Genomic DNA, 136,936 nt, shown 5'->3' with positions numbered 1-136,936 from the left:
CCAGATTTTGTGAAAATAGGCTAATACTTCCACACTTTTTTTTGTGATATTTTGGCCTTATTAAAGTAAATAGTTCCTTTTGTTGTTTAAGCCTACTGCTACAGGTTAAAAAAAATAATGCACAAATAATCATTTGGCAAAGATATGGAAATAGTAGTTGTCCTCTAGTAGCAATTCTATGGTTGTGTACCATGAACACAGTGGTTCTATTTCTGTGGCTATAGGTTAACATTGCAGTCAGTTTTTTTTTTTTTTATTATTTATTTATTTTTTAATGCCACATCCTTGCTTTTTAAAAAATTTGTTTAGTCTTTGTCTACCATCACTCTAATCTTTTGTCATGGATGTTTGAACTGAGTTTTTTACCTGTGCTTTTAATTTGTTGTGATCTTTCTTATGCATGGTTTGCCTGGTGATGAACAGATATAGGCACAGATTTCCACCTGTGTGATTATTTGTAAAGTACATTTTTAGGAAGACTGCTTCATCCCCATGCATCAATCTCGCATGCATTCTCATTAACTTCTCCAGCCTGTTAGGAAATTATGTATTTTTATTCAATAAATGTGGAGCTTGTCAAGTGGTCACATTAAAATGAAGACTCTGCAACTAGGTAAGAACTGCAGCTATAAATGTAAAAATTTTGCACATATCCTTGTTTTTATTGCATTAATTTAGTCGGTCTTGTGGGAGTCTTTTCACAGAGGTAACAGAGTTAAGTGTCAGAAATTATTCTACAAATGAGCTAAAAAGTGTTTTTAAAAATGCTGAAGTGACAGTTTTAAATTTAAATTCTGAATTATATCTTTATGCATGGTCCCAGTGAACATCCTTGGCTGTCTGTATGTGCTGACTAGCTTTCTGAACAAAGTTCAAGTCTTTGCTGTTTTCACGGTATTTGTACTAAGAGAAATGCTCTGCTTTAAATTGTCCTTGTAAGAAGAAATCCAAGCACTCTAGGAGGGCATTGAAGAGTGCCCAGGAGATGCACTTTAGCTTGTCTCATTGTGTAGCTATGGCTCTAGAGCTCGACTCTTGGGTGGGAGTGTGGTCTTTTCTGGAGTTTTCCACAGCCAAAGCCTCAGAGGTCCAGTTACCAGTGAGACCACAGTTGGGGGGGCAGTATGCTTGGTGTTTTGTATGGATGACTAAGATGCTAAATGCTTTCCTTACAAATTCATTACAGCCTTATAATCAGATTACCTTCTGATTTTTAGCATCTCGCACAGACCGAAGATACTTCAATCAAATGAAGAAATGATTGATTGATTGTTGTCTGGATAGAATCTCTGATCTTCACTGTACTCTGTTCGGCCAGCTTTAGGGTTCATATTTGCTATGCCTCCTTGGTTTAAGATGGCCAAAATTGTAAAAAGTCTCATTGCTCGCACAACTTTTTTTCCCCTTTCCTAATAGAATAGCTCTAAACTGATCAGCAGCTAGAACTATTTGTAGAACCTTCCCTGGTTCAACCCATTCTAAAATGGCCTTTTCCAAAGTTGAGGGTTTTTTTTTTTGGTAAGAATCATGGACAGACTTGAGCTCTGTGTGGAGTGACAGAGTTCTGAATTTTAAATTATAAACATATAATTGAACCATAATTTAGTTATGATCCCCATTTGAATAGAAATGTATATTTTAAGTTTATAACCCAGCTATGAGAAATTCTAATTGATCTGTATAATTAATGCAATATTTACTGTAGAAGAAATCTGCTATTCCCTATCTATCCCTACATTTGTGTACAGACTCACTGCGCTAACTTTATTTTGTCTTTCTTTGTCCTCTCTGTCTAGTACAGGGTTGGCAAAGTCAGTCCTGGAGGGCCGCAGTGGCTGCAGGTTTTTGTTCCATCCCAGTTAAACGATCCTTGTCAATTTTATGTTAGTGCTTTAACTCTGCCATGTCTGGTCTCATAACCTAGATTTTTATTTTCCTTTCAAATGATTTGTAGTCTAAAATGGATGAATAATTCTCAGTCCTTCACTTTTTTATATATATATATATGTATATGTGTATATATATGTGTATATATATACAGTGATCCCTTGCTGTATCGTGCTTTGACTTTCGCGGTTTTGCTCTATCATGGATTTTATATGTAAGCATATGTAAATGTATATTGCGGATTTTTCGCTGATTCGCGGATTTCTGCGGACAATGGGTCTTTTAATTTATGCTACACGCTTCCTCAGTTTGTTTGCCCAGTTGATTTCATACAAGGGACGCTATTGGCGGATGGCTTAAAAGCTACCCAATCAGAGCACGTATTACATATTAACTAAAACTCCTCAATGCTATAAGATATGCCTCCTGCGCGGTGCTCGATTGTTTGCTTGTCTCTGCCTCTATCTAAACTCTCTGACATTCTCCGCGCCTGACGGAGGGGGTGTGAGCAGAGGTGCTGTTTGTACAGAAGCTGTTTGCCTAGTGGATACGGACGCTCCTCTAAGAAATGCCGCTTTTTCGAGGTGCGTCCAAAAGCACACTTATTGATTTTTTGATTGTTTGCTTTAATCTCAAGCTCTCTTTCTCTCTCTCTGACGCTCTCTGCGCTTGACGGAGGAGATGTGAGCAGAGGGGCTTTTGCACAGAGGCTGTTTGCTTAGAAGATACGGACGCTCCTGTAAAAAATGCTGAAAGGCTACCTTCGCATTGATCCCTTCATTGCCGCTGCTTTATCGCGGTGCTTGCATACTTAAAAGCGCAACAGCCCTATTGATTTTTCATTGTTTACTCTCTCTCTGACATTCTCCGCTCCTTACGCGCACTTTGAAGAGGAAGATGTTTGCATTCTTTTAATTGTGAGAAAGAACTGTCATCTCTGTCTTGTCATGGAGCACTGTTTAAACTTTAGACTAAAGGGTGTTATTTCATGTCTAGAGCGCTCTAATGTTAAACGTATTTAGAAGGTCGTAAACAGGTTTTCTATGCTCTAACTGCGAAAATATTAGATTTATAATTAAAGAATCCTACTTCGTGGAAATTCATTTCTGTCTGGAGCGGATTAACCGCGATAAACAAGGGTTTACTGTATAACTGTGCGGAGAATATTTATAAACCGTGTGGGAGAGTTTCTAAGGGCTTAAAATATATAAAAATAATTATACAAATATATGGTTTCTACTTCGCGGATTTTCACCTATCGCGGGGGGTTCTGGAACGCAACCCCCGCGATCGAGGAGGGATTACTGTATGTATATGTATGAATTTTTAAGTTTTGAGTAATACATATTTAAACCCTGTGTCATTTACAAAGGTCCAAAACATCATACTCCAATCAGCAAGGAAAAAGGACCTTATTTCTTATTATGGTCTTGATTATTTTAGGGCTAATTAATACATAAACCCCACTTGCTTTAATTATTAAATCAACATTATACCAGCAGAGTTAATATTCTTCTAATTTATTTCTCTAAACATTGTCTATTGTAAATATTGAGATATACAGTCTTACCTTCCACATCCATTAAAAGATATCCCTCCAAAAGGCAACAATGGAAAGTTCCACTGTCTTATTGCTTCCTTCAGATTAAAAAGTGCATTCTAAAGAGATCATTCATTTTTTCTGCAGTTAGTTTTTTAGTTTTGTGACAAAAAATAATGGCAAAGATTGAAGGATGTGTCTGAATTTGCTTCAGGAGACCGTGTTTTTAGTCCTTCACACCATCTAAAATTAAAGAAAAAGGTACTCTTAAAATAAAGGCACGGAATTAATGGTGAACCTGTCACGAATCGTGTATCAAGCAATACTGCTACAAAGAGGTACATTTATTATTATTTTATACAAGTGGTGTTTTTAATTAGGTGTGCAAACACTGTAAGATCTGCTTTCATTTTTCTTCCAGTAGATTTCATTAAGCTTATTAAAATTTGACATTAGTCGTACATGAATTGAATCCAAAAAGTGAAGAATGTGTATAACGCCAATCAAGCATTAGTCTTCCATTAAGTAAAAATGTTAATTGACTAAGAAAAAACAAACATCCTTTGACTCCTTTGTTTTACTGCCCTTGGGTTCATTTTAAATTATTTCACGAGATACGAGTAAACCTAACTTCTGTGACAGATTTCAACATTGCCATACATCTCTCTATTATCAAAAAAAATCTTGGGGAGCAGACTAGGGAGACAAGATGTGATCTTCTCAGAAGACAATTTGAAGTCCCGCGAGAGACACTTTAACTTGCTCCCAGCTCTTAAAACAATAGCCAAGTTTCCATCCAGTTTTTTGCGACGTTTTGTTATCGACAAACGGAATATACGTAAATAAAATGTGCGAAATTTGCTGTCTCCAGCCTGTTTCCATCCAACTTTCTTTTTATTGATAAAATGGTGTGCGTGATGATGTCATCCTAGGGCTGGGCGATTAATCGAAAAGTAATCAATCGACATTCAGAACCTATAATCGATCAAATTTTTCCACGTTGATTATTTCGATCACTTTCCCTTTAAAAACACTACCGCGTGTGGAGTCATGAGACCCCGCTCCGTTACGTTATTCCATCGAGCATGGAGAGCTTAAACACTGACACAACTGAGCAGCAAGAGCAGCTTGTACAAAAGAAAAACGCAGTCTCTGTCATTTGAACACATTTTGGCTTCAGTAAGGATGACATCAAATAAAATGAAGCCAGATGTAGACACAGTAGAAAAACAGTTTCGATGCCCAAAGGTAACACCACCAATTTGTTTCAACACTTGAAGCACAATCACGTTCCTGAAGATGAACAGTGCATGGCTCAAAAAGAGACTGACCAACCGCTAGCAACAAGTGCCTCCGCAAAGCAGATGTCGATAACACAAGCGTTCACAAATGCCACACACTATGAGAAAAGTTCAAGAAGATGGAAAGAAATAACTGACGCGATTTGTTATTACATCACAAAGGATAGGACTCCCTTGGCTACAGTGGAGCGAAGCGGGTTTAAACACCTAGTTAAAACTCTCGACAGAAGATACACTGTGCCATAGCGATCACATTTTTCTAAAACTGCGCTGCCAGACATGTACAAGACATGTTGTAAAAATGTAGCGGCTGAACTGAAAAATGTTCAACACTTTGCAGCCACATCTGATCTCTGGTCAAGTAGGACGATGGACCCATTCTTGAGCCTTACTTTGCACTACATTGACGACGATTGGAAGCTGCACCAGAGATGCCTTGAGACGGCATATTTTCCAGCCAATCACACGGCAGATATGATTGCACAAGGTCTGAAAGATACGCTTTCTGAATGGGACCTTGCGGAAGAAAAACCTTCAGCCATTACGACAGACAACGGTGCAGAGATGAGCAGCTATTTGGTGTCCCCCATGATGGATAGTGAGGCAAATCCACTGGACTGGTGGAGGAAGCATCATGTACACTTTCCCACTCTAAGTAAGGTGGCAAAAAAATATCTCTGCACACCAGCTACTAGCTCCCCATCAGAGCGCGTTTTCAGTTCGGGTGGAAACATTGTTGCACATTAAAATATTTGTTTACAGAAGATGCAAGAAATGCACAGTTTAAAATATTATTTACAGGATATATAAGAGTTATTTTCTACTTTTTAATAAGAAAAACATTGAAAATTTTGTTTCCAAAAGTGCAAGTTATTTATTTTTATTTTTTTTATAAGAACAAAGTGACTGTTCATTTTAGGCAATGTGTGCTTTAATTTTAGTTGTTCAACATTGATGTTCAATAAATAATCACAGTGTGTTTCCTTCAATTTATTTTAAAATCAAGTAATGCACCCTTTTTCAAAAATCTCTCACTTGTAATATGTGAGCATATTTACTGTACAAAACTCCTCAGTGAACTATGAGGGCAAAAAAATAAATAAAATAATCGTTCATTAATCGTAATCAAGTTAAAATGTTCAGTTAATCGAGATTTTGATTTTGGGCCAAATCGTCCAGCCCTACGTCATCCCCCCCAAAAAACGAACTCGCATAAGTTTTGGTGTATCGCGAAAAAAAATCTGCCCTTGGGCTGTTTCCATACATAATTTTGTGTATGTCGCAAATTATCTACCTTTTGTTTTCCACGTTACACCCCCTCCACTAAACAAATGGAGAGATTATTCAGACAGTTTTTTTGAAATATGCCAGTTTACTGTTATTTCACTTTCACAAATAATTGGAATTGTACATAATATCCGAAGACAGCAAAATGAAGGAGTTGCTTGTCTGATAGCCCTAGAGCTCGAAGAAAGTACCCCAGTGCGACGAAACCTACGGGTATGGGAGAGACGACGGAATAAGACCTCCTGGGAGGAGGTGGTGGAGAAACACTTCACATAAAATCTCTGGCTGCAACATTTTAGAATGATACAGCCGACGTTTGAGATGTTGTGTGGATTCATCAGTCCTGATGTTGCGCCCATCACAGGTTGCCACCGACCACCGGTTCCAATCCAAAAGCAGATTGCCATCGCCCTTTACAAGCTGGCAACCTGCGCCGAGTATAGAGTAGTTGGAGAAACTTTCGGGGTTAGTGAAACTACCGTCCATCGATGTGTATATGCTGTGTGCACCGCTATTAAAGAAAAATTAATGCGGCGTTATATCAGACTTCCGACTAGCGGAGGCCAATTAAATTGCATACCGCAATTCCTTGGTGCGCTGGATGGCACGCATGTGCCTATTCTTCCTCCGACGGAAGGCTACCGCGATTATATTAATCGCAAAGGGTGGCCCTTGTTGATGACAGGTGCATGATACGAGACATTTGCGTTGGCACTCCTGGAAGTGCCCATGATGCAGCTGTGTTTGCAGCATCAGATCTGTACAGGTGAGCCTAATATTATGTCGACATGTACAACATTTTATCGATAATTAGCATTTCCATCTGCTATATCAGTAAAAAAATTTGAAGAGCTAAATATTTTTTCGCAAAAACTCCTTGGATGGAAACCTGGTTAGTGACAAGCGACAAGCAAAACACGCAGCTCGCAGCAGATGATCCGACCACTTCTCTTTGCGTGTATTCAGCCACCCTAATCCCCCCCCCCTCTTCACAACGCGAGCAGCAGAGACACGAAGTGGCAAAAAGGACAGCGGTTGTACAGGATTTAAAATGATCAATGGGCAGCACGACAGCAGCTGCCTCCCCTTTACAATGTGAGCAGTGTTATATACGTCCTGCGAGAAAGAGATTTAAACACGCCTGGGGCCGGAAATAAAGGACAAGTATTGTTTTTACAATGTCACACGAGACAAGGCAGTAAGCCATCATTTAAAACAAGTCCACGGACATCTAACCTAGCAGCTGTGGGATTGCTTTTGGCAGACACACATCATGTGCTCCCAGCTCTTAAAACAACGACATGCGACGCGACAAGCAGAACAGGCAACTTGCCAGCAGCAGAAAGACAGCAGATGATCCGACAGCATCTCCTTAGCGTGTGTTCAAGATGTAACCACGCCCGGGACTGGAAATAAAGGACAAGTATTGTTTTTACAAAAATTTTTAAAGTGAAAATAATGCATATGTAACATCCATCCATCCATTTTCTAACCCACTGAATCCGAATACAGGGTCACGGGGGTCTGCTGGAGCCAATCCCAGCCAACACAGGGCACAAGGCAGGAACCAATCCTGGGCAGGGTGCCAACCCACCGCAGGACACACACAAACACACCCACACACCAAGCACACACTAGGGCCAATGTAGAATCGCCAATCCACCTAACCCGCATGTCTTTGGATTGTGGGAGGAAACCGGAGCGCCCGGAGGAAACCCACGCAGACACGGGGAGAACATGCAAACTACACGCAGGGAGGACCCGGGAAGCGAACCTGGGTCCCCTAACTCCGAGACAGCAGCGCTACCACTGCGCCACAGTGCCGCCGCATATGTAACAATTCCCATGAAAATAACAATCTCTTTAAATTGTTTATCTGGTAAACCAAACACGGGGGTGGGCGGGCGAAGCAAGCAGGGGGCGGAGCCCTCTAGTTAACAATTAAAATATTTTAATTTGTTGAGCTGTCTCAAGTTTCTTGCTACCGATAAAGAATGCTGTATTTTTTTTTAATATCTTTAATAAATCAAAGCTAAGAAACAAAGCCATCAGTGCACAACCAATTTATCACTTGGCCAACACATTCCAGCATGGCACCCTTCTTCAGAAAAGATTGCTTTCACTTGATGGGTAGAGTAATTAAACCTTTTGACAAATTTCAGTATACAGTGTACACATTTCACTACAGTGTATGTTTTTCAATGTATAATGAGCATTTAAGTATAAAGTAAAAGTTTTACTATACAGTGTATGGGGTTCACTGTAAAGTGTGTGCATTTCAGTTTAGAGCACATTCATTCCAGTACATTTGTACATGTTTTCAGTACCCATGCAAACATTTCAACATGCAGTGCACATTTCAGTATATAACGTATGTGTTTTAAGTATATTGTGTATGCATTTCAGTATGCAGTGTACTCATTTTAGTATACCAGGTATGTACTTCAGTATATAATTTTAAGTTTTTTAAAGTATAGTTCATGCATTTCAGTATGCAATGTATAAACTATACAGTGAAAAAGATACATTTCATCATGCAGTGTGTGTGATTCAGTAGTTGTGTAAATGTTTCGGTATGCAGTGTTTCAGTATGCACTGTATGCATTTCAGTGTAGTGTATGGAGAATTAACAATGATTTATGTCTTGGTTATCAATTGCTGTAAGATGTTTGGACATTCTTCCTCAATAGCATTCAGTATTGTTATTTTGGCTAATTGATTCCTTTATTTGCATTGGACAAATTGCAACAAGATTAATTGCCGATCTTAATGATACATTCACACATTAAAAGAACAATTAACTGTGTGTGTGTGTATGTGTATGTATATATGTGTATGTGTGTGTGTGTGTGTGTGTGTGTATGTGTGTATATATATATATATATATATATAAAACATAAACTTATACCTTATTACCCCCCACCACCAGTACCACCTAATTTTGCTATTTGCCTACATTGCCTTTGATTCTTATAAGTCTAAGCATTATCCTCTGAAGACGACTCCTGGCAGGGGTTGAAAGCTCAGGTATTAAAACTACTTTGATACGTGATTCATCTTCTCCCTTTGTGGGGAGCTGTGTATATATATATATATATATATATATATATATATACTAGCAAAATACCCACACTTCGCAGCGGAGAAGTAGTGTGTTTAAAGAAGCAATGAAAAAGAAAAGGAAACATTTTGAAAATAATGTAACATGATTGTCAATGTAATTGTTTTGTCACTGTTGTGAGTGATGAGTGTTATATGATATATATATATATATATATATATATATACATATATATATATACACACACATAAACACATATATATGCATATACACATACATATCTACATATATACACACACAGCTATTTCGTATCAGTGCAATACGCTGCTTGTTAAAACGGATAACTCCCGCTCTTACGTGCAAGTCTGCGTGGATATTATGAACTATCGTATTTGTTCAAGTTCTATTTAAATTTTAAATAGAAGGAATTTTTATTTAGTCGACAGAAATATCTTTGGTAGGAATGGTAAAAACAGACAGGAATATTATTCCTGAATAAATCAACTCAAACCTTAAACAACTTATAATATTTTGCTCTCCATAAAAATATATCCTGTCTAAATTATACAAGTTAGAAATAAAGTAAACGTTAAAAGAACAAACATTCAAATTTCTTTACTCTTATGTAATTTTATATAAAAATAAACTTAGATTTTAAATATCCCAAAAGATTTTGCTCTCCATAAAAATATATCCTGTCAAAATTATACAAATTCAAATATGAACATGCTGCATAACAAAACCTAGAAATATAAATAAAATGTGTTCCTTTCAGCAATAACAAATCAAATCATTCAGTTGTCTTTGCTCATATGTCATTTTAGAGCTGGACGCCTGGCATCTTTTTGGCAACAGGTTCGTTTATGTTTGGTGTGAGGTTCTGTGTTGTGGAGATTCTCAGGATGGATTGCAGGTGCTCATCAGTGAGGCGACTCCTGTGTGCTGTTTTGTTAGTCTTTATCACTGAGAAGAGCTTCTCACACAGATATGTGCTACCAAACATGCACAAGGTTCGAGCGCATGTAGACGGACTTTTTTTGTTCTTCAAAGTCACCAAAGCGCCGTGCAAACTCAGTGCGCTCAGTTTATCAGCAAAGTGCATATTTGGGAACACCGTAGTGACGACTTGGTTTAACATTACTTGGCAACAGGGAAAGTGGGGCAAATTGCACTGGTGCATTTGTGTCTCCCATAAAAGCAGCTTCACTTGAAATCACTTTGTGATTGTGCACGGGTAAAACGTCCGCTGAAGTGTCAGATTCTTATTTAATTCTTCTGCTTTCTGTATCTTCTGCATTGCATTCAGGTTACCCTGATGTTTTGTCTCATAGTGCCGTCTTAGATTAAATTCTGTAATTACAGCCACATTAGCTCCACAAATGAGACACACGGGTTCAGTAAACATATACTCAGCCTCCCATCGGTTTTTAAAGGCTCTATTTTCAGAATCAACTTTTCTCTTCAGCATCGTGTGAGCTAGCTTCGCAATAACTTGCAGCATCATAAGGTAGACTTGATTAACGCGGTAAGTGTTCGGCAAGGCAGCTGAAGCGCTGCATTATGGGATCTGTAGTTTATTGTGTTACCAGCGCTTCATATACCCGGGCCATTAATAACAATAATACAGTATATAAAATGATCTTGCGGGCCGGATATAATTACGCCGGGCGGATGTGGCCCTGCCCTTGAGTTTGACACATATGGACTAAATAGAACTTGAAAAGATATATTTTTCAAATGTGATCGCGCAATTCAGATAGAGTTGACGCACTACAGCCTGCATGCCTCAATAAGTCATCCTCCCTCGCTCTTACTTTTTACCGTCATCTAATGAATACACTGAGTATGGCTTTACCAAAACAATCATTGATGGTGAATAAAGTATCCATTATTCGAGTATGTAGATCGGGATATATATATATACATATATATATATCCGCGTATCGCAGCGGAGAAGTAGTGTGTTAAAAAAGCTAGAAAAAGAAAAGGGAACATTTTAAAAATAACGTAACATGACTGTCAATATACAGTATTTGTTTTGTGAGTGTTACTGAGTGTTGCTGTCATCAAGGATTTGATTATCATTATTTCTTTCAATCAGGTTCGTATTTGTAGGATGTGTTGTGTTCAAGTTACATTCCGTGTTTGTCAATCGTTGTAAAGATGACAGGTTTCATTCATCGATTCGTTTCTTACTGCATCAATAAACAGCTCGTCTTCTTCTTTATCTGAGACCTGACACACTGCATGCACGGGTTTTTTTACACTGTCCTTTAGCGGGACATTGACTTTTTCCACCGTGTGCTTTGTTTCCACAGTAGCTGCATTTATGAATATGCTTGTATGTATCAGACGCTTCATATTTTTGCTGCCTTTTCAATTGTGTAATTTGTTTTTTGTTCAGCGCTCTTTGGAACTGTTGCTTTTTGTCTGTGCACTGCGTCAGTTCACGTGAGCCTTCGTGTACATGCATCGAAGGTTCCCAGCTGTGCTGGTGCCATGTCGTGCTATGTCCATGGCTGTATTTAATGTTACCTTAGTCCTGGCACTTAAAACTTTCTCTTGCTGTTTCGCTGAGTTTGTGCCAAACACCACCCTGACCATCTCATCTTCCTCTGCATAAGCACAGTCCTTCACCCGTGAATATTTACCCGTGGCAGTTTGCTATTGGATTGCCGCTGACGGACGGCCTTATATGGGCAGGCACTAAATTACAAACGCCAGCGGCAGCCTGTCTATGAACTTAATTTAAAGTGTAGGTTTACATCGTGCTTTGTTTCCGAAGTAGCAGAACTCATGAATATGGTTGTATATGTCACTCGCCGCTTCTTATTGTTTCGCTGCCTTCTCAATTATATAATGCATGTTTTCTTCAGCGCTTTTGGGGTCTTCCTGGTTTTCTATGTACTGCGTGATTACGTGGAAGGCGTGATGATGTCACACGAAACTCCGCCCCACGGGTTTCAAGCTCATCTCCATTACAGTAAATGGAGAAAACCAGCTTCCAGTTATGACCATTAACCGTAGAATTTCGATATGAAACCTGCCCAACTTTTGTAAGGAAGCTGTAAGGAATAACCCTACCAAATTTCAGCCTTCTACCTACACGGGAAGTTGGAGAATTAGTGATGAGTCAGTAAGTCAGTCAGTGAGTGAGTCAGTGAGGGCTTTGCCGTTTATTAGTATATATATATATATATATATTATATATATATATATATTGTGTGAATGGGACCCGGACACAGACAGACGGACATCGTTTCTTCCACCACACACATATTTATTTACAACTATTTACAAGTTTAAAGTGCACACAAACCCAGTGCCTCCAGCACCGATCCCTCAAAGTCCGAGCCTCTCACAGTCCTTTAAGCCTTACTTCGGGTCGCCTCCAGTCAATCTCTCCAGCTCCGTCCTCTTCCACCCGACTTCCGCTCTCGTGGTGTGGCAGAAGTGCTGAGCTCCAGGTTTCTTCAGGCACCGGGGCGCCGCCTGGCGGTGGCCACGGGCCCCTACAGGGTTGGGCTTCCAAGCCCCTTACCCAAGGCCACCAACAAAACCAAGGCGGTCGCCCCCTCGTGGTCGGGAGGAGGCACCAGCCCTCCTCCGATCTGCTCGGGCGTTCCGGCTGAGCTCCACCCCCAGCCACCTGTGACAATATATATATAATATATATATACTGTATGTGTGTGTGACATAGTTTACTGTCAAATAATGCAAAGAGTATGCAACACGTCTTTCGCCTCTGATGCTGACTTCCGAGGTTCGACCCCTGAGGGGGAGTGCAGTGAGTGTGTACGCCTGATGAGCCCAGAATTAGGGTGAAACACGTGTCGCGTACTCTTTGCATTATTTGACAGTAAACTATTCAGCCATATACTGTATATATGCATGTACACCCACTTAGAAATAGCTAGCAAGGTATTGCACAGAAAAATAAATTTACCAATTAAATTTTAAACGTGCTCTATGTTCTAATAGTATTATAGTGCTTTGGTGATGAAAAAAGAAACTTTGATCAAAACAGAGTATTTCTGGTTTTATTTCTGTTGTTCAGTTTGCATTAGCTCTGGCATAAAAACTGTTCTTAAATCTGTTAGTTCTTGCTATAATAGACCTATAGCGTCTGCCCGAGGGCAGCCTGTCAAAGAGTTGGTGTCCCGGGTGGGATATGTCTTTTGGTGTATTGGTTGCTTAGCTGAAACAGTAACTGATGAATAGATCCTCCATTGAGGGCAGATAGCAGCCAATAATCCTTTTGGCAGTGTTAGTGACTCTTTCAAGGGCTCTCCTGTCTGCTGCTGTGCAACTGGAAAACCATAAAGAAATGGCATACATAATCACGCTTTCAATAGAGCAGTGATTGAAGGATATAAATATTTTCTCCTCCAGGTTATACGTCTCTGCAGTGCCTTTTTCACTACTGTGATGGTGTTAGTCTAGGAAAGGCCTTTATCTATCAGCATGCCCAGGCACTTAAAAGCCGAAACCCTTTCTATACAATCCCCATTCATGTAAAGTGGGATGGGCTCTGCATTGTTCTTCCTAAAAATTTATTATGAATTCCTTTGTTTTTACAGAATTGACAACTAGGCAGTCTTCGCTACTCCCAAGATGTGTCCAGCCACAGTCATGTTGTCTGCAAACTTGATGATGGCATTGGTAGAGTAGGTCGAGACACAAATATGGGTGTAAAGGGCATAAAGGAGTGGACTTGGTACACAGCCACGGGGAGCACTTCTGCTGAGTGTGATTGTATTGGAGAAGTGTGGGCCTAATCTAACAGTCTGAGGGTGGTTTGTGAAAAAGTCCTTAATCCAGTGAAAGATGGTTTTGCAGAGACGGAGAGAAAATTAATTGTAGTGACTGGGGAAGAGAAGCAGCTAACGGAGAATGTGTTGGGCATGTCAAACGTGTATATATAACTTTCTAAATGAATATACATCTATCACCTAATGCAAACATAATGAAAGATCTCTGCTTTATTGAAGTACCATGCCTATCCTGAAAATAGATAGTATGAAAAGAATCATTTACTGAATTAAAAGCTGTGGTGTCTGTATCTTGCTTCTTTGAACACTGATCAAAAGTCTAACCTAAACAATCATCCCTACTATGGTAATTAGGGCAGGAGCTGCTATTTGTTTCTTATGAATGGATTATCGACTCTTTCTTTGGAGTTTCATGCATGTATTGATGAATTGAGTCCACTAATGTGTTAATTTGTTAAAGGCTTTTTCCATTGGAGACGATATCCGCGACCATAAGAATTCTGAACTATAATGAGTCCTTTTCCATATGCATTAGCATGTGTAGCTTTCTTAAGGAGCCTCTAGGATAATATATTACACACGTGGTGCCATGGACTGAACACTGGGCTATAGCTACAGTGACGCAGCAGTCCTAACCCCACTATGCTGCTGAGGGATAGCCTATTGTATATAAATTTTAAAATGGTTAAGAGCTTCATTCAAAATGTAATTATTTTACTATTGAGCATTTATATTTTATATACAGTAGCATCTTCCTGATACCCAAAGGTGATTTATAAACCATAGGAAGGTTAACCGCTTAACAATGAAATGTGTAACCATGTCAGCAAATTTGTCCTAAACAATGTGTGTGTGAGAGAGAGAGAGAAAAGGAAATGGGCAAAAGAGGATTTATGTCAATCAAGGCAACAATACATTTTCGGATAAAATTTAAACCAAAAATGAAGTGTGCCAGGTATGCAAATTAACAAAAGGTAAGATAGATATTATGATTTACAGTATTAAAGGCTGAACATCAAGGATAACTTAGTGACTTAAATCAAGGCGGAGGTGAAAATGAGTAAAATTAAAATAATTAGAATGATATTTTTGGAAGTTTAGGTACTGTGACTCACGCAATTAGTTTAATGTGCAACTTCACAATTAAAATAAATTCTAATATTTCAATGTAATGTTACAAAAAGTATGTGTAATACCTTAGAGTGACTAATGATTTAAAAAAAAGTTACTACTTTCCTGACGCAAGCAACATGCACCATAAGCCCAAGTAATGATTTGCAAAATGGTTAAACAGAAATGTCTCCTTAATTTTAGTCTTTAACAGCATTTAGATAGTGATAGTACAAAAATATGAAGCTTAAGTATAAACAGCTGTTTTGACTGTTTGTACAAGTCTGTTTTAAATTTATATTCAAATACAACTCTTCTCTAGAAAATGTCAACAACTTGTACTGGACAGGTGCCTGGTCCTGGACTGTTTCCATCTAGTCCTCACTGCTGTGGACACAGGCACCATCCAGAGTTTGAGTGAGATGGTTTGCCCACGTAATGCAATGTTTATAATATCTTCTCTGCTCTTCTCCTGCATGTGGTACAGCACAATTGAATGATGGTGGATTTTCAGGCAGTCAAAAGTAGAAGATATTGCAATGTAAATGTTTATGTAAATTATTATCAACTCCTATTTATAGAGTGTCAACATTAAGATGGTAACGTCTTACATCATCAGTGTTATTTGTTCTCGGTTTCTGCTTGTAAATACTAGGCAAGTGCTTGCAGTAGGCATTGTTGGGGGTGTTTATAATAACTTCCTGGCCTTGCTTATGTAAATGACAAAATTGACCTTCCACATGCTTTGATCTATAAGAAGACCCTCCCACAACCATTCTTCTGGACCTAGCTCAGTAAAAGGCTCTTTGTAGATATGGGGTGGGGGTGGTTTGAGGGCGTTGAGTGAGACGGATGTTCTACAGTCCAAGATCGAAGGCAAAGATTTATGGTACTTTTCAGGTAAAATTATATTCAGGCTGTGACAGAACAAGCTCTCATAGTAAGTTTGTTTTATATCATAAAGATAACAGAAGTATTTGCCCAAGAAAAGGATTTAATGCATTCATTATGTTTTGTTTTTTGTTAGAATTCTATAAGCAGCATTTTACACCATTCAGTTATCTGTTAATATAAGGAGCAGGAGGACTACTGAAAAATGAATTGAAGTAATTCAATCGAGAGTTGATAAAGGCATACTGCAGAACCAAGATGTAGCAAGAAGAAATCACATGTCTTCAGCTGGTTTGGAAATCCAACTGTTAGAATGTTTTTTTTATATATTTTTATGTATGATAATTATTACATGTTGTTAGATTTCCATATAGAGATGTCTTTAACATGTATGGCAAGCTTATCAATATCTCATACAGGGCCAGAAAACACTTTATGCAGAGATGGGTAGCAGTAGCACAAGAGTTAAATACGAAAAAATATTGCCAAGTCAGGTGCCCAAAAGTAGCAAAGATACTGGAAAAAGTGGACCAAGCATTGAACTTTGAGATACTCTACAAAAGCAAGGTTCTACAGACAATTACAACCTGCAAATATATTTCTGCCTTTTATGCCATGTATTTTCCAAACCTTTACATCCCAACATAGGGGTCACTAAAGGTCACAATCTATCCTGGCAGCTTCTGAATAAGGTATTAATCCATCACAGGTCACACATACTCATAATAGGTTAGTTAGAGTCATTATTTAGCTTAACCTATATTGGAGAAAAAAAAATCAGAATACCTGATGCCCATACAGGCACAGTGTGAACATGTGAAACATCACATGGCCATATTGAGGGCTAAGGTTTGCACCCTGGATATTGGAATAGTGTGGCTACAGAGTGAAATCAATGTACCGGGGTGCTGAGCTTACTGATGTACTTTTGCAAGGAAAAGTACCCGAGTTCATATCAAATTGGAAATGAAGGAGAAGGATTTCTTCAGCAAAGGACAGCTGTGATTAAAAACACATGCTACTAGGTCATGATTTTGTGCTTTACTTTGTACAGCTGCTCTGGATCAACTGACTGCAAAATTTAAACTAGTTAGAAAGTGGATATGCAGTTACATCAAGAGTGCTGCATTAAGAATAATACAGGCATTCTTGTACCAAGTGCTGGTGTTAGGTTATTTTTCACCCTAGGCCAAGACTATTAGTATGCCAACTGACTGTTCGGTAGCTAACCCGTGCTGCTGGGTTCCCCAAAACACACACTTGTGATCTGCACCCAAGCGAATGCCAAATTCATCTCAATGGTGGCACCAGCCCTGTTTGTGTCTGGGCCATGCTAAACTACACAAAACACTTACTACACTTAACACATATTTTTAGAGTCCAGTAACATAAAGTACTTGGATTAGTAAGTCCAACAGGTATTTGCTGTTTCTCATTGGGATAGTAAAATTAAAATTTATTTCAGATGACGGATGTTAAGGGCATTGGGAAACCTGTAGTTCAGATATACTGCCTCCCTTCCCGACAAAGCTGTATTACTTCTTGTGAAATACAGCTGGGTCTCCTGGAATGTAAAGAATACAGTACATTATCTACAAACTAATGTTTACATAAGACTTGGAGTCAAACAACAGGTGACTCCTTATAAATTCGTCAGTTAGGAGAATGTCCAAGAACTTATCTTTGCCAACTTCTAATAAACAAAACAATATTGCAGTTATTACCAAAAAAGAATGTGTGCAGAAGAAACTAAAAGTAATCCATTAGAAAAGGTCAACAACTTCCTTTATAGCTAGCATGCAGTCAAGGTGTCAAAACAACCCAGTAGAATGGTGAAGCAAAATCTTGCTTAGAAAGGCAGGATGAGGATGAGTCATGCTTCCCAGGAAGCCACTGATCATAAAGACCATGTCACATGACTCCCAGCAATTTCATTTACATAATCTTAGAGAGCTGGAGGCAATCACAGTGTGCTCCCTGACCGACAGCTGTATAATGTGACATACCCAGCGACTGTGTGTGGATGAGAGCTGACAACTCTGACCCTGAAGTACAATGCATATAATGCAGTTATGAGCAACAAGGAATGTAGGTGCTTTGGACATCACAAGCATAAGACAGGCCTTTCTGCCTGATGTCTCATGTGTTGTTATGTACCATAGTAGAATGGGGAAAAAAGAAACAAAACGGGCAGAGATTATGGCTAAACTCCTCATACCTATAAACCCTTCAAAGGGGGGCCCTCTCTGTCAGGCAGCATGTTATTGCCTATCAGAAAAAGGGGTGAGCTCACGATACTTTGGAAAGGTGAAACTGTGCTGGAAGGTCATCATGCCTTGTGAATTCTAGTTGTGTAAGCTAACATGGTCTGGTGACAAGGCCAACAACTGTAGTCATCAAGTCTGACATCCTCTCTGCCTGGAAGCCATGTAATGTGACATCAACTTAAGATAAGCACGTCACACTATCCATTAGCAATCTTTACTGGTGCCTGGATTAGGGAAGATGGGTTAAGTCCAAGTAACATCAGACGTCACAGACATTGTGCTGAAAGCAGGGATACCATTAACTACTTTGTCCAGGTCAAGGTAAATTAAAACTATTAATAGAAAATAAACAGTCAAGCAAAGTATGTTGTGTACTATTTTCTCCTGTTAATCTGTTACTGGGCTGGGTAAAGTTCAAAAATCAGAAATAGAAACCAAGGGATTTTTCCCATTACATAACTCTGAGTTGCTTACTTAACCAAAGCTGTGTTTCAGAGCTACAGCACCTGTAATGCATCTCACTGTGAGCCATGGAAACACATGTAACAGGAAATATATTGTACGAACCATACCACAAGTATCATTAATTATTGGCTCTGTCCAAAGTCATTGATTAGACAACAGAATACATTACTTTCTCTCTTTCTTAATGTTACTTCTAAACAGGTGGCCACAGAAATATCCACACAGGCAAATGACTACCAAGCAGAGGAGTAATGTTACATAAAGTGCCAGATGAATTGTTCATTACCATTTTCTTGAACAAATTAAGAAGTGTAAAAACATAAATACTAGGTTATAATAGTGGGAACATTTCATTGCGTTCACCTCAGTACATGAAGATGCGAATTGATGTTTAATGACCGTGGTTTCCATCTTAATAATAAACAGCTGAGCTAACTAACGTTTTAATGAAAGCATGCTTGTTGGGTCCCTCCTGCAGAATTCCACACTATTATCAAATTGTATGCCACACATCCTACTGTTCTAGAGGTATGTGGTGGCATCATGTTCTAAGAGGGTTTTTACTTCTTTGTCCAGAATTGGGATATAAAACTATATACTGCATACAGTACATTTTCATGATTTCTGTGTATTCCAGTGTGTTCTTTCTTCTTCTACTGTTCAAGTAACACTGCATCCTTTAAAATGAATACAAAAACATATGACTGGAAATACAGGTTTTCTTATCTCAAGCTAGCCGTGCAGTGTAGTAGCAAAGGAGTAGAAAACCACAGGGTTACAAGTTCAGCCCACTACAGGCTCTGCCATAACCCTATGCAGGTCATCAAGCATGCTTTTGGTGTGACTGTAAAAATATGCATATAACAAAAAGCTTAAACACCGACACTGGCTTCCTCTTAGGCAATTTAACTTGCACTGCTTTTATATTTACATGCTAGAATGTGTCTCTATGGTACTGTTCCTGGTTTAAATCCATAAAACAGATGGATTTCTGAAGGTGGCTGTTTTGCTGTCCAAAAACCTTGCTATTTAACTATTGGTAAAAGTATCAACAGTTAACCACACTTTTTTTAACTCTCCACCCAGGTCAATTTGCAGTGCTTTGTCAGTTGTAACTTTTTAATAAAGGTGGAAGAAATACCCTTTTACTATCTCTTTCTGAAATTGCTCTTAATATGAATTCCCTGCAATTGATTTTAATTTACTGTGCAGTAGTTTCTCTTTATTACATCAGGGGGATTGTCTATGCATACAGAAATACTGCATTCCTTTTTACTTGTACAACATTTTTTATTTTATTGTACTGATGTTTGTTCTTTTTTAATACTGAAATATAATATTGTTTCCTTTATGTTTCTTGAAATATTAATGGTGCTTTATAAAATACTTGTAAATATCAATTGGCTGCTGGCATATTGTCATGTACTGTAATACTCACAATGACTCTGATAATGGGCAACTATAAAGATACTCCTGTTTAAAGAAGAAGCTATATGAAGATAACAAGAATAAATAGTAAATTAAACTACAATATCAATAAGTAACTTTGAAAAAGTGTTGATTCTAATAAGGGTAGAAGTAACAAATTTCAATTTAATAAATAAAATATCTAGCATCACAAAATAACATCTAATTGGATATCGTAAAATATTAACATAAAATGACAAAACCAAAAGATAGAATTTCTATATATATGACATGCCTCACAGTTAGGAGACCCAGGTTCGCTTCCTGGGTCCTCCCTGTGTGGAGTTTGCATGTTCTCCCTGTGTCTGTGTGAGTTTCCTCCCACAGTCCAAAGACATGCAGGATAGGCGCATTGGCGATCCTAAATTGTCCCTAGTGTGTGTGTGTGTGCCCTACGGTGGGCTGGCGCCCTGCCCGGGGTTTGTTTCCTGCTTTGTGCCCTGTGTTGGCTGGGATTGGCTCCAGCAGACCCCTGTGACCCTGTAGTTAGGATAGAGCGGGTTGGATAATGGATGGATGGCTATATATGATACATGAAAAGACAATAATCAGCAGGGTGATAAATGAAATATCACTTCAAACACTGAACTAGTGAAAACAGATATTGAACATAAATTAAACATAAAGCATGATGAATTAACAGAGCTACACACAAACATATATACCAATATGTAAATAATAAGAAATGAAAATAAAACCAAATTTTAAGGGACTATTGGCAAATGCAAATATACAGTACAATACAATTTATTTTTGTATAGCCTAAAATCACAAATATATACACAGATGCTGAGACTGTGAAATTCAAGAGCAAACACATTATCTTTGTAAACACTAAAGACTAGGCAAAAATAAAACATGTACCAAAATCCAGTAAACAATACTAAGTAAGAAAGCAAAAAGAAAAAGAAATTAAATTAGGTGGATGTCTGTGAGTAGCAATGTAATAAGAGAGGTAGAGTAACATGGGGGCCATGTGTGAACTGTGCCTAGTTGCCAATGTGTTTTGAGCAGGGAAAAAAGAAAATGAATATGAAAATGAATACAAAGAAAGTTGAAAAATGAGACAATATGTACTTACTCCTGTTCTATAAGGTGGGATACAAAATATAATGAGACAAAAAACGTTATTGAATACCTTCTCAGATGGGAATATATTGCCTTCCATATTAATATACATAATGTTCATGTGATTAAGTAATAGATTTCAAACAACTATTAAAAGGAATAAAGAGAGAAAATATTTCTGACATGGATACACATTAAAATGTAGCTTCTATTACATTAGTAGGCGGAAATAAAGAAGGAAAGGACTTCCCTTGCACTGTTCTAATCATGACACAAATGGTATCCAAACATATTTACATGGACATGCAACAGGACTAAATGGAAAACATGAAACAGAATGTAAATAATTTATATAGAGGTCTGAAAACTGATGATATGAATCTCTTAGTAGATCATAAAGGACACAGTGGGGCTGTAGGACAAAGTGGACATTGCTCATTCTGCTTGGCTTTAGTGGCACATAAAGCATGTTAAGACAGCAGATTTAACAGGGATACGGAAATTCAGTTGCACACCCCCGCTTGCACTTGTCAGTGAATGGCTGAACTGCAGCTCGTACTATCACTTTGGTTAGCCATGTACTTCATCTGATAACAAAGGTGCAAATTGGAGTTGACCTGATACCTCTGCAGTGGCTCCGTCAGACAAAAAGGAGCCCAAATGGACATTCATTTTATTCTTGTGACCACAAACTCTTCCCTGCCTGCATGTGATGGACAAAATAATATGACTATAAGCAGGCCCTTTAATGTGTAACATGAAGGGACCTAAATCCAATCACCAGAGGTTACACTTTTCTTCAAAACTACAGCTGCATTCATCTTGTCTATCTTTCTGGGGAGCTAAACTGATAATCCAGTCTCTTTGTGTGCCACCCAGTCTCTGCAGAGCACAAAGCTCACACATTTTCTTTGGCCTGGAAGCTACTCTCTATAGAGCTAAGGAGCTGGATACCCTGAACTAGTTCTAAGACGCTTTGCCATGCCAAGCTCTGTGACAGTGACTGAGCCCATGCAGTTGGAGAAGATTTTGAAGCAGCTCTTACTTGAAGAAGGGAACTTCAGCACCTACACTCTTGTGCCAGAAAGAGTAATGGTTTTTTTTTTCTATGAAGATGCAGGGGGCATAGCAAAGAGCCTAACAATGAGCTGAGAAAGGCAGCATTGCAGCACACCACAAACAAAGGACCACATAGCAAGGAAAAAGAGTGCACTCCAATGCAAGTAAAGTCTTTAAACCTGAAGCAGTAACACTCAACTCCACACAGCATTGAATATCCATCATCCAACCTGCTATATCCTAACTCAGGGTCACGGGGGTCTGCTGGAGCCAATCCCAGCCAACACAGGGCGCAAGGTAGGAAACAAACCCCGGGCAGGGCGCCAATGCACCTAACCTGCATATCTTTGGACTGAGGAAACCCAGATTGACACGGGGAAAACATGCAAACTCCACTCAATGAGGACCCGGGAAGCGAACCCAGGTATTCTAACTGCGAGGCAGCAGCTGCGCCACCGTGCCGCCTGCATTGAATATCATCCTTAAAAATGTAAAAAAAAAATCATAAAACTGTTTATCTGTGCCAAGGTTAATCAAAACTCTACATAGCTAGTGTTCTTAGTTCAACAATTAGTAAATCCGCACGCTTTATGACACAGAAACCTAGAGTACATCAAATATAAAAAGGTTCTTTGGAAATATTACAGTACACAAATTCTCTACATGATGAACTGAGTTTGAGATGGCCTTTTAAGCAGTCACATATTGGAGTTTAACAATATGAACGACTCCATATATAATCGTAACGTTTCACCACGATTACTGATTAAAGTCCTCATTTAAATATAAGCGCCAAAAGGGATCCATCAAAGGGCTGATTTTCTTCAAAAGTTTGTATTTTATTTTTTAAAGCCACAGCTGTGTAAGTAATGCACACCTCGCGTATCCATAAAACTGAGGAAAATTCGGTATTTCATTAATTAGGGACTAACTTACTGTTTCAAAGTTACCTTGAAATTTCCTTGTATATTTTGTATTCAATATTTCCTTTTTCTACACCTCAAATAGCTGCACTCATGCCTGCAAAACAGACCCTCTAGTAGCTATTTTAATGACCGCATGTGTGTGTCCACGAACATGTATGTGCCGTTTGTGCAAACAGAGATCTGGGCAAAACTAAGTCACACGTCACACACACATCATGACAAAATATTTCATAAATAAAAATGGCTCATTGTTAAGGCAAATAAACAGCACAGAAGCTCATCGGGCGCAAGGCGTGAACAATCGCTGGACACGACCACAGCCCTTCGGAGAATAAACACACACTAATATTTACACATCAGGGGCCACTCAACTGGCATTGCCAGTCAACTTAACCGGTATGTCTTTCAAAACGGCCTAATCTCAGAACATCTCAGGCCATGCATACATTGCTGTAATTTGTTTAAAAATATGAAGGTGTTAATTTTGTCACAACTACAGTAAGAAAAAAACGGAACGTGTGTACTTTTTCCAATTTTTAAAGCGTTATAACTTGTTGTTGTGAGATTTCACTGTAACATTATATTATGAACAATGTATTAAAATATGGTGTGTATAGAGAGCAGTATGTTTGTGACGCTAAAAAATACAACTACTTTTTACGGTTCGCCTGAACCCCTAAAACCTCCGGCCCCCCAAAGCCCAAATGTATCTGATGCAAATTACTGTATGTAATCTTACTTAATGATAGTTGTTCTTATTTTAAAAGTGATATGCTGTACCTTTTTATATACTTCACTATGACAAAACAGACGACCTGGTTGGTTTTGCCAAATTACGCAATGTCTTTAATTATATAAAGATGCTTACTCTTTTTTTTTTCTTTGCTTTCTTTGTTGTTGCCTGAACATTCAGAATTGCACACAAGAATGTTTTGAATGTCAAACAAAGCTATTAACTGACAGCTATTTGGCAAATTCAAGCATAAACAGACTTCCTGGCCCGGCTGCCGACACACCACGCCACGCCTCTCCCTCAGGTTTACAGCACCTCTTGGCGGAAATTACGTCAGAGGCAAGTGCCTGTCGGCCACTCCCTTCACACCTGGGCAGGGCACAGCAGGAGAGCGTTCAGAGCACATAGCAAGGAGAAGAGTTTGGGGGCAAAAGCGACTCGAGGGGAGTTGCGCAAAGGTGAAGGCTGTGTTAGGGCAGCAGACAAATGATGAGCACTAACAGTATGGACAGCTCCTCACTGGCCATGGGGCTGTTGAAAAATTTTGCCTCAACTGAGCTAGAAAAATGGGAAAAAATCGGGTCTGGAGGCTTTGGGCAAGTTTTCAAAGTGCGACACGTCCAGTGGAAAGCATGGCTGGCAATCAAATGCCCCCCAAGTCATCACGTAGATGAAAAGTAAGTACCTATTAATTTTGGGAGTGGGTGCATTTTTTGTTTTAAGATGTAAAGAAGTGTATTGACGCAACAAAAGATGGTAGCCATGCAAAAGTAAACAGGCCTTCTGACCGTAATGTGATCAGGTTGCGAAAATATTTTAGCAGCGGTCACCTGGGAACAACACCTTTTGTGTTATACTGCAGCTAATTAGTGTGAATGAAGTGTTTTTTGCGTGAAGATCGCTGCCTATTTATAGTTTAGGGAAAAAGAGGCGTACACAAGGTTATATATAGCGCACTTCAGAATCAACGCAACGCATTTTACTTGTCACCCCAAATCCTATTTATTTCTAAAATAGTGATTCTGTAAGGTTTAAAATAATAAAACAATGTGGTAAAGATAACACTTATTTTGTACTGCGTTCACGTTCAATGTGCAAAGCTTCTAGTGATGATGCGTGCTGTGCAAGGTAGAACGCAACATAGATTTGTTTTAGGGCAGCGTGATCTGTCTAGCGCAGAATTCTGTCACAGTAAGCCTCCCGGGTAAATCTAAAACTTCCTCCATGGGACTTCGCTGAATCGTTTAGGGGCAAAACAAAATCCGCTGGTTATATTTGGACATTATGTTTAGTTTCGCTTGTAAACAAGCTGTATTTAAAAGAACTTGTTCACCCCATACCTTGGTGGAGGGCACTCCTTTTTCTGGGCTGCACGAACTCTGAACCATAATAGATGGATTCAGGAAACGCGTAAAAGGATCGATGAAACTGTACTTTAGACATTGTTTACCAGTGCCGTGATGAGTAGTGTACGAGTAAGACTCCAGCTCCTAGTCACTGACCAATTAATGTTCTTAATTGAGCCCCGTGATTAATTTTCCTTTATCTGGTTTCAGATTTTAAAGTGGCGTGACTTTTTAAATGTTGTGCGGTGCACTCTATTGACAGTTTTCTAGCATGTTTTTACATCACAGGGCAGGATTAATTCTTAATATGCTTGAAGGCCAGTCAATTTCCAGTCCTAAAAAATAGATATTTCGACATAAGGGTGAATCACATTGCAGCGTCAAGAGCAGCCGTCACAATTATTCTCCCAGTCATCATCAAAACACAATCAAATTACACCTTGCTGTGTTTTTTCTTTAAGAATGGGATAGGGCATTAAAGCAAAAGTATAGTCCTAATAAAGTCATTTTCCAACTGCATACTTTAAGGCAATTTTTTTTGCTTTTGTTTCAAAGAAGTAAAGATGAGTTGTGCCCTTTGGTAATTTTTGTCATTTAAAAGGGTGGAGGAAAAAAAATACAATGAAACGTTTGTGAGGTTGGAACTGATTTGTACCGCTAGCTGTCTATGCATTTCAGTTATGTTAAAGGGAATGTTGAGAAAATAGGGCAAATCTTTGAAATTAATTGGTACATTGAAATTAGACTGATTAGGAGGATAACTTCATCTGTTTGAAGTACCAGAACAATATCCATCAGGTCTAAAGAACAAAATAAAAGTAAGCAGAATGTGTCCTTCATTGGTCAATTATTACAGCCATCATCATTAAACAGGAAAAAGACTCAAAGGTCAGGTTTTTGAAGGCTGCTATCCCTGGGTATGTTCAAAGCAAGTAAGCTACGCTTTATGTATTAAGTGTTTTGAAGAGCAAATGTTTTTATAGATATATTACATTGTTAAAGAAAAATAGGCAACATAAAATAGAATTTGCAACATTTTGTCAGCATTCATTTTGCAGTTTGTTCAGCAATATGTCATTCTTTCTTCTTCTAACTGGTTATCTTACATGTATGCTTTTATTGAATGGTGATAAACAATGCTAAAATGTTTTTCTTTTTTTTCTTCACCAATTTATCCAGCAAGTAAAATGATGGCTGGTGCTAATATACTTAACCTATTGTTATTACAGGGTTCTGTAGATGCACAAGTAAGGAGTATATATATTACTACAGTTATGATACAGAAAATCATCAATTGCTATTAAGGATTCATTTTTTGTGTCTTAAACCTAATTTATTAATGCTTTAGGTGATTGTAACTTTTTCTTTGCTTGTATTGACCGTTTTTTCTTGTGTATGATATTATTTCAATATACAGTATAGGCTGAGCAGAAAGAGTTTCTTTCAACACAATAGATTTCATTCCTAGTGTTTCGCAGCATTTTAAATTTAGATGCAATTTATAATGATATGTTGTTGCAGCAGTCAGTGGTAGCTTTTTTTATAATGCTTAAATCCTCATTTAAGTCACTACCGGTGTGCCTTTTGTGTGTGGTCATTCTCTTTCTTTTTCATTTCATGAATTCCTATGGTAGCACAAAAATTTTCTTCTAGGTTGATTAACAACTCCTTCTGCCATTATGGTGTATGAATGTGTGCATAAGTATAGCATAGAATGAACTGGTGGCCTATCCTGGGTTAGGTCAGAGAAGCAGCAGGTATTTAAAAAAAAAAAAAAAAGTGAATTTTTCGCTAAAATTGTGTTAAAAGCTTAGTGGTTCACCAGTGTTAACTTTAAACCGCATCCATTGAAGCTTAAGTGATTCTTTTTCTAGTAATATGTATGACATCCATTTATAAGTGTTTGTACTTTTCAAAAAGAATTTTGTGTGGAACTTTGTAATAGAAACTATAATCCTGGCTTTCTTTAGCGCTACATCTGTTGTAGGATTTACTTTCAGCCAACTCTTCTGTTTGAATTAAACATTGCGGCTATTTAACTGTGCCAATCTAAAAATCCCAATAAGGCCAATTCATATTTTTATTCTTCCCCTTTTTTTTTTTTTTTAACTGGATTTTGTGATGAATTTGTACCTGCAGATCGTTTATCAGTTTTAAGGGTATTCAGGTAATTGTGTAACCAAGCATAATATACTTGAATAAGGTATACAGAAAACAAAATACCTTGCAGTCTATACTATTCATATCTAAACATCTCTATACTGCAAGTACTTTAGCAAAGTGTGCCTATTTAAAAATAGTCTGGTGACATTAATATGGCTCCAAGTAAGTGGACCCACAAGTAAATATTATAGAGAAATACTTTTTGATTTTCCACCTCTAAGGCAGTCTCTTAATTCTAAACACTGCAGATATGTCATATAAGTATATATGTAAGTGCCTTGAGCATTGGTGGTCAACAGCCAAGCAATTCATGTGCAGTGATGACTTTAATTAATCATAAAAATCAGTGTAAAGTCATTTTCAGTATAAGTGTTCTGTAGCAATGAGACACCTGTCTGAGGTTTGCAGTGTGGTTTTTGGAAGGTTTGAAAAGGCAAGTTGAACGACATCATCTGTAGTGTTACATAAGATCACTGCCTCAAGCATTTATCTATAAATTCCTTGTATGTATCATTTAGTAGTATCTAGTACCGCTCGTAAGTTAAATATTAAACAAAGGGCCTCTTGCAAGTCTAAAAATTTTATGTAGCACATTTTTGGTAGGGAGTGTTTAGGTGTCTACACCAGTGACAAATGTTTGAGCTATTAAAATCAAAGACATTACTAAGCCTATTATAGAATACTTCACATCCCTTGATCATAGTTGGCACTGATCTTTCTGTTTGTGCTCATTCACAGGACTTTTAAAAAAGACAAAAAGAAGCTAAACCCATTCTCATACTGGGATCATATATTTCTCCAGGTCTCAATGACCAACTAACTTTTTAATCTCTCTCATCTTCTCTAATGTCAGCTTTTTCTCACCTTTTCACCTTTCATCTACCCTGACTTTGTTCCTTTCTTCCCATCCTATTTATTTTACCTACTCTTTCTTTTATTGGTTAATACACCTGATGAAGGCTGTACAGCTGAAACTTTGTGTCTTTAACCTCCTTACTTTAACTTTTTCTGTTGTACTAAATGTTAGTCTTCCCAGAAAATAGTAATAACTAGTAAAAGTGTACATCTCTTCCAGGGTTGAGATAAATTGTTCCAAGCCCAAAATTTCACTAACTAAACCAATTCTAGGGGGCTACTTTGCATATCTATGCCAAGTCTCAAAAATAGGTCCAAGGGATACTAAAGCATACATGTGGTCAAAGTTCCTGCCTATTCCAGTAGAACTCGGGTCAAAACAGAAATTAGCCCTGGGCAGAGTACCAGTCCATTGCAGCAACATGATATGTTTATGCAGTGTCCCGTCAAATTCACTGATTCTTGTCACAAAGTTATTTCTGAGTTGTCCTGCAGGGGACCACCACTCACAAGGCTGTTGATGTGAAATTTTACATCATTTCTATGACACCAATCTCTGTCATTTGACCAAGGAAATAAATGTTTTTTCCTGATGAAAGAGCATTTTCACTGAATTCCTGATATTCCAGCTATTGCCCTTAGTTCCTCAGACTATGTGATGCCTGTTTCCATCTAAAAATTCAATGAAACAAGTATATTTTTTTTATTGGTAACAAATTTTGGCAATAGTGTTTCATAAATATACATGCGTTATTGACTTGCATTCCTAATGCTGTGACAGACTTACGTAAGTCCTAGTTCTCTGATGCTCCTTGAAAAGTGGTTTCTTTTTTACTATTAAATGGTATTCTAAATGCCCTTAAATCAGTGATAAAAGGACACTCGGTAGTACAAAAAGAAATTTTATTTCACTAGACTTTTAATGCTGGTTTGATGTTTCTTGGTACAGAAAGCCGTAATTCACCAAAGCAAGAATCTTTAGTTTATTGAAGTAAAGATGGGAAGTAAGTGTACCCTTTATTGACTCTGAACCCAAAGGTCATTGTAACTAACTACAGGTGGCTTGTGTCTGAAAACATCCAATGATTGGTTGGTAGGATGGCATTTGTGGCTAGTGTCCAGCAGCATTCATTAATCCAGGGTGTCATAAATATTTTATAACTTGTACAATTCATTTTTGTTTTAATAGTCGGTGAAAAATACCCATATTCCTCTTTAGATGCAATCGGAGAACCTTGTGCACTGATTCTGCATGGTTTCTAGTCGGAGAGCATGTCAAATATGACTACACTTGCGGAATTTTGTTGTTTCAGAGGGTGTCTTTACCTATGATCAGGAATCATAGTGGTTGGCTGATTATACATTGCATTCACAAATTTTCAGTTTCATATTGTGTTATAAAGGCAGTGCTGCCTCATTTTGGCAGTCAATTAATGTAGCAAACATCTAAATAAGATTAGTACTTTGTTCAATGTTTAATATTTGCTTAAATACTTAAGACATAAATTTGATAAACTTCTTCTCCATTTGCACAGTCTGAACCATTCAGTTTCTTCTGCTACATCCATCCATCCATCCATCTGCCTGTCTCTGTGTGAGTGATTGAGAGACTGTACCCAGCCTTCTAGGGTTGGTTCCTGTTTAAGCCCATTGCCACCAAAATTGGCTGTAGCTCTTTGTCATCTGTGCTTGAAAAATGTTTTTAGAAAATGGATAAATAGACAATATATATTGTCTTCTAGATTATTACTTGTAGCAAATGGCATTCTTTATTAACAGCTTAAAGCTGATGGTACATTATATGGCTTCTAATTGGAAGGGATGTCAAACTCAACAGCTGCACTTGCTGATCTCATTGACTGAGGAAGTAAGATTATGTGAGTAGAAATGATAAGGCATGATAAATAATGTAATAACTTTCCAGCACAGCACATTCCCAAAATATTGCTAGCCTACTTTTTTTGACAATTACGGGCTACCTGGCAGAATCCGCGCTGTACAAATGTTTTTTTTCCCCAGTTTTTTTTTCAGCTTTTTTTTTCTTCTCTTCAGTTTGTCATTGAATAACAAACAATGGTGTCAGACAGGGAAGCCTCTTTTCTGTTTGCTAGGTGTGAAATTTCTCGTGGCCATATTAAATGCATTGTCCCTTCTGGTGTGCACTAATTGGTTATCAGCTCATGCATACACAGAACCTGCCCTAACAACATAGAAGAAAATCAAAGCTATTTGATTTTTTTGGGGCACCTCACAGACTGGATGGACTGAATTGCTGTAACACTAACAGGAACACACTGTGATTACCCCTGACTCGCCAAGATTATGTAAAAGAACTCAGTCGGAAAAATCAGTGTAAAGGTTTTGTAACGTGATGGGGCCTTAACCCATCTTGTTATCCACAGTTCATTGTATGTATTATTAAATGACAAAACATCAAACTTAAAGAAATAGAAAAAGAATAGATATTCTTTAAAAAAACAAAAAGGACATACTGTAATTGCAGTGTATGTGGTATCTAACAGCTGAAGAATTGACAAAGAGATATTTAGAATAAATAACACCAGAGTTTTGCAGTTTGTTTTTTTTTTTCACTTGGAAAATTCGGATTTCTTGCATAGATTATTGTACGCCCTTCTGCTTTGCATTGTCAAAACTGTTAAAAAGGACAGCAATTTAAACACACTATTTGTGTTTTTTATATTCTGGATTTGTCCGTGACCTCCTTCATCATGTTAAGACTTTGAAAATTTATTTCAATTCTTGAACAATTTAAGTAAAAACTGTTTTTCCAAAGTGATGGATTAAATGTGGACATACTGTATAAAGGAAACCCTGATTTAACTTTAACCCTAAATTTCCATGAAAACCCTAAATACAAAGAGGACTGTTTGACTAATGTTAGGTAGATTGCCCAGAGGGGACTGGGCGGTCTCTTGGTCTGGAACCCCTACAGATTTTATTTTTTTCTCCAGCCTTTGGAGTTTTTTTTTGTTTTTTCTGGCCATCGGACCTTACTCTTATTCTATGTTAATTAATGTTGACTTATGTTTATCTTTTATTGTGTCTTCTATTTTTCTATTTATTTTGTAAAGCACTTTGAGCTACATTTTTTTGTATGAATATGTGCTATATAAATAAATGTTGATTGATTGATTGAACTTTTAAATTTGTTTTATGATTTTATCTTTGTAACTTGGAAAATGTAATACAGCACTGATGTGTTTTTGCTTTTTTTAACATGTTATTCATGCTCAGTGGACAAAAAATCCATCTAGCAGCTATGCTAGTATTCGTGACGTTTTGTTCTTAGACTTAATATCATTCTTGCAAAACACATGCGTCAATTCCAATTAGAGTAAGTATACCCATGAGGTGAAAGTGCTTCTTTAACATTAAGTACTTTCCTTGTGTAAGGTTTGTAGCTAGTCCATAAATACCTAACTTTTGTAATGATGTAATTCCAAACACAGAATCAAAATTCAATGCGATCTTGAAGAAAAGTTAATTCCAAGTATTGTTTTTACTGAAGTTTAACAGTAAAAGTGTAAGTTTAAAAATTATTTGCGTGTTAATTTCAAAGCCAAAACAGAACGAAAACATATAACACAACATGAAACTATTTTCTTTCAATTTATTATATTTTACTATTGTTTACTATGGTTAATTACTCGCTGTAATGTAAAATAGTTCTATTATGCATATGTAACAATTTCCATGAAAATAACAATCTGTTTAAATTGTACATCCGCTTCCCCATACGTGAGCGGTGAAGTGGCTAGTGCATAGCGCCTGCCCGGAGGTTGGCGAGCGAAGCAAGCAGGGGACAAAGCTCCCTAGTTTAAGATAAGAAAGATGTTTTACATAGTACTTCTGCTTGCAGGCTACAAACTATTTGCTGGTTATGTGTGTTTGAGATTAGGCTTGGTTGTATGTGAAAATGTCTGCACTTTGTCTTCATAATACCTAGAGCTAAAATCATTTTAAAATAATTTTTGAAATTTGTTAAAATTACATCCAAATCTTTTAAGGTGTGTTGCATTACACAGTAGTAGTTTGTAGTACATTTTTAACTAGACTAAGTGCATAAAACCTGGCAAATATTCTTCTGTGTTTTGTTTTTCCCAGTGGTTGCTGTTATTATGGTGAAGGGTGGTTTATATTAGTATAACTGGGTAAAATACAACTGTTAGTTGTTTAAATGTGTTGTATAAATGTCAGACTAGTGCTTTTGAATGTATGTCTGAATAATTTTAATTGTAAATATCCAAAAACTGTTTTGTTTTTGTTTACTCTTCAGATTAACTTTACTTTATTGCGTGCATATATAAGTTGTTGCTTTGTAATTGCGTAACAGGCTTTTAAGCAACTACATTTGTTTTGCTATATTTAAATTGATATTTTTTAATCAGAGAGAAATTTTATATTAATAAAGCTAGACCCTATTGTTATTTTAAAAATGTTTATTAAGCATTTTCCGTACTGAATGAATATGTTGAAGACTAGATAAATTGAGATTTATATCTCCCCAAAGAGAAATATGGCTTTTTACAAAGAATTGGTAAGAATTTAAATAAATAAAGAAATCCATTTGGTGAGGACATTTCGACTTTGCAGTCACAGTGAAGCATTAAGCAGACATTTTGCTATTGATTTAAAATAGCATTTCTAGACACACTTCAACTGCATAATTTGTTGGCTCAGAGTACTGAGGATGTGCAGCATTGTTCATAATGGCACTCCGTTTTGTTTTAACTCTCTCCTTTGATACTACCTCCGAGTTTGGGGAGAGTGTGTCCCATAACTGAGCTTGCCTTCTTTAATTATCTTGTTGATTTGGTGGGACTTTTCTGAAGTGATGCTGCCTCGCAGTTAGGAGACCCGGGTTCGCTTCCCGGGTCCTCCCTGCGTGGAGTTTGCATGTTCTCCCCGTGTCTGCGTGGGTTTCCTCCGGGCGCTCCGGTTTCCTCCCACATTCCAAAGACATGCAGGTTAGGTGGATTGGCGATTCTAAATTGGCCCTAGTGTGTGCTTGGTGTGTGGGTGTGTTTGTGTGTGTCCTGAGGTGGGTTGGCACCCTGCCCAGGATTGGTTCCTGCCTTGTGCCCTATGTTGGCTGGGATTGGCTCCAGCAGACCCCCGTGACCCTGTATTTGGATTCCGCGGGTTAGAAAATGGATGGATGGATGGATGTTACTGGCCCATCAGTTTAGAAAGTTGCACTGGTCATCATACAGGTATAGAAGACATGAAGGATGTCACTTCTCACATTAAAGGAACACAGTCTCCAGAGGAAAAAAGAGTCTGCTCTGCCCTTTTTTATATACTTTCTCTGTGTTCAGAGATCAGTCCAACCTCTCATTATTGTGAACCACCTCTGCATCTGCTTCCAGAATTGTGACTGGACATAGAGGCTGTTTGGTGTGGCAAAAGTCAGTAACCAGTTCCTTGGTTTTGCTGATATTAAGATGCAAACAATTCTCTTTGCACCAAGAAACAATCTCCACCTGACTTGTATACTTTGTCTCATCCCTTTTATTAATACACCACATGAGTGCAGAATTATCTGAGAATTTCTGCAAGTAACATAACTTTGTGTTATAGTAAAGGTATGAAATTTTGAAGAGATCCATTGATATTAATATGTAATGGTGCAAAACAAAGCAAGAACTTAATAAATAACATGAAACTAAATTGATAAATAAGGGCATCACTATTTTTGGCAAATTTCTTTTACAGCTGTTTTCTAAAGTACTTGCTTTTGTCCCTGGTTAATACATAGATAGATACTTTATTAATCTGAAATACTGTAGTATAACTGTTCTGGTTTATAACTAAGCTGGTATTCTTGTATCTGAGATTATTCATTATTTTGATATTTCTTGTTAGATGTAGCTTGTGTTCTATAGTCCTTTGTACACAGTCCAGCAATCTGTTGTTATTCCCAACTGACCATTTTGTTTAACAATTATTCTGTTACCACAAAAGTTATTTAAAAAATTCATATCTAAGCTTCAACTTCAATGTCCTAATTCTTCCTGCTATTATCTTCCAGCTGGTTTTAGCACTCTGTCATCTCTCCATTATGAACAACTTAGTAGTTCATTGACTCATTCTTTTGTACCTCCTTTGTTGGAAAACAGTGTTGATGCTACCCCAAAGGGTAGTTGCATGGGACTTGGCAAATGTAAATGCTGCAACCTATATGATAACTTTTTCTTTTATTAATAACATTACATTTATAATACTTTTCTTACAGAGAACGTAGTGAGCTTTTAGAAGAGGCAAAAAAAATGGAAATGGCCAAGTTTCGATACATTCTTCCTGTGTATGGAATTTGTAAAGATCCGGTGGGACTTGTAATGGAATACATGGAAACTGGATCACTCGAAAAGCTCCTAGCTGCTGAGCCTCTACCCTGGGAACTAAGATTTCGCATTATTCATGAAACTGCAGTGGGAATGAACTTTCTTCATTGTATGAATCCTCCTTTGCTTCATCTGGATTTGAAGCCAGCTAACATACTACTGGATGCTCATTATCATGTTAAGGTAATGGAGTTACAGAATTTATAGCTAATTTGGTTACTGTAGTCTTGGATAAGCGCTCATAATTATTTAAACAACATATGCAAATGTTCATTCAAAAATCTATTGCAAAAAGATACTTTTTTTTTTCTTTTGTTTATATCCGTTTTAGTCAATAGCTAATTGGAAGATACTATGCCGAAAGAGTTAAATTATTGAAAATTATTGTGGCTTTGATTTCCAGTAATCAAAAAAATTTTAAGCAAAAATATCTTTTTTTTTTTTTTTTTTGTTTGTTCAGTTGGTGAAACCTGGTCTAATGGTAGCCTGTGACACAATGTTCAGTTTCATGCTCCTCCAAAAGTGCAACAAATTGTCTGTGATTCAATGCTTTTGCACTGATAATGTTAATTATTTTGGTTACAACATCAGTAACATGGTTCATTTTTAGCACTGACTTGCACAACACCTCCTGTTATATAATACAATGCAGAAATACCAATTTCTGTTCTGGGTTCATTTCAGTCACTTTCTTGCAACTGCTTCAAAGGTCCGACAGATTTCCCTGTCCAATCTGGACAACCTTCTGTTGTAACACCTGCCAGTTTGTCCCAATTTAGTCCCAGCATGCATTTACCTCCATGAACAAGTCTTTCGTTATCCCACATACAAAGATGAGTAACTGGACTGTGTTGTGGACATCACAGTTCTCATCCAGAGCTAAAGAGAGAAAATCAAAATTGTCTGTTTTGTTTTGCAGCTGAAGCTCCAGAAACTCTGACTTACCTAAAATACTAAATTTCATTCAGTAGTTTCAGATTTGCTAGCATTTGCTTCATGCTGTTTTGGTGACTTGCATTGATGATACTTGATATTCATACCAAGTGGTTATTATTTTATATGTGCTATTGAACTTCTTTTTGAAGCCTTAATAAACCTACACATTATGTTGAAAATTATTTGTAGTTTCTGTTTAAATGACACAAAATTCACAATATTTCTTAAATTATTGAATTTGCAAATGATTTTTTTTTGTATGGATATAAATTACATGTTGTGGAAGTAAAACGCAGACAAAATGCAGTTCAACCGAGAAAATTATTTTTCAATTGAATTTTCTTGACAGTATTATTTTAAAAATTATGCAGGTTCTTGGCAGATCTGTAAATAGGTTTTGTACTAATCAGTTTCACTAACTGTCATTAGTAAATCTTTTCCTGCTTTGTTATATTGGGTAATAAAAAGTACTTTTTGTAATGCTGCTGCTTTGTGCGTAAATGACTGTTTTTACTTGACATGCTTTTCAGCAGTGATTCTTTTACACTTCTTTCTGTTGGAAAAATAATTAGGGGACAAAAGTATACTTATTTAGTGAGATTGCATGATGAGTAAGGAGAATAGTACAACATTAACTCTCACTTTCTGTATTCATGCTAAAAAATACATCTATTCTTACTCTTTTAAAAAAAAAATAAATAAATAAATAAATTAATGCTATTTGTGTAGCATTTTCTTTAATATCACAGTAGCAGATCCTAGGGGATGCATAGATCATGCTCTTGTGACAATGTTTCTTTTTTTAGTGATTGTTGTGCATTTTTTTATGCATTTTGTAAGAACGTTTTGGGGAAAAAAAATCTCTTTTTCGTCTACTGCCTTCCTTAAATTCAGAATGTTTTAAACCAAGAGAGGTCACGTTTGGCAAGATGATCACCTACTGTATTGTAAGACTCTGCATTAAGCTCTGCTTAACTAAGGTAGTAGATTTTTTTGTGTTTTCTGTCCATCCATTTAATGTCTGTAGCCAACTGGCCTTTGAGTCTCCTCTTTATGCATCATCCTTCGGTAATCAGGCATTCAGTTGTAGCCATTGCTATGGTCTTGTTATGCTGTGACTTTGGCCAGTTACTGCTGTTAAATTTTAAAAATAAGATTATAAATCTCAGTGGACTGAAACTGAGCGTGATATGCAGTTCAGCAGTTCTTATTGGTTAGAAAATATTTTTGTTTGCAACATGTCTGATATTTATTTCAGACCCACATTTCTTGACCATCGTTGAAAAGAATGCCAAAAAGTGATCAGAATGTTATTGTTACATGGTAGCACAATTTTAGACACCCCCCAGCAATGTGGCATATTTTGTGGAAGAGGCCAAGAAGGTGCAGAGGTGGTCCTAGGAGCAGAACTTCCCATTAAATGTGAAAAAAAACAAAAGAGCTGCTCAGTCGTTTTAGGAAGAATGTTGAACCAGTACAACCACTGGTTCTCAAGGAAGAACAAGTTGAGATAGCTGGAATCCTATTGGATAATAGCTTGAAATTTAAAGAAAACACACAATATATCTACAAAAAATGTCAACAGCTATCTATTAAGAGCAATGAGGATAGTTAACATTTTAACTAGGATCCTGTAGAACTATTATACTTGTCATGTTTATAGTGTACTGACTTTTTCTTTTCTGTTCTGGTATTCAGGTCTGTGTGTGACTAACAGAAATAAACTTGGGTATGTGATGCAATTGGGATCTGCTCTTTGAACAATTGCAATTGGCAAGAAATGTAATACAAAAGATCAAAAAGAAAAGCAGGCTAGATTATAAAGGACCAGACACACTGCTGGAAAAGTTTTTTTTTCCAAATTTTACGTTCTGGAGAGCAATATTTGCTGCCAAAATTTAAAACAAATTGAAGTATAGTTTTCCGTTGGCTGTAGTAAAACTTAAATAGGCCAAGTTCAATTTTGTTGAATAAGTAAGTATTATAGAATTCTGGTTTATGTATGTAGGAATTTGCATTTGTGAGTTGATGACTGGATCAAAGAAAATTTCCACTTGTGGACAATAAAGGTAAACTAAACAAAATGCTAGGATCACCTTGTGACATTTTTCCCCCCTGTATGCTTGAAAAATTTTAGAAAAATGTGTCTGTCACTTCCTTTATTAATAGTTTATATTGACAGTATTTGTGTTATCTAGCAAGCAATATGCTCTGCAAGGTAATAATGTAAATGTTATGATATGATTTTGTTTATTATAGCTATATACTGTATATATTTTTTTTCTTTGGCATTCTGGCTCATGGATAGGTTTTAAAGATTGCTGAATCTGTGTGTACCATTACAATGCCCGGGTGTTGCCTGCTGCACGGCAGCACTCCGGTCCCAATTTGAGGTAGCCCATCTGGGTAGGCGTGTGCAACATCTTGTCTCTGTGGCATGATGATCATCTTCCTCTGCTGTCGGAGGAGCTGCATAAACTCAATATTTCAGTGGCGGCACTCTCTGAGGTGGGCAGACCTGGGACTGGCCAGATATCTGTGGGTGTATACTCTCTTTTATTGGTCTGGTCGCTCTGTCTGTCATACACGGGGAGTAGCTGCTGCTGTAGCAGATCAGCTTCTTCTGATAATGTCTGATGTCACTCCTTTCAACGAGTGTATTATGAGACACAGATTACGGCACTCCCTGGGTACCTTGTCTGTTGTCTCTGTGTGTGCTTTGACCGCAGTGAGTAATGTCTCAGTGAGGGAGAGATTTTGTTCACAACTTCACTCGGTGGTCGATGGGTGCCCGTGAGGTGACACTCCTCTGGTCATGGGTGACTTCAGTGCAACCACTAGCACTGACAGAGCTGGCTATGAGGATTGTCTCAGTCCCCATGGGTCTTGTGACCATGGTGAAAGTGGCTCCCTGTTCCTTGATTTTGCAAAACGTCAGGGGCTGCGAATCGCTGGATTGTGGTTCCAGCGGCCATCGTTGGACTTGATGCTGAAATACTGCTGGTGCAGTAAAGCAGATCAATCACATCCTCGTTGGCAGATGCTGGAGGCTCTTGCAAAACTGTAGGGTTTACAGACATGCCCAGTTTGTGAATTCTGACCACAGACTTGTTGTTGCTACTCTGAAAATCCAACTTAGGTCCAGTAGGTTACCACCTAATAGGAAAATGAGGCTAGACTCCAAGATCAGGCCATTTCTAACGAGTTTGCGTGCATTTTTGTTTAAGCCACTTGTGAATTTGGGTGTGACTGCCGATCCTAATGTGATGTGGGAGATCTTCTGTGACAAAACCCTGAAGGTTGCTGAGGGCTGTGTTGGTGTTTATTGGTGTTCCCTTGAAGGAGGTATTTCACCTTGCAGGACACCCTGGATATCATTGAGAGGAGTCACAGGACATGGCTTGATGGCAACTCTGGTCTGTACTGAGAAGTACGGCTGCGAGGGCTCTGAGGGTGGTCTAGTGACCCACATCCTGCTTACAGAGGAATTGAAGCATTACGCACATCTGAATCTGCTCCTCGGAGAGTCACGGTCAGGATGGCTGATGGAACGGTCCTTACAGATGACGCTGCAGTTGTGACCCGCTAGGTTGGCTGATCCTCCCACTAGGATGCTGGATATCTGTGTCCACGGTTCTTGAGGCTGATCCTCCAATTAGCTGTGAACCACTCAATCTCACTGAAATTGCACAGGTGGTGAACCAGCTAAGGGAGGGGAAGGCTGCACAGAGCTGTGGTATACGGGGTGAACTTCTCCAAGCTGGTGGTAAGGCTGTCCTCTTGGCATTGCAAGCAATCTTTGCTTCCATTTAGGAGACTGGCGTCATCCCAACTATCTGGAAAACGGGACTTGTCATCCCTATCTGGAAAGAGAAGGGTGATCCCCTGGATTGCGGCAACTACAGGGGGATAACACCGCTGTCGAAGCTGGGGTAGGTCCTTGCTAGAGTTGTCCTCAGTAGGATCCGTGATCACTTGCTCACTTACCAGCAACCAGAGCAGTCTGGTTTTATGCCTAAGAAATCTACCATCGACCGCATCCTGACATTGAGGGTTCTTATGGAGCAAATATCGGCAGAGTTTCTTTGCAGCCTTTGTAGATTTTCGTAAAGTGTTTAACTCGGTTGATTAAGATGCCCTGTGGGACAACCTGAGGGTTTGGGGGAATTCCCTCAAGGTTTGCTGGATATCATGGCGCACCTGTATACTGGTACTTTGAATGCTGTGCAGAGTGGAGGCAGAACCTCTTAGTTTTTGATTCAGGGGTGTGTTCTTGCTCCTATTATGTTCGGTGCTAGCATGGACTGGGTTTTGGGCAAGGTCGTGGGGTCCAGCGGCTTCACCTGTTGAAGAAAGATTTACTGATCTTGACTTTACTGACAATACTGTGATCTTTGCGGAGTCAATGAAGGCTCTGCTCGATATCTGGGCTTGCGAGTGTACTGGATAAAAACCAGGATCTATGCTTTTAATGACTGCTTGGGCACAGCCAGCAGTAGTGCGTCTGTCTCCGGAGAGAGTGTTGACCTTGTCGAGAGGTTTACTTCCCTCAGCAATGACATGCATGTCTCTGGTGACTCTCTTCTTATGAAGCCAGTAGACAGAATGGGAGAACGTTGGGGTGTTATGAGGTCACTGGAAAGGGGGGTGTTGTGCTCCTGATATCTGTGCAAAAGGACGAAGGTCTTGTGAGACATGGATGCTATCCAGTGACCTGAGGTGAAAAGTGGACACTTTTTGGTATTGTGTCTCTTTGGAGGGTGCCGCTGGTTCGACTTTGTGTCGAATGAGATGTTGCTCATGGCGTCCCAAATAAGGCACTTTACCTGCATTTTTTGGGGGCGGAAGTTAAGGCACTACGGCCATGTGACACGATTCCCTGAGGGTGATCTAGCTCGCAGGATCCTCATTGTCGAGGACCCAAGAGGTTAGACCAGGCCAAGGGGACACCCACGTAAGACCTTGCTGTGGCAGATAGAGGGTCATTTACCAAGGGTGGAACTGTATTGCGTGTCTGCCTGGGGTATTGCCAACCAGGATCCTGAGCAGTTTCACCATGTGGTTGGTGCGGCAACATGTTGTACCAATGCATGCTCCCCAACCTAACCTGAATCTCATTTTGATAACATTTTGTTGTAAACACTTTAATGTCGTTTAAAAGATATTAACATTTCAATGATACCATTTTGTTTGGTGCCGCTATTTTGAGTGTAATGTGTGTGTACCTTTACAATATGCAGGGCAACCAGAGGTCATGACCCGTAATATGAGTTTAAAGGTATGGAGTTAGAGTAACTTTAAGGTTTTAGACTATCTTTCATCTCCTTTCTTCCTCATCAAAAGTGTGTCTGACCATTTTATATTAGATTAGATGAACTTTATTAATCCCAAGGGGAAATTTAGATGCGTATAGTCCAGAAACATTAAAGAAGGCTACAGCCTGGCAGGACAAAAATACAGCCAATCAATCACTAAAAAAAGAAATTTCAAAATTAACTTGGAGAAAGCATTGAATTGCCTGATAATAGTGGGCAGAATCCCCAGAGATACTGATAAGCACAGCTTTTCTTTGGCAGAGTAGTTAATATTGCCTGTAGTTAGTATTTTAAATCTACTCTGTTTTTTGCTGTTTAAATATTAGTAGATTTATACAAGAAGTCATAGCAATTTACATAAGACCATATGAGTTTTGACTAGAACACGCCATTGACTTTTCACATAGCTGGTCAATTTCTTTTCACCTAACCTTTTGTAAAATTATAATTAATTTGAGATTTGTCCACAAAGTATCCGCATAAACAATATTACATAGTAGACAGGTGTCAACTATTATGCTGCCATCCAGGTCATGTAAAACTGGAATTCCCAGCTCTCAACTACAGTTAGTTTAGCATTGGTGACTGCTGTTAGATTACATTTTTGTCTAAAAGTTTTAATGTCTGCCAGCTTTGATTAGTCTTTCACATTACACTTCTCTGGGCAAAACTAAAATCCTGGCTGTAATGAGTGAACCCTACTGAATTCACTTTGCCTTGAGTTGAAAATGCAGAAATTTTGTAGAACTTCACCAAATGCATTGAAGTCAATAAGGAATTATAAGATGATCCAGTTTTGAGTAGATTATAATGGTGTTGTGGTCTTTTAAGTGTCCATGAAGGCTAAGTCTGAAAACTGTGTCTTCTGATAATTATGGCCAAAAATGTGACCACTATGCCTCATATACAGACACCCCCCACAAACAAAAGATGCGGGTGTAATGAAAATACAACAAATGGCCACAAAATTAGCAATAAGTAAAAAATAGATAAATACTAGAAATTGGCTCTAAACAACTACAAAAAAACAAAATCATAACATAGCCTAATACTCATCATTTATATCTCTGTGCAAGCTTCTATCACTACTAAAGCTCATGTCACATTAGAAGACTTTTCAAGAGATTTTCAGTTGTTGCCTTCATTTATATAATCTCAGCCAGTCAGATACACTTCAGAGTGCACGCCCATGAAGATAAGCCTAATGTGAAATACCTAACAACTTTAATCTGTGGGGCATGCTATATAAGTTGGAGGGCTAACAACCAATGAATGCTCATCCAGAAGTACAATGCATGGAATGTAGCAATGATGAATAAGGAACACACATTTTGAAACAAGGAATTATAAGAGAAGCTCATTTAACTCGTGTTTTATGGACTAACCAGAATGAATAAAAATCATAGAGACTGCAGCTGAATGCACTACAGCTATTAACCCTTCACACAGTGTTGATATATCTCTGGCTCCATCAGTCAGCCCGGGAGCTGTGATCCTCACAAATGGAAGAGAAGCTTGTTTGTCTGATGTCTCATATTTTACATACTATATCAGAATAGAAAAAAAGTAAATGGCAGTAATCACTGCTGAACTCACGGCACCTGTTAATTCTTTGTACAGTGCCGGCTCTGTCAGGCAACACACTTTTGGCTGTCAGAAAAAATAGGCAAAAAAATCTGTGCTTGAAGACTCAATCAGTAATTTTGACATTGGCTGTGATTTTCAGTCATATAATTTGACGTGATGCAGCAACGAGATCAGTGATTGTGATCAGCAAATCTGATATACCCTGATAAAAAGTCATGTAATGTGACATCAACGTAACGCCCACAGAACCTATGATGCAAAAGATCAGTGTTCTATACTCTGCAGCAGTGCTCTATTTGTGCATTAGTACTGTGTATAACTGTGTGGCAATTTTTACTGTGTGTGTAGTGCTAAAAAGGTTGTTTTTGTGTTTTTTTTTTTTTGTCGATTTCATTTTTGGCACTATAATCCTTCTTTTGTTTACTTGTTCATCTTTTGCTTTTTTTTGCATAGTAAAAATAGAATTTTTTTGTTTGATTACGAAATTTTTGTAATAATTGATTGTTAAACCTTTTTAAATGTCATGCGTTTTGATAGATTCTTAGAAAATCCAGTAAAGAGGACTGAGATCTTAATTGTGTTTATTTCTTTAAAGTGTTTGTTTAAAACTACTTGACATCCTCAAGTTTCTTTCTGTTTAAAAAAAAAAAAACCTTTAATGATGAAGTTAAGTAGAAAAAATAACTTTCAAAGCCAGGCATATGAGCACCTACATGTACAACATTTTTCCTATATATTGGTTGTTCAAAATGACTGGCATCCAGGTTTCTTATAGTTGTGGTATGGTGTATCTCTTGGTTTGAAATGTGCATGTTCAGCTCAGTTATTAAAACCTGCTCCTAATGCCTCTTGAAAACGCATCTCTTTGCATCTGGTTTAGACTCTTCTTGATATCAGCAACTGCCCAAACTTAACTATTCAACATGCAACACCAAGTTTTTTTTACATTGTAATTGTTCCTCTAATATAGGCCCGAACTGTGGTACAACATACAGTGTTTAATAGTTAACTTTGAGTTTGTGTTCTTTATTACTTGCTAACCTTATACTTTGCAATCGCTTACATTAAATGTACTGTTGAAATCGTACTACAGAGCCTGGTACCAGTATATTTAGTCTGTTCTTTATTTTCTTTAGATTTAGGAGCATGTGGTTATGCAATAAATTTAGACAACAGTTCTCTAGATTGAAAGTGCTTTGAGTTTGGAAAAATGTAGTAGTAGTAATAATATTAGTCATGTTATTAATATTGGAGTATACCTGTAAATGTGGCGAATATTTAGTAATTATGTGGCAGGTATCTTATTTAACTGATTTGTGCTTTTTTAAACTTAGATTTCAGATTTTGGATTAGCTAAATGGAATGGCCTTTCAAGTACAGATGATATTAGCCGGGATGGTTTCTGTGGGACAATAGCTTACCTTCCTCCTGAAAGAATTAAAGAAAAAAATCGGAATGCAGACATAAAGCATGATGTATACAGGTTGGTGCAAGCAATTTTCTTAATATAATGATAATTTGTATTTTGATTTAGTTAAACATTTTTCATTTATGTTGATTCAGGCAAAATATGAAAATAAAACTGTTTATACATTTTCAAGTTCTTAATTTATTTGTATCTGTATTTATATAGGACTGTTTACATATTTATATTTAATATTTATTTTTCAATTGCATATGTTTTTTTTTTTTTTTTTTATAGTTTTGCATATGTGGTTGTATTCATTTGTTTAAAACACACATTTACAAACAAGATTGTTTAACCTCATTATCATTCGATTGCGCTTAATCAAACACTACTAAATGAACAATGTCTGAAGTTTAGTATTTCATGTAGAAAAGGTATGGAGTAATGCAGCCATGAAAAGTAAAGAGATCTGTTAAAGAATCATTTTTAAAAAAAAAAAAAAAAGGAGTAAAGCAGGCTTAAGAGATCTTTGGAGATAGTTTTGTTGGCTAGTCTCAAGGACATGTGCAATTTCCTAATTAGTTGTATGCAAGTTAGGTGGCTTGGTGACACAGTGGTAGCGTGGCTGCCTTGCAGTAAGGAGACCAGGGTTTGCATCCCGGGTCCTCTTCTGCTTGGAGTTTGCATGTTCTCTTCGTGTTTGTTTGGGTTTTTACTGGTGATCCTGCTTCTGCTTCCTTGCAGTGTCCAGAGACATGCATGTTAGGTGATGCTAAATTGACCCGTGTGTGTGCCCGCTTGCCCTGCAATAGATTACTGTCCTGTCTAGGGTTTGTTCCTGTCGTATGCCCTGTACTTCCAGAGAGAGGCTCCAACACCCCCCATGACCCAGGACTGGATTAAGCGTGTTTGAAAATGACAAAGACTCTGAGGTCTGTGGTTTTATTTTGATGTGAGTTATATAAGTAGGCGTTTGCTTTCAGTTATAGGCAAAGGATATAATAATTTCAAGTAGCGAGCTAATTATCAACTGAAAGCAACTTGAATGTTCTTGTACTTTATGAATGTGTATGTTACTTTTCTCCCCTGACCTATGAGAGGACATGTTTGGACTTTTCATAGATGAAGGCATTTCACAATTGTAATAAAATATTTTCTCCAAATACTTGCTTTTTTAAGTGATGCTATATATAGTCATTTTAAAAAGGCCTCTCGGAGTAGCTGACAACGATAGTGAGTTGCGCACCAGTCCAGACGACTCAAAAGCCATAACATTAACTATATAGTCCACCTTGTTCAAACACTCTGGCTATACTTCTTTGCATACATATTTGTAAAATTATTTCACATATAATTCAGGACTATTGCACACAAGTTGCCTTTACTTTATTGGACTGGTAGAGCTGTATGATTTGTTAGCTAAATCTATGCCAGTCCGGTAGTTCATCATTTTAGAGCACATAATCCACTCCTGTATTTTAAAGAAGGTTTTTGAGCACCATCCTTACTTTCCTGCTTGAGACTGGTAGACTCATATGTTTATATACTTTTCTCCTCTGAAACCACTAGAGGAATAGATTTAGAATCTCTGTAGCAGCACGGCACTGGTAATTGTTTGTTCGAGTGAAGTGAATTATTGATAATGATGACAATATATGTGCTAAACAATAAACTGCAATAGTGCAAATAACACTGCATGTATGATCTCCAGTTATTTTCTTTATGTATGAAGTGCTCTTATTATGCAAGTCATTCTTGAAATGTCATGCACAATTCTTTTCCAGTATAACGTATGCACACTGAAATATGGCTTAAGTACATTATTTCTTCTGTGCTGATGTAGTAAGAACTACATTGTTGAAACACACCTCATTGTACTGCAACACTACTATGAAAAATCTTCCTGCATTTGTGTTCATTTTCTTTCCTAATAACTGCACATGAGACAGCTGGTTATGAGTGGGTCAGATAATTTCATTATAAAAGATGCCATGGCAATAGGGTTATAATCATTGAGACAGCCCACAATGGAGATTTTTTTGGAACAGATATTGGCCATGTTAAAGTAATGTGAAATTGTGCCTGGTAAAATGAGATTTAGAAGTGTTTTCAAAAATGGAAGCAAGATGGCTGATGCACAATCCCAGAGTCATTATTGTAACAAGGTCAAGTTTTGAAGATTTCTGTTGAAAAGCTGCCATATATCCTGCTCTTTAATGGTAAATGTAAATTGATAGCTCAAGATTGGATATGAAAAAAATATGAAATAAACACAGAGTCATGTTCATAGTACTGTATTTAGTTTGTAGAAAGTCCTATATTATTTGAACAGACGGTTGAATTTTATATTTCAGTGACACCGTTAACTCTTTGTTTTTCTGTTTGTCTAGCTTTTCCATTGTGATATGGGGAGTTCTTACACAGAAGAAACCATATGCAGGTATCACTAATGTTTTATATTTCATTTATGAATATACTAATGTATTTATTTGGAAATTAAATATATAGTATTTTTTTTTTCAGATGTGCTTTTACTGTAGAGTTTATATGCTTATAAAAAAAAAACGTATTAAGTAACAGTAGAAAAGCTATGAAGGAAATTGTGATATAAGTAAAAGATAAAGACGCAAAGCCCATTTTTACAGAATCTTTATTAGCTTTTTGCAAAAACAGTGTACAGTTTGCTGTTGTAATACAAAAAAAATAGTTATCTAGCATTTGAATTTGCATGGCTCTCTCTCCAGTGATTTGTACCTGCCTTGCACCTGAAGCTTACTAGTATAGGCTCCAGTTTCTTAGTGACCCTGCTCAGGGTAACTGGGTTTGAAAACGTTTGAAGGAATAGGTGTTCCATCTAGAGAAATTTTCACATAATGTACTGATGAACCAGAAAAACAAATAGCATATACCTTAAAAATGGAAACTTCAGAAATATCTCATAACATTTTAGAACATTTGCTTACTGTTCTGCCACCAAAGTTAAAATAAATCATTTGCAAAAAAAGTGGTGCATTGATAGCCAGTCAGTCAGTTTCCAACTCACTATATCCTAACACAGGGTCACGGGGGGTCTGCTGGGGCCAATCCAAGCCAACACTGGGTGCAAGGCAGGAACAAATCCCCGGGCAGGGTGCCAGCCCAACGCAGGTGCATTGATAGTTTTATTGATTGATTGATTGATTGGCTGGAAATTGGTCAGTTCTGAATCTACATGGGCATGTTTTACTCTTCTGTATAACACCTAAAATATTATATCCATTGATTAAAACATTGAAATCTTCGTGTTGCATTAAAGTAAAAATCTACGTCATTCTTCCACAATTGTGTCTATTCATTTTGTTACTTGCTTAGTTCTATTCATGATGTCATTGTTCCAGAGCAGGAACTGAGAGCATCTGGTAAGAAATAATGACCTTTTTTAAAACCTGCACTTTGTTTCAGTAGAGTTCACTGAACCCTATACATCCATCCATCCATTTTCTAACCCGCTGAATCCGAATACAGGGTCACGGGGGTCTGCTGGAGCCAATCCCAGCCAACACAGGGCACAAGGCAGCAACCAATCCTGGGCAGGGTGCCAACCCACCGCAGGACACACACAAACACACCCACACACCAAGCACACACTAGGGCCAATTTAGAATCGCCAATCCACCTAACCTGCATGTCTTTGGATGGTGGGAGGAAACCGGAGCGCCCGGAGGAAACCCACACAGACACGGGGAGAACATGCAAACTCCACGCAGGGAGGACCCAGGAAGCGAACCCGGGACTCCTAACTGCGAGGCAGTAGCGCTACCACTGCGCCACCGTGCCGCCCCCTATACATACAGTACTTCATTATTTAACCAAGCTTTATGTGTAATATGGTCGAGATTAAGGCTGTAAAATTATTCAGTAATTTACAGTTAATTATCAATATTCTAATTCTACAGTTAAATATATTCAAATGTACAGTAGGTTAAACTTTTTCATGCATGTTTCTGTAATCAGTATATTGTAGCAGTATGGATAACATTCGAATGCTGTTTGTATTTGTTAAACTTCAATACATTAAGCTATTAAGAAGATGAGCAATATCAGGCATATGGCAGTCATTTTCAGTTGGTGTTGAAGAGAATGATGAGATGTAGTGGATATTTAAAAGTTCTAGTATGAAGTGGCAGTAATCCTGACACAGCATATTCAAAAGCAAACAGGAGTAGAAGTTAAATGCTACTTTTAGGGAGCTGGAGATGTATTTAACGGAAAATATGTACCTATGCTACCCTGTTGTAAATGCAATTATGGATCAAGAAGAAAAGCAGTGGAATAAAACATGCTTTTAGAGTTGGTATTGTTTTCAAGAAGGAACTTAATAATGACAGTACAAGCTAACCTAACAAAATATGAAAAGTCTGATCCTAGAAGTAATGTGTAAAAACCAGAACTGGGAAAGAAAATAACTAATACCAATCACAGTCTGGTCAAATGGTGAATTATTACCAGAAAGTCTGTGAACCCCTTACAATTATCTGAACTAAATTTAATTTTGATTTTCCTTTAGGTTATAATAAGAGAGTGCTTTTCTTGAAGCAAATAAAACATAAAACCTGTATAGTTAATTGTCATCTTAGGTTTTTTGACTGTGAGCTTTAGAGCCTTCTGTTTATAGCATAGACTTTTAAAAGTGAATCATGCACTAATAAACATTTGTGAAGGCCTATGAAACTGCTGTTGATACATGGCTGGAAAACGCTAGAAAACTATCCATTGCATTAATCCATTGTGAGGCTGATTGCTGTATATGAAAAAAAAACACATGCAATGTCTTATTGTGGTCAATGAATACAATAGCATTTGTATTCATTCCTGAAATTGCCACCTGTGATTTCACAAAGAACTCTTCTAGTAATGTTTAGGACTTTACAGTTCTCTTATTGACCGCTGCCAGTCTCCATGAGTTTAAAAGTATAGAAGATACTGAACAAGAGTTATGTGGATAAGAGCATACCCAGGGATGAAAAAGAACATTCCCACTTCTCTCAAGTTTGCCACTGAACTTGTGAATGATTCAGTAATCTATTTGGGGAAGAAAAAAAAGATTCTGTGACAAGATTAGCTGAAAGAGTTTTTGACCCAAGTTAGAAATTTTCCTCCACTTTTGCAATAATCAAACACTGTTTTTCAACAAAACAGCTTGAGCCCAGCTGTGAAGGTTGGTGGTGATGATACAACTACTGTATATAGGCCTATTTTGCACATGCTTATTGTAAACCATTTACTGTTGTGGAAGAAATACAGTATTTATATTATTGGCTGTAAATAATAGTATATGACAATGTCAGGAATTCCTTTCTGAGGTTAAACATTGTTATTACAAGATGTTATAAAATGTGAAAAGGATCTGATGTTGATTTCAGCCTTTACCTTAACATTAAACCTTTGATACAAATTGTCCGTTATTGAAATTACTGCCATTTGTAATAAAAGGGATAACTTAATTCTGTACTTGTCAATTTTATTTTCTTAACAGATGAAAACAATATTCTTCACATAATGCTGAAAGTTGTAGAAGGACTACGCCCAGAACTGGAAGCAATTCCAAGATGCAGGCCACAAGCATGTAATGGCTTCATCAGTCTGATGCAGAAATGCTGGCAGGATCCACCTAAAAAAAGACCATCTTTTCAAGGTAATTTCATAGGTTAAAAGTTTGTAGTTCTACTCTTATATTTTTTAATAATAACTGCTTTAATCAACTGAGGTGTTTCTAAAATGTCTTTAATGTACAAAATAATACAATAAGAACAACTGATCAAAAGATAAGCATATTGCACAACCCTTATAAGACACAATCTCTGAAAATGTGTGTTGTATAGATAAACTATATAGTAAAAAAGAAACAAAATTGACAATAAAAATAAGCATTCAAAGAGCTGTTCTTCCAAATTCCTTTGGTTCCCCATTGAACAAAAACAAGCAAGCCTAACTAGTCTTTAATATTGGGTTTCAGAACATCTTTGTGAACATGAAGGAAAACTCTATAAAGACAGACCAAAGAAAATTTGCACCTAGATTATCAAAATAAACAATACAATCTAGCCTAATAAAGAAAGCTTTCACACTTCTATAGAAATAAATGTTGGACTTATTTTTAGTATATTCTAATGAAGAAATGTCATTATTTATACATAATAAAACATCATCCATTCCATTGGTTTCGAAACGTGTGTGTGTGTGTGTTTAGACAATATATATATACAGTATATTATATATATAATAACTGCTGAAAAAAATTAAAGGAACACTTTGAAAACACATCAGATCTCAATGGGAAAAAGAAATCCTCCTGGATATCTATACTGATATAGACTGGGTAATGTGTTAGGAACGAAAGGATGCCACATCGTTTGATGGAAATGAAAATGATCAACCTACAGAGCCCTGAATTCAAAGACGCCCCAAAAATTAGAGTGAAAAAATTATGTGGCAGGCTAGTCCATTTTGCCAAAATTTAATTGCAGCAACTCAAAATTGTACGCAGCACTTTGTATGGCCCCTGTGTTCTTGTATACATGCCTGACAACATCGGTGTATGCTTCTAATGAGATGACAGATGGTGTTGTGGGGGATCTCCTCCCAGATCTGGACCAGGGCATCACTGAGCTCCTGGACAGTCTGAGGTGCAACCTGGTGGCATTGGATGGACCAAAACATAATGTCCCAGAGGTGTTCTATTGGATTTAGGTCAGGAAAGTGTGGTGGCCAGTCAATGGTATCAATTCCTTCATCCTCCAGGAACTGCCTGCATACTCTCACCACATGAGGCCAGGAATTGTCGTGCACCAGGAGCCACTGTACCAGCATAGGGTCTGACAATGGGTCCAAGGATTTCATCCTGATACCTAATGGCAGCCAAGGTGCCTTTGTCAAGCCTGTAGTGGTCTGTGTGACCCTCCATGGATATGCCTCCCCAGACAATCATTAACCCACCACCAAACTGCTCATGCTGAATGATGTTACAGGCAGCATAATGTTCTCCATGGCTTCTCTAGACCCTTTCACTTCTGTCACGTGCTCAGGGTGAACCTGCTCTCATCTGTAAAAAGCACAGGGCACCAGTGGTGCATCTGCCAATTCTGGTATTCTATGGCGAATGCCAATCGAACTGCATGCTGCTGGGCAGTGAGCTCAGGGCCCATTAGAGGACATGGGGCCCTTGGGTCACCCTCATGAAGTCTTTCTGGTTGTTTGGTCAGAGACATTCACACCAGTGGCCTGCTGGAGGTCATTTTGTAGGGCTCTGGCAGTGCTCATCCTGTTCCTCCTTGCCCAAAGGAGCAGATACTGGTCCTGCTGATGGGTTATGGACCTTCTATGGCCCTCTCCAGCTCTCCTAGAGTAACTGCTTGTCCTAGAATCTCCTCCATGCCCTTGAGACTGTGCAGGGAGACACAGCAAACCTTCTGGCAATGACACGTATTGATGTGCCATCCTGGAGAAGTTGGACTACCTGTGCAACCTCTGTAGGGTCCAGGTATCGCCTCATGCTACCAGTAGTGACACTGACTGTAGCCAAATGCAAAACTAGTGAAGAAACAGTCAGAAAAGATGAGGAGGGAAAAATGTCAGTGGCCTCCACCTGTTAAACCATTCCTGTTTTGGGGTCATCTCATTGTTGCCCCTCTAGTGCATCTGTTGTTAATTTCATTAACACCACAGCAGCTGAAACTGATTAACAACCCCTCTGCTACTTAACTGACCAGATTAATATCCCATAAGTTTCAGTGACTTTATGCTATACTCTGATTAAAAAGTGTTCCTTTATATATATATATATATATATATATATATATATATATATATATATATATATATATATATATATATATATATATATATATATATATATATATATATATATATATATATATATATATATGGCAGTTCAACATTAATGGATGAAAGATGCAAAAATAATGCTTATAATTATGTTTATGTAGTACATAATAAAATCGTAAATAACAGTAGAGCAAGTTTAAAAATTGAGTTTAAACACTGCCTGATTCTTTTTATTATACAAATGTGTAAGCACATTTAATATGCTAATATATTGTAAGCTCAAGAAGTATTTAACTGCATTAGTAAAAGACTACTTTAATGCAACAATTACAGAACCTTTACAGTTATTTTTATTTCAATACTACATGAGGTATTCTAAAAATCTTAAAAATGTTTTTTTTTTTTTTTTTTAGTCAACCTAGCCAGGGTTCCAGTTTTAAAACTCTTGTTGAAAAGAAAGGCACAATTACTTTCAAGGAAAGGCACACTCCATGAACTACAAGCATTTGCTTTTCAATGTAAATTTCTCATCAATCTTGCATGCTTCAATATATCTGCTTCATCTACAAGTCGGTAGTTTTGCATAAAGCAAGATTTTTTTTTTTCCAGATACATACTTTGGAAAGTAAAGTAAACTGAGAGAGAGTACTTATGGTAGGGAATGTGATGCATCTGTTGCCCTGGATGTTTATATATTTATATATATATATATATATATATATATATATTATATATATATATATATATATATATATATATATATATATATATATTCAGGTCTGGGGACTGAGATGGCGATTCCAGAAAGTTGTACTTGTACCTCTGCATGAATGCCTTAGTGGATTTTGAGCAGTGTTTCGGGTCGTTGTCTTGTTGAAAGATCCATCCCCGGCGCAGCTTCAGCTTTGTCACCGATTCCTGGACATTGGTCTCCAGAATCTGCTGATACTGAGTGGAATCCATGTGTCCTTCAACTTTGACAAGATTTCCAGTCCCTGCACTGGCCACGCAGCCCCACAGCATGATGGAACCACCACCATATTTTACTTTAGGTAGCAGGTGTTTTTCCTGGAATTCTGTGTTCTTTTTCCTCCATGCATAACGCCCCTTGTTATGCCCAAATAACTCAATTTTAGTTTCATCAGTCCACAGCACCTTATTCCAAAATGAAGCTGGCTTGTCCAAATGTGCTTGAGCATACCTCAAGCAGCTCTGTTTGTGCTGTGGGCGGAGAAAAGGCTTCCTCTGCATCACTCTCGCATACAGCATCTCCTTGTGTAAAGTGCCGAATGGTTGAACGATGCACAGTGACTCCATCTGCTGCAAGATGATGTTGTAGGTCTTTGGTGCTGGTCTGTGGGTTGACTCTGGCTGTTCTCACCATTCGTCACTTCTGTCTATTCGAAATCTTTCTTGGTCTGCCACTTCGAGCCTTAACTTGAACTGAGCCTGCGGTCTTTCATTTCCTCAATATGTTCCTAACTGTGGAAACAGACAGCTGAAATCTCTGGGACAGCTTTCTGTATCCTTCCCCTAAACCATGATGGTGAACAATCTTTGTCTTCAGGTCATTTGAGAGTTGTTTTGTGACCCCATGTTGCTACTCTTCAGAGAAAATTAAAGGAGGAGGGAAACTTACAATTGACCCCTTAAATACTCTTTCTCATTATAGGATTCACCTGTGTATGTAGGTCAGGGGTCACTGAGCTTACCAAGCCAGTTTGAGTTCCAATAATTATTTCATTTTTTTTTTTTTTTTTAATTACAATCCATACAAAGCAATCAAGTTTTTACAAAAAGAAGAATTGAGTTAAGAACAGATCGATCCCCACCCCTTAGAGAGAGAGCAAGCCAAACGGCTTAAAATTTAAGGCTTGTAAACATACCTAAATTAATAAATTCTCTGTGCTTTATAAACTTATTTTAAAATATTGCTGATTAGATCCTGCCATGTTTTGAAAAAAGTCTGTACGGATCCTCTAACTGAGTATTTGATTTTTTCCAATTTCAAATAGTATAACACATCGGTTTCCCACTACTTAAAAGAGGAGAGTTTGGGTTCTTCCAGTTTATCAGAATAAGTCTGCGTGCCAACAGTGTAGTGAATGCAATCACAATTTGTTTGTCCTTCTCCACTTTAAGCCCCTCTGGAAGAACCCCAAACACAGCTGTTAATGGGTTAGGAGGGATTGTGAGTCCAAGGCCGTCTGAAAGGTAATTAAAAAAGTTTTGTCCAGAATGATGTTAATTTGGTGCAGGCCCAGAACATGTGACCCAGTGAGGCTGGGACTTGGCTGCAACGTTTGCAGGATAGATCATGCCCTGGAAACATTTTGGAGAGTTTTAGTCGAGACAGATGTGCTCGATATATAATTTTGAGTTGTATAATTGTATGCTTTGCACATATGGAGCTCGAGTGAATTCTCTGCATTGCTACTCTCCACTCCTTTTCTGATATATTAATTGAGAGATCTTTTTCCCAGTGTCCTCTTGGATCTTTAAAAGGAAGGAATTGTAAAATGATTTTATATATTGTAGAGATGTAGTCTAATTCCTTGAAATTAAGCAATATTTTTTCCAGCGTGGATGAGGGTGCATGATGAGGAAAATTTGGAAGGTTCTGTTTAGTTCTAAAAGTTTTGGAATCGATAAAATGACAACGGTGCCCAAATTTATGCACCTGCCTGATTTTGTTTGAACAATTATTGCACACTTCCTGTAAATCCAATAAACTTCATTTCACTTCTCAAATATCACTGTGTGTGTCTCCTATATGATATATTTAACTGACATTTTTTATCGTAACAACCAACGATTTATACAGTGACTATTAACAAGGTTGCCCAAACTTTTGCATCCCACTGTATTTAAATAATGTTCTAATATTCTATTTGTAAATTAATAGTACAGTGCACATGTTTAAAATATTTCACTTTTTTTGTTTTTAGCTATAACACTTTCTGAAAGCCAATGATCATCTGCTTTACCACCAGATAACACTATAAGGAACCATCTGTGTTAATTCTTGTCTAATGTATTCATTTGTTTTTTTACAGAAATTACATTAGAAGCTGAAGAGTTATGTTCTAAACCACAAGAAGAAAATAAAGAAGTGCCAGAAACTGGATTAATTCAAAACACAGACCATAAGGTATAAAGGATAATATTGTGCAGTATTGCCCAATACAGTGTAAATATGTGCTCAAAAAATAGAAATGAAAATGTCTATTTTGTGATTTAAGTGGAAATTTCGGCTTTAAACTCGAAATGTCCACTTTAACTGCGTAGTTTACTTTATCATTAAAGTAGACTGTCGTAAACCTCATCTTAAAACCAACCCAGTTGTTAATCGATACGTGCTTCTGGGGCTTCCTCCTGACCGGACAGCAGCGGCAAGCAGCAACAGATTGCCACAGAGAACACATTAAATTTATAATATTCCAGCTCTCTGCACATTTAGAATTCTTAGATTTATACTTGATATCACTTTCATGATGAAATGCATTAAAATATTTGTTACATTTTTACAGATACAGTAATCCCTCGCCATATCGCGCTTTGACTTTCGCGGCTTCACTCTATCGCGGCTTTTATATGAAGGCATAACTAAATATATAACACGGATTTTTCGCTGCTTCGCGGGTTCTGCGGACAATGTGTCGTTTTACTTCCTGTACATGCTTCCTCAGTTGGTTTGCCCAGTTGATTTCATACAAGGGACGCTATTGGCGGATGACTGAGAAGCTAACCAATCAGAGCACGCAGTTGAAGTTCCTGCGTGCTGAATGCAGTGTTAACCAGGAAGCCTCGTCTCGCTCATTCAGCATTAACGTGTTTCGCTGTGTAAAGAGTTGTGCTCTTTTGTGTTTATTTTTGTGTATAGTCAAGCCCTTCATTATGGCTCCAAAACGATCTGCTACTGCTTCAGGGGCCGTGCCCAAGCGCAAACGGAAGATGTTAATGATTGCCGAAAAGGTAAACGTTTTGGATTTGTTGAAGGGTACGATTCTTTTTATTTAAAAATTAGAAAAGGAATATAAGATCTACGGCCGCAATGTCCTTTTAACCAGGGTGCAAAACGAGTTGTAAGTGGATGTAATAAGGCAGTAGTCTGGATGGAACCTTCTTTAGGGATTTGGATTGAAGACTGCCGGAAGAAGAACAATGGCGGTGCTACACAGTCGCCTGAAGAGGCTCCTTTGGAAGAGCTGTAACGCTGTCCTTTGTTGTGCAGTAAAATTAAACTCATTGTTATCGGACAAGTCATCGTGTCATTGTTGGTGAGTAACCATAATTAATTTTCTACTTACAGTACTTAGTACATGTACGTACGTTTAGTGTCACTGTACACGCATTTACTGTATACTATTTTTCTTGCATTGTACTTATTTATTGCTGGTGGCCTGTCTATCGTAATGGCTGTAACATATGTGATATCAGAGACGCTCAATATCTTTAAAATAATATTTAGGTTTTACTGTATATAAACAGTGTGTTTTATATACATAATTTCAATGAATCTTACCTAAAATCTAAGAGAATACAAAGGGTTTATGCTGTATAACTGTGTGGGAGATGTTTATAAGAGTGTGGGAGAGTTTATAAGGGCTTAAAAATATATAAAAATAACCATACAAACATATGGTTTCTACTTCGCGGATTTTCACCTATCGCGGGGGGTTCTGGAACGCAACACCCGCGATCGAGGAGGGATTACTGTAAATCATTAAGCTTGTTTAAATAATGAATACTGTTAATAGTTACACATATGGGGGTGACATGGTGGCAGCACTGCTGTCTCACAGGGAGTCACGTCCCTTGTGATCCTTGCCTGGAGTTTGCATGTTTTACTGGTGGGTTTCCACAGTGTTCTCAGTTTTCCATCCAAAGACATGAAGGTTTGGTGATTTGGTGAAGCTTCAATGACGTTAGTGTATGTGTGTGCTTGTGTTCACCTTGTGATGAACTGATGCCCCGTCCAGGGATTTTGTTTCTGTCTTGGGCTGATGCAGCTGGAATGGGCACATCCTCAAATTGATGGATGTAATCATTAAACATCCTTTTCAGAGATATTTTGACAAGGTGTCCCTGGAATTTAAAGGATGTTTTGGGCACACACGTCGCATCGCATGAAGTATAAACCTGGCCTTAGGTGTCTTACTTTTCAGCTGACGATCTTGACTAGGGCTTATTTTTGGAGTAGGTCTTACTTTCGGGGAAACACGGTAGTATACAATAAGTTTTAATTTTTTTTTAATGTTCTTGATTTCAAGTCTCTTTAAAGATTTTAAAATGTTTATAATTCTAATTTGTATTAATAATTCTTTAGTTTGTATTAATTTTACCAGAAATAGTAAATGTTAGCAATATTTATCTTTAAATGTCAATCAAGTCGCAAGAAGTAGGTATTCCACACAGTGTTCCTACAAGGCAAATGATTTAACATTCATAGTATGGCTGTCATATTTAGATCATCCATGGGCAAAGGGACACCTTTATTTTTGTTAAAACTGCCAGTTGGCCTGGTTGTTTTATGTTACGTTTGCGATAGTACCCATTTTTGGAGTGAGTATATTGGATGCATCAGTATAGTAAGCTTGTGCAGCTGTCCATTATGCTCTTTGGTTTTTATATCCTTGGTATACGTTAGGCCGGCATATCGCATATCTCCTTTTAGGATCAGATACTACATCTGCTATTACAAATGCGATTGTTCTATGTATAAGTATTCCCACACCTCTAGTTTTCTTTGTAAAGCTGGAATGGAATATTTGGCCATTTAAGTTGGCTATTTAACTTGGAGAACATGTCAAATTAGCTACACAACTAAGAATTGCAGTGGATGGTGGATTAAATGAAAGCCCCACAACTTTTCTGCATGGTTTTTGTTCTAACATGTGCCAGACGTCTATGACAGAGTTATTGGGGATGTCAGATTACACAACCGGTTGTCACAAGTGTGCACCATGTCTGTCCACTACTTGCTAAAATTATGCAAGTGAAAGCTATGACTGAAAATTGCAGGAAAAGTCCTTTAAAATGACATATATATATATATATATATATGCACACACATCCCTCCTCGATCGCGGGGGTTGCGTTCCAGAACCCCCCGCGATAGGTGAAAATCCGCGAAGTAGAAACCATATGTTTGTATGGTTATTTTTATATATTTTAAGCCCTTAGAAACTCTCCCACACTGTTTATAAATATTCTCCACACAGTTATACAGTTAACCCTTGTTTATCGCGGTTAATCCACTCCAGACAGATAAATGAATTTCCACGACGTAGGATTCTTTATTTACAAATCTAATATTTTCGCAGTTAGAGCATTGAAAACCTGTGTACGACCTTCTAAATACGTTTTTTAGCATTATTAGAGCCCTCTAGACATGAAATAACACCCGTTAGTCAAAAGTTTAAACTGTGCTCCATGACAAGACAAGAGATGACCGTTCTTTCTCACAGTTAAAGGAATGCAAACATATCTTCCTCTTTAAGGTGCGCGTCAGGAGCGGAGAATGTCAAAGACAGAGAGTAAAGTAAACAATCAAAAATCAATAGGGCTGTTGCTCTTTTAAGTATGCAAGCACCGCGATAAAGCCGCCTGAATGGAGGGATCAATGTGAAGGTAGTCTTTCAGCATTTTTTACAGGAGCGTCAGTATCTTCTGTGCAAACAGCCCCTCTGCTCACACCCCCTCTGTCAGGCAGAGAAAATGACAGAGACAGAGAAAGTAAACAATCAAAAATCAATACGTGCTGCTAGAGCTTTTAAGTATGCAAAGCACCGCACGGGAAGCATAACGTATATCATTGAGGAGTTTTAGTTAATATGTAATACATGCTCTGATTGGGTAGCTACTCAGCCATCTGCCAGTAGCGTCCCTTGTATGAAATCAACTGGGCAAACAAACTGAGGAAGCATGTACCATAAATTAAGACCCATTGTCCGCAGAAATCCACGAACCAGCGAAAAATCCGTGATATATATTTAGATATGCTTACATTTAAAATCCGCAATGGTGTGAAGCTGCGAAAGTCAAAGCACGATATATAACGAGGGATCTTTGTGTGTGTTAGTGTGTGTGCGCTTATGTATGTATGTGTGTATGTATATATATATATATATATATATATATATATATATATATATATATATATATATATATATATATATATATATATATAACTATATCTGTGTGAAAAATTCTAAGTCAAGAAGACTTCCAATGTTATTCAAATATAAATGAGAATAATTTGAAAAAAGTTTCAGCATCTAGTTTTTTGCTTTCTTCCAGGTGTTGGGTAATGAACAAGTCAACCAAAAATCCATCGAACTGGGGTTGTCTGAACTGCTCAGCCAGATTGACTCTGGCATCTCCCAAAGCTTTGAGCAAGACAAGCAAGACTCTTCTGAGGCTACTGATGCATCCTGCAGCAACAAAAGGCTTTCTGAAATATCTTTGGTTGATTCAGCTTTCTCTTCGCAAGGATCTTTGTCATTGTCTTTTGAAAACTCAGCTAGTGGTGAGTACTAAGGAAGGGTATATTTAATTATTATGTAAATCTGAGTATTTAATGTCATCACTATTTTAAATTAAATACTCTGAAATCTTGCATCACTAACAGTTCAATAAACTGCATGTCATATGAAGTAGCAAATATAGAATGAATAAATACATATAGTAAAAAGTGTACTGTTGATACCAGAACAGTGGTTGGCTCTTGTGGCTTATAGTTTCTGAGTCCTGTAATCAATTCCCAGCCAAACTTGCCATTTTGTGTGAAATTTGCAACATTTTTCAATATTTTCATGCATTTTTCTTCAGCTAATTTAGCTTCTACCTATATTCCAAGGTTGCGTAGTTTGGATTGACCCAGTGTGAATGATTGGGCCCTCGAATGGTCTTATAAATGCGGTAATTGTTAACATGCTGATGCATTTTATAACACAGGCATGGAAGCAGCAGTGAATAAACGAAGTAGAGCGAAAGTGTGCTTTAATGAGACTTAGACACTGGAGAGCGTAGCATCGGTGCATTAAGAAATGAAATGTCAGTACTTTTTAACATTCTGTACACATGGTGAGAATAGTAAGCATTGTTTATCGTCGCATGTACCAGTTGTCAATGTTAGTAAACATCTAATTAGCTTTTAGAAGTGTTGGCTGAGTTACTTTTAGCTAAGCTTCTTTTCTGCTTATAGGTGCATGGATTGGCTGGTGATGTGCAGAGCAGTGTGTTGTTTACCCTTTTAATGTTTGTAACAGAAAATATCTAGGTTTTTAAAATATTTAATCTAAACCCAAACCTTAATGAATTTCAGTTTTCTTTTTCTTTTGTTTCAATTCCCTCATTAAATATTATATGTGTAAAACTCTACATAGTCCTGATTCTTTATACCAAATGTTTCCCAATTAAGAATAGGCTCTAAATACCTGCAGCCTTGTATTCAAATAAGCTAATTTAGGATATTGGATGGATAAAAAAAATAATAATCCATATGTAAGCTTTTAAGGTAGTGTAAAAAATCAATGAACAACATCCAGTTCATGTGTGCAGTACTTTTTGTTTACTGGCTGAAAAAGAAGCTAATACAATTTTTTTACTTTTGTAAAAGTGCTAATTTCATTTAAATACTTTTGCTAATAGGGAATGGCAAGGTGACTGTTTTTTTTTTTTTTTTTTTTTCTTTTTTAGAATCTGGAACTTTGGATTTGCAGAAGAAGAAGCTTTGTGAAGCCATCATGTCAGCTGATATTGCAAAACTAATGAAGATTTTACAACCTCAGGATGTAGACCTCATATTGGATGGTGGCTTAAGTCTTCTACACTATGCTGTCCAAAGATCAAATGAAGAAGCTGTGAAGTTGCTCCTGCTTTATAATGCTAATCCAAATCTTACAACTAAACATGGAACCACACCACTTCACATGGCAGTGGAAAAGAAACTGAAAAATATAGCAGAGCTTCTGCTAGGAAGGAAGATCAACGTTAACATGAAGGATGAAGACAATTATACTCCACTACACTTTGCAGCACAAAATGGAGATGAAAGTATTGCTAGGCAACTTCTTGATAAAAATGCATCAGTCAATGAAGTAGACTTTGAAGGCCGGACACCAGTGCACATAGCCTGCCAGCATGGTCAAGAGAATATAGTCCGAGTTCTTTTAAGACGTGGTGCAGATGTACATGTAAAAGGCAAGGACAATTGGACACCACTTCACTTTGCTGCGTGGCAAGGTCACCTCTCAATTGTCAAGCTCTTAGTAAAGCAAGCCAGTGCAAACGTAAATATCCAGACATCTGATGGGAGAACTGCGCTACATCTGGCTGCTCAAAGGGGCCAGTATAGAGTAGCTCGCATTCTTATTGACCTTGGAGCAGATGTAAATGTTGTATCTCATGCGCACCGTACACCTTTGCACGTGGCAGCAGAAACGGGCCACACTAGTACATCTAGGCTGCTAATTAAACACAAAGCTGATATTGAAGCTAAAACCAGTGCAGGATGGACCCCACTTCATCTTTCTTCCCAGTTTGGACATCTTGCAACAGTAAAAATGCTGTTAGAAGAAAAGGCAGATGTTAAAGCCAAAGATCAGTCTTACAGGTCAGCCATCCATCTTGCTACAGAACAGGGCCATCCGGACGTAATAAAAGAGCTCTTGCTGTTTAGTCCAGAAAGCGTGAATATGTGCGACAAACAGGGATTCACACCTCTTCATTTGACTGCAAAAGCTGGAAATCTACAGGCTGTAAACATTCTTCTTGATAGTGGCGCAGCAGCTGATTGCCAGAATGCTCTCCAGCAAACTCCCTTAGATCTTGCAAAGGAAAATGGGAATCCCTTGGTTATTGAACTGCTGCAGAAAACATGTAATTTAAGTTAGGTGTTTTAATGTAAAATTGTCCCAAACTTTTAAAACAAGGCACAGATTCTCTAAAACTTTACCAACTGACAATTTTATCCTTTTCTACTTTAAATATTAGGCCTGATATTCAGATCAAAGAAGAAATCTCAATGAAAACTCAATGTGAATTTTATTGTGTGTGTGTGTTCGAGGACACTTTTTTGCTTTTGTGTTATTGGAGTCCTATGTAAAAGAAGCACCTGCTACTTTGGCTTTCTACCTTCTATACAGCAGCAAAACAAAGTGTGTTTTAGGGAAATCACAAAAGTGAATATGCATGATTTTGGAACAAAAGCAGAGAGAGCAATGAGGGGGCTGAGCAGCTCTGTGGAACACACATCACAATATTCTATTTGAACATGGATTTTAAAAAATAAGGGTATAAGTTACAAGCTTGGTCCAAACAAATGCATTGTATAGTAAAATTTGGTATAAATTTGGGTATGGTTGGGTATGTATATAAAACTGTAATTTATCTTTGTGAATTATGCATAATCTGCACTATTGCGTTAAGATTCATTTGACCAGTTTTAATATATTTATACAGCTTTTTTGAATGCTGGCTTGTTTATTTTTGGTATTTCTATTTTAGAAATCACCTTTTAAAGCATCCTCCTTCTTACCTGACATTACCAAGTACACAAAATGATTTTATGACCCTATAACATTAATATATTTTTATTAGAAATCCTAGTACAAAAATGTTACATTTTCCCACTAAGATTAACCAGGTGACATTTTCTAACAAGAATGCATGTATTTCGAATTGTTGACTATGGTATCAAATGGTTATAAAAAGTTACCAAGAAAACTTGCAATATTTAAAATACAATATAGAAGTTTGTATCACAGCATGAACTGAAAGTTGTTATCTTGATAATGTAAATTTTTGCAGAGCAAATTTTAGTCAAACCTACAAGTGCTTTTTTTATTATATAGCTGAAAGTCAGGAGTTTTAAAACAAAGTACAGTTTATGTGTGGTTGTAAGGCTGTGTATTTTTAGCTGCTATTTTATATTAATATACTGTGTATATTGTATAGCAGATTTTCAAGGCAATATTTGTATTGTAAAAACATATTTTACAGTTTTATAAGCATAGTACCGTCTTGTAACACTAAATAAAATACTCAAAAAATGCACTGATCTCTTTCTAGTGATATTCCTTCATTTTCTCAATGGGTCCTGATTAACTTCAGTTCTTCCATCTGTTTTCCTTTACAGAGCCACTGGAAGGCACTACCTTAACAGAGCTGGGATGGCAGAGACCAACTGTTCTTGGCAGGCAAGGCAATCTGAGGTACTTTGTTTGTGCTCACAGGGTCCAGCTAGTCCAGATGACCGGAGTGCCTGCAGAGGGCTCACTTGGACACAGGAGGTACAGGCAGTAAACCAGCTTGGAACTGAACTTGTACTCCTGGGAATACAGAGCATAACTCATATTGCCTCATGATTAGCTTTGCCTATTTATTTTAGATAAGACTAGTATCCACCAGTCCACCAACATTAATAAAAGTTTTAAAAGCCCCAGTGATACATCCCATGCCATTGGCTTTCCTCTTATATCCAAGAGGCTTGTGTTAGGGTAACTGACATTTCTGAGCTTGTCCTGCTGTGGACTGCCACCTCTATTGCCCAGGTAGGCCACAGCCCCCTTCTGCCCTGAATCTGATAAAATCAGATTTGCTTAGCAAATGATATCCTCATGTCATCTAACACAAACATTCTGTGCTTGTAAGAGGTTTCACGTAATGTTTTGCAGTATTTTTAATTGCTATTAATTCATTATAGAATTATATACACATAGTAGTATGTTTAACAACATTTTATTTTACCGTATACCTCATTTTCTTATGTAAGCAGAGTCAATCTTAAATGCCTTTCATTAGCAAGACACCAGAGCATGAATCCTCTTCATGTACCAGACTGCCACTTGCTCGGTAACCTCATCATCACTATGATACCTTTCCCATGGTTGGCATCTTTGTGGGTTCTAAAAAAAGTGTAAATTTTGGTGAGCAATAAATCTGCACTTTAGGTTGGGTGGGGAAGAAAACTTCACCCGAGTTTTATGATTTCTTCTTGTGCTTTTATATTTGTGTTTGGTTATTGAGGATTTTAGCAACATTTAACAGGAGCACAATTCTGCCCTTTTAGGTGCTTTATGGGCCCTAACATGTGCACACCCTTGAATGTCCTAAGGCATCGATAATGTTGTTCTCATTGTCCTTGGATACTGAGAGCTCAGTTGAAAGCTTTCTGGTTGTAATCTGACAGTCCTTTCAGATGACTTCATCAGCACGTTGAAGCAGTGCCAGACCGAGGTGTGTCAATAAGCACAGTTTGGCTTATCTTAAAATGTGCAATTTGTGAAGTTCAATGAATAACCAAACTTTCATCAACAGCATTTTCTCCGTTTATGCTTTTTAACTGCTGTAAGAAAGCCATGCTAAAATAATTTAGTTTTTAGCAGTTTTTTTTAAAGTGATCCGCCATATTAGCCTGGCGAATTTCTATCGGTAAGTTATTCTAGATTTTAGGTGCATAACAGCAGAAGGCCGCCTCACCACCTCTTTTAAGTTTAGCTCTTTGAATTATAAGCAGACACTCATTTGAAGATCTAAGAGTACGATTTGGAGTGTAAGGTGACAGACATTATGAAATATAGGATGGACTAATCCTGTTCTTTTTTTTAATTAGCTTGTTGATTCAGTAAGCCATTCTTGAAGTGATGTTACCAGTCCAGCACATCACAGTGTAGAAAACTGCACTGGCCATTACAGAGTTGTGAAGGATGTCACTATTCTAAGTAAGAGCAGCCTGCTCTGCCCTTTCTTATATACTGTAGCTTTTCTGTGTTTTGAGACCAGTCCAACATCCACTCCCTGAATAGAGAACCAGGCTTGGAGGCGGATTGGTATGGTGGAGGTCAATGACTAGTTTTTTTTGGTGGTGCTGATGTTTAGATGCAGTTAATTCTTTTTGCACCAAGAAACAAAGTTCTCCACCTGACTCCTCCAATGCTCTGTCTCATCCTCCTTATCAAGGCACCCATTGAGTGCAGAATCATCAGAGAATTACTTCAAGTGACATGACCTGGTGTTATATTTATAGCCTGAGGTGTACAGAGTGAAGAGAAAAGGAGACTAGACTGTTCCTTGTGGTGTTCCAGTATTGCTCACATATCAGAAACACAGTCTTTGGGTCTCACAAACTGCAGTCTGCCCAGTGTGCTGTGATAATCACCATTTTGACTTCAGAGGACTTGTTTCCATAAAATCTGCAATAATGGTGACAACATCTGAGCTGTAAAATGGAAGGTTTGTTCATATGACACTGCACCATAACATTAAGATGGTGGGGTATGGTCAGTGCAATTGTAGATATCCAGTTGGAGAGCAGAAGTGTGAAAAGTGTAAGCATTCCTGGAGTGCTTTTATTAGGGGCATGTGGTCAAGAGATGCCTGGACGTGTGCAAACGGAATGCTCTTCAGATGACCATGGGACATTTGCTCCACAGTTTGTTTGCAAAAGCTGGAAAAAAAAAATTTAGCTCTCTGGGCCTGAAGCGATACAGTTATTAGATAGAGCTAAGACTTTTGGGACTGGTGGTGGTAATGAGCAGAGCCGTGCAGACAGTTATACTTCAAGACGAGGTTTCAAGTAAATTCTACCAAAAAAACTGGAAGCCAGTGGAGGACCTGAGAAGCAGAATAGAACATTCAAACAGCAGCCTGCTTGAATGGAACGGTTGAAATGAAAGTACACAATACCCAGCTTGGACAGATTATGGCAGCCTACTGGCAATTGTAGATTGGGCCTGAAATCTGGAAATTGAAAGAAGAACATGGAATCATCTGTGATGAGGGGATTAGGAGAAGCCATAAGAAGACACAAGACCTAGGGTACATGTGTGGTAGAAGACAGAAGAGGACCAAGGACCTAGAAGCTATTCTTGAGTCACAGCGATGTGTATTTAGTTTTTTTGGAAATGAAGAGTTTGTACTCGTATTTCAAATGTAGTGTATTACTGTATATGCAGGAATCTGTATAGACTATGCTACGGTCATTTCACAGGCGGCTATTTTTAAATGAAAATGATGGTTCAATGATTTAGCCTTTTTTTGGGGCTCAGGTTCTGTATGGGCCTCAACACTGTCAATTTGTTTTCAATCAAGTTTTCCCAGTGTCATGGGTGTAGCATACATGTAATTCTGTGCAAGTTATTTTTATATTTATACGTAAGGGTTTTACATGTATAGAATTTACTTCACCTATTTGAATGGGCAATAATAAAGTCATTTATTTTAACCATCTTGAGTTTCCTTATTTAACTCACCATTGCACTTGTGATGTCACGTGACACCACTTATGGTGGTGATCTAAGTTTCAGGCTATTCCTTGGTAGATACAGAGACCCCCTTGTTATTAGTGGTAGTTAGCTTAAAAAAATGTGGCCCTATTGTTGAGTTTTCATCCTCTCCTTACTCCTCAACACTACAAATTTGTCTTGCTCTTTTGGTTTTGGTTGTTCAGTTTCATTTTGTGTCACTGTTTTTTTCACTCTTGCCTTCCACTTTTGATTTTGATTCTCGTCTTTCATGTCATAACCTAGTCCTTTTTGCTTACAATAATCCTCAACACCTTGTGTGTCATAACAGTGTGAATTGTCTAGAATTTCTCGGTCATACTGCAGTCTTACTGCCTTGTTGGTAACGTTACATTGGTGCTGCATGACCAGTTGTTAGTGAGTGTGTACTGCGATGCACCGATTTGTCTGTCCAGGGAAGAATTAACTCTGATTCTCCATTACTTTATAGAATTGCTCGGTCATTATTGTCTTGAGTGTATATTGCATGTATTTTGTGCTCTGTCCCAGGCTGAAGTCTTTCTTTTTGTTTATGTATTTTATGAACCATACAGTGGAACCTCCGTTCACGAACATCTCGGTTCACGTACAACTTGGTTTACGACCAAATAGTTCGGCAAACTTTTGCCTCGGTTCACAACCACACACTCAGTATACAAACAAGCCAGTTTCCCTTTCCGTTTGTGCACGCTGATGATTTCCGCACGTGTTGCATTGTTCTCGGTCAGACCTGCGTGCTTGCACGTGCGTGCATGCTTTCGCTGTGAACTCTATTTGTGCTCTATTTCATTTCCCTTCCGGTTAGTACCCGCCGATTACTGTATTTAAGCACGTGTTGCGCCGCTTCATTGTTCTCAGTCAGACGTGCGTGCTTTATCTGTGATCTCTTTGTGCTCTACAGTATTTCGTGTACTTTTGCAGTTAACTATGGCTTCTAAGCAAGTGAAGAGTGGTGAGAAGAAAGTTTTGCAGAAAATTGAAATCAAAGTAAAGAAAGAAATTGAAAAGTATTGAGCATGGCATGCGTGTTACTGATCTTGCCGCCGAGTACAAGAAGTCTAAAGCAGAAAGAATCTATTAAAGCAGCTGATTTTTTAAAAGGAGTTACAGCGTTAACCAGGCAGAGGCTTCAAGTGCTGGAAGAGGTGGAAAAACTGTTTACAAGTTAACTCATTTACCAATTTGAGAACCCTCGTGCTTTCAAGCAGCACAATGTAAGCAAAGCCAGACTGCCAGTAATGTGGAGGTCAAACACGAAGGGTTGGGTCACAAGGACTGTTTTTGGAAAGGCTGCATGAGGCTTTCACTCCCACCAGCTAAACAGCTAAAAACATCAGAAACCCAAGAAATCACAAGAGAGAAAACACCTGAAGGAAAACATCCCTCCATTGCGGAGCCAGACTCTCCCTTCTCTCCACCCAGTTCCTCCTCACTTCATGCCAGAACTCGACTCATGCAATGTTCCCTTTCTTGGTGGTTTATTAAATTAAAGTTTTTTCAAATGTTCATTTTTTTCCCCTGTGCTTAAAGCTCAATAAAAATGCGTTTATACAGCGATCGGTTGCAAGGCTATAGTGTGAACTCCTGTAATGTTACTTTGTAGGTTGCTTGTAGCTGGTTTTTAAATAAAGTTCGGATTTGTTCAAATGTTCCTTTTTTTTCACCCCGTGCTTAAAACTAATTAAAAAAAGTGTTTTATACAGCGATCGGCTTGCAAGGCTATAGCGCGAACTGCTGCAATGTTAGAGAGAGAGAGAGAGAGAGAGAGAGGGCCTGGGTGTTTGTGTCAGTGTTATTCAATGTTTTTACATTAGTTTACTATTACACTGGGCATTCTATGGTGTAATTAACTATATTTGTGCTTAATCTTTAAAAAAATATATATTTACATACAGTTCATACGGTCTGGAACGGATTAATTGTATTTACATACAATCCTATGGGGGGGGAAATTGCTTCGGTTCCAAATGGTTTACGACCAGAGGTTTGGAACGAATTATGGTCGTGAACCGAGGTTCCGCTGTATTTGTTATAAATATTTTGCTTATTTATTGAATAATGATACAATTGTAGGATGTTTAATAGTTTTTTAAGTTATGTACCCTGTGTCCTTTGTTAAGCCAAGGGGGACGGGGCCACCTGTCTCTGCAGCTTTGCATTTTAAGTGTGCACTGCACATAAAATGGCTGCTTCTGCATTGCATTTTTGTTGTGTTCTGTAGCTCTTAGTTTTGCAGTTCATGAAGGGATACCCTAGTTTATCAGCTTCTGTTTTTTATTTGTAAAATATTGTTTCCCAGATTTCATCTTAGACTTCTTTTATCAGGTTAAAAGGCAGTTTTCTTTGTCTTAACCTCTACCTGTATTCTCATTTTCATAATTTTTTTAATTATTTTTTTTGTTTGTTTTCATGGGGTGGGTGTTTTTATCTCTCTCTCTGGTTATTTTTTGACTTTAAAGCTTTTGCCTCACTATTGGGCCTGTGCTATCTGTAAGCCTGCATCTTGAGTTTGGGACTTGGCTTCTTTAGAGTGGTGAGGCCAACATTATTAGAGGAATTTTGTGTGAGAGTGCAGGTCTGACTTTTGTTATTAAGACCTTTTTGAGTTTAGTGAGCGAGAGAGAGAATCATAACAGCATGTGGTAATCAACATGCGACACATTGCCACTCCCAATGCCATGATTAGCGAGTAAAAATGCTGCCTTATTTATCTGAAAGAAGTCTCTGAACACCGCTTACAACACTACCTACTATTAGGAAACAAACTCAGCTACACAAATCCAAACCTATCTGTGACCGGTTAGGTTATCACGTACTTACCCCTGTTTGTAAGAATTGCATATGGACCAAGTTGTATTCTGTTAACTCTTTTATGAATCACTTTGTGCATAATCACACAACCGACCTCAATGAGTAATCACATTTATTAAGGAATTCAGAACAGCAAGTGCTGTTATTGCAGTATTCCAACTACCGTAAGTACTAGATGACTGAGGTTTGGAAACTGTGGGAACATATCCAAGAAAAACACAGATACAGTATAGTTGAAATTACTTCTTACTTGCTTAACAATTTCATAAAAATGTTCTATTCTGAAATAAGATTATTAATGTATTTTATATCTGTTGTGAGGTTTCTGAACTCAACAGTGACGACACGCCAAAGTGCACCTGTCACGGCTGTGGAGGACCATCCATTACAGAGGCAACCACAGGTTCGCAGCGCAACAGTAGAGTACCACAGAAACAACTATGAGCCGATTTGAGATTGCACTCTATGCGCCGGGCACTGATGAGTGATGCAGGGGACATTATAAAGGCAGGGAACAGTATAAATTGCCCACTGTCTTGGCCCCAACTATGTCTGTTTGCTGTGTCTGTGTATAGTAGAGTGGTAGATCCCACTGCAATAAATAACCCAGATGTTCCGGTTCCAAGTTCAATAAAGCTGGTTTTGCTAAAGTACTGAGACTCTGCCTCGTGCTTTGGGGTGCAAGACAGCGACTCGTGTGTCACACTATATATTATCAAAGAAGAGACAAGTGAGCCAAATGAAGAGTTGGGGACAGCCAACCGTATATTGTTTCCTGGCTGCAAAAGAGTTAAGTGTTGTGTACAATTGAGTACAGATTTGAGTCCAGAACAGAACTGTCCTGATGAGGCAAAGATGGGGGTTTTAAGGGAAAGAACCAGAAGTGATGTCATCAGGCCCAGAAAGAGAAGTGACATCATCAGAACCAGTTGGAATTCCCATAATCGGTCTACAGAGGGAAAGGAAAAAAAGGATCGGTACACTCTGCCTTTCCCGGCCTGGTGTGGAATTACCCTCATTCAGGCCCTTTAACTGCCGCCGATGCACAGTTGACAATATACAGTATATGCAGTATGGTTTGTGTAAGACTGTGTTAGCATGCATTTGCTAAGACAAAAAAAAGGTTAAAAAGTGATTTCCACACTAAAAAGGAAAATGGTTAAAGACACATTGTTTCAGGTATATACTGTAGCTTTTATCAGATGTTCAACTGAAAAGAACAGAGAGCGGGTAACCTATAAAAGAGAGAGCAACGGCTAGGCAGATGAAGGGACAAAAAGTAAGAAAAAGCTACCATTAGAGAAGATGATGAGTGTCATTAAAAGGTTATTTGGTCATTAAGACCTGGAGAAACGTGTGATGCCAGGCCGAGAATGAGCTTAGCTTCTTCAGTTTTCCCTTTGAAAGTGTCTTTGAAGCTATGTGAAAGAACACAAAAATGAAAATCAATGTGGCTATGAGCAAGGGGATGTGAAGTGTTCTACAATATACAGTACTTTGGTTTAAACGACTCAAATTTTCTCCCTAAAATGGTCTACTAGCCAGCTCCTTGTTTCATGTAGATGGCTGGACACTTCCTATGAGAGATTCAGTAAATAAAATTTTTAGACTGGCAAAAGGCCCACTGTTTCATATTGAAGTTATCAGACAGACCAGATACAACAGTATTGTCAGTGACATATTTGCAAGTGTCACAGTAGCGCCTGTTACAGCTCAAACAGTCTGGGAGCTGCAAACAAGAAGGTTGCATAGATTAGGTGGAAGGAGATCATGGGACAGTCAGGTGAAAAAGGGCTCCTGTTGAAGAACCGTTCTATAAAATTGTTAAATGATGTTTTATAACCTGTTGGGAGAGAATATAAGGGTGGAATTAGAGGACCAGTGGAACGCGGGTTTCATTATTGGGATGTTATGAGGTCCACTCCTGCCTTGAAAGAGGGCCTTCTCCTCAACATGAGAAGGGTTTCCTTTGTCAATGAAGAAAGTCCTCATTCTGAGTGCTTCATTACAGATGTCAACCTCATCACTGCAGGGCCAGCGGAGTTTAAGGAACTGTGAAATAGGTGGAGAGTTTCTAGTATGCCAGGGATGGAAGGAGTTGTACAGAAGGTAACTGTGAGTCATTTGGCTTAGAACAGGCAGGGGTTTAAAATCCTGGAAAGCTTATAGACCTGCAAACCTGAGTCTTGGATGGAAATTATGAAAATCATTAACGTATTCCTGTAGCTAGCTTCTATAGCAACAGTCAATACATGCACAACTGTCAATACAGTATGTATTTTGTACAGGTTCGGTCCAAAGCTTAGGTAGGAAGAAAAGAAACGCTCTGTCGCCCAGCCAAGGAAGATGTTGGCTTAGCTACAGCAGGTGCCATCATAGAACACATTGCAATATCACTGACCTAGTGAAGAATCCTGTAATCATAAGAGAATGCACTGATGGTAAGAACCTGTTCTTCTAGTCTCTATGGGGTGTGTGTTTATAGCAAACATATATGTAGTATTTCTTGACTTTAGCTTAGGAGAGAGTACAGCTCTCTGAACAGAACATAAGGATATTCATTATGTTGGTTACTGTGGTGGGCTGGCGCCCAGCCCGGGGTTTGTTTCCTGCCTTGCACCCTGTGTTGGCTGGGATTGGCTCCAGCAGACCCCCCGTGACCCTGTAGTTGGAATATAGCGGGTTGGATAATGGATGGTTGGCTGGATTATGTTGGTTATATTTTATGAGACAGTGAACTGAAGTAAACTGCATGAATGATAAGGACACAATGTAAATATTTTAATCACGAGCATTTAATCAAAAGAACTTTTTGTAATAAAAGGAAACATGAAAGTGAAAGCAAGAATTGGAACACTGTGTTTAGTTACCTCATTAGTCATAACGCAGTATTAGTTTTATGCCTTTCATGGAAGACGCTGGGTGTTGCAGCAAATATATATGCTGAAATAACATTTAATTGTAAATGAATTCCTCATAGACAAAAGAAAATATTAATCTGGCAATCTGTTTTGTCACGCTGTGTGCCCCTAACATGTTTATCTTTCAAGAAATAAACTCTTCGTCTTCACCAGTTGAGCAGTGTTAAACATCAGTGGAGTTACTCACATCTGACATTGCTAGAAGGACCCAATCTGCTGCATCAACCCATTTGTGAAATAAAATGGTAAGATGGCGGACTTGGCAGTGTTGCAAGCTCAAGAACAGGTTGCCTCCTCTCCTTGGGCATGCATCCATATTAAAAAACAAAATAAGAAAGCAAAAGTGCCGACAAAAAAATGAGATTACATTACTACTGAACACAAATGCAATGTTTTAAAATTTTATCTAATTGCTCCAGAAAGGAAGGAATGTAACTGTAGACAGTCATAGAAATTAAGAAAGCAGACACTTGCACTTATAAATCCTTCACTAGCCTTGCTGTTTATCCCGTCACAGTTGTGACGAGAATGGGCCATTCCGCCCAACAATCTCACCAAATTTATTTGCTTAATCTCTCCCTAATAATAATACATTTTATTTATACAAGGCACCTTTCTAAGCACTCCAGGACATCAAAAAAACTATAAATAAAAAACACATTATAAACAAAACTTAAAACATCAGAAAATATAAAAATTAAGACCAAACAAAGCCACTGTAATCATAAAGAAAAAGCCATTTTAAACAGATGTGTTTTAAGTTTACATTCGAAGGATGAATATGATTTGATATTTCTAAGCTCGGTAGGTAATGAATTCCAGAGCTTGGGAGCAGAATGGCTGAATGCTCTGCTCCCCATGGTGGTTAGATGGGCGAGAGGGACGGTCAGATGGATGGAGGAAGTGGATCTAAGGTTACGGGAGGGAATGGCAACATGAAGAAGGTCAGACAGATATAGAGAGGCAAGGTTATGATTGGCCTTAAATGTTAATAGTAGAATCTTAAAATCAATTCGAAACTTAATCGGGAGCCAATGAAGGTGCTGCAAGACCGGAGTAATATGGTAAATAGATGAGGTTCGAGTAATGGTGCGTGCTACAGTATTCTGGATTAGCTGAAGTTTATGAAGAGATTTATTAGAGAGACCAAACAGGAGTGAATTGCAATAGTCCAGCCGAACGGTAAATGGACTATGAACAAGAATGGCAGTGGTATGAGGAGTGAGGGAGAGGCGCATGCAATTAATATTAGGTGGAAGTAAGCAGACTGGGTGATGTTATTAATGTGAGATTGGAAAGATAGAGTACTGTCGAGGATGACATCCAGACTCTTGACCAGAGGTGATGGGGAAACAACAGAGTTATCGATAATAAGAGAAAGATTATCAGCTTTGGATATTGCTGATTTTATACCAATGAGGACAACCTCAGTTTTGTCACTGTTTAATTTAAGAAATTTTGAAAAAAAAGAGGATTTGATTTCTGCTATGCAATCAATAAGCGAGGAAAGTGGAAAAGAAGTGGTGAGTTTACTAGCAAGGTAGAAGTGGGTGTCATCAGCATAACAGTGAAAATTAATGTTATATTAACAAAAGATATTGCCAAGAGGGAGAAGGTAAATAATAAAAAGAGGCTCCAGGACAGAGCCTTGGGGCACACCTGAAGTGGTGGGTTGGGATGTGAAAGTTTTAAGCTGAATGAACGGAGTGCGGCCTGAGAGGTAGGATCTAAAGCAATCTAGTGGAGTGTGGTTAATGCCAATCCAAGATAATCTATTAAGGAGAGTGGTATGACAAATAGTATCAAAGGCCGCACTCAGATCAAGAAGGATGCGAATAGTGATTAGACCAGAATCAGCAGCCATAAGAAGGTCATTGGTAATTTTAACAAGTGCTGTTTCTGTACTGTGAAGGGGGTGAAAACCAGACTGGAACTCTTCATATAGATTATTATGTGATAAGTGGGAGTGAAGTTGGATAGCTACTATTTTTTCAAGAATTTTGGAGATGAGGGGCAAATTAGAAATAGCGCTAAAATTATTGAAGATAGTAGGATCAGCACCAGGTTTTTTCAGTATTGGGGTTATTGCAGCAGTTCTAAAAGATGAAGGAATAGTATCAATAGTAAGAGAAGAGTGAATTATAGCAGAAATATGAGGAACTAAAGAGGGGAGGCAGGCTTTAACCAGAACTGTACAGAGGGGGTCCAGCTGACAAGTAGATGGCTTAGATTTGCAGGTGAGATCTGAGATTTCTGAGAAAGTGGGAAGCTGGAAAGAAGAAAAAGAGTGAATAGGTGAGTGTAGTTCAGAAGAAATACAGAGAGAATCTGGACTGAGGTGCTGATGTATCCTCTGGATTTTCTAATTAAAGCAGGACATAAGGGAATTACAAAAAGCAGTCAAGTAAAGGTGACATGTTAAAGAGTCTGGAGGTTGTGTAACATTATTAAGTAATGAAAACAAAGACTTGGTGTTACCTTTTATTACAAGAAATTAACTGAGTGTAAAAGTTGGATTTTGTTTGAGCTATGCTGTCCTTATAATAAAGTACATGATTTGTATGCAACTCTTTGTTGATAAAGAGTCCAGTTTTCTTATGAAGCTGTTCAAGTTGCCTGCCCTTGGCTTTTAGAATCCAAAGTTCAGGCGGAAACCAGGGGTCAGAAAAAGAAACAGATCTGTTTTTTAACGGAGCGAGAGAATTAAGAATACCATTGAGTCCAGTGTTATGAGACAAATTCTTCAAGAGTGGATAAATTATAAAATTCCATGTGGGAATCAATTCTAGAAGAAAGAAAATGCAAATTAATATTATAGAAAGATATTAAACAGGGTAGCTTAGTAATAGAAAAGTAACTTTAGCATTAAATGAAAGGAGAAAACGATCAGTTATAGTGAGTTCATCTGCTGTAAGATCAAAAGGAACAACACCAGAGCAGCAAATCAGGTCCAAGATATGTTCTTTACAATGGGTGGGAACATCGGTGTGCTGCTGGTATCCAAAACTCTCAAGGCAAGATGAAAAGTCTCTAGTGAGAGGGATATTGATATTGTCCATATGTAGATTAAAATCCCCCGACAGAATTATGTTTGAAGTAATTGTAGGTAAATGGGTAAGAAAGGTGGCAAGGTCATTCAAACAATCATTGTTTGATTTAGGGGGGCGGTATTCAGTTGCAATGATGGTAGGAATAGGCCCAGACAATTGACACACAGTAGATCAAAAGAGCTAACAGCAGGAGCAGACAACGGCAGGACTTTCCACTTCTCGCGATTCATTATCGCAATACCTCCTCCATGGCCAGAGGCAAGGGGTTGACAAATGCAAACAAACCCTGGGGGGTGGATTCATTAAGATGAGAAAAGTCTTGAGGTTGCTGCCATGTCTCGGTTAAACTGAGAAAGTCAAATTTACGGTCAATGAGGAGATCCTGGATGAGATGCCCCTTGCTCATGAGTGAGCGAATGTTCAGTAGACTGAAATTGACGATGGTGCTGGCAGCAGTGGTAGCCGACCGAGCTTGGCTGGCCAACACACTGTGGTCAGCATTCCTATCTGTATTACGTGGAGGGTGCTGAGAATTAGAGCAGAAGGATTTAATTCCTTTCGGGGTGTCCATTCGAAAGCTCCAGTTGGACCCACGATGGATGTATCTCCGACGAGGGAGAAATATGACGTCCAGGTCGAAATGCAGCACAGACTGGTGGAGACGCAGTAGTGGAGTACTGGAGCAGGCCCGTCTCATGTTGGATACTGAGCGACAGGAAAGGCCAAACAAACATAAACCAGGTGAATATCCTACCAGTCCACATTGCAAGCAAGGCCACAAGCAACTGAGGCGTAAAGACAACAAACCAGGTAAGTTTCGAAATGGGTTTAGGCTGAAGCTAATGCATACACAGCCATGCACAGCCACGCAGAGATATCTGCAATAACGGCAAGGTCACCAACAAAATCACCAGTGATAGCTAAAATTTTTTACTCTTGTTTTGAAGATCCCTAGTTACAGTAATCCCTCCTCGATCGCGGGGGTTGCGTTCCAGACCCCCCCGCGATAGGTGAAAATCCGCGAAGTAGAAACCATATGTTGGTTTGTATGGTTATTTTTATATATTTTAAGCCCTTATAAACTCTCCCACACTGTTAACATTATTAGAGCCCTTTAGACATGAAATAACGCCCTTTAGTCAAAAGTTTAAACTGTGCTCCATGACAAGACAGAGATGACAGTTCTTTCTCACAATTAAAAGAATGCAAACAGATCTTCCTCCTTAAAGAATGCGTGTCAGGAGCAGAGAATGTCAGAGAGAGAAAGAGCGAGAGAAAAGCAAACAATCAAAAAATCAATACGTGCTTTTGGGCTTTTAAGTATGCCGAAGCACCGCGATAAAGCGGCATTTTTTAGAGGAGCGTCCGTATCCTCTAGGCAAGCAGCCTCTCTGCTCACACCCCCTTCGTCAGGCAGAGAGAGTGAGAGAGACAGAGAAAAGCAAACAATCAATCACCGCGCGGGAAGCATATCGTATATCATTGAGGAGTTTTATTTAATACGTAATATATGCTCTGATTGGGTAGCTTCTAAGCCATCCACCAATAGCGTCCCTTGTATGAAATCAACTGGGGAAGCAGTTACCATAAATCAAAAGACCCATTGTCTGCAGAAATCCGCGAACCAGAGAAAAATCCGTGATATATATTTAGATATGCTTACATTTAAAATCCGCAATAGAGTGAAGCCGTGAAAGTCGAAGCGCAATATAGCGAGGGATTACTGTATACTGTCCACATTTGTTGTTCTCTATCCATTGCTTGAAACATACAGGCTTTGCCTCCAGGACTAGACTTCTAGGCTCCAACTAAAATCGGCCCAAAAATCTTTAGACTGTACTTTTCCAACAATTAAAAGAATAAGAGCTTTAATGTCAAAAACTTAGAAATGGGAGAAGGGAACCATACGTACCTCTGGCTTACCATAGCAAAAACATCCATCCATCCATCCATTATCCAACCCGCTATATCCTAACTACGAGGTCATGGGGGTCTCCTGGAGCCAATCCCAGCCAACACAGGGCTCAAGACAGGAAACAAACCTCAGGCAGGGCGCCAGCCCATCGCAGGTAGCAAAAACAAATGTTTCTTAATATTTAAAGATTTATTTGTCAATTATTTAAAAACAAAGCAAAAAAAAATCAAAAATGCTTACCAGTAGGACAAGCTGTAAAGCTAACAAAGGTTAGGTTGCAATGCAAGAAACAGAATCCATATTCCAGACCTGAGTTCATAAACCAGAAAAATTGCAAAAGGGTGTTGACACAAATCCACAAAATCCAAACCAGAACAAAAAAATGGAATGTTTTTAATTAACACCTTATTGTTAGCTTTGTGGCTTTTGCAGACTTGTTGAAGGCTTGGGGGAGTGACAGTCCCAAACCTGAGGCATGAGGAGGCCCCAACCCCTTAGGCTCAATATATAGAGGATGTGATATACAGAACACCGAAGTAGTAAATAGGGTGAAAACAAAAATACAGTAATAACCATACTTACAAAAGAATCATACAAATGGAATATGAAAAATAATGTTTAAAAGACAAAGAAAATAATAAATAAGAAGAAAAGACAAATGGATTGTTTCCTAACAACCACACTAGTTAGGATTTCATTCCATGTGCTCCAAAGATTCTCTATCTTGTGCTAAGGCCCTTTGCATTTATTTTAAAATAAAATGTTGACTCAGTCTAGTGTGACATTTTTTTGTAGCATCATTGCCACTGTTACCGCCTGTACTTTTAACATCCTGCAGAAGGGATCTGAGGACTCATGGGATTGTTGCCGTGTTCTGGTCCTGCCATTAGCATGAATCACCATTGACTAGGAATAATCGGACCGGTTAATGGTTTTTCTATTTATTTTCCGTGTTTTGTTTCCTAGCCTTCTTCAACTCCATTCTCTTACTCTTTGCTGATGGTAGTGAAGTGACTTGCTTTCCACCTACTGTGTCCCCAGTGTTAAAGGTATGGCTCATTATTCTCTTTTCTATGTCTCTGTCAGCACCCCTTTTATATTTGGTTTACTGAGTGTGACATGTCTGCTACCTGGTAAAGTCAGGCTAACCTCTATTATACAACATTTTTTTCTCTTCAACAAGACCACTGTAGGCTAGATCCTGTTTGCGGTTATCCCTTCTTTCTCATTCACCAATGACAATGTCTAATTTAGTCTGGGCAGAGCCCAGAAATGCGTGAACTCTGGTTAAATGTGGGTGGGAACAATAATGCTGAATGCAGGGTTCACACGGATTCTGAAAAACCTGGAAATGAATTAAAAATCGTCAAGCCAAATTCCAATACTGAAAAGTCCTTAATATTCTAAAAAAATGAAAATGGTATGTAAAAGTCATGGAAAATAGTATAGTGAATTCCAATAATTGCATATCATGAGAGGAAATGTCTAACATTCCCCAAACAAAACGCCCACATCTCGCATTAATACAGGGTGAGTCAAAATTATGTTAAGATATCAATGGCGGAAACAATTCACAAAACATACTTTATATGTGCAAGGTGAATTACAGGAATGTCTCAACCTGTTTGCCATCATGTTCAACACATTTACCATGTGGGACATAAATTGCCCACAAAAATGGTAGATAAGTATATACATAGCAGTACCATTAATGTTAACATAATTTTGACTCATCCTGTATTACATTTGAAGACCTCGTACATTAATATCACCTTGAGCTATGTAGTGTTGAGTTAGCATTAATTGGTAAATAGTTAGCCAGGTAAGGCACACTTTATATTAGAAGTGTCACTATGATTTATTGAGCATTGAAAATGCCAGGGAGATGGGAAAAAAAGCAAGGAAGCTAATAATTCTGTTGAGAGTTTTTATGGACCCTTTGCAGGGCTGCCGTCTCATCAGTCTGCTGCACCAGCGACCTCTTCAAGTGCCTGTGGATTAGCCGGCATTAGCGCTAGTGGGGCTAGTGATACTTCTGCTGTTTCGCTATCTTTGTGTTCATTTATGACTAAAACTGTTTGAAATCTGGAATCCCATAGGTGTTAAATGTGATGGACAAGCATTAGTCGTACAAGTCATGGTGAAGACATAGATGACCTTTTTCAGGAAATGTTTCCTGATTATGAGATAATAGAGATTTATACACGTGTGCATAGATGTCATCCCATGGTATTCCTTGTACTTTTTATCCGCAACAATCTACAATGTAAATTATGCTAACATTTTTTTAATATCATTTATATGCCTAATAGGTATCGAGTCGCTAGAACCCGAACATTGTAAAGTTTCATTAGACAGATAGATACTTTATTCATCCCAAGGGGAAATTCACATACTCTAGCAGCAGCAAACTGATGAAAAAAATAAATTAAATTAAAGAGTGATAAAAATGCCAGTAAAACAGACAGTAACTTTGTATAATGTTAACGTTTACCCCCCCCGGGTGGAATTGAAGAGTCGCATAGTGTGAGGGAGGAACGATCTCCTCAGTCTGTCAGTGGAGCAGGATGGTGACAGCAGTCTGTTGCTGAAGCTGCTCCTCTGTCTGGAGATGATACTGTTTAGTGGATGCAGTGGATTTTCTATGATTGACAGAAGCCTGCTCAGCGCCTGTCGCTCTGCCACGGATGTCAAACTGTCCAGCTACGTGCCTACAATAGAGCCTGCCTTCCTCACTAGTTTGTGTGTTTGGGTGTGAGGCGTCCCTCTTCTTTATGCTGCCTCTCCAGCACACCACCACGTAGAAGAGGGCACTCACCACAACCGTCTGATAGAAGACCTGCAGCATCTTATTGCAGATGTTGAAGGACGCCAGCCTTCTAAGGAAGTATAATCGGCTCTGTCCTTTCTTACACAGAACATCAGTATTGGCAGTCCAGTCCAATTATCATCCAGCTGCACTCCCAGGTATTTATAGGTCTGCACACAGAAAAAGTGCTTTACAGTGTTACGTTTGTGTACCACACTCAAACACAAAACTTTCTTTTCTCATGATTTCTTTTTATCTTTTGCTTGCACACACCAAAATATTGACACAAGCTGGCTCTGTGCACAACTCATTTAACATGGCACATTTGTTGTCCAGAAAATATTATATCTGTTTTTAAAATGTAACACCCCTGCCTAGAATTGCATAGTGTGAGCTTTAGTGTCAATTTTTGTAGGCAGGCAGCAATTTAAAATAGGCCCCGTATTTGAGTTTGTATGTGTTCTTATTCGGTTCTGAATATCCTAAGAAAAACCACACAAACCTAAGTGTAAAGTAGTCTTTGACTTTTGTGCTGGTTGGTACTGGAAAAGTCATAAAAAGTCCTGGAATTTGAAACGTGCTTACATATAGCCTGTGAGCATCACATTTCTAAACTAATCCAACATCTCATGAAGGTGTGGAACTCAAAGTAGGGTTGGTGGTTTAAACAGAGTTCTGGTGCTCTCTGCTCAACGTCACCGAACCAATATTAAGCCTATGGTTAAGATGGCTAGAAGTTTCATGGCCAAAAGACTCCAGTGAATCAAATAAACATCTGTCATGTGTGCAAAGTATGCACGACATGTATTAAAAAGAAACATAACCTGTTGTAATGAAAAGATGTTTCTGTTAAAGTAGTTTATATGTTAGCATTTGAGCACATTACTGGACATGTGGTATGAACGATTCACTGCCTCTTGCTACATGTTGTTGATGTCGTTCACAACGGAGACGGTACAGTCAGAATCAATGTGATGTCCAAAGAATTGCCAGCTACATTTGCAAAAAAGTAACCATATGGTATCAGTTCATACGTCCAGAGTAAAAAGTTGTGAAAAGATCTCCCCTTAAGTGAATTCTTTTTGCTCTTGATAATAAAGAGACACAGGAGAGACAGATTTCGATACACAGTACACTAGAAACAGTTACTGCGTTGAACAACACTTGGGTATTACAACAGAACATGGACACGCTACACGAATTGCAAAAGTAAGTTAACGTAACTATCATACCAGATTATAGTCACAACACGTAGTATACACTGTATATAGAGATTAAAATAGGTAAAACTTTATGAATCCAATGGTAGAAATCCAAATGCAGACAGCAGCAGAAACATAAAAAGCAAGAATGGAGACTTGCAGGACAGATAATACAGCCAATCGACGATTCATCGATAAATAAATAAATAAGCTTAACGAGTACAGTGGAACCTCGGTTCACGACCATAATTCGTTCCAGAACTTTGGTCGTAAACCGAGTTGGTCATGAACCGAAGCAATTTCCCCCATAGGATTGTATGTAAATACAATTAATCCGTTCCAGACCATACAAACTGTATGTAAATATGTAAATATATGTAAAGATTAAGCACAAATATAGTTAACTAGCCAACCCGTGGCGTACCATACGCCGCATAATCAGGCCGGTTTTTTAATCATTTTTAAGCTCAGGGAGAAAATTTAACATTCAAAAATCGGTAATGTAATAAATCAGCAAGAAAAGCAACATTGTAACATTGCACGGAACGAACCAACACACAGTCGTCCGTGCGGTGTAGCGAGGTGGGAGCGGGGTGTGTACAAAGTGCAGGAGCATCTAAGAAGACGCGTGTTTGTCACAGATGTGAATTGCTGTTTGTAGCGTGTACAACACTTTGCTATGCTGCACGCGGTCGTGTGTCGAAACCGAAAACTCGTTTTTAAAGACTGCTCACTTCATTTGTTTTAACAGTTGCAAAGGAATGTTTTAATGATCCCATGGGATACCCCTCGCAAACAGTTTTACACTCTGCATATGGCGATTCACCTCCGCGAGAAACATGCCTCTATTAACAGTCAACGTGTGGGAGGGGTGTGTGTGTACAAAGGGTAGGGACGAAAACGGTGGGAGCGTATGAGTCGCACTTAGTGGCAATTCCACAGTTTGCAGCCCGAATGGGGTTCAACGGCTTACCCACACCTAGACACATGTTCAGTCTCATGCATAATTATTTATTGAATGGTAAACACTTCTGGAAAGACATGGTTGTCTAAAACAGGTTAGTGTGAGAATACAACACTAAGTGAATGAAAAGATGGAACTCTGGAGAGAGCAAAATACAACACAATAGTGAACCCGCGGCATAACAAACGCTGCATAATTATTTATTGATGGATGAACACTTCTGGAAAGACACAGGGACACCTCTCGCAAACTGTTCTACACACTGCATACAGCGAATCACATCCGCGACATGATTTTTCCTAGATGGTCCTGTCGCGTCCACCCTCGTTCTCGAAGCATACACACTGCCTGCTCATGTGTCTGCTCGCAAGAGAAACTCGCGGAGAGCCTCCCACCAGCTGCCTGTGTGTGCGCCTCTGTCTGTCTCTGGCGTGGCTTTCTCTTGTGTTGCCTCTGTGTGAACCGGTCCGGCACAGAGAAGGTCAGCAGCTGACAGAGCTTTTCCACTGTTGCAGGGCCTGCATTGGTGAAGCAGGTGAGATGGTAATGAAACAGAGGCACAGGGCTTATTGGTTTTTAAAGACTGATTCCTTCATTGTGCTTTAACCTCCGTTTTTAAAGGATTGTTTTAAGGATGCCATGGGATACCCCTCGCAAACCGTTTCACACGCTGCATATGGCGATTCACCTCCGCAAGAAACATGCCTCTATGAACAGTCAACGTAGCTCAGAGGTACATGACATTAACCTGACCTGCACTGCATGTGGCCTCTATGACAGACGAACATAAATGACGCCATTTTTTCCTGTGTCGTCGCATCCGAGTTGGTGGGCGTGGCCCTGCGAGTTTTCGTTGTATCCAATGGTCTTGGAGTTGGTGGGCGTGGCTCCTTCCTGTGTGCGCCATAGGTGTCTCACTTGTCGGCGGCTTAGTGAATCCACGCCCCTTCCGGCATGCTTTTCATGGTTGTCTTGCCTTAGTGAATTATATATATAGATTACATCATAGAATGCACAGTGTAATAGTAAACTAATGTAAAAACATTGAATAACACTGACACAAAACACCCAGGCTCTCTGCTCAGCTACACGAGCTGGCTCGCTCGCGCTCACTCCCTCTCTCTCTCTGTAGCACACACACCACCAAAGCCCCTCCCTCGCTCAGCTACAGGAGCAGGCTGGCTCACAAGCTCTCTCTCTCTCTCTCTCTCTCTCTCATCTCTGTAACGCGTGCTCGTGCAGCATTTTTTTTAAAATGAATTTTAAGCACAGCGGAAAAAAGGAACATTAGAACAAATCCGAAGTGCATGCAAAAACCAACTCACAAGCAACCAAAAAAGTAAGATTGCAGGAGATCACGCTATTAAACTTAAAGCCTGATCGCTGTAAACACTGTTTTTAAAATGGAGTTTTAAGCACAGCGGAAAAAAAGGAACATTTGAAAAAAGAGAAAAGTAACATTGCACCTAATTGCGCTATGAAAAACTCCCATTTGTAAACACTTTCATGAGTTTTAAGCACAAGGAAAAAAGCAAACATTTGAAAAAAGAGAAAAGTAACATTGCAACAAATCGCGTTATGAACTGAAAAATTAACTTTTGTAAAATCCGTAATACAAAAACCACCAAGAAAACTAACCTTGCATGAGTCGAGTTCTGGCATGAAGTGTTTTCCTTCAGGTGTTTTCTCTCTTGTGGGTTTCTGGTGCTTTTAGCTGGTGGGAGTGAAAACCTCATGCAGCCATTCCAAAAACAAACTCCTTGTGACCCAACCCTTCATGTTTGCTGGCAGTCTGGCTTTGTTTACATTATGCTGCTTGAAAGCACGAGGGTTCTCAAATTGGTAAATGAGTAAACTGGTAAACAGTTTTTCCACCTCTTGTAATTTCTTTCTTTACTTCGATTTCAATTTTCTTCAAAACTTTCTTCTCACCACTCTTCACTTGCTTAGAAGCCATAGTTAACTGCAAAAGCACATGGAATACTCTAGAGCACAAACAAAGTGCACATCTGACTGAAAACAATGAACAAGGAGCGGCTTTGCTTAAATGAAAAAGCCAGGCAGCCACGCGGCTTGCTCGCTTTCTCTCTCTCTCTCTCTCTCTCTCTCTCTCTCTCTCAGCCTGCCTGTGGTGGGGAGATGGTTCGCTTGCACTACAGCCTGCAGATAAGCAGGCAAACACGTGCAGCAATCTCCTCCTCCCCCTCCCCAGCAGGCGTGCTCTCTCTCTCTCTCTCTCTCTCTCTCTCTCTTTCAGCTCAGCTCAGGTCAGGCAGGCAAGGGAAACTGGCTTGTTTGTATACCGAGTGTGTGGTTGTGAACCGAGGCAAAAGTTTGGCAAGCTTTTTGGTCGTGAACCGAGTTGTACGTGAACTGAGACGTTTGTGAACCGAGGTTCCACTGTACATATAGACCACAGTTCCTCTCTCAAAACTAGTTGCTGTTTTTATACCACGTAGTGATGCAATAGTCATAATAACAGAAAGATGATAATGTTTAAGTCGGGTTGTCTTCTGTTACTGAGCTCTTTGATAGCAGCAATTGTAGCATTGTATTTTCTTTCAGAGTCAAGTATTTTCTTCAGTTTTTCTTTTTCTATTTGCTTCACTTGCGTTTTCGGTTGCACCCCATCTGTTTAAAGTTTACATAATGGAGGTACTCGGGGACAGGTTTTTTTGTAAGAAACCCTGTGGGTGAAATCTTCGCAGTGTGAATTTCGATGCCATTAGCTACAAACTTTGTAAGGAGTTGTCTCCAACCGTGTATTCTCTCGTTCGTGACATTCGATTACCTGCTAGACTATCCCTGACCTAACCCTAACCCTCCTTATTCTCCCTGTGATGCCTGCTTACTCGTCTGAAATGCTGTTACATACATATGTGATGCTGCCATTAACTGAGGGGTTGTTTATGTGGGAAGGGCAGGTGGGGCCTGATAACAATGTTCACATACTGTGCAGAGTTAAGAGTACGTATTTGTAGGGGCATTAGTAGAAACAGTGGTTAACCGAAGAAAGTCCACAAAGAACAGTGAGTCTGCTTTAAATTTTGTGTTCTGTTAGGGAAAACAGCTGCTGAAATTGTAGTTATGCTTGAAACTGCTTTTAAAGAGGACATTTTAAGTAAAGAACAGGCCTACGAATAGTTTTCGCGTTTCATATGAGGGGAATTGTCACTTGATCTTGCTCCGTGTTACATTCTCTTGTTCCCACGTGTGAAAATGGAACTCATAGGAAAGTGTTTTTGTACCGTGGTGGAAGTCAAAGAAAAATTGCTGAAGGTCTTGGACATCAGCGATTACAAAAATGTTTCCACCAGTGGGAAAACCGTTGGGACAAGTGCATTCATTCACATGGAGAGTACTTTGAAGGAGTAAGTAAGTAAAAATTATTAAAAAATGTTATTTTTCAATTCCGGTTATTTTTGGGTAGCCCCTCGTATACATGAAAATTAACGCTTGCCAACTGTCAACGCCTTTTTCAGTAGGGCCTTCCCCTACACTTTGACAGATAGCTCACCATCATATGATCTTCTCTGCATACCCTCATGGCATTTTGCTACTCCAATTTAGATCCTCACAAACAGGAAAATGCTTATCACAGGAAGGGCCGTTAAAAGAAGTCTCTTCAATCAAGGAGTAGCCACTCATTAGTCTACTTGAACTCTTCTATTGTTGAAATTTTACATCTTGTCCTCTCTTTTTTGTTATCAGTTCTCACTTGTCACACTAAAGTCAGACCTGCAACCTCTGAAATGCCCTGGAGGAATCCTGTACACCTAAAGAAGCTGTCAGGTCAAAATGTCTGCTGCAGTACTTGTAGGAATTAATTATCGCTGATCAGTGGTGTGTTCCCACACGTAGCTGCCAAGGTTTTAAATAGGAGAGCAATAAAGAGGCTTTTGAAATAAAGGAAATCTAACTTGTTTTTCTTGTTTTTGAGTCTTGGCAGCCCCACATATGCCTGAGGTTGTTCTGTGTTAAATGAGCCATTGTGAAACTGTAACCCTACACTGCAATGTACACCAGTCTGGAGAAACACCAGGGGGCAAGATGATTCAAATTCTCGTTGTGAGTAATTTTCACTTAATGCAATATAAAACATTTAATAAAATTGTGTCATAGATATAATCAATTTAATTTGTTTCCTTGTAACCCCTAATCTTCACATGACCCAAGATTTGCCTGTGTAATGAGCATCATTAATCTTTTGTAACCCAAGCACTAAAACACCAAAGTATCCACTGATACATGGCAGACCAGGGTCAGAGATGTTTCCATACATTTTGTGATGGACCTCTTGGCAGACATGACAATGTTGGTCCTGGAGGGCTGCAGTGCCTGCAGGTTTTTGCTCCAACCCAGTTTTTTAATAACAGTTCAATTATTCCTAATGAAGCACTTATTGCTCAATACTTCTTTTGTGGTCTCGCTTGTTAAGGTTCCCCACACTTAATAACTTATTCCAGTCTTAAACCGCTACAATCAGTGTTTTTAAAGTCTCCTTATTAGCAATAAGATGCAGATGACGAAGCAGCCAGCAGTTCTCTGTCCAACTTGTTTTCATTTACACCTATGTGGATTCATTATGCACTCTTTGGTTTAATCAGAAACTGAAAATTATCTGTTTTAGCCTTCAAATCATTTGGGTGATATCCTTGGGGAGAAAAAAATTATACGACATAAGAACCTAATATTTCAAACTAACAAGCCATAAAATTAAATAAGGTCTGAGATTGGCAAGGATTGGTTTCTAATTAAGTAATTGGGTTGGAACGAAAGCCTGACTTAACTACAGCCCTCCAGGACCAACGTTGCCTACCCCTGCCTTAGGTAATTGCTAAAATAAACTGACCAAATATAAGAAGTGGTGAAGGCCAGAATTGCAGGTAGAAGGTTGAAGGGGACTTATTATCAATTCATCCATCCATTTTCCAACCCGCTGAATGTAAACACAGGGTCACGGGGGGTCTGCTGGAGCCAATCCCAGGCAACACAAGGGAGGAACCAATCCTGGGCAGGGTGCCAACCCACCGCAGGACACACACAGACACACACACACACACACTAGGGCCAATTTAGAATCGCCAATCCACCTAACCTGCATGTCTTTGGACTGTGGGAGGAAACCGGAGCATCCAGAGGAAACCCACGCAGACACGGGGAGAACATGCAAACTCCACGCAGGGTCTCCTAACTGCGAGGCAGCAGCACTACCACTGCGCCACCGTGCTACCCCTATTATCAATTCAAGTTAATCAATTCCCCTATTTTAATATCATTTTTTCATTTATTGCAAACTATAAGTATTTACCAGAATGACCTCCGCAAAAGTCTCTGCTAGTTGTCAGATGATGTTACCGATTTGATCCTTGTTGCTTGTTTCCTTGCAGTGGTGGGTCACATTTAGACCACCTCTTTCCATCTCAGACTTTTCTGCCATTCTAACTCCTTCCCATGTATTGAAAACTGTGTGAAGTTTTGGCCTCCGGGCTTCAGAAAGGACATAACAGCACTGGAAGAAGTCCTGACAGAACAACTAGTTTGTGATTCTAGGTCAGCAGGAGATGAGTTATGAGATAAAATGAAAAAAAAGATGAATTATTTCTGTTTAAGATAAAGGAGATTAAGAGGAGACTTGATAGAAGTGTTTAAAATTATGAAGGGGATTAGTGCCGTGGATCGAGACTGTTACTTTAAAATGAGTTCAATAGGGGCACAGTTGGAAATTTGTTAGGGGTACATTTTGCACAAACATCTTAAGGTTTTTCTTCACTCTGAGAACTATAGACACAGAGAATAAACAAGGTACCAAATAATGTGGTGAACAGTAGGGCTATAAAGTCCTTCAAAAATCAACTTGAAGTTATTTTGGAGTAATTAGATGGATCAGATGGTGAGCTTTGTTGGGCTGAATAGCCTGTTCTCATCAAAAGGTTTTGTAATGTTCTAAAGAGGGAATTCCCCAAACGTTTCTCTACGTATGTCAACTTTAAAAGCTGTTCTGCTGCTCAACTATTGCAGTTTTACATGAGCCTCAAAAAGAACTTGCCAATCGGGCAAACCGACATGTCGTTGGGAAACTCCGGCAAACATCAGGAGAACATGCAGCACTCCGAGCGCGGGATTTGAACCAAGAAAACTTTATGTCCATGCAGCAGCAGTGCTGATTATTGCACCATGTTCTTATTATTAGTATCGTCACCCCAGGATCCTTAAGATAAATGCTAAATCCATTTGCTAATAGCCGATGTATTATTATTATTATTAAATGTCACTCAGGATTTCAGATGCTTTAGCACATTTATTAAAATGGATCTGCAAACCCCAGTCCCTCCATCCGTGTTTTAGTTTTTTTGTACAGTTCGCTGCATTCTAATTCACGGATGCCAGGTGATGACAGCTGTCACAAGTGAATGCTTTATGGCTTCCCTTTTTTTGCTCCTTGGCGTCATCACACGTTAATAATTAACATGAAGCTGCAATTATGCTGCGCTCTATAAGGAAATCCAATGCTGTCAGAAGATTTACTCCAGAGTTGTGTTTACAGGGGATTTTCTAGAAGGAGGAAATGCATACACTGATTTAAAAATGACTTCTTTTCAGCTTTTAATACTATGACTGATCCTATTAGGATGGATTCCATCTCCCGCCAACCCTTCACTTAAGAATATGTGAGGATGATTATTATTATCCATATATGAATAAGTCAATCGGCCAACAACAAATCCTTGTGATTATTTACAAAACTTTTGCAAAGGAAGAAAATGAACGAGACAAAAAAATAAAGACATATAGGCATAGCATAAGATGTTGTGACCTCCCTTCTCCTGCTCTCTGCGTCAGGATGATCTCCACCTGAGTTATTTTCTCTGCTTTCTATGCCTCTCCAGAGCCCTGATGCATGCTGGGAATAATGACCATTGCAATGGGCTACAACTAAATCAGAAAACAGAAATCGTTCACAAGAATGAGCACTGCAAAGTCCTAACTCTAATTTGAAATTTAAATCTAAACAAAGTGTATTTCTATTTTAGACATTGATCCAACACTCGAGTACCCAGGATCTGCACTCCATTAAAATAAGGTGACCTCGTACATCATGTGAAGTCAGCATTTTGGTGATCAGTTGACTTTGATGTATCTGCTAAAGGTTGCTTCATCTTCTGCTTTTAGCAATTTTCATACCTTTATTGTTCCCCTTTTCCAACTGGACACAATAGACCGAACATTTTTTTGAACAGAAGAATCTTGGAATCCTTTGCAAATCTTCCTTGACCCTGTTTGTCCCCCTGGAACCCCTGCTGAAGTGTGAAGTGTGGCCACAGTGCCATGGTGGTCACTGAGCTTTTTTGCTATTCATTTTTTGTTTGCTGCAGCTTGCTTTTTATAGAAGTGATACTTGTACTGGATCACAAGTATTGCAAACATTTTAAACTTTTATTCCATTATTTTATTAAGAATGGGAACAGTAATAATAGGTATCCGGTGCATCATGAAACAGTGTCAAGAAAAAAAAGTATTAAAAGGCAGAAAAAAGAGCTGAAGTTATGTTTACACTATAGGCTATGTAAGGAAATATGCAGATATCTGTTTTTTATGTTTTATGCTTAATTCTACTAGTAAGAATGGTTGGTTTTAGTGTCCCCGATTATAACAACAAAATACAGGCCACGTATTTGCTGATTTGCTTTTTTTTGGAAATGGTTATATCTAAAATGTTATTATTATATGTTTGACTGAGTAGCATGCCACTGTACTGTTCTAGTTTTTAAAAATAAAACAAAAAATTAAAAAAATAACAAAAGTGAGCGTCCATGTGCCTGCTGATCGACCGCAGCCACTTTTTGTCTCAGACCTAAAAAAGAATGTCTTAAAATTTAATGAATACTTAAGTTTAATTTACAACTTGGAAAATGCATACTAATGTTTGTGTCTAAAAATTGAACACTTTGATTTTATGTTTTAGTGCTGTAACATTGCTTGTCACTTAAATCTATACAATAGTTTATTTACATGTTTGAGCATTAGCAAAATGAAATTATTTCAGAGGGTACTCAGAATAGTAGATGGAGGTACATTTGTTTCTTACAAGATGTGTCTTCCCTTCAGTTGTCTATTGCATGGCAAGGCTGAACAATAACAGGATCGCTGGCTTCCTTGCAAGTATTTTTAGGCTGCACAATAGCGCCCTCTCCTGGCTGATATAATAAGACACTTTTAATTTATTTACTTTTCCATTAGTACAGCCTTAGAGCACTTACAATATATTTACAACTGTATGTAATAATGTTGTTCTCCCTCTCTAAGTAATAATAAATAAATAATATTAATTATTGATATTTATAAGTGAAAAGACAATAGACTTGTATGAGTCACTTCAAAGTCTTGGGGCACCAACTGAATGTCCCTACTAAATTCAATCAAATGAATGAACCAAAAAAATACAACATTTTCAGCCCAATAAACAGAATCGCTCCAAGATTACAGAAGCTATAACAACACGATAGACCTTGCTTCAGGTCAGGTTTCCTCTCAGTAGCAGACGCCATCCTCTGAGGACTGCCTGGATTTTTAGACCCCTAACCATAAGGTTTGCCAGGTCTGCTGCTCTCTCTCAGTGGCTTCTCAGAGCTGCAGGTGGGAAAGGAAAGACAGTGTGAACTCCATCTCTCATCCCAGAGTGGTATCACTTACCTTTTAAGTGCCAGGAAACATGATCCCCAGGCACACATGCGTGACTATGTGTGTGTGTGTGTATGTATGTATATATATATAAAAAATATATATAGTGCATCCGGAAAGTATTCAAGGCGCATCTCTTTTTCCACATTTTGTTATGTTACAGCCTTATTCCAAAATGGATTAAATTCATTTTTTCTTCAGAATTCTACACACAACACCCCATAATGACAACGTGAAAAAAGTTTACTTGAGATTTTTGCAAATTTATTAAAAATAAAAAAAAATTGAGAAAGCACATGTACATAAGTATTCACAGCCTTTGCCATGAAGCTCAAAACTGAGCTCAGGTGTTTCTGCAGTTTAATTGGAGTCCACCTGTGGTAAATTCAGTTGATTGGACATGATTTGGAAAGGCACACACCTGTCTATATAAGGTCCCACAGTTAACAGTTCATGTCAGAGCACAAACCAAGCATGAAGTCAAAGGAACTGTCTGTAGATCTCCGAGACAGGATTTTCTCGAGGCACAAATCTGGGGAAGGTTACAGAAAAATGTCTGCTGCTTTGAAGGTCCCAATGAGCACAGTGGCCTCCATCATCCGTAAGTGGAAGAAGTTCGAAACCAACAACAACATTTATTTATATAACACATTTTCATACAAACAGTAGCTCAAAGTGCTTTACATAATAAAGAATAGAAAAAAAAAGACACAATAATAAAATAAGTCAACAGTAATTAACATAGAATAAAAGTAAGGTCCAATGGCCGGGGGGGACAGAAAAAACAAAAAAAAAACGGCTGGAGAAAAAAATTAAATTCGGTATGGATTCCAGACCATGAGACCGCCCAGTCCCCTCTGGGCATCCTACCTAACATAAATGAAACAGTCCTCTTTGGATTTAGGGTTCTCACGGAAGGACTTGATGATGATGGTCACGTAGACTTCTGCCTTTTAATCCATCAATCATTGTTGAAGTATCATGAAGCTTTGAGTAGGTGGAGGTGGCGCAGGCCACCACCACAAAGAAACCGGAAAAAGAAACAGAAGAGAGAGTAGGGGTCAGTACGGATTTTAGAGCCACCATGAATAGTTGTTATGAAGAACTGAACATACATTGAAACCACCAGGACTCTTCCTAGAGCTGGCCGGCCATCTAAACTAAGCGATCAGGGGGAGAAGGGCCTTTGTCAGGGAGGTGACCAAGAACTGATGGTCACTCTGTCAGAGCTCCAGAGGTCCTCTGTGGAGAGAGGAGAGCCTTCCAGAAGGACAACCATCTCTGCAGCAATCCACCAATCAGGCCTGTATGGTAGAGTGGCCAGACGGAAGCTACTCCTTAGTAAAAGGCACATGGTAGCCCACCTGGAGTTTGCCAAAAGGCACCTGAAGGACTCTCAGACCATGAGAAATAAAATTCTCTGGTCTGATGAGACAATGATTGAACTCTTTGGTGTGAATGCCAGGCATCACGTTTGGAGGAAACCAGGCACCGCTCATCACAAGGCCAATACCATCCCTACAGTGAAGCATGGCGGTGGCAGCATCATGCTGTGGAGATGTTTTTCAGTGGCAGGAACTGGGAGACTAGTCAGGATAAAAGAAAGATGACTGCAGCAATGTACAGAGAGATCCTGGATGAAAACCTGCTCCAGAGTGCTCTTGACCTCAGACTGGGCTGACAGTTCATCTTTCAGCAAGACAACGACCCTAAGCACACAGCCAAGATATCAAAGGAGTGGCTTCAGAACAACTCTGTGAATGTCCTTGAGTGGCCCAGCCAGAGTCCAGACTTGAATCTGATTGAACATCTCTGGAGAGATCTTAACATGGCTGTGCACCGACGCTTCTCATCCAACCTGATGGAGCTTGAGAGGTGCTGCAAAGAGGAATGGGCAAAACTGGCCAAGGATAGGTGTGCCAAGCTTGTGGCATCATATTCAAAAAGACTTGAGGCTGTAATTGCTGCCAAAGGTGCACCAACAAAGTATTGAGCAAAGGCTGTGAATACTTATGTACACGTGATTTCTCAGTTTTTTTATTTTTAATAAGTTTGCAAAAATCTCAAGTAAACGTTTTTCACGTTGTCATTAATGGGGTGTTGTGTGTAGAATTCTGAGGAAAAAAATTAATTTAATACATTTTGGAATAAGGCTGTAACATCATAAAATGTGGAAAAAGTGATGCGCTGTGAATACTTTCTGGATGCACTGTAGCTGCCTATCTTCTTTTCACACATGATTTGATAGATGATTACAGGAAGAATGTAAGGAGTAGATAGGCGGCATTCTTACAGAATTAGTTCTACCATTCCCCTTCTCATCAGCAGAAAGGAATTGCTTCTCGTTGTTAACTGTCTTGTTGTTGAAAGCCCACAGATCCTTCCCAAAATACACAAACTGGTCAATTCTGGATGTCTTATAGTTTCTACATGCAAATGTTCCACTACTTATATTTCAGTTTTCCTTCACAGATCACGAACTATGAGGTCTGCATTCGTATTTAAGATACTAACCATGCTTTCCAGTTGTTTGACAGCTTTAGGTCTAATGCTCCTGAGTCTTTACCATGGATGTCACCTCTCTGTACACAGTCATTCCTCATGATGAAGGTCTCATTCTCATCTCTTTTGAGAATAACTTTTTTCACCAGGCCAGTGGAGTTGTATGGCATACTACAATGTAACTATGAAAACATCTTCCTCAGCTGGGTGGAAGTGCTTTTCTTTTCTTCCTACACAGGCTTTGTACCAGGCCTGTGTTAAAGATATATATTGTATAGGTGTTGCCTATTGCTCTAGGTGCCAGCTATAGTAATTCATTAATTATCTTACTAGTTTTCATCTATCTTACAGGTTTACAGTCAATATTTCTACCACAGCTCCATTATTTTTGGATATTAGTATTTCTGACAGCTTTCCAGGACTTAAAACTTATGTCTTTTTAAAAGCCAATTGACTCACGCAGTTAACTTCCACTTTAAGAGGGACCCCAATAATGAAACGCATATACCATTCCGTTCTAACATTCTTATGTCTTTCACAGGTCATCAAACAAAATATTCTAATTTTGTAGACTGTTCCTTCCACAGGAACCTTTTTCCTAACCCTCCCATGATCTCCCTCCTTCTCCTGCATACCCTACACAAACTTCTTGTCTACAGCTTACCTTACTGAGGAGAGTCACATTCCTCACCAGACACTTTGAGTTGTAACAGGTGCTGCTGTGTCACTTGCAAATATGTTACCAACTATACGCTTGTATCTAGTCCCTCTAATAAATTAAATATTAAACAATGGACCTATTGTAAATCTAAAAATTTAATCGAACATATTTTTTGTAGGAAGTGTCTACATACCGTAGGTTATATGGAACATGTTTGAGCTGTTAAAATCCAAGACATTACTAAGCCCATTATAGAATGATTCACATCCCTTGATCATAGCCGCACTGATCTCTCTGTTTGTGTTCCTTCACAGAACTTCAAAGACACTTTTCAAAGATGATCAGAAGAAACTCGGCTCACTCTCAGCTTAAGATCACATATTTGTGCAGGTCTCCATGACCGACTAACTTTTTATTCTCTCTCATCATCTTTGCTAATGGCAGCTTTTTCTCTCCTTTTCTCTACCCTGGCTTTGTTTCCTGCCTCGACTACTATATATTGTATCTTCTTTCTCCTTCTCAGTTACACACCTGATAAAGGCCATAAAGCCTAGACATTGTGTCTTTAATCGTCTTATCTTTACAGCATGGAAATAAGCTTTTGGCAGATGCATGATGACACGGCCCTATACTAACTCCATATACTGTATAAAATGCTTAACAATTATATATAATATACTAGGTGCTGGTCATAAAATTAGAATATCATGACAAAGTTGATTTATTTCAGTAATTCCATTCAAAAAGTGAAACTTGTATATTAGATTCATTCATTACACACAGACTGATGTATTTCAAATGTTTACTTCTTTTAATTTTGATGATTATAACTGACAACTGATGAAAGTCCCAAATTCAGTATCTCGGAAAATTAGAATATCAATTAAGACCAATGCAAAAAAAAAGAAATGTTGGCCAACAAAGGTATGAACATGAAAAGTATGAGCATGTACAGAACTCAATATTTAGTTGGGGCTCCTTTGGCCTGGATTACTGCAGCAATGCAGCGTGGCATGGAGTCGATCAGTCTGTGGCACTGCTCAGGTGTTATGAGAGCCCATATTGCTGTGATAGTGGCCTTCAGCTCTTCTAAATTGTTGGGTCTGGCGTATTGCATCTTTCTCTTCACAATACCCCATAGATTTTCTATGGGGTTAAGGTCAGGCGGGTTTGCTGGCCAATCAAGAACAGGGATACCATGGTCCTTAAACCAGGTACTGGTAGCTTTGATACTGTGTGCAGGTGCCAGGTCCTGTTGGAAAATGAAATCTGCATCTCCATAAAGTTCATCAGCAGCAGGAAGCATGAAGTGCTCTAAAACTTCCTGGTAGACGGCTGCGTTGACCTTCGACCTCAGAAAACACAGTGGACCAACACCAGCAGATGACATGGCACCCCAAACCATCACTGACTGTGGAAACTTTACACTGGACCTCAAGCAACGTGGATTCTGTGCCTCTCCTCTCTTCCTCCAGACTCTGGGACCTTGATTTCCAAGGGAAATGCAAAATTTACTTTCATCAGTGAACATAACTTTGGACCACTGAGCAGCAGTTTTGTCTTTAGCCCAGGTGAGATGCTTCTGACGCTGTCTCTTGTTCAAGAGTTGCTTGACACAAGGAATGCGACAGCTGAAACCCATGTCTTGCATATGTCTGTGCGTGGTGGTTCTTGAAGCACTGAGTCCAGCGGCAGTCCACTCTTTGTGAATCTCCCCCACAGTTTTGAATGGGTTTTGTTTCACAATCCTCTCCAGGGTGCGGTTATCCCTATTGCTTGTACAGTTTTTTCTACCACATCTTGTCCTTCCCTTCGCCTCTCTATTAATGTGCTTGGACACAGAGCTCTGTGAACAGCCAGCCTCTTTAGCAATTTTGTGTCTTGCCCTCCTTGTGCAAGGTGTCAATGGTCGTCTTTTGGACAACTGTGAAGTCAGCAGTCTTCCCCATGATTGTGTAGCCTACAGAACTAGACTGAGAGACCATTTAAAGGCTTTTGCAGGTGTTTTGAGTTAATTAGCTGATTAGAGTGTGGCACCAGGTGTCTTCAATATTGAACCTTTTCACAATAGTCTAATTTTCCGAGATACTGAATTTGGGACTTTCATTAGTTGTCAGTTATAATCATCAAAATTAAAAGAAATAAACATTTGAAATACATCAGTCTGTGTGTAATGAATGAATCTAATATACAAGTTTCACTTTTTGAATGGAATTCCTGAAATAAATCAACTTTGATATTCAAATTTTATGACCGGCACCTGTATAATTTGTCAAATTGGCAACAGTTCTAAACAGCACCTCAGAGTTATTTTCATTTTCATCCATTAATTTGTAGTAATAGTCCAAGCAGGCCGGAAAAAGAGCTTTTCTTTGTGCTTTTTAACAGTGTCATTCTAGTGTTCAACTGTTAAACCAGGATGAGTTTTATATTTAAGTGGGGCTTCTGTATCTAAGTCAGTGGTTTACAACCTAACCTTTAATTGATCTCTTTGTTTAATTAGCTTGTCTTGTTTTTTCTACTATTATTCTGAAAAAGTTATAAATTATAAAGTCATAGAAAAGAGCAGTAGTGTGAGGTTCACATTACTGTACATACAAGAAATTGAGATATATTCTGAATTTTTGCCATGTTTGGAACTCTTAACTCTCATCTGCTATTTTCTTATGTATTCATCTTTTCTGCAAAGTTTTCTCTTTTAATTGTATCCAGTGCTTGAAGTGGACCCAAATTAGTGGCAGTACTCTGTTTACTTCAAATAAAGAGCTGTCCCCACCCTCCATTAAACTTTAAACACCACAAAACACGGTATGCTATGAAAAGGTGCCGTTACTCTAGGTAGGTCTCCCCTGAAACATCAATCCCATCTTTGTGTAGTTGGTGGATGGTTTGGGGGGACATTTTACATGCTTTACATTCACCATACTGATAAGATGAATGCATTCTGGGTAGACCCCAGCCAACTTCAAGGAACAGATTATATCAATTCATTTATTGAGGTTTGCACCAAATTTTTTAGTCTCAAGCTTTCATGGAGAACAAAGATAACAAAGTTCCTGACATTATGAACTTCAAATGGGACCCAGCTTGAACAACAGTGTACGATATCTAAATGTGTTGCACAACTAAAAATTTGGGCATTCAGCCATATGCTCACTGACACATTTATTAAATATGTTCAGAAAAATCCCCTCATGTGTGACATGGCAAAGCATTCAAACAAGGTCAAGCTTTTGAATCGAAGACCCACCACCCTCGTAGTCACAGGGAGGCATATGAATATAAATACATTTTCTTTTATAAGCTTATAAGGTCATTCTTGTCACATGTACAGTGACGGTCTTCATGTGCTAATCAACATGCAACATCTCTATACTTTCCGGTGCCATTTAATTTTGTTTTTTTTTATTAATTCTCTTATTACTACTTATTGTTTTACATTGTTTTCTTATTTTCTTATTAACAATATGTGTAGCAATCTTGAATTTGAGAAAGGTTCTCTACAAATGAAAGTTAATATTATTATTGTAACTGTGTTTGTTGAGGGCTTCCAAAGTAGTTCAAATGCAGTAAGGCATTCAAGCAATAGTAATGACATGTTTTTCAAGAAAAAATGTCTTTGTATTAAAGATTTTAGTGAAAGAAAGCAGTTCACACAATAAGGAGAAGAGTTGATAATACACGTCAAAAAAAAGGGAAAACGAGAAACTTCTTGTCTCCGGTATTCCACTTGAGACTTTACGTATCTGGGTTACATTTTTTAAGGTTTCTGTATGTTACCTAATATACACTAAACATACAGTTAGAAAGCTCTACGCCCTTAACAGTTCGTGTTTCTCTCTACTTGTCCGACTTCAGCTTAAGAGCTATACTGTGGTCACCCAGAGCTAACATTAAGAACATTCCATTAACTTTAATTGCTAGGGGCTGGAACAGAATCTTCCATTGCACAAGTTAAAGCAATATTACATTCAAGTTCAAACTACACAAAAACTAATATAAATTTACCATTAATATTAATTTAAAGGATTTGGCACTTACAATTATTATTACAAAGCTTTATTGTCAGCAATGAAAGTTAAGCAGGAATAAAGCGGGGGATAAATTGAACTTACATGAAGTGCTGAATCCATCTTTATTGGATTGTGTTCGAGGTGTTTTTGTTTGTTTAAAGGCACAAAGATTTCTCAATAAGCTGCAGGAGAGTACTGCTAGTGTAATGTTACCACGGTGAGACGCTCATGTTGAGGACCAGAGGACAGATGTGAGGCTGCTGCCTAGGGCATACGTGCCAGCATCAATGCCACCTGTCAGCTGATAGCTCAACTTCTGCTCTGGCCAGTTAACCACTCAGCTCTGCCTTCTCTTCTCGTCTGCTCTCGGCTTGGCTTTACTTGACTCACCTTGGCTTTCTCACCCAGCTGACTGTCTGGCTGTGAAATCTGCTAGTTTCTTGCTTGTAGTTGAGTTTCAAATTAACTTCACTTTTGCTTCCATTTGCTCAGCTTGCTTTAGTTTTCGCCTCCCGGTTAACTGCATGTTTACATACTGAACACTCACTATTATTAGTTTGCTGTGTCATGAGACCCATGGATAAAGTTTAATGTAGTAGAGAATATTTCATATCAAAAAAGATGTTGTACTTTTCTAGGTTTTCATCATCATCATCTCTACTGCATTCCAGATGACTCCGCTTTTCCATCCGTTTCATGTCTCATTGTTGTTCTCTGTCAGCTCTCTTCCTCTGCACAACGTCCGAGTTGGGTACCCCACTCTAGTCTCTTTAGTATATTAGCAAGGAACACACTTTAAATCTTAGCCTCAGTTTATTATCCACGCTAATCCCCTGAATCAATTTTGGAGGCAAGGGTGGGTTGTAAAGGTGTGAGGGCCACCTGATCAGTGCCTTCTGCCAGCCACTTAGCCATGACCAACCCATAATGGACCAAAGCTCTTAGGCTCTAACAGATCACAGGGCCCTTAAATACTTTGTGCCATACCTCTATTCATGTGTGGCAGCATGGATGAACTCAGGTGGTCTTCTGCCAGTCCTCCAGTGTCTCAGTCTCGTCTACTTTCTGTGTTCAATAGCTATGGCAGGGTAACTGCACTCCATTACCTCTTCCTATCAAAAATGACATGTATTTGTGTTTTACTGTTGTCAGTGTGAGAATTTTTCTTCATCTCAAGCCTTGAACTAGACATTTCTCCTCTTCTACACCTGTCTGGTGCTGCTGCTTCTACCAGTAAAATATGGCTAAATGGACAATATTCTGTCTGATAACATTTATTTTTTGTCTTCTTTACAACTAATAGTGATGAGTGAAGTGATTCGTGGGAAACTGAATTAGTAGTGAAACTCGATGTTTCTCTTCACAAAAACATTTGCAAATCAAATAGCATTTCACTTCCTGTGAAGGTTGTGCCATTAACACAAGAAGAATGATGTTTATTACCTGCCTGGAAGCGTTTTTATGCATTAATTCTGAATGTGTTTGCCTGTAATTTAGAATTTAAATAAAGATCTCTAGCGAGGAAAAAAATCACAAACTCATTTCTTCTGACATGTAGACATTTTATTGAGCCATTAGACGTGTTTATACTGCTAAAAGGATGCCCACAAAGCAATTATAATGACAGTCTTGGCTATTGCAATCTTAAAGATGCACCGGAGACTGAAGTGCAAGCCCTCATCTGCAAGAATCAAGAAACTGATATAATCTTACTTGCCCGGTAAGATCTGGGTAGGTGGCTTTTCATGTAGTGGAGAAAACATAGTGATGCATTTTGCTGTGTCTAAATGTAGAAAATATGTAGTATGTCACATATTTAAGAAAAGCACTGTGTGACTGAAATGATGTGAACTAGAGGCCTACATAAAATTGATATGACTGATGTGTAGACAATTACCAGCATTAAGCAGTTCAGGGAAAAACACAGGTAAACACGGGGGTGTTTTTTTCAGTTTTTTACAGAAGCTCTACCTTTTTATTTATTTATTTATTTATTTATTTTTACTTGATAAACGTTTTTTGTTATTAATTACAGGTGTCAAGATTTTGTCTCTGGCTTGTTACTATAAGCTGATAAATATATTTATTATTGATTTTTAAATATGCTGTGGTCATTGCTGACCTAAGTTTTGGCTCGTCTCAATTGCCTTTCTGAGAAGCTATCAACTTGGCAGATTTAACATGGTGAGCACCGAGGATCCGAAGGCTACCTTACATCCAGGAAATCTGTGAACGTAAGAGACTTTGAGGAACGCAAGGCCAGATGTATTAAATATTCCTGTACTCATCAGGTAGCACTGTAGTCACTACCACCAAAGGGGCAAACTCACAGTGTATCAGAGGATGGCAAAGTCTTCTCAATAAGCTGCAGGAGAGTACTGCTGGTGGAATGTTACCACGGTGTAACACTCACGTTGAGGACCACGTAATATAAGGGCAGAAATCCAAAGTGAGGATAAACATAAGGTGAAAATGATTCACAACTGACCAGCCTCGTCTGCTTTTTAAGTTGAAGGAACTATCACATCTCTGTTACAGAGAGTTCAGGCATTGTGGCATTTTAGGTGTTGCAGAGAACCAGCATAAACCTTCGGGTGCTATTTTATGCTAGATGGGTTACTGCTGATATGATCAGATGGAGTGGAAGGGAGTCTGAAGACTTATGTGAATAAAATGTACTTAAAAAGCAAGCATGTTACAGATAAAGCTGAAATGTGCAATCGAGACTCTGAAATGCGGTCTAAATTCATCCACATTGCTGAATAGGGAGGGGATTGCAGCATCCTGTGGAAGCTTATTTTTAAATACAGCAATCACTCACTTATGAGCACACTAAAGTAAAGTCATTCTGAATGCTAGTGTCTTCAACCAGGCATCTTTGGGTCTAATGACATGGTCCTTTAGTGGACTCGTCAAGCTGGACCTGCTGTATTCAAATGGTAATGCCTTTAAATGTAAACCTGTGGAACATTCAGACAGGTCTCACCATCTTACTACAAAACATCTTCTCTTGAGCTTCTGTAAAGTTTTAATTTTACCTTGGGGATGAATGAAGTGTATATGATCTAAGTGTGAATGAGTTTTAAGGGAGCGATATTCCTTGTTTGCTACATACAGCGAAGTACTGCAGTAGTGTAAAACTCAGTTCTCTCATTTATTTTTCTCTTGGATTTCATTTTAGATAGTTTGAATAAGTTTCAAATCTTGTTTTTGTTTTCCTGTGACACTTTTGGCTGCTACCATTTTGATCTTCTGGTTGCCCAGATGTGGTGCCAGATGCTAGGCTTTTTACTCACTGGAAGTTGCAACTCATTAGCACAGTGCTATTTAAACTAGGAGCGGGCTACACATCATGGCCAAGACTGTGGATTTTCTAAAAAACCTTCTTGTGATTTTTTTAGGGATTTAGTGTTTTGGGTTTTTGATCTTTCTGCTTTTGACTACTGACTACAATTTAGGCTAGTGTTTTTGCTGAGTTGACCTGTTGATTTTGTGGTTTTGACTTTCAGTTCATTATACTTCCTGGTTTCTTACTGTTTCATCTTAAATATTTCCCTGATTTGGCTAAATATTAGAAGGTTTTCCTCCAACAACACTCCACCACTAACATATACAGTATATTAGGTTAACTAATAGAGGTGGCGGTAAAAATCTGTACAGCAAGGTGTCACAATATTTTTTTGTACAATATATTATCACAATGCTGAAGACAAGCCTCAGTATTTGTTTGCACCATCTATAGGAATATAGACACATCATAAAATTATTTCACGATTCCCTCAGATGGCACCATATTAATGCCATCAGTGCTGCAGAGATTCTAATGCGTGATGTCTTGTCTGGTGATCATATCAGACAAGTTTAGTTTTTTTGTTTTTTCCATTCAACCATGGCAATGAAGAAGCACTGTATTTAGAGATACTTGGCTACAATTTTAATACAAACTGCTCTGCTTCTGTTTCACTCATTGTGGCGCAAATGGGTTCATTTTAGTTTTTACTGTGTAAATGAAAGAAAGAGATTAATAAGAACTTTAAGTATTTTCATAGGAAAGTATGCTGTCATTTATATTAATAGAACTCCAATTTTCACTTCTGCACTTCTTGTGTGCTTATTTTGGATATGGACGCTGTAAAATTTTAGAGTTACGCCAGTGACATCATCATCATCACACTATTTTGAAATACTGTTTTGCTCTGGATGTTGGTATTTTGTTGACTTCTCAAGGCCACAACTATTTTGTTTATCAAAACAATATCCATTGAGAGCTGAGTGATGGGATGACAACATCACACAATTTCTCTATATAAGGATGATGGCACACACTACAGATTATTTATGTATTACATTCAGATTCGAAAAGCAAACTTCACATCTTGTGTCAGGTAGAGGGCAAAGGCGATAGCTAATTACAACCTTCATGCAACATTTATGTTGGCCTACAGTTCTGATTCTGCATTTTTTAACTCTGATGCTCGATTCTTTTTGGGTTTTTTTGGGGTTTTTTTGCTTCTTTATATTTGCTCATGTATTGGAGCACAATTCTGCCTGACCTGTACCAGAATTTCTTTTCAGTTGTACCCTTGTAGCAGACTAAAACCCAGCTAAGATTCACACAGTTGATATGATGATGATTCATTTATTTTTTTAGGTGCGGATCCCAAGAATGCACCCAGCTTTGTCCCAACTTGCACACACTCCCTCACAGAGACAAAAAAGCAACCAGTAATAAAACAGAAATTAAAGAATGTATTATATAATAATAAATGAAATATAGGCAAACTACAACAATCCCACACCAGTTCCCCTTACGGCAATATACAATAAACACGAACTCAACAATAACAAACCACTAACAAAAACCATACACTATGAAGTCCATGAAATGAAATGGTGGAGGTACCTGTAGATAGTCCAGAGATCACGCTGTATATGAATGTAAAGGTCAGTCCTATCTGTAATTCCTGATGAGAAGATGGTGTGTTAATGGGATCAGGAGCACTCCTTTCTTCGCAGGACGACAACAATTCCTCAGACAGTCCTCATGCAGAAGGGAGACACCAGACAGTCTATACACTGAAAACAGGAGACAATCCAGGACAAAACAAGTATCCACAGATATCAAAACGGGAAGGCAAACAAACAAGCAACTCCAGACACTAAACACAAAAGATTTCTCCCTCTGTATAACTGGCCCCCTTTTAAATGCCACGGCAACCTCCTTGTCCCCAGCAGCCCCTGCACCCTCAACAGATGACCAATCAGAGCCACTGCAGGGACAGCTGGGAGTTGAAGTTTCATTCCCCAGTAGCACCGCTACACCCTTTTGTATCAGCAAGCCGATGGTCTTTTTTTCGTAATCCCTCATAGTGTAGGGAAAGCTAAAAGGCGATTCCACAAAGACTTTAGTAAAGCATTTACTCTTTCTTATTGATTTAATTATCTGATCATCTCAGTCTTTCTGAAATCAGCACATTTGACACACCATAAACTGGGGTTCTCATTCTCCTTTTAGGTTTTAAGTGAATTATGAGAACTTTATGAAGAAGGATCCTCAGCTTAAAAAACCTCATCAAGTACGTGTTTTTTGTTCACATTTGTCATGTTCTGAATCAACAACTTATTGTGAAAATGGCACGTTAGTGGTCTGATGGCATGTAAGTATGTGGGAATGTTCACTTACGTAGCTTTGAGTACTAAAGGCACATCTATATATATTTAAATATTAAATATTCTGAATTTCTTGGGTGTATCATCATGAAGTTTCTGAGATTCACCAGGAAAGTTTACTGGGTGCATCTACTCCTGCCCTTCAAAACGAAGACACACACAGCTACACGCACTTACACATAGCAGTCCTATCCAGCCTAAGTCTGCCGATTGTCAGTCACTCTGTAATATTCTTCATATGATTCTCTACATAGGTACTCACTATCACTAGCATTAACAAACGTGCGGCTATTGTGTCGAAAAACCTAAAAGTGTTTTTGATCATATGACACTTACTAACAAAATATGTCCTGCTTTTACCAAAGTTGTTCTCATTATTGAGGAATGGCCTCAATAGCTTTGATAAACTCTGTGGATAAGGAAGCAGCATCATACCCACACTAGGCCCCATCTAATCACTGTAGATAAAAGACAAAGGATAGAAAATATAAAAGCAATGTGGTATTTATTAACATATAACAAAACCAACTAGAAGACACTATAATAGAAAATAAAATAGATGGCAAACTCTAGATATAAACAGTTTTAGAAAAGCTTTCTGAAAATCAGAAATGTCAAGACATAGATGCTTTTGATTTAATGATCAGTGTTAGGTTACATCTGCGGTGGGTTGGCACCCTGCCCAGGATTGGTTCCTGCCTTGTGCCCTGTGTTGGCTGGGATTGGCTCCAGCTGACCCCCGTGACCCTGTGTTCGGATTCAGCGGGTTAGACAATGGATGGATGGATGTTAGGTTACATTTTCTGATATTCAGATGAGATGGTCACACATCTCTGACATTGCGTCCACTGTTGCACTTCTGTAATTTTTGTCCATTATGGTCTCTCAGAGAAGCCATATTTTATGTTAAAATGCACACATGGGGTTTCAAGACATGTGACATTAGAAACATTTGATTGGCCATCTCGTCCTGATAATGAATAACTCTGATCAAAGTGTTTGATCTATTAGGTACCTCTTTACTTCTTCCTTTCCCAAGCTGTTGTAGGAACCAACCTTGACACGGACAGACACCAAGACCGCTTATGTCCAAAACATACGTTTATTTTGTTTTCTCAAATGCAGTGCACTAAACTCACAGTCCTTCGTTCTCTCAGTTTCTTTTCTTGCCGCCTCCACTCCTCTCTTGTAAGCTTCGTCACGCTCCCTCCCAACTCCGGCTCCTCGACTGGAGTGAGGCGGCCCCTTTCATACAGTACCCAGATGTACTCCATGTGCTTCTTGACGATCTTCCTGCATCACTTCTGGGTGTGGTGGAAGTGTTTCCTGAGCACCTGGAAGCACACCAGTTGTATTTGCCTACTGGCCTAGAAGCACTCCCTGTTGTGGCGGAAGTGCTGCAGTCCACGTCTCCTGAAACATCTGGGCAGACCCTGGTGGTGGTGGCCACGTGCCCCAACTGGGTGGAGCTTCCCAGGTTCGAACATGTGGCCCACCTGCGAACCAGGGCAGTTGCCCTCTCATGTCCCAGGGGAGGTACTGGTCCTCTTCCGGTCCTTCCACCTTCCAGGCATCCCGGCTGCACAAATGCCCCAGCCGTCTGTCACACGGTTAAACTAATTCTGTAATTCCTAGTCCTACAGTATCCATCCATTCCCAGGTTATAAATTAATTAAAATGGGTTCTGTGGCATCTGTATTTATTTCCTATGCACAGTTCATAATCTAACTGAAAAAGAAACAGACTGAAACAAATGTATACGTTACTGGTACAATACAGCAAGAATGCATAAAAAAGGATACGCCTGTTATTAAGTTCCTGTAAATTCAGTTCATCCTGGTTCATTTGAGCAAAATAATTCAAATTTAATATAAGCAGCCTGCAGTTCAACAAGATTTTCCACTCCAGGATATTGGATGAATGACCTATGACAAACATAAAAGGTAACCACTTAATAAAGTTCCCAGAGCTAAGCTAAGATTGTCTGTGTGTGTGTTAATAATTGAGTATTCCCAGTCTTAATGTTGAGACTTTAACTCCATTTCAAAAACTAAAAAAAATTAAGTGAGATAAAGTCAAACTGTTTTTTCATTACGGATTTTTGTCTATAGTGGAGTGATTTCAATTTTAGTGTTGGCCAAATAAGAACGAGAATACAGTAAAACCTTGGACTGCGAGTAACTTGGCCTACGAGTGTTTTGCATGACGAGTTAAAATTTTTAATAAATAAATAAACGAGTAAGCTCTTGCAATACGAGTAGTACATATACGCTTTGTCTGCCAAGCGTCACATGGGGATTGTGGGTAATCGTCTCCCATGCTTGTTCTCAGTCGGAGTGCCTCACTCATATAGTCAACATCTGTACGAGCGTATACTGTTTACTATAGCATGGTGACCATGTGTGTGTGTGCTGTAATGTGTGAGTCCCTGTCATGCACCCCAAAACACAAGGCTGAGTCTCAGTACTTTAGCAAAACAAGCTTTATTCAGCGTGAAACAGGAACAGCATGGTTATTTATTGTAGCGGGATCTACCGCTCTCCTATACAGAAACACAGCAATCCAGCAGGGTTGTGACCAGGTTAGTGACTAAGTAATACTGTGCTCTTGCATTTATAATTTTCCTTGCATCACCCATCGACAGCAGGCGCTTATAGCTTGTCCGCGACCTTTTCTGATTCACTTTTACGGCAAACTGCTACAGCACTGGGAGCCTGTAGTTGCTACAGGACGCTCTTCCATTTGTCGTTCCATTGGGGTGGAATCCCAAAAGAGTTTAGAAACTTCACAGTGTGCAAAGCATTTTTCTTATTTTGTGTCCAAGTGTAGTGACTCTTCAGGCAAAAGCAACTGTCATTGGATAGGTTCCTTGTTAAAGTTGCAAAAAAAGAAGAAGATTCCAGTGAGCCAACAGATAGCAGGAATTCCGTTAGAGTGAAAGTCCTCGTACACAATAACTCTCCTCCTCCTCCTCCTCTCCTCTCTCTTGTCTCCCTCACATCAGCCACGATTTTTTTCATAGGTTAGGTGCAGGTTAATTTTGTTTTGCATAATTTTGCTTTATATTTTGTATTAATCATTTTATGTAAATATTTGTGGGTTGTGAAATGAATTATCTGAGCTTCCATTATTTCTTATGGGGAAATACGCTTTGATATACGAGTGCTTTAGATTACAAGCACATTTCCGGAATGAATTATGCTCACAAATTAATTGAAATATACTGCAGAACTGAAATCATAATATATTGCAAACTATTTGTTAAAAATCAAGGTATTATTATGTTGCAACCAATGTATTATGATAAAAATTATTGATTGGCTGCTTGTTGTCAATGCTGTGTGACAGATTTGTAATGGATTGAGATTATTAATCTAATGTATATAATGTTGATAATTAAGGGATTTAATTCTTCCCAATTGACTTTAAGGTAATCTGCTATCCCTTGCTAGATCACCTCTTGTTTCACTCCCATAAATCACTACAGCTTTATACAGATCTCGTCTTATGTTGAGATATATATTTTATGATTATATAGAAATAACAACAACAAAATAAAACATACCGTTAAGAACAATTGAAGAAATACACCCCATCCCACTGTGACAGTGCAGGATGGCTCCTTGCTCCCTCTTCCATAATGGGAGCTTCTTGAACCCAACACTGTCAGTACCATAACTGAGATGAGCATGGCTGATGAGGACAAAACACACATGAAGCAAGGGGAACGTGCAAAGTGCTCAGTGCTTTTATTAAAAACAATGCATAAAACAAGTGTTCCAAATAATGTCCAAAGTCCAGTACTCAAAAAAAAAATCAATAAATAAAATCAAAGTGCTGGTGGAGGTTAAAATTAATAAATAGAAAAAAAATCTGTTAAAAACAAGGTTAAAATTCAGACAGGAGTCTTTTTTAGAATGCTAAGTCCCCGGTGCTTCCCATTAAAAAAAAAATGACACCTGTCCGGCTTATCCTTCTAGGATCTCACGGGGAGCCACTGGACCCTGCTCCCACGCCCTCCTGGTGAAAGCGTGCCATCCTCCCACTGCTGCCAATCACAGGCTCCACCCAGTGAGAGGATCCTCCTGAGCATAGCAACCACTCCCACTCCTGGTTGCTCAGCTGGAGTCATCCTTGTGCCCCCTGTGCCCTTCTGAAGTACCATTCCCGTCCGCCTGCTTCTCTCCTAAGCACTGGTGTACCACTGCTCCTGCCTTTCTCTCTGTCCTTTAACCGCCGCTCTTTTGTTCCGTTTCTCTCTTCTTTCTCGCACTCACGCTTCCCTTTTAAATTGGTGACATGGCACAGTTGTGGTAATGAGCAGCTCCCAGCATCAATTAGGGTAAGTGCAGGTCCATCCACTACTGTATCGCACATGAGAACCACTCACCACGCTACCACTACGAAGACTGAATGCTGCGATTATTTATTAAAATGCCAAACAGTCAGTTACAGTACATTAACAAAGGCCTCATAGAGCCATGATGGGAGTAGACTGTCCTTATCTTTACTGTTGCATATTCTATTATTTTAACAGCATTATTAAAGGAAAACAAATATCAACCTACAGAATACAGACATAAAGCTCTGATACATATTAGCATCCTACTGCTTTAGATGGTGCTCCCTATAACATTTGTCCCTGAAAAAACGGGTAGATGAGGAGTCTGAGTGTCGGGGCTTGTGAATGTCCGGGATAAAACCCAAGATCCAGGCCTTTAATGACCTCTTGGGCACAGTCATCAGCAGTGTGTCTGTCTGCGGAGAAAGTGTCAACCTTGTCGAGAGGTTTACTTACCTTGGTAGTGACATTCATGTCTCTAGTGACTCTTCCTATGAAGTCAGTATGTGGATTGAGAGAGCATGGGGTGTAATGAGGTCACAGGAAAGGGGTGTGGCACTCCCAATATCTTTGCAAAAGAACGAAGGTCCAAGTCTTTGGAGTCCTGGTGCTTCCTGTTTTGCTATATGGTTGCAAGACATGGATGCTATCCAGTGACCTGAGATAATGACTGGACTCCTTCGGTACTGTATCTCTTCAGAGAATCTTTGGATACTTCTGGTTTGTCTTTCTATTGAACGATTCCTCTTGTAGTCCTGAATGAGGCACATTACCTGCATTGTAAAGGAGTGTCAGTTACGGCACTATGGCCATGTAGTGTGATTTGCCGAGGGTGTTCCGGCTTACAGGATCCTCATTGTTGAGGACCTGAGCAGCTACACCAGGCCAAACGAACACCCAAGTAACACCTGCATGACAGCAGATAGAAGGTCATTTCCAGAGGGTGGGACTGGACTGGACTGTGTGTCTACCTGGGGGGTTACCAACCTGGATTCTGAGCTGTTTTGTTGTGTGGTGGGTGTGGCAACTTGCTGTACCAGTGCATACTCCCCAATCTGACCTGACCTTATCTGATGATCTGCTATGCACATGCAGTCTTACCATCCTCATAGAAGTCAACTGTCATACCATTCTTACTTCAGAACATCATGTACCTGAAGCTAAGCATGTTTGGACGCAGCCAGTACTTGAATGGGAGACCATATAGGAAAAGATTATATTGCTTCTGGAATAGGTGTTGGTGAGGCCAACAGCACTGTTATCTGACAGTGGATCCCAATGCCCCAGTGCAGTGATGGGGACACTATACTATAAAAATGGCTCCGACATAAAACCAAGGTCCTGGTTCTCTGTGGTCATTGAAGATCCCTGGGCACCCTTAGTAAAGAGCAGGGTGTATCCCGAAGTCCAGGCTAAATTATCCACCACGGCCCAGTCATTCTGGCTCAATATTCATCCCCTGTCTATAACTGATTTTCTCTCTCACTTCTTCACTACCTAACACCACCACCCTCCATCTAACCGGTTTGAGTAGTGAAAAAGTGCTATATAAATGTAATTTATTATTATTATTATTTATTACCACTAACATGCCTTTTATGCTCTGAAATTGATACATCTAGTTTGGTTGACTCTTGTGACTAGTCATTTGCCTCTGCTTGGTTAGTTTAATTGTTTCCTTTTGTCCATTAGATGATTTGCACCAAGGCCTTTCCTCTACAAACTAATAAAACTTGTTTTTGCCCAATAAGGAGTTGGAATGGTGACTGCATTTATAGGCTTGTGTCTTAAAATCAGTTACCTTCTGACATTTCTAAGGGAAATTTCATTTATAGTCTTTTGGAAATGGCTGCAATTTTCCCCTGATTGAACATACTTTGAAATTAATTGCTTGTGAACGCGCACTCAAATGTGAAAAGGAGTTGGACACTCTGTTCATTCACTCTGACGTGTGGAGTCAATACTGAGAAATGAATATGATTTCACATGTGCATATATTTGACTAAGTGACTTTCTTCTTTGTAATGTATCCCTCGGCTAGCAGGTGGGCAGTAATCTTGTTTACTTTGCAGCAGATTTCCTGGATTTTTATCAGAATACGTGAGTAATTGTAGCTCGTTATGGCAGACTACAGTGGAAACCATTGACGGCTTTTCAAGAGCTAGCTGTAAGCGTAATTAAAGTTGAGATACGTGTCTAATACCACTTAGAGTCATGATTGCTCAAATTTCACTTCTGGGACTGCTGCCTAATCCACTTAATCAAAATTCAGAACTCTGGAGGAACCTAATGGCTGGTTCTGGCACAAGCAGCATGCATGTGTGTCTTAAATATCAAACGATATTTCACAACAGAGGGCTATGAATGTTTAGAAACTGTCTTGTCTTCCCAGCAGTCTCTTCATTTTTTTCATATAAACTCAGTGGCCACTTTATTAAGTACACTTGCTCGCTAACAAAAAAAGCCGTTCTGCAAAACGGGCAATTGTGTGGCTGCAACTCTGTATCTACAAAATGGAGACAACGTCAAGTGATTTAGTTGTTGGTCAGCAAAACATTAAACCGACAAGACATACTTGTCTAAACCATGGTTATCAGGCTTGATGGTTGATGCTAGATGTGGTGTTTCCTGCATCTCAGAAACTGCTGCCCTCCTAGAATTTTCTACCACAGTTGATAGAGTTTACAGATAAAGGTGTGATAAATAGAAAAAAATATAGGTAAAAATGGAGAATATTGAAACTTGCTAAAGCTAACAAAAAAAAGGCAAATACTAAAAATCACAGCTGTCTGCAACAGTGGTGTGCAGAAGGTCAGAGAGAAGTTTGCACATGCTTGCCAAAACTAAATGACTGAAGAAAGGAAAAATGTCATCTGATGCAGTGAATCTCAATTTCTGCTGTGATATGGAGACGTTAAGATAAATTTGGTGTAAACTGCATGTCTCCATAAATTGAAATAATACCTTGTGACAATGGTAAAGGCTTTCAGTGATAGTCTAACAGCGTGGAGTATGTCTATTTGGAATGTGTTGTCTTTTGTGGAAGATCGGGGGTCAAACAGCCGCCTAGCCCAGACACAGACTGGCTCAGCGACACACCAGTCCCAAAAGCACACTTTTATTTTCTTTTTCTTTAGCACACAGTGCACCAATCACCAATTACTCAGTCCCTTTCCTTTCTCCTCTTTTTTCTCTTCTGCCTCCACTCCTCCTTGCAGCTTAGTCCTCCACCACCCATCTCTAGCTTCCCAATTGTTGATGAGGCAGCCTCTTTTATAGTGTTTCTTGCCCTTCTTCCGGGTGTGGCAGAAGAGGTTCCTCTGAGGATCCAGATACACCTACAGCACCCCATTGTGGCACCAACAGAACCCAACAGGGCTGCTCCTCTAGCATCCCAGGGGAGATAATGTCCCAAACAAAGCCTCTCCATTGGTCCTTCGAGCCAGCTGGTGTCCCGGCTGGGTAATAGTCCTGGCCATCCGCCACACTTTGCATACATTGGGCTTGATAATACCAATTGAGTGTCATATGAATGATGCTGACCATATTGTATGAATTCCTGCATGGTCATAGTCTTTTCTTTTTTCAAACTGATACTTCTAAAGCAGTAGTTCTTTAACTTTTTTTTTCTTGTGACCCAATTTTGACTTTTGTGTGTATTCCCAACCTGCAAGTGCCACAGAGCATCATTGAGACGATCCATCCTAATTATGGAACTGACACCAATCATTGTCCTTTCCCACTTGGAGAATCAAGGGGATCCTCCTTGGAGATTCACTGCTGATTGTTATTTGAGGGCTTCCTCCTTGGAGAATCGAGTCCTCTTGCAAGTGGCACACCATTTGCGACCCTTTCTCATTCAGTATTATTGCACTTCATGACTTAGCATGACACACATTCAGACATCACACAACCTATTTGACACATAGTTTAAGACATACTGTTCTAAAGGATAACTCACAATGTCACAAAGCATGCATCATCTCAAGCTTGTTGAGATGGGAGGTTTGCGTCTTGAATGTGTGGCTGAAAAATCTCCAGAAACTGAGTAGTGTTATTGAGTCAACATACCATAGATGTACCTAATAAAGTGTCCACTGAGTGTGGATAAAATAATTTATTCAGAAATATAACCAATTAGCCATGATACTGCTTAACACATACACTTATATTAGTTGCCTCACATTTTTATGCAATCGTTTTGTTCACCCCACTGAATTAAAGCTGAAAGTCTGCACTTCAACTGCATCTGAGTTGTTTCATTTAAAATTCATTTTGGTAATGTACAGAACTAAAATTAGAAAAAAGTTGTCTCTGTCCAAATATTTGTGGACCTAACTGTACACCTCATTTTGTGAAATTCTGTTTATCCATTACCTGAACTCAATGCGATTGAAGGTTTTTGGAAGCTGAAGCTTCTCTGGACAAACTGGGCACAAGACAATATTTGACCTTCATCAGGAAACCATTTTGTGAACATTTTAAAATTAAATTCAGACTGTACGAATGGGGTGTGCCCAAGTCTTTTTTTATACAAATTTATGTGTTTTATGTGCAGAAGGACACCAGATAAGGATTGGCATTGTAGGCTACAGAGGTCACCATCTTTTAGGGAATGCCCTGTAATAAAAATGTGAACTTTTAGATTTTTGAAGATTGTCCAGGTAGTAACTATTCCAGGGGGTTAGAGACAAAGTAAGGACGTTGGACAAGTTCCAATATATTTAGGGAAGCTAATTGGGTTATAATTGCCCTCCGGATGTGTGTTATACCCTTTTATAGGAGTTATCTAGCCCCTTAAGTGTGAGCTGTGGCTTAAGACTACAGGGACACCAGCAACCACTAAGAGGACCTGTAGAAGGGTATTCCTAACCTGAAAAATGTGCTCAAAGATGTCCCCAAAAGTAATACCTAAACAGGAGCTGAAGCTCCTTTTGGCTAGCCAACAAATTAATTTGGAATCAGGATGTGAGGTGAGGGACTGCACAAATGATGGGAGAAAGATATACCAGGGTATTGAGAGGGAGTGGACGGATCAGCAAATGGAAGAGATTGCTTTCTTGTATCATTCTCTGAAGACAGCTGGCCGAGGGACCCCCAGCTAATAGACAGATATAAACTGCACGGAAGCTACCAGGTTTTTTCTTCTGATTATTTTGTGTTTTATAGTCTCTGTTTGTTTATCTCCCCACTATATTTTCTTTTGTGTTAAAAAAAAAAAAACCCAAACAAACTCATGAATTTAGTTTGGCATCTTAGGATCAATGCTTAGGTATCCTGATTGCTGTTTCCACTCTGAATTACAGTTGGAACTTTCAAGCCTTGGAGTAAAGACAATTTCCTGATGCAGGAAAAGTGGGCCCATGTGCTTTCTTTTCCATTGAAACTAACATCAGCAGAGTAAATTATGATGTTGGGATGTTGAGAATTATTAGCCATAAAAGGCTTTGGAGGAATTGGCATCACTAGTTAGTTAGAATGGGCTGAGCATCTGATTGTAATACTGATTGTAATTGGTATTTTAAGGACTCTACTAAAAGTGTCATATGTACTCCCAACCGGGAGGAGAGGGCACAGTTGTTGAATTGTCCCTTTTTGCCTGTAGACATGACCAGGAGCCAGTAGAACAGCAGTGTTGTCACTTCCTCTACAATCATGGAAAGTCCTTCCTCTGCTACTATATAACCACAATCCAACCCAGAAATCAATGTTCAGTTCAGTGTCTGTATGATACATACATCTACTCATCAAGAGCGATCTTTTCTAAACAACGGACCCCTTGGTCAATTTTCTACACTTAGGATCCAACTCTACTGTTACTTTTACATTTTATCATTAAACAGAATAGTTGTAGTCACTCCCCAACATTAACTTGATTTACCTTATTTCTTTGTACCATCACCAGAGTAACAGTCACACTGAAAGGAACAACCAAGTCATGAAAATAATTGGAAATCTATAACAAGCTATAAAGTCATGTAGTAGAAGTGTAGTCTGACATCACTGCACATATACAGACAGAAAGAAAGAGTCAGGCCGAGAAGTGAAAAATTCATGAAAAGCTAAAACAAGGGTCAGAACCGAGAAGTCAAAACTATCAATATGTCTTAATGAAGGGAAAATGCCAACATCAAGGTGAGCCAAATGTTCAAAATGTCGTTAGAAAAAAAAAAAAGTTTAAGCCTTTCAGAAAGTATCTACGAATTCGGATAACAAGCCTAACGTGACACAAGTTTAAATACACATCACACTGCGAATGCAATATGACATTACTTCAGGGGAACAAGCCTGGCAAGGTGACCTTGCATTCTAGCAGTTGCTGGCAACTGAAAAATGGTGGTATGGGAGACAAATAACATTGAGACGGTAAACTGTACCAAATTGTAAAAAATGATTGCACTCAGGAAAAATGTACTAGGAAGAATCATAACAAAATGGAAACCTTGGTGACCTTAAAAAGGATCTGGATGAGACATTGGGACTACACAGTATTAGATGTCCAAATGAGCTTGATGGGCTGAGTAGTCCCCTCTCGTTTTCCAGGCTTCTTGTTTCTTATGGTTTGTTTTTCAGAAAAGCAACCTTTTTTTTTGGTCTCTTCTAAAGAATAAGCAACTGCACTATGGCCATTTTATTACCTACACTTATGAACATCTCCACAATTTGCCATTGTTAGGATTTAAGAAATGGTTCATAATTTTTGTTATTTTTATGTTTGTTCATTTTACAAGAACAGCATTTTTTTCTTGTATTGTCCAGAATCACATAAGAAGTGCTACAATGGGCTTTAATGGGATATGCTTTTTGACAGAACCTCACTTTTGACTCTATAACAAGACAAAAAAAAAAAACTCCTAAAAGTTACCCTTGTTTGGGGAAAAAATGGAAGAAATCTTGGGAAAGGCAATTTAGAGAGAGACACCTTTTTCAGGTAGGTTGGGCATGCAGTGGATGCCAAAAATTGGGTGAATGCAAAACACTAAAGAAAACACAAGTAATCCACTTCACAGAGCTTAGATGGCCAATCTATGATGGCCACCACAGGAATACAATAGTAGAAACTACAAGGAACAATGCAAGAATAGATTATATCACTCACTAAATACAAAGCTATCACATATGAGATTTGTTCAGAGTCCTGAAGACCTCGGCCAAGAAGCTGCCCCTCTCAAACACCCCTCCACACTAGCCATTCCACAGTTGAGTCAGTGTTAGGATGGTCAATCTGATGAAAGTACCGTTCTACTTGACGATTCCAGTGCTCCTCTATCAGATGTGACTTTTCATTAGGCAGGCAAACAACTTGACATTAGGGAACACGCGAGTACCAAGGAGAGAAACAGAATGGGTGAGTGTTAGTAATAAATTAAAACTGTCACATTACTTATGTTTTAGTGCTTATGATTAACAAAAGAGATGTAGTATGCACGGTTAATCAGCAGCTGTTGTCAGGATATGCTAAACTGAGGTCGTGAGTCTTCAGCTGGGATTTAAAAGCTGAGACCGAAGGGGCATCTCTTATAGTAGCAGGCAGACGATTCTACAGCTTTGGGACCCTGTTACTAAAAGCTCGACCTTCCACTGTTATTTTATTAATCCTTGGAATCATAAGCAGACCGGCATCTTCAGCTCTTAATGTGCGATCTGGTTTGTAAATAATGATAACTTCAGGTAATTAAGTAGGGCCTTAGCCATTTAAAGCTAAAGATATATTAAAATTAGGATTTTGAATTCTGCCCTAAACTTACCCGGGAGCCAGTGTAAGGGCTTAAGAACTGAAGTTATGTGTTCGTATTTTCTTGTTCTTGTAATAATTCTTGCAACAGCATTTTGAATTAACTGAAAGTTGTATAAAGAACCGTTTGAACATTCAGTGAACACCACATTGCAGTAGTTAGTCCTACTGGAACTAAATGCATTTCTATTAGCGATGTCGCAGTTACTGTCTTTTTTGTGAGCAGGTTGCTATGAGACGATTTGCTACTAGGCCCTTCGACTGCTAACTGCATGTGGTGATCAACTGTTTAAAGAGATTCATTATTTTTCAAGACGAATTGACTTCTTCACAAACGTGCTATATACAGTATGCATTTGCCATGTAAAATTGTGCTCTAAAGTTAATTATTTTCTAAATTAAAAAAATATATATCTTGCCTGCACTGGCACTTTACATTGTTGTCTGTTGGACAAGGAGGAACAGCTTAAACACTTACTAAATATGTCAGTCTTTCAAGCCAAGAAAGCTGTCGTCTATTGATTTGTGTCTTGGCATTACACACACATTGTAAAATAGTTTATATATGTATATATGTCATTTTTTGAACAGAAAAAACAACTCTTTTAAAAGAAGACTAGCTATCTGCGATAGCTCAGCACTTAGCCTTCACCCATCTGGCGGGTGGTTTCCTCTCGAAAGTCCAAATCACAGTAAACTTTTCATGCCATATGGTTGGTTTTATTTTGATTTACTTCTTTATTTATGTGAGAATTCGCAAAGGCGAATAGAAAAACATATCCTTTCTACGAGAAAAATAATACCAGCAATATGTGACAAAATGAGTATTTCCAGATCCAGTTTGTTGTCATAAACATGTCAGAAAAATGGAAGGCACAGATCAACGCTCAACAACTGTCATGGCTTGAAGGATTAACATTCTTGGTTAAGTCTGTAAGCTTTGGAAAACACCCAGTGTAAAGCACTGGGGTGAGCAAGATTTTTAAAAATGTATAGAAAGCATTTAACTTTAGAACATAATTTTCCATGGCGAATGATATGTAACACATTTCTGAAGAAAAATACCAAACTTATCCTTTAAGAGTAAGCTGTATTTAAACCATGCCCAAACATTTTTTAAGAAATACACCACAAAAGAATAAAATATTTCTTGAGTATTCTGAAATTGATATATTTATTTCAGTTCTTTTTTCCTCTTCTTCTTTTTAGTTTTTTTTTATTATTTACAATGTCACATCTCACTTTATTTAGATTGGAAAGTATGGCAAGGTGATGCTCTCCTGATGCAAATTTGGCAAAAGACACGTTTTTCAAATTCAAGAGTAGTTAATCTATTATATTAAGGTTTGTAGCAAACAGCCAAGTTTGTTCTTCCTGCAAAACTTTAAAATAAGGTATTGCTTTCTTTTTGTTGGCCGTTGTCATAGACACCCAGGGACATTGCCCCACCGGGATGCCGGAAGAAGCAGGGGACTGGAAATGGGACAATACTTTCCCTTGATTGCAGTAGGGCGGCCTCTCTGGAAAGCATGGGGGTCATGGAGCTGCGAAGCTCAACCCTTTGTGAAGACGGAGTCACCGCCAGGGGGCGCCCAGATGTTGTTGGAACTCTGGATGACAGCACTTCCGCCACACCAGGAAGTGCTGCCAGAAGAAATCCCAGGGACACCCAGAGTGCTTCCAGGTGCTCTTCTGACACTTCCGCCACACCAGGAAGTGTCCTCAGACGGAGCACCTGGAGCCCATCCGGGTCATTATAAAAGGGGCCGCCTCCCTCCAGAAGACGAGCGGAGTTGGGAGGAAGGAGACGAAGCTTGTGAGGAGGGGGAGTGGAGGTCATTGAGAAGAGAAAGAGGAAGAGACTGAGACTGTTGGCATTGTGGTGCTGTGAAGTTAATAAACGTGTGCAGTTTGTACATTCTGGTGTCTGTCTGTCTGTGTCCGGAGACATGCTTTTCACACCGTGTACTTACATGTATGTAGGGAGTGGAAAGTGCAAAGGTTTCTCTGTCATGACTTACACTTAATTAATTGCATTTAGTCATTTTTGTAATGTTTTTAATTTATTATAAAATAATCGTTTTTGACTTTTTTTCATGACTTGAGTTCCAGGAATTCCCTTCCCATTATCCACTGATTAATCCATTGAAATGTAATTTCTAAGTATCATTTTCATGCCAGTCTTGTCTTGACGCAATTTATAATGCTAAAAGAAATGCAGTGTAAGAATAAGCCAAGAGTGGGTCTCTCCGCACTAAGCACAGGCACCAAGATGAAGGCTATTGTGTGTTGAATTTGAGACCAGGGAGACTGAGGTTCATTACTTTGGGTTACATGAGGGGTGATTGTCTGATTCATTAGGTTAATAAATTTTATTATCTTATAATGCCTTTGTAATTACTTCTTTGTCATTGTAAACAAGAGTTCAGCTCTGAGCAGGGTAAACGTGACAGATGTCTTTTTATTGCTTGTATTATGTTTAATAGGCTTGCAACTGTTATAATATATGTTATTATGTTTTACTGTTTTAAATTATTAATATAATGTAGTAAATGTTTATGACTCTTAACCAGGCAATAAACTGACTGTGCCTTGGAGGAGTGTTTCTTATGCTATTAAATGGAAAAAATCGGTGAACTATGTGCTAATTCTCAGCAGCCAGAAGTTAAAAAAAATCCTTTAAATTTATTCATTAGAGTAGAATACTGGGTCATCCTTTGAAAAATGTTTGATCCCGTCTTAAATGCACGAGTGAATTCTAATGAAGCCTTTAATCAATACTTACTAAAGAATACAGGGAATGAGTGACAGATGGTAGAGAAGTCCAAATGCACCACTTCTGCTGAAAACAACACCATTTAAAATGAAAACTCCACAAATATGTAAGATCTCATTGCAGGTGTTATAAGCAGGCAATTAGAAAGGCACTAGAGTTTTTGAAGCTGGTTGCTTGTCAGCTTGAATCATTATGTAAAGTGTCTGTTGCTGCATTCATTTACATCATAAATATATCCTGCTCAATAAAAATTCAATTCAAATGACAGAGCTGTCATTTGGAGAGTTCAGACATTTGCAAACCCTAAATGTCCCTTGTCTAGACATGTAGAAACGCTTGACGATATCAAACAAAATAGCTAGAAGTAAACCAAAAATGGATGAAAACAGAAGGCCATTGTTTCTGTTTATACTCTAATTCCAGTCTGGAAAAAAGCAAAAAGACAAAAAAATAAACAAGAGCCTTAGGAATTGTGAGTTATGAGACAACAGCTTTAACGAAAAACTCTAAGATCAACTTTTTGTGATTTTAACATGAATATTCGTTCTCTAGGAGTAGGGTAGGTGATTCACTACTTTTGGAAAAATTCCCAGTTTGGCTTTGACTGTGACATTGTTGTACACTTGTCAAATTTCATGGAATTCTAGGAAGGGTGGATTTATAAACTACCATTATAAGCACTTGGATGGAATGCTGATATAAAGTGGGGAAAAAGACATTTCTTAAGCAGTTTCTGATACTTTGCTAACATTCTCCAGACCATTCCATGACCAACTTGACCACAGGTATGCATTAACAGCATCTTTAAAGGCATAAAATCCATTTATACAAGATATTGGCTGTTTTAAGAGTATTCATGTATTCTAATGGACTGTTACCCTTGGATTAGATATTGTGAACGAATTGCAAGTCCCCGACAAGGAAATGTTGGGGTGCCAATTTACATAAAGTATCTTTAGGGGGAAATACGGGCACCCATAGGCTCAAAAGTAAAAAAAAAAAAAAAGTCCAACAAAATTGTTGCAGTTGGTCTTGGATTAAAGTGAGGTTTTGTCACAGGAGCTCCATCAGTGTTGTGCTCTACTCACAGAGTGATGCCTCCTTCCACTGACCTTGTGATATATAGTGGGATACTGGAAGGGGCGGAGTCAGGTGCCCTCGTGGGGCGGCTTCGCGGTGCTGCTGGAGGAACAATAGAGGACATGGCTAACGACAGTGTACCTTCTCAACCCAGGGTGGTAGCACATACCTTACAGGAGCCCTGAGGATGACTCACAGACACACATACACTGGAACCTCGGTTCAAGACCATAATTCATTCCAAAACTTGCATGTAGGCCCTCTAAACTGCAGGGAAAAAACCTGGGGGTTGGTGGCAGAATTGGAACTCCAGCCACCATTAAAAACCTAACACTGTTCCATTCCATCTGAACTAGTGTGATGTTGAGGTGTCACCCGTTGCATGACTGCACTTGGGTCCTAATCTGGGATCCTGAGTTGGTTTGTCATGTGGTGGATGCGGCAATACGCTATATCTGTGCATGCTCCTAACGTCTATCCCCTCTCTCGCTCTCTTAGAAGTATAAAAGGGTTAAAAAATGTCAGGCATATCAGGAAACCAGATAAAGGTCAAGTGATAAAGGTTGATAATACATCAAATGTATGATTAAGAAATCTACAATGTCCTGTAAACAACAAGACTGGACAGTTGTCATATACACGGATATTTTAAGGGTAAAAGGTGAACAATAGATAGATAGATACTTTATTAATCCCAATGGGAAATTCACATAATCCAGCAGCAGTATACTGATACAAAAAACAATATTAAATTAAATAGTAATACAAATGCATTTAAAAGCAGACAATAACTTTGAGTAATGTTAGCATTTACTCCCCCGGGTGGAATTGAAGAGTCGCTTAGTGTGTGGCGGGGGGTTGGGGGGGGAACGATCTCCTCAGTCTGTCAGTGGAGCAAGACAGTGACAAAAGTCTGTCACTGAAGCTACTCCTCTGCCTGGAGATGACACTGTTCAGTGGATGCAGTGGATTATTCATGATTGACAGGAGTTTGCTTAATGCCCGTCGCTCTGCCACAGATGGTAAACTGTCCAATTTTACTATAATATAACTAATATAGATATGAGAACAACAAGGGTGTGGTACAAAAGACTTTAATTTCAATATGTCTTGAGTGTAAACCAACAAACCAATCATAGTAAATGTATGCATTGATTGGCAGTGTTATGCAAATTCAGTTGATCTTTCCCCTTGCTTTTTTGACCATGTTGATCACAGATTGCTGTGAAGGATGCTCCCTGTTTGGCATTTGCTGAGGAAATAAAGAAGTAATGGACAAGTTCTTCTCCTGTCTGCTTTCTGACTCAAAGACTTTATCAAACTTGTCCAAGTGGAGGATATACTGTATGTTTGATTTCTATAACATAACTTCCTCGCTGATAGGGCCTCATGTAAAAACTAAAATAAGCAACAAAGAGAATTCAGTCTGTCCTTATTACAGACCATAACACAGAGGTCCTAAATCACAGTCCTGGAGGGCCACAGTGGCTGCAGGTTTTCCTTCCAACTGGTTTCCTAATTAGAACTCAGTCCTTGCTAATAATGAAACTTAGTATTTAACTGAATGCCTTTTTAGTGCTTTCATTCATCCAAGAGAAATTGTAATTGCACTGTAGAGTTTCTTTATCTGAGAGCATTATTCGTGTGTTTTGTGGACTAGAACAGAATTAAAATTAACGCTCCTTCCAATTCCCCTCTCATTTGTTTCTAAACATTTTTTTTTAACACAGACACTTTTAATGGTGTACATGCACAGGATTAAAGGGAAGCATGTTTGCTGGAGTGCTGCTGGTTTATTGGTTATCTGCATTGTATTTTTATCTAATGTCTGATTAATAAAACAGGCAACAATTAAAATTTTAAATACAAGCTGCTAAAACTAAAATAGGCAATTAAAGGTTCTGAATGGTAACAGGCAATATAACTAAAATTAAGCCCAAAACATATATTGCTTTAGTAGTAAATAAATGGGCTCTAATTAAAAAATTGGTTGAAGTGGAAACCTGCAGCCACTGTGGCCCTCCAGGACTGTAACTGAGGTGTGATACATGAATAGTTGAACACACATTGCCAAACAATATATAACTGGTGTCCCATGCCAAAGTGTCTTGAAAGTAGCTCTGGGAAAATTTCTGCATTACTGTATTAGTGAGAAATATTGTTAGTGGACAACTTGAAACTCTGGCCAACTTTGTCTATTGCAGGAACAGAGTGAATTTTAAGTTGGTTAATTAGTCATCAGTCTTCTCTTCTGCAATACGGGTAATTAACCAAATAGTCCGGCAAGGCTCCTACTTTCCTTACCTTTATCTGTTGTAGGAAGTGGTTCTCCAACCTTTAAAGTTACATATATATGGGTAGAGCCCAAAACTTGGATAAACCTAGCATTACATGGGTAAAGCTTGCATTTTCCAAAAAGACCTGGGTAAATCTGGAATAAAAATATGAGTTTCTAACTTTACCCAGTTAACCTTAGGTTTATCCAACACAAAAGCATGTAGGTACGCTGCAGTACCCAAATAAAGCCTGTTTTTAATAAAATGTTATTTCTAACTCCAGCTTTACCCAGGTCTTTTGGATAATGCGAGCTTTACTCCGGTAATGCCAATTTTTGGGCTTTACCCATAACATATATATATATCAAAGTAACTGATGGAAACTCATTTTAAGGAACAGAATAATACAATTTATTAGTAAACACAAGAATTCTAGAAGTTTGATAAATGCACATATATATATATACTATATATATATATAATATGAGAATGGACATAGACACATCGCCCAAACAAACATATAACATGTAGATTGGCTGTTTGCTAGTGTTTAGAGTTCTGCTTTATCTTGGCACAAATAATTTGTTTTATGATTCCAAGTCTTTATGAATAACGTCGATGTGGTGCTTTGTTGTTGCTCCAGGTACAAGTGGAGGATTCTTAATGCGTTGGAGAGCACATTGTTTCTCTTTACTTTATGATTCTTTGTCTGTGGTATGCACTGCTTTTCTCAGGCCCTTTCAGACTACTGGTATATAGATCGTGATTGCAGGGCTCACAAACATAAGAGTTTTTTGGCTTCAGCTCTCTAATGAAGAGTGGCTTTTGGCTTATAGGTTCAGAGAGCAGGTTTCAGAGGTTTTCTCCCTTCCTTAGAGAACACTAGACAGGTTGCACTGGGATAATCCTCAGGGAGTTTAGTGAGAGTCCAGAGAATATCCCAAAGAGACTATTTCAGGATAGTGCAGAGAGTTCTAAGGGAATGTACAAGTACAACTTCTCCTAATTTGATAAAAGTTACTTCCAGTTACAAAATCAGTGTTTCCTCATAGGTGAGTTCTTCTGTTCATCAGAGTTATCATTCCTTGAAAATTGGTCTTTCTTTTTTCTTGAGTTCAGTTTGTGCCTTCCAGTTCAAGAAGCCTGCAGAGGGGCCTTGGGAGAGATGTCAGGTCTTCTCTGATTTATACCTTTGTTATCAGATGAAGTTCAGGCAGATCCTATTACAAAGACTCCATCCACTTTCTGAAATGTAGTTTGGACATGTAAGTTGGGGGTTTTGTGCGGCTGGAGGTATGCTAAATCTGCTGCCTTCACAGGCCTTGTGTGCCCCTAAGGCCTAGCAGAATGGCCAATACAAACTTTATCCTACACTATGCTGTCTACAAAAATGATGGTATGATACAAAGCCAGACTATATGTAACTGGCCTCACATACTGAATCATCTTGTAAGGACTTATGAAGAACTGAGCACATCTCTGCAATTCTTCCTGCAATCGTGATTATTAGACAAGTATACTGTACATGCTAGCAAACTTTGTATCTGAGTTGTCTGAGAAATTATGGTAACACCAGTCAGTATCAAAATCCTACTGCACAAAAAAATTGTGATTTAGCTGTACTGAATCCATTTCTGAAATTGGAATTTCACTACCACAATCTGTTTCTGCAAGATATTCAGATGCATTCTGAAAAAAATAACTTATTTTTAAAAAAATGTATTATTTTTATGACATAGGTATTTTTCATGTTAGTTGAGGGAGGAAACAATCCAAAATCAGGTGTTGGCTACACATTTTTTTATTCTCGTTCATTTTTTTTCTCTATTCCTATTCCTTCAAAACATCCAGGAATTTATATTTAGGTTAGAAAGATGCAAAGAGAAAAATTTGTTGTTTAAATAGATTTTACAGAAGTATAAAGGTCCGGTAGATCCATTCTTTGTCTTGACCAGGTAACAGATAAGCAAACGATAGAAGAGTGCATGGGAGCGTTCTCTGTTGAACATGTGGAGACGTTTCACCGGGACGTCACTCAAATGGAGAGACATTATCGCGGAAACTGGAGCGAGTCAATGTTGGCACACATCTGTTGGTCATTCCAAGTTCAGAAGATTAGCAGAGTTAAAAAATACCAAGTGACTACGTTTTGTAAGTAATGATTATATTTAAGACAATTATATGTGTAATTTACCATTTTTTCAAGTCTAAATAATACATTTTAAGAATATATTACTTTTTTCACTAAAATATTTTTTTTCATTGTAAACCTCTAAAAAATGGTGTGATGGAGCAATTCTGTTACCAGATTTAGATTCAGTCCCCTCAAATCTATAAAGAACAACTAATATTTTTGAAAGGAGTGCAAAAAAATTATTTTTTTTGTATAATCTTCAAATGTATTGTCAAGTCTAATCATTTTATATAGTATAACCCATATTTCTAATTGGTTTGCTGGTGTGTGATCAGTGTTTGAAAGTAGAACTGGAGGTTTCTAATAATACACACAACAAATGTTATGCTGGCTGATGGGGCTTTTTTGGAAAAATTAAATAAACAAAGAATCTGGAAATGGGGACTTTCTTTACAATCTGAAGGCAGTTTTGGTAAACATACTGTTGTCAAATTTCAAAATACCCTTCCAAAGCATGTGCGTCTTTTCATAAAACCAGAAGGCATAAATTGTAGTCAACGAGTCAAAAAAGAAGTTATGAAACTAATCTAGAAATCTCTTCCCTAACTTGCCAACATTCACTGGTGCTTTTTATCATATATCCAGATTAGGATGCATCTTGATGCATACCAGCATCTTCTGTACAGTAACTACAGCACATTGATGTCATAAATCACACCAGCAAAAGGCCATGAACAACATGGCCACATCCATGTCAAAACAAAGAAAACAGCAAGGTGTAAAATGATGAATAAAACATTCATAAAAATAACAAATGTAAATTAAACAATAACTCTAAAGATTTAATTACCTGCAGAGGTGGGTAGAGTAGCCAAAAATTGTACTCAAGTAAGAGTAGCGTTACTTCAAAATAATATTAGTCAAGTAGAAGTGAAGAGTAGTCCATCCATCCATTATCTAACCCGCTATATACTAACTACAGGGTCACAGGGTCTGCTGGAGCCAATCCCAGCCAGCACAGGGCACAAGGCAGGAAACAAACCCCAGGCAGAGCGCCAGCCCACCACAGGTAAAAAGTAATCATCCAAAAAATTACTCAAGTAAGAGTAAAAAAGTATTTGGTGAAAAGACTACTTAAGTACTAAGTAACTGTTTGATCATAATAAATTATTTATTTTTTAGAAATGTTGTAATAAGACAGACAAAAATATAAAATAATGTGCACATTCTGCTATTTCCAAATAATAAAATAAAAAAAGAGTAAAAATAAATAACATATTTACAAAATAAAGATGCACAAATAACACAAAGTTCCAAATCTCAGTTTTTAACAACACAGCTTTTGAAGCTGATACCTACAGTAGGTAACATGGATGTTTGTACACTGACAGCATAATACTGTATATTTAATTGCCCTCCAAATAGCACAGCTGATAGAAAATAACATTAGAACAAGGCAGCTTGTGCACGTACAAGAAGTCTCACTTTACCATGACTGTCTGTGTCTGCGCATGTTTGGTTAAAACATGTGTGTTCTTCACTCAGTGAAGTGATGGTTAAGCTTCAGTTGGCTCTCATTTTTCATGTATTCTTTCTTTCCCTGTTCGTTGTCTGTGAGGAGTTTGTGCCGTTATGCCGTCACAGTTTGTGTGTGGTCATGTGACTGCATGGCTACGTCTAATTTGTGAAACGGAGCCATGTAATTATTGTTGCTACGTCTGATTGGTGAAACAGTCATGCAGTAGATCCACTGGCGGCTTCTCTCTGGCAAAAATATAGCGTATCTAATGGAAAAAATAGAAAGTTATTATTTCCATAACCTCAACTAACATCCAAGTACAAAGTACTTCTACAATCAAAAATAGCTCTTAGCATGTTTGCTGTAACTTCTTAAGTTGAAAGAGACAACCATTAAGGCACAACAAGGCAGCACAAGTTGAGTGACATCAAATTCTCTACTGTTTTTGTGTTGTCTGGAAAATGATTTTTGAAGATGTCAATTCTGGTGTGGATTGCATTTCTGTTCTCAGTTTAAATTGATTTCACACACACATTTTATGATGTTTCACTCATCTTTTTTTAATATTAATTGTACCTGCTCATTTTTTAATGTTTATTTCACACACTCATCGTACATGGGATAAAATTACTACTACTACCACTGCTGCTGCTACTATTTTTTTATGTTAATTTTATGGCAATTTTAATATCATAGACTCATTTCAATGTTTTTTTCCTTGTATTCCTTTTTGGATGGCACAGTGGTAACACTGCTGCCTCACAACAAGGAGACCAAGGTTCATGTCTCAGGTCCTCCCTGCGTGGAGTTTGCATGTTCTCCCCTTTTCTGTGTGCTACAGTTTCCTCCCACAGACCAAAGACATGCAGGTTAGATGGATTGGTGATACTGAACTGGCCGTGGTGTGTGTGTTTTCACCCTATGATGGGCTGGTGTCTTGTCCAATGATTGTTCCTGCCTTGCTACCTATGCATGCTGGGTTAGGGTCCCATTCCCCTGCATCCCTGCACAGGATTAAGCTACTAAGGTACTAAGTGATAAGTAAATGATTTACTTATCTCATTTTTTTGACCACTCATTTTTTTGATGTTCATGTACCACATTTTGGTCAAATTAAGCACAGGTTTTTATTTTCATGTCAAAGTAGACAGTAGACAGCAAAACATTCATCTAGGCTTTTTTATTTTTGTGTGAGGTCGCCAAACATTATAACTTGCCTTCCAAAGTGTACCACCCACTCTGACCTGCTAAGGACCGATAAGCTACAAGAGCATTTCACACCCTGAGCTGAGCAGACCTGCTCCTGGGTGCGCCCATATATGTCTGACAGGCCACCGAACCAGTAACCAGTAACTGCTTAGAAGCTAGAAATGTTCAAAACAACTCAAATATATCATTATCAGCTCTCTCTCGTGTTAATGGAAACTGTATCTGATTTCAGCCATGAGCTCATGATGGTCACCCAAGGATGAGTTATACCGAGTCACGTTTTCTACTTGAATCATGCCTGGAACAAGACCTTCTGTTTTTCTGAACTGGTGAAAGATGAGCTTGAAAGTGAAGGGCATGTTACATTACCCAAATCCTCCAGCAATTTTCAGTCATAGCCTTCATTTATATAATCTTAGCAAGATGGAGGCAGCATATCCCTGTGAAGCCAGTCACCTAATGCAACATACTAGCAACTCACTCCAACTAGTCTAAAACTCGTGCTCCTAAAATCAAAAAGGTTGATGATCTTTGTCTTGTGATTTGGCTTTCAAAATGGTGCGGATTTCTTTCCAATTTCAACTTCTTTTCTGATTTCTGGCTGTGCCTTTTCTCCTGGTTACTTTTTAAATGTCTTGTTAGTTTTCCTAACAGAATAATAACATTTTAATGTTGAATGCTTACACACTCCAGCCCATTTGGAGAAAGAATGGGTGATTTCATTTCCATGTTCAATTTCCTTCTCAAGCAAATGATACTGGAGTAAAGTAAAAGCAGCAAAGCCAAGTAGAGTAAGACATTGTACTGTTGTGAACTGATGAACTGGTTATTCTTCTTTCTTCAAACGAGTAGGCATCTCCTTTACATGCTGCTTGGCTTCTGTCTTTCTTTGATACACATGCAACTTCTTCTTCTTCTTCTTTCGGCTGCTCCCGTTAGGGGTTGCCACAGTGGATCATCTGTCCACATATGGATTTGGCAAAATTTTTACACCGGATGCCCTTCCTGACGTAACCCTCCCCATTTATCCAGGCTTGGGACCAGCACAAAGAAACACACTGGTTTGTGCATCCTCTGTGGCTAGGTTTGATACAAGCGCAACTAGTCAAGGTGAATTACATTTTGGTTTTCACTTAGTCTCTTTAATGGTTTGTTGAACCTTTCTCTAAAAATGTTACATAACAAACAATTTATTTCATGAATATGATTGTGTTTACAAATTGTAACAATGTATCTCAAAATTAACTCTCACACCATGTACAAAGTTGGTTTCACCACACTAACACATGAAACATTGTTCCAGCATTCCTCTAATTATTCTTATGTTCACACTTCCAAAACAAAGTGATATTTCAAAATGTGGCCCGTGGTCACCCTGATCGCTGTAACCGTGCATCAGCTGCCTTATGATTTTGAAACTCTGACTTTAGTTTATAATGTTTGGTTTCTGTGTTAACAGACAGTAGCATTGCACTAAACATTTATCACCTTCTGTTTACTGAAAACTATGCAAATTGACATATTCATATTATTACTGCAATAGTGTGAGAGAATAATTTTAGTTATAGAGGGAACATACTTGTGCACAAAGTATTTTGGTGTGCAAGAAATACATAGCATTTGCATTAGCATGAAGAGACTGCTGAAATGGTCAAGTAAAGAGGTAGAATGTTCCAGGGGGATGGTTCAAGAAACTGGCTGATGTCATGTGCTTTCATGTACCTAGTAAGACTTGCAAGTTGGCACGTACACAGTTTTTCAGAAAACAATAAGAGCTGCTATAAAAGAAATTATACGACCAGAAATTGTTTTGTGGTACGTAAACAGGTTAAAATGCCTCATGTCTTTTGAACCGTTTAGAGGAAAATGTCAGGTAATGTGAATGCATTAATTCAGTACTGTTACGTTAATTCAGTTATTTATAACCACTGCTCTTATTCTTTGACCACTTGCTGCCAACCTCAGTAGATTGTTGTACAGGGTGCTCCCGCTTCAGCATATGCTGAGGAGAAAATAAAGGATGCAATGAACAAGCTTCCTCCTGTCTGGTTCTTCAGCTTGAATATTAATAGATTTATATATTTAAGGCAACAATTTGTACCACAGTAGTCAAGACTCCAGTTCCAAGAACATGAGTCCCCTAGTTATGCAATTGATCTTTCGTTTATGTTCTTTTTGATTAGTCAAGAACTAAAGGATAAACAGGAGAATTTTTCTATTAACAATGCACCAAAACTAAAATAAGGAATGTTCTGCAACAATCAGTGTTGCGAACAATTACTATAATGAGATACGAGGTCTCTGGGGATTATTGAGAGCGAAAACAGAAGAAATGACAAGGAGATGAAAATGTGTATTACTAATACATTTTTTTGAATTTTTTTTTTTTTCTCTCCAGCCGTCTGGAGTTTTTTTTTTTTCTGTCCTCCCTGGCCATCGGACCTTACTCTTTTTCTATGTTAAATAATGTTGTCTTATTTTAATTTCTTATTTTGTCTTTTATTTTTCTTCATTATTTAAAGCACTTTGAGCTACTTTTTTGTATGAAAATTTGCTGTATAAATAAATGTTGTTGTTGTTGGTGCAGCAAAAAGAACAAGTAATCAAATCCAAAAGGCAGAACAAAAGCCAAAAGTTGAAGATCAAAACGAAGTTCAAAAACCTGATATCAGGGCCTACATGCAAACTAACTAGTATTAAGACTGTTTGAGAAATTGCAGGATGTTTTGTCAAGGGAGGGTCTTAGGGTGACCTTAACAGAATATCTCAAATCCTGTACTCTTACCACACTGTCAGGCACTGTAGTTCAACACTTCTCCTTTCCTATAACCTCCGGCAATTAAATAGAGCACTATAACAGACAGGAGAAAAGTTGCATTGTATTTATTCATGTATTACAGAAACCAAGTGGTGTAAAACAAAATAAAGTATGAACACCATACAATGTGGTACTGCTCAATATTTAGTCTTTCTATGCAGCCCATTTCTTGAGTTGCTTGAATTGTCAGCATTAACTTAGAGCATTCTTGTCTTGACTTTTGCCCCTCCTGTCTTCCCCCATCAGCTTTTTATTGATCTTATAAAGCTAATCTAGGTATGATGTGGTTATCTTGTCTCCAAGTCAACTTTGCTTCTTGTCTTTAAAAATGCTTTTAGAACTCAAAGTCTTCAGCCATTATAGCTGGGAGGCTATAGTGTGGCATGCTTGTGTAACTAGGAACAGGAGTTGTAAGAAATGCCCTTGTGCCATCATCCACAGTTCATAAATTCTAAAATCAACTGCTTTAGCTCACACTTCATAAATGGTAGCCAGCAGCAAAGAATTTTTGTATAGACATAACTTGGAAGAGGCACTCTTGTGTCATCATCCACAGAAATCTTACTATAGCCCATTGATCAACAATGGAGCATCTATTTTAATTTGCTTCAATTAGAGTAACAGCAGAGTGCTGTGCTGTATGTGTTTGAACTACCCATAATTACCTATAAGCCACCATGAACGTCTTGTATTGTGCCCACTTCTATACGTTGTGGTTACTGCGTAATTTTCAAATTGCCCTTACCTTTTGATTTACCCTCATATACTATACAAATTAATATGGAACAAAAATGTGTGATGTATAGCAAAACAACGTACAGTACAGCAAGGCAATTTCTCTCATACGAATTAGTGGAAAATGTTATATAAAGGCACACCAAGCATTCTTATTTTCCCCTTAATGCAACATCTTAATCTTAAAAGGTAATACTATACAAAGCAACAGTAATGCATTTAAAAAAACGGCTGCCATGACTTTATGCTTTCACTCATGCATTTAAACAGCCAGCTAAAATAAATGATACCAATTCACAAAAACTGCCACAGCTCACAGAAAGCAGTTTAACACCCTTCATCTCTCTCATATAGCACTGACTGAGCTCACCATTGTAGTTATTAAAGTCCCTCTCTTGTTCCTGGAATGGTTCCCAGACCAGCTTTACCCTTTCCCATTAAAATGAACCATAATTGGGTGAGCAAATATATGAGCAACAACAAAAAGGCGATCTTGGATGACAATATCACCCATTCAGATGTTAGTCCTATCAGATTTGGGGTGGAGGAAACTGTAAACAGTGAAAGAAAGACCAGAAAGTTTAAAGTTGTTCAAGTGGAACAACAAAGAGCAGTTTTTAAATGGGCAGGCATTGAATAGAAACACCGATTGATTACCAGAACTACAAAACATTATGTTGGTTGAAAAATACTCATTCCCTACTTGTCCACTTCCTAATGCAAAGACATTAAGAAAAAAGTAATTTCTTCAAATCATACAAAATGTCAGCATCTAACGAGAAGATGATCAACAAGAGAGTGCTGAGATGATGTTACCACCTGAATGAAAAAATATTGTCAAAAACAAATAAAACATACAAAGTGCAAAAAATGGAAAAGAGGACTTCTAAAACAATGAGCACAACAATTACATCTATCCAATAGCAGTTATTCTGTTTTTTTCGGGACCTGTCAGCCTGCAAGAGTAACAGTCAGGGTAGTCAGTGACCGCAGTATTACACATGAAAACTACAGCAGGCTGTCCGGGAGTGTGAGATCTTTTCATCGGTGAATCTGGCACTGTTTGTCCAGTGAATACGAAACGCATTGTCACTCTATGGTGTCATGATAAGCAAGACTTTTTTTTCAAATAAACAGTTTAATTCCTGCAATGGTAAATACAATTAACACAAACTGGGAACACATTCAGAGTATGATGTAAGATCATAGCAGGCCAGTAAGGAGCTCTTGACTCTGCAGGGCCAGCCAGCCAGAGAGATGCTCAGTTTAGAAATGAGAGTCAAAATTTTGCTGGCAATCATAAGATAGAGAAGGCAAATCATCTTTGTGATAAAAAGCTGTATTCAAAGTTACTGACAGTACTGTTGGCTTATTCTCTGCCTGAAGTACAGTACGTTGTGTTTCAAATTTATATAAGCAAATTAATAACAAATTAGATCTTTTGCATTGAATGATGAGCTTACGGGATATCGGTTAACAAGGCCTACACTGACTGAAATGCCTAAATGTTACAGATTAAAGATGATAATGTCATTTTGTGCTTACAGCTGCACAAATATGTAGTGTATTTGTTTAAATGTAGAAGATGAAGGTATTTCTCAAACAGTTATTGAGAGGCTGTTCCAGAGAAATGACCCACTGAAGTGAGTTACTGCTTCAAAATAATGACCAGAAAAGCAATGTTTATAGTATATCTTTGAAAGAAAATCAGACAAACGTTGATTTTATAAGCACCTAATTGAATGAATGGTATATGTAGAGATGTTTCTTTGAATGTCTGTTGTTCCTTTGCTTTTCTGAGCACACTTTATCCATTATGGGGTTGTAGCAACCTAGGGCCCATCATAACTGTCATAACTCAAGACAGAATCGTCATCATATGACCCACTTCCACACACCTCAACACTCACTGGTACTGGGCCAGTTTAGAAATTCTAGTTTACCTGTTTGTCTCTGGAACGAGAGAACTCATACAGAAACGTCCACAATGATGGCAGATCATCTGGGAATCAAATCTAGCATCTATTCAAAAAAGACATCAAATTAAAACTCAGTGTCATATTTTTTGAGCCTTTTGTGTACTTCCAATAGTTTTTTAGACAGTTCTGCACATCACAAATTGTGTTTGGATCACTTCCTGTTGGTTCTACACTACAGTAAGAAACTGCAACTGACACTGTGTGCCACGTATCTCCCCACAGATATTGAGCCAAGGAAGCTTTTATGATCACAACAGCTAAGCTGGAGCCAGATTCCCAATGCAAAAGAATTGTCCACCATGATGATGTAACAAAATAGCTGCCATGCTATTCTGGCCCTTTAAACCCACAGTTAGGTTTGGGATTGTAGGGACACCCAGATCCAGTAGGTGTTGAAGTTCCCTGGTCCAATTGGAAATCAACCTCTGACCAAGAACTAACATTGTTAACCTATGACTCCTGACTTTAATCTTCTTCCATTACAGTTCATTAACAGCATATTGTGAGAGACATAAAACGTCTCAATTTGCACACTGTGTCTGGTAACTGCCATGCAGACATCACAAGGGATAAGCCTCCTTTATGTTCTGTTCTCTTGTTCAATCTAGAACACCTCATTCCATAGATCAGTGCTACCTTAACCTTCTATCCAGACAAACATTCTGTTACTCTGCAGCTCAGAGAGCAATAAGAGATACAGGCATAAACCCATCCTGAGTCATACATCAAGTCTGTAATTATTAATTTCCTAAGCTGTAACAATAGATAAGGCCAAGGCCAACTTTAACATCTACATCAGCGTTTTTTTCTCTAACTATGCCCATTTTAGAAGTCATCTTGTCCTTGATTAAACCTTACCTACCATTTTTAGCACATACAGATAACAGACTTATGTAACCAAAAAGTAAATAAATAAAAGTATCAGTTTGATTTGTTCATTCTTTAGCTAAAGAGGTGAATAGTGGTCTGGCATTTTAGGCCAGTGCTTTGCTGTTAACTTTAGCCTGTGACTTTAGTCTGGCAGCTCCTATAAATGTCTAAACAGTGATCAGTTGCATATAAGAATTACAAACATTCCTCCAGCACATATCATCCTTTTATCAGTTTTTCAACTGAGTTTTTTCCATTACAAGGTTTGCGAAGAGCCTGTTGTCTATTTTTTCCATTTCTTGGTATTTATAAAGACTAGGGGGCTCTGCCCCCTGCTTGCTTCGCTCGCCCACTCCTGTGTTTGGTTTACCAGATATACAATTTAAAGAGATTGTTATTTTCATGGGAATTGTTACATATGCATTATTTTCACTTTTACTTTAAAAGCTTTTGTAAAAACAATACTTGTCCTTTATTTCCGGCCCCAGGTGTGGTTACATCTCTTTCTCGCAGGACATATAACGCTGCTCGTGTTGTGAAGGGGGGCGGCTGAACACATGCTATGGAGATGCCATCAGATGATCAGCTGTCTTTCTGCTGCTGGCGAGCTGCCTGTTCTGCTTGTCGTATGTTGTTGTTTTAAGAGCTGGGAGCACATGATGCGTGTCTGCCAAAAGCAATCCAACAACTGCTAGGTTAGATGTCTGTGGACTTGTTTTAAATGATGGCTCACTGCCTTGTCTCACGTGACGTTGTAAAAACAATACAATTTCAGGCCCCGGGTGTGGTTAAATCTCTTTCTTGCAGGATGCATAATGCTGCTCGCGTTGTGAAGGGCGGGGGGGGGGCAGCTGCTGTCGCATTGCCTATTGATCATTTTAAAGCCTGTACAGCCGCTGTCCTTTTTGCCACTTCGTGTTTCTGCTGCTCGTGTTGTGAAGAGGGAGGGGTTAGGGTGGCTGAACACACGCAAAGAGAAGTGGTCGGATCATCTGCTGCGAGCTGTGTGTTTTCCTTGTCGCTTGTCATTGTTTTAAGAGCTGTGAGCAAATTAAAGTGTCTCTGGCGGGACTTCAGATTGTCTTCTCAGAAGATCACGTCTTGTCTCCCTAGTCTGCCTCCCCAAGAGTTTTTTTTATAATAGAGAGATGAGAAAATATTAAAGTTTACAATTTATTAATGTACATAATAAAAAGATAAATTGAAGCATAAGGGAGAGGACCAAGCTGACACATGCACCTGACACGTGAAATGTGGAAATCTTATCCACTTGCTTAACTACTGTCACACACATGCGAGTAGGAGTCAACTAAAAGGCCTGAATAATGGCATTTCCATGTCCGAACAGGGGCAGGTGGGGTGCACTGTCTTTCTCGATCCCTTGCAGACCATTCTTGGGAAATCCCACAGGGTTCCGGCGCCTCTGATGACTTCACTTCCAGTCCCTGTCTCTGATGACATCACTTCCTCTACTAGTCTTTAAAGCCACCATTTTGTCTATATGTGACAGTTCTGTTTTGGACTCAGTCTTGTGAACAACTCACAATCTTTACCTACCTTTTTGCAGCCGAGGCATATTATACAGGTGGTTGACCCAAACCTTTATGATATCTGTTTGTTGTTCTTGTGACACTACATATAACTGACATTAATAGGTGGGAGTATCAGATATGTAGACAATGCTATTTAAAGCAGCGTCCATAGCATTTTTATTCACATGAGCTGATGAAGTACTTACAAGAGAGAGTTATAAGAGAGAAATGAGAGGGCTCATGTGTTTGTCTGCTTCCTCTGTAGCTCTCAAATCCCTGGCCTGTGATTGTCTCCATCTATCTGTTCTCTGATTGCAGCTTGTTGTTAAAATGGCTCAAGAAGGAAAGGGAACTGTCTGCTGACATGGTTGTATTAAGATTCACTTCTTACTTATACCTTAGCCATTGAGGGGAGCTTTCCTCTATAATGTCAGCCCTTTCCCTGTCTTCTTTTTACTTGCTTTAAATCTGATAGGAAGAAAGCAATCAATTAAGGCATGGGTAGACCAAACCAGGACCTTCTTCACGTATGGGCATAACGGGCACTGGCTGGGGCCCCCAGGAGCATAGGTTCCCACAATGTTTCTGATGCCTGTGTATGTTCCTGTTTTGCTATCAAAACAGGGACTCCACTGCACTACTTTGCCCAGGGGCCTGTTATCCTGTTAAGATGGCCCTGGGCCAAGGGGATGGTTTAAGTGGTTTCAAACAAGATATGTTAGTGGTCACCAGACTTGACAACTACACGTAATGCTGACAAGGTTATCTCCAAAATGGGCCACTACCCCAAACTATCCAGTAGTCCTGTTGCCAGAAACAGAGCATTGATGAAGGAGACTAACAGATGCTGACAGGACTTGTGCAGAATGCAAGTTAGTCAACTAATAAATGAGTGTATTGGTGGTCAGGGCCAGCATGGTTAAAACAAAAAAGAAGAAAAAAAAAAGCCACCAGATGCAAGGGACATTTTAGTGCCGCCCCAAAAAATGCATGAGAAAATACAGTGATCCCTCACTATATCGCACTTCGACTTTCGTGGCTTCACTCCATCGCGGATTTTAAATGTAAGCATATCTAAATATATATCACGGATTTTTCGCTGGTTCGCGGATTTCTGCGGACAATAGGTCTTTTAATTTATGGTACATGCTTCCTCAGTTTGTTTGCCCAGTTGATTTCATACAAAGGACACTATTGGCAGATGGCTGAGAAGCTATCCAATCAGAGCACATATTACGTATTAAATAAAACTCCTCAATGATATACAATATGCTTCCTGCGCGGTGCTTCGCACACTTCAAAGCTCTAACACCACGTATTGATTTTTGATTGTTTGCTTTTCTCTGTCTCTCTCACTCTCTCTGGCATTCTCTGCTTCTGACGGAGGGGGTGTGAGCAGAGGGGCTGTTTGCACAGTGGCTGTTTGCTTAGAAGATACAGACGCTCCTGTAAAAAATGCTGAAAGACTACCTTCATATTGATCCCTTCATGGCAGCCGCTTTAAAGCCCAACAGACCTATTGATTTTTGATTGTTTACATTTCTCTCTGTCTCTGACATTCTCTGCTCCTGACGGCGCTCCTTTGAAGAGGAAGATATGTTTGCATTCTTTTAATTGTGAGAAAGAACTGTCATCTCTGTCTTGTCATGGAGCACAGTTTAAACTTTTGACTAAAGGGTGTTATTTCATGTCTAGAGGGCTCTAATAATGTTAAAAAACGTATTTAGAAGGTCGTAAACAGGTTTTCTATGCTTTAACTGCGAACATATTACATTTATAAATAAAGAATACTACTTCGTGGAAATTCATTTATCTATCTGGAGCGGATTAACCGCTATAAATGAGGGTTTACTGTATAACTGTGCAGAGAATATTTATAAACAGTGTGGGAGAGTTTCTAAGGGCTTAAAATATACAAAAATAACCATACAAATATATGGTTTCTACTTCGTGGATTTTCACCTATCGCGGGGGGTTCTGGAACGCAACCCCAGCGATCGAGAAGGGATTACTGTACACTAAATCGCTTGTGGACCACAGGGGCCAGTTCAGTCTCTCTAACCCTGACATAAACAGGCAGGACACAAATTGTGGCACAGCATGCCTATATCCTAGGTATGACGTTAATCTGCATCCAGCCCTGCATATAGACCCTCCAACCTGCAGGAAAAAACCTGGGGGTTGGAGGCAAAATTGGTACTCCAGCTACCATAAAAAACCTCACACTGGTCCATTCCATCTGAACTAATGTTGTGCTGAGGTGTCACCCATTGCATGGCTGCACTCGGGTCCTAATCTGGGATCCTGAGTTGGTTTGTCATGTGGTGGATGCGGCAATCCACAGTATCAATGCATGCTCCTAACCTCTCTCAACACCTTTATTTTCAGGTGGGGAAGCACTTTCTGTGCACCCCACAAGAGCACAATGTTCACAAGACAAAGCAGAGTCTTTTCCTTCTCTCTTCTCTCCACCTCCACTCCACTCCACTTCCTACTGACTTTGGCTCTTCGAATGGAGTGAGGCGGCTCCTTTTATTCAACTCCTGGGAGTGCTCCAGATGGCTCATTAGTAATACGTGGAATCATTCCCAGGTGTGGTGGAAGACCACTATAGTGCTCTGTAGCTCCCCCTAGTGGCGCCCACGGAAGTCCCAGCATGCCCTGCCGGAATCCATGGTGCCACAGCTGCCCAGGAGGTCTGCCCTCTAGCATCCCAAAGGGAGGCAGTGCCTCGGAGTGCTCTCTTCCCCTGTCCTTCCATCCAGCTGGCATCCTGGCCGGGTAATTGCTGAGGCCACCCATCACACCTT

The 136,936-nt window shown here is 38.7% G+C and overlaps 1 protein-coding gene across 1 annotated transcript; it reads left to right on the top strand.

The window, feature by feature from the left end:
• Positions 1 to 24,154: 24,154 nt before the first annotated feature.
• Positions 24,155 to 62,694, top strand: ripk4 (receptor-interacting serine-threonine kinase 4). The gene is made up of 8 exons (XM_039744570.1): positions 24,155 to 24,511; positions 34,455 to 34,746; positions 43,736 to 43,884; positions 46,200 to 46,249; positions 49,325 to 49,483; positions 54,690 to 54,784; positions 58,936 to 59,164; positions 60,337 to 62,694. Exons 1-8 carry the CDS (start codon positions 24,321 to 24,323, stop codon positions 61,530 to 61,532), a joined length of 2,361 nt encoding a protein of 786 aa, XP_039600504.1. The 5' UTR covers positions 24,155 to 24,320; the 3' UTR covers positions 61,533 to 62,694.
• The last annotated feature ends 74,242 nt before the right edge of the window (positions 62,695 to 136,936 follow it).

This window comes from Polypterus senegalus, chromosome 2, assembly GCF_016835505.1.
Source record: "Polypterus senegalus isolate Bchr_013 chromosome 2, ASM1683550v1, whole genome shotgun sequence".
Taxonomy (NCBI): domain Eukaryota; kingdom Metazoa; phylum Chordata; class Cladistia; order Polypteriformes; family Polypteridae; genus Polypterus; species Polypterus senegalus.
Note: the sequence above shows the minus strand (reverse complement) of the source record. Positions and strands in the feature narration are given on the sequence as shown.

What these genes read in the sequence shown, in the direction of transcription:
- ripk4 (XM_039744570.1), top strand. Translation starts at nt 24,321, where the DNA reads ATGATGAGCACTAACAGTATGGACAGCTCCTCACTGGCCATGGGGCTG. An exon ending in ATAAAGCATGATGTATACAG is followed by an intron (nt 43,885 to 46,199) that starts GTTGGTGCAAGC and finishes CTGTTTGTCTAG; the next exon opens with CTTTTCCATTGTGATATGGG. An exon ending in TTCAAAACACAGACCATAAG is followed by an intron (nt 54,785 to 58,935) that starts GTATAAAGGATA and finishes GCTTTCTTCCAG; the next exon opens with GTGTTGGGTAATGAACAAGT.